The sequence below is a fragment of the Macrosteles quadrilineatus genome, unplaced genomic scaffold, assembly GCF_028750875.1.
Source record: "Macrosteles quadrilineatus isolate MER2022 unplaced genomic scaffold, UCM_ALF_1.0 Scaffold_5__1_contigs__length_97177068, whole genome shotgun sequence".
Taxonomy (NCBI): domain Eukaryota; kingdom Metazoa; phylum Arthropoda; class Insecta; order Hemiptera; family Cicadellidae; genus Macrosteles; species Macrosteles quadrilineatus.
Genome location: NW_026542598.1, coordinates 67,770,712 through 67,882,520, shown reverse-complemented (window position 1 = coordinate 67,882,520; position 111,809 = coordinate 67,770,712). Strand labels below are relative to the sequence as shown.

Sequence of the window (111,809 nt, the reverse complement as noted above, 5' to 3'; positions counted from 1 at the left end):
CCCTTTTCATCACTCCTTACCAAAAGCGACTTTTCACGATATCAGCTGATATCAAAGAAAAAAGTTGTCTCCCAAGCTCTAATTTGGAGTAAGGGAAAACGATCAGCAGATTTTCCCTCGCTCTAAATTTACTTTCCCTCTCAATTAGTTCTCCATTTATCCACTACGCTCACTAGCGTTTTATTAGGTTTATTTTAATGGTTTAAATCTGACATTTTCATTGTTGTACAGTCTAAATGAATACATAAACAGGCATAAGTTTGGTTTGCTGTGTTTTAGCATATGGTATGTTTGAAATTGCTCAAAGTATGTCTAACATAACTGATGATTGATGAAAACAGCTTCAGAGGTAACTAATAACATTCCACCAGATAATTCACGGTAAACATAATGTAATACTTTACTTTGACATGGTGATAAGAAGAAGAATAGAGAAAGTATAGAAATCGGTACAAATTACAAAATGTAAATTCTATTAAAGCAAGTGACGAAGTATTTATTTAAATATTTATCTAAAAAATCTATAATCTTGAAAACATATAGATGTACGCTATGACGTCTATTTTCAATGATAAACAGTAGTCTAAAACTATTTTAACTTAAAAAAGGATAGCTCAGACAAGCCTTAAATTATAAACCTTACTGAGATGCTATTTTGTGAGTGTGTATTTTTGCATCGTGATGAAAAGTATCGTTCATTGACTCGTATCGAAAGCTATTTTCCGACACGTGCTCCATTATTCCCGTACGAGGCGTGAAAATAACTCTCACATGTTCGGCTTCGCATTGCACGTGAAATTAGGTTTTCCTGTGAAACTTGAGCGCGCGTCGGAAAATGCCACTTTCGGTCCTAGTAATGAAATTGTAATGAGGCTATTTCGTCATACAGTAGCAACAGCCGGTTTTTACACAGGCGTTGCGAGTCCAAAGCAGCTCTTTTCTCCCTAGGGGAAAAAAGCATTTTTATTATCTAAGGAGTGAAAGTTGTTAACTCAGCTGTACATTTATATTGTAGTCAATCGCATGTATCGAAAGTATGTATTGATTGTTTCAATCGGTTTTAGCTTATTGTTGCCTCCTTACTTACTTACTACTGGTGTCTTAGCCAAGACCGTTTGATTGCGAGGACGTCAGTTTTCTTCCATTTTCAAGGTTTGTTTATGTTTTGTGTTTTGTCAATGTGTGTTCATATACGATTTTTTTTTACTGTGTAGTATGGCCTAGCGATTAGGTATAGTTTTAATTTTTGGTAGTGGTAGTTAGTAGGTTGGTAGTGTTTGATTTCAGTTGTTGGTGTTAATAGTTCGACATATCGATACTATATTGTACTAATATATTTTCGGAAAATCTTTCGTAAATTATCTTGAGCTACTTTTCCAATTTTGGGCCGAGTACCACCGAACCACTAGTATTGGACCTCCAGGCATAGCTTCGGCTGGCAAAACCACATGCTACTTTATTTGTTTATTCTGGCTTAAAATCGTTTTGTAAATATTGTATAAACTTTAGTTTGTGTGTCACGAGCCATTTAACTTTCTGTCACAGCTTTGCTTGCTTACCGTTAAGAAGATGGATATTTCTTTTGATGTCTAGGAGTTGAAAACGATCTTCTCTGTGGTTCAAAATTGGTTCCATGTTTTAAAGAGGTAATTTGACATGTTTATTCAGCGATAACTGAAACTCAGTATATATTTGGTCTACTTAGTCCATTTTCTTTACAGTAATTTAACACTTGAATCTTATTCCATTTCGCTAAACAAATAAACCGTAAGTTTGTTTATCCTATATATTAATAGGCAAGCTTGTTTCTTGAAAACCTTTTTCTCAGCTCGAGTGCATCGCAGGAAAAATCTAAAATCCACGCACACTGTTAGAAATATATTTTCCTGTAGATGAGCAGAGTCCCTTTACAAATTAAAATAGGCAAAAAATATGTACAAAAAATAAATTTGAAATTTGAAAAGAAATTAACGTGGGGCTTATGGGTTGCCATGCTGGTGACGAAATAACAACGAAATATAAACAGAAAATAAAAACAAATGGAAGAAATTCTAATCACATGTCACATGTTTTATTTTCAGCGTGGAGTGAAAAAAGAGAAATCTGTAGGTTGAGTTTTCGACCACTGCACGACCTCTAGTATTTATTTACTTATTATTGTCTACAATATTAATTTTCAGTTTCAAGTTCAACCGTTTTGCAATGCTATGTTCTTTTATTTTCTTCTGTTCCTTTATTTTCTAAATAACCGCCTCAGTTCAGAGAATTTTGATCTTGTAGCTTTGTTAATATCAGCTGCTTTGTTAGCCACTAATGATTAGGAACAGCTGGGTCCAATTTCTAACTATCAAAAAGCCCTGACTTTTCTCAGGATCAATCCGGAAAGCTTTTGTCAGGCGAACACCATAACCTCTCAGCAACCCAGAACTGTGTCAGAATTGGGATGTCTATTCTAATTTGTCAATTCTAATAACATAACAAACGCTAATTACTTTTCCTGTAAGCACCCCCAACACTTGTTGCGCATTCTAAAAGGGAGCGTGACACATTGGGGCGGTAAGGCTTACTGCGGGGGCCGTGGTGGGGGCGACGCCTGCGCTAAGTCCCCCAACGTCTCGACGCAGCCTGAGACGAACGTTACCCGCGAGCGCGCGACATTCCCTGACGTCGGTGGGCCCGAGTGTATCTGGTGTGAGTGATCTAACGTTACCTACAACATGTCTCATACGAAGACGACCAAGTCCTACACCTACCGGTCCACGGGGGGAGGAAACGCCGACGTCAGCATCGAGTACACAGCCGACCTGAGCGCGCTGACACGGCTGGAGGTAAGAGGGTAGGAAGTGAGGGGAGAAGGGATTGGAAAGTTACAAGGGGTTGGAAAAGGTGTGAAAAGATTAAGGTTAGAATGGTGGTTTTAGGAGACAGGAAGTGAGGGTAGAAGAAGGAGGTGAAAAAGTACAAGGAGTTGGAAAGGGTTAGGAGACGATAGTGGTTCTAGGAGATAGGAAGTGATTCTGAAGGAGTAGATTGCTTAGAAGAAAATTAGGCTGGAACGTGCGGAAAGAGTTATGAGACGCCATAGGTTCAAGGGGATATGAAGTGGTTTTGGAGAAAGGGGTTGAAAATTACAAGGAGTTAAAAAACGTGCTGATAAATAGGGGAAAGAAAATCGAGATGGGTTTTTTTTTGGGGGGGGTATAGGGAGTGGTTCTGGAGAAGGGGTTGATTCGGGGTTGAAAAAGTAAAAGGGGTGTGTTTGAAACAAGTAAGGGGTTGAAAAAATGTGGAAAATAAGGGGTAGAAAGTAAGGGTGGTTCTAAGGTATATGAAGTGATTCTGGAGGAGTAACCTTAAAAGGTCCAATATTATATAGGCAGTGTAAAGATTAGGGGTTGAACAAGACGTAAAACTTGTGGATTGTACTTAGTAGATAATGAGTAGCTTTCGATGAAAGTGTGTTAGAATAAAGTAATAGTGAAGTGGGAATGAAGTTAGAAACTAGAATTAAAATAATAGGAATTACCTGGGGTCAAGGGAATGGTATTAGAATGAGTTGGGACAACAGCTGCAGAATCGGTACATAAGTAGAAGAGTTGACGGTATCCTAATAAACCCCATGATATTAAACATTTGGTGGGCTGATTTAGCCTTAGATATACAGGTACAGGTCTCTGAGGTCTGTGCGTGGAACATGGAAAGCCAGCCAAGGTTGAACTGGCACACAACGAACTGTACTCTCATGAATTTTAAATTGCGGAATTGAGACTCGAACCCAAGACCCACCTACCTTGATCTCACATTTCATAGTCCATACCAACAGAGTCATCGGTATACATTTAAACGGGTTCATATTCAATGATTAAGCTATCTCGTAAATTATCGGGTTGTATCCTTAACGTGCCACAACTTATTAGGCGAAACTGTTTAGCCAATCTAATAGTTGTTTGATATAATGTAGTTAATCTAAGGGGCTATTTTATGAATTAAGAATCGAGAGTGTATTAGAGATTTGAAATAAAAGCCCTTCTAAGGAAGGATTAGGCCAGAATAGGGAGAGACTAGTAAATACGTTAACGTGTATTCGTTAATGAGGGCAAGATTAGTAATTATAAAAACACGTATGTTTTGAGAACGAAAAATGTAAGAAGAGTCTAAATAACTGGAAGAAATATGGTAGACAACAATTAAACTAGCTTAATAGAATAAGCAAAATACAAAGAGTAGTGAAGAACATAAATGATCTGATTCAGTTCACAACTACACTAGGGACGTTAAATTGTAATGAGATTATTGCAACGTCTAATGTATTTTCATAGATTAACTTTGTAAGAATAATTAGAATATGCGTGTGTATTAGGTTATATTAACTATCGAAAGTCAAGTGCATGGTATCAAACTATTAGAATATGAACTAGTTGTGATATTAAGGAACGTTAGCCATTATAAGGGTTGATTAATAGTAGAGTGAAAGTGTTGAGGAACTGGGACCGCTTTGGGTTAGAAAATGGGATAGAAGCCATTTGAGGTGTGTGTAGTGAAATGTACACATTTTAAACATTGCACGAGTTGCATGAGTAGACGATTTTTTTATAAGGATTAAAACAATAAACTAAATTATTTAGATGGTTTGTACATATAAAGATAAACTCTTATGTATTTTATTTTGATTATCTTATTCTAACAGTTGCAACCCTGATTTACTCGAAGTAGATAGTTGCATACTTTGTCCAAATATACCTGGAAAATAGCATACTTGTAAGAAGTTTATAATAGTTTGAATTGTCCGTCTCATTTAGAAACGTGATAGTTGTCAGTCAATTCCTGCACAACATCGGAAATCGACTTATGAAACTTAATATACTAATGAAATACTATCTACGTATTATCTTTTCTTACGGTAATCTGTCCAGCTTATAATTACTTTATAACCTAAGAAAACATAAAATTAGTCAAAATTGGCAACCCTAGATATAACAAATATAAAAAAATGATCTGTAAATAATTTATTGTTCTTTACTCTCACTTTTAACTCGTATTTTATAACTCTAGCCATAAGTAGAGTTAAAATGTAATTGAAAAGGTTTGTCAAAATAACTAGAACGAGTTAAGATAATCAAATCAAAATAAAGTTTATTACCGACAAAAAGTAATAAAAATCATGAACATCCACTTCCAGTGAACAAAAAATACAAATAAACTTATTTACTAATGCACAAAAGTAAAAATGAACTTATAAACTAGAAAATAGTTCACAGAAAGTAATGTTCAGTAATCAACCATTTGGCCTTACTATAATTACAATTTTACTTCCAAAATATAATTATGTCTACGGTAGTAAATTTATATACACAAATAATTGTAATTAAATCGTCCTGCTTTCCAATTATTTGAATTTGTATCTTAAAATAATCTAAAATATCAAAGTGTTTTTACTGAAATAGTTTTCAATTTTTTTTTTCATTCTAAATTTTATTTTTAAGAGAACTTATAGCTAGGCGAGTGATCTTTGCTGATAGTTATTTTTCACTTGTTCTCGTTCCAAGAGACACGTAAGTAGGCGAGTAGGTGAATCAGAATGTGTTTTTGAAACCTCATTATTGCTATACCGAAATAGACTGGACGGATTCTGCCAAACGCAGCTTGCCTAGTGTAGCCATATTGCATACCTTGCGCCGTGCTAAACCGCGCTGTCGCAGAAATAGTTTACGTTGACTTTTGAAATATTAAAAATCTCTTTTAAGTATGTATTTTTTTTTAACAAATATTACTACTCAATTACTACTCACACAGAAAACGTGACAAAATACGGCTCACATTAAATTATAACGTAAGTGATACAATTTGGTTTGTTCTTAAAAAAATCAACAATAATATTTAGAGTGCGTGTTGATGTTTACAAATGATTATCCTGTTATTTCACCAAATTGTTAACTAATTTAACTAAGCGATATATTTATAAACAGCTGTTTTCACTCTTCATACCAAGGGAGCGAAGGATTTAAAATTCCTTTTTAAATAAATAGAATTCGCTAAAAAGTTATTCGACATAAACAAGATTAAACGTAACCACACATAGAAACAGACTACAGATTAAAGTGACTTAAGTCTACTTGCAGCTTCCATACGCAATGGTTTTATTTATTTACTAGAGGTCGACAAGTGGTCGAAAACTCGACTAAGAATATGTAATGTACAGGCTTCTCTATTTTCTTACCACGCTTTAAATAAAACATGTGTTTGGAATTTCTTCCTTTGTTATGATTTTATGTTTATATTCCGATGTTATTTCGTCAACATAAGGGAACCCATACGCCCATGTAATTTTTTTTGTAATTTTAAATTCATTTTTAGTATTATGAGCACATTTTAATTTACCCTGATATATAATTCATTCTTTTGAGACAATTGAATCTATTTGAACTATATAACTTTTAAGATTTGTTTACAATTTAGGTATTGTTGTTTTTATTTATACCGAATTCCATAATAGTTCCAAAATAAAGCATTTAACGATATGGCATTAGTCATAAACTAGCAAAACTCTAGCCATAAACACAACCACAAATGAAATTTGTTAGTAGAATTTGTTGTGAAATCCTACATAGATCCCTCTCCACTAATATTATTGTTTGGATCAGAATCAGCTGTTTATGATACTCATTGTTGACTTGTTCAGCTAGAACTTTTTGCTTTTTGAATGCTCTTTTATTTGGCGTTGATATTACTTTCACACTAAAAGGATAATCTACAGTTAAGTGATTTTCAATTCCCATCAAAATTCATTGTTGATTTTAATTGTCAAACGAAATCTTTGTAAACTATCTAAACTTGTAGTTAATTTAAAATTCCGGTTTCATTAAATTTAAATCTAATGATAGCTACTAATACTAAAATATTAGTAGACAACCAGTACCAATTAAATGTAGGCTCACCATATAGCAGAGCTTAAAATTTGTACTTCATCAGTACTGTATTTTAAGGTAAACTCTATGTTGTTGAGAATTGTTCTTATTCTTCCTTCCTGTTTCCAGGACAAGATCCGCCTCCTCCAGGAGGACTTGGAGAGCGAACGAGAGTTGAGGTCACGGGTGAGTTATTAAAATAATTATATACTATTTATTTCTAATTTATACATATTAAATCGCACACTATATCACATTATATCAGCTTAATAATGCAGTGCCAATAAACTTATGTGAGTAAAATTTCAACGAAAAATTAAAAGTGATAAGGTAAAATTGTGAACATCATTTGAGGCAATTAACAAAATTAAAATATATAGCCGTATAACACACCAAAATGTAGCTTAGAGTGTGTAGATTTTCCGAAAATTATTAGTATGAACGGATTCCCTCATGGGTTTTGCAGTACAGATCGAGTTCTATACATCCTTTAAAGTTTAATTAAGTGATAAACAGTTTATTGATACAATTAACAGTGTTGTTTATTTACTTGACAAGATTGTTGTTTTGGAAATTGTTAAGATGGTACACTAAGAGGGTTATATTTGGTTAAAGTAAGGTAGTAAGCGTTTTGTAAAATTGTGTTCATGATTATCTTTACAATTTAAGTTATAATAAAATACGCGTAAAAAGGCTTGAATAAGATTGAAAACTTTAGGTAAAGCAACTTTATTTTATGGAACATCAATCAGTTGATTTTATTGCCACAACATGGATAAAATAATTTGGATCGATTGACATAACATATATAAGTATGGGATTAAATTAAGTGGGTCTATACTTTTAAGCAAGTTAATCTTTTCACTAACGCATCAGCGCCACGTGTACAATTATTTCATGCAACAATTTGTATAACATGTAACTGCTTCGTGAAACAAATCTAAACAGTGCTATTCTTTCCGTGTCCTCTTCCCGTTGCTAGCTAAGCACTGGTATCATATCGTACACTATATTGTTTCACATTGAATACCTTGGTAAATTTTACAGCTGTTCTACGTTTGTTTTGGTCAATACAGCAGTAGTTAAAAAAGAAGCTTACTCTGCACCATTGTTTATTTCTATCAGCTGTTTATTTTGTTCCACTGTTGGCATTTCACTGCATATTTAGCCTTATGGAATAGTTATTTGTGGTCTAGTGTGCGAAGTGGCACTTTGCACTCACGTTACACATTATATTTTTTCCTACAGTTATTGTATAGTAGTTTACGCAACGATTGCGTTATCACTAATTACGGTAGTTGCTTTACTTACGACAGTGTTATAATTACTAAAAATCACTACTCATAACTTCTAAGATAGGTTATGTTTTCGCTTATAACCTCTCATTGCCACTGACAGGGAGGCAACGAAAAATTGTACCAAACTTTAATCTCACCACTCCACAATTAAATTGCCCTGAACAGCTGATTAGTTGAAATTCGAATCATTACAATGTTACTTCTTCTCTTTCAATCTCATTGGTCTGTTACCCGTGTTGTTATGCTGTAAAACTATGCTGTTGTGAAAGTAAACAATGCTGTTATGAGAAACTTTTCAATTCTAAGAACTGAACTGAAAGGGCTACTTTAAAACGGTCGGAAATGGGCGTTGTACTGTTTTGTTTACAGATAAAAGCTATAAAACATACTACAATTGAATCACAATCGTTCGAGCCGTATTATTTTAAATCCGAGGCTTTACATTTTTAATACGTAAATATTTTTTTTAAGTGTAAGCCTATTTTTAATTTTAATTTTTTTATTTTATTGTAATATTGCACATCAAACTAAAGCTTAACCCATAAGGAATGCAAACGATTAATCGTATTAGAAATATCTTTATTTTGAAGATAAATATAGGGTATTCAAAATAGTCCCATACTTTAAACCTAAAGATACACAGTTTTTAAGCCAATAGTAAAGATATGATTTCCCTAAAATGTCTGTAATTACAAGAGTTTTACATTTGTGTATATTATGACATATTTTGTTTCTGACAATGGTAAGATTTGAACTAGTGAACCTTATTAGACAATCATTCCAAATATTTTAAAATTATTCTTTGGGGTTGGTCTAGTGGGGACATTTTTAATTTCATCATTGTGGGACCAAACAGTTTGTCTGGAATCAATAGTGGACACCTTACGTGATTCACCCTGTATATGTACTACTGTATTATAAGTAGGGTTATTTAACTTGTTATGTAGAATTTATGAAAACACTAAACAAAATGGCCCATTTTAATTCAAATCACATTAATAAAGATTTTATATTGCAATTTTTATAATTTCTTAATTTAGGCCTAACTTATTTCTGAATTATTATGAGGTACCTATATCAGTTACTTTAGTAATTAATTAATAGTACAACTTTATTTACTAAGTCTACTATCGCATTGATATATTTGGTTTTTTTATTTAGTCCATAGTTTACCACAAACTCATTAATGTTATAAATTAAAGTTATTCAGTTATGAAGTATTTCTATTTGTTGACAACATTGTGTAAATGTTTATTAAATATTTTTTGATGTGTGGAAATATATTATATTAAACATTTTTTAAAGGTCGTTTACAATGATGTTGTTGGTTAAAAATGGTTCAATCTTCAATAATATTTATGTAGAGCTGTTGTGTATCCAAACAACAGGTATATTATTAAATTTGTTTCTATTTTTATGAATATGTTAAATAAATGTGTTCTACCAAGTTCGCGTTTCTCCAAACCCTCTGGCCTCCCAGTAAATATACAAATTTAGAATTTCAATATTGTGCTTATTAATAGTAAAAAAATCAAATTATTTGGTTACGCCCAGAAGGCCCTCGTACATGGATAAATTAAAAATAATGTATCACCATGATAAATATCTTTTTAAAATTAGAAATTTTAAAATGCGTCAATTGAAGTATGTATGCTGCAATGTTAGTTATTAAAATAGTTCAACCATTTTATGAAACGATAGAAATATTTTAAATAACGAGTATATCACTTTTAGTAATGTGTAACTAAAATAAGTGATTAGCTAGTACTTTATACAAATTAAATTGAAATCCATAAAATGTGAAAAGTAACAAGTGTAACTAAAAACCGTTGTCAATTCGGTTGACCTTGACCTCTGAACTTGACATGTATTCAAAATATTTTAGTTTAATCAAAAATTGTATTATATTAATCTTTTGCAAATTAAATTTCCTGAACTGAGACACAATAAATAATAAATAATTGACACTTATTTTAACGTTAAAAATGCTGTAAACTTTTATGTGATTTTTAGTTAAAGTCAATAAATGTTTTCTTATACAGTATTTGGGCAGTCAAAATGATAAAGATTGATTAAATTAATAATCATTTTGATATTTATTTCGGGAATTAGTGTATTGTTACAATAACATTTTCATTAGTAATCATTATGGTTAAAATATAGAAACTGTTGTTATCTTTCCGTTTATAGCCAAAGGAGTTATTTAAAAGAAAAAATCTTTGGTATTATGCTAATATGTAAAATTAAATTTTGACAATGCATGCCCCTAGATTGGTTTAAACTACCAGATGACTGTATAATTGTATATCAATAAGCTTAACCAATAATTTAATAATTGTATATGAATAAGCTAATATGCTAACTTTGGATGCTTCTAGTTTTAATACAGACTGAACTCGTCTAAAGCGTTGCTTTTTTATCTTCTACAAACTGTAAAAAGCCATGATTCAAATGGTATTGTAATTTGTTAGGTTTTTATTTATTAATGTTTTCACAGTGAATAAAACAAATTTATTTTAAGTTCATTATCTATTTTTTAAGATTAGGACTGCATATGTTTTGTCCTATTTATAATCATCAATTATAATCATCTCTCGCTTATCATCGTGAAAACTATGATACAGTACAATGATTTTTAAGTTGTACAATTTATATAGAAATTCAAAACAACTATACAATACCTAAAACAAAATGTTGACAAGTGAAGACAGAAATTTGTCATTTTATTCACTTTGGCTGCGATGTATGTTTAAAGACAGAAAACTGTTTATTATACCGACTAAGATATTTTCACTAGAGTCAGCCAACTGACTTGCAATTTCACTTTTCAGTTTTTAGAAATTCAATTTTCTTTTTAAAAATTCAAAGGCTTTAAAGCATCTTTACTTATCTAAACAGTGTATTATTAGCATTGACTATTGGATAAAGAGCTAAATTCACGTCTTCACCAAACTATAGGACAAAGAAATTACCTTAAAAATTTTATTTTTATAAAATAAAACCTTTTTAAATTTGAGATAACCCGATGATTTTTTTGGATTTTCTAAACTTATCTATTTTGTATCGAGGCGGAGGCATGTAAACTATGAGGGTTCTTAAAGCTCTTGTGAAGTTGATATTAGACCGATTGATTTTATAAACGATAGCAGATTACTTGTAAATATTACCTTTATGTGTGAGTACGTAGGTTTGCTGTGTAAGTTAACCATGTTAACCACAGCGGGTTAGACTGTACAAGTAAAATAGGGCAGGCGGGTCGGGTTTCCAAGCCGTTTCTATTTTTGCCCGTCCGACTCTCAGTTTAAATACATGACCTCCCGACTTTGAGTCCGCCTCCTAGACTACCGTTCAACTATTTATCATCAAAGGGCCCAAGGTGTGGTTAAAGTTACTTAATGTTTCAGGTCCGTGAACCGTTGAACATTTTGATTTTGGGTACTACTTTTACGTAGACAACCCATTGTACACGTTTGAGCTAACTTTTTAGGTAGAATAAAATTGTTCAATTGTTTACCATATTGAATATGCTCACTTGTGGATCTGTCGTACTTTTGGATTCAAAGCTTTAACATTACACTGTCTCACAGGTGATTGACACAAATGAAACGGAAACTTATAATCTAAAACAAGCGCATGTACAAGCAAACTTTTTTCTGTTCGAGGATTTTTTATTTTTCCCCTATAATATGGGGTATTTGGCCACGAGAAATCGATTGGAGTTGGTCACAAGGCTGGGCCAAATCCAGTTTCCGTCCTACAGCCCTTGAAAGTGCCCCTGTTATCGTCAATGCCTTTGGATGCTTAACCGCATTCTTAACCGAATATGTGTTATTTGCCACCAGTGTCATTTGCCACCACTTTATACCTGGCTGGGTGAGTCATCAGCCCCAACCCTAGTCCGTCGGTCATCACCCCTCTAGGCACCGGCCGATGGACCAAGGAATACCTATAATTAATTCACACTATCACCCTCTCTTGCAACATTTTTATGGTAAAAATTCCAACACTCTCTCTAGGAGTAGGGGAATACATAACGGAAACGCTCATTCCTATCTGTGGTTTTCTAGTGTTACGACATAGTTAGTGCTGTTCTCACCAAGTTTTACAAAGTGTTAGTCTAATTTATTTATTAATTCGCTAAAAACGTTCATAATTATTTGCAAATCTACATGAATTAAGCTTTCCAATGACCCACTAATTAATAAATCGGTCCATTAGAACTCTAGATTTAGTTGTACAAAGATTTTTAAAGTTGAATTATACATAAGTAGATGCATATTGCACAAGAATGACATCACGGTTAAATGAATTTTTAATACAAACTTAAATCTAAAGCGGCTAAATAAAAATGTAAACTAATAACGTACTAAATAAAACCACATTCAATCAACAAATTAATTTATACGATAGACGCACTTGGTTAACATACATGTTTTAGTTGCTTATTTTTAAGAAGTTATCAGGCAGAATTTTACACAACATAATACCGACATATGAAGGATTCTTTCCAAAGAACTTCAAGATAACTTATGATAACAAAACACAGTTTTTAGGTCTGTTGTTTATCCCATAACTGTTACATGAACCTAACGTCTCAAAGGAATAATTTCAATTTATTTTATGATATTTTTAGAATGTAGATGTAGTTTTAAAACATTTATAATTTATTCTTTGCACTTTTTCTCCAAACTTACTCGTTTAGGAGCTATATCTTGCTGAATGTAACCAAAAGCTACTTTAATCTAAATTTTACACGCTGTAACTCCTTTACGTAGCTTTATAGAAATACCCCCGCCGCACAATAACTTATATAATATAATAATAATTTATATATATATATATGTGTCCGTTAGCACAATAACTCGAGCAAAAATGATCCGATTTTGATGAAATTTGGTATAAACGTGTAAACTTACGTTTATTCGGACGAGTTCGCGATCCAGCATGATCGGACCATGTTGCATGTAATTGATTATATAGCTTCTGGTAGAAATCAAAACATCATTAGTGTAGTAAGATTTCTATTTATAAAACCTAGCCTAATTTAATTCAATAGCTTCTGTTCAAGGATAAATTTAAAGAAATGTGAAGTTTGCATATTTATTTTTCTCTTATATAGTAATTCACATTTTAATCTCCCTCTTCTATGGTATAAAATGTAATTGCCTAATCACCCACTTCGAGCTCTACAAACCTACCTTCATATAGATCGCTATCGCCTGTGGACGTCCAAAACCTCGAAGTGTACATTTTGGAAGTAAATGATGATTGGTCTCCTTGGCAACAAATACCCCCGCCGCAGCAAACCTGCTAAATAAGCGATTTTCCATCTGCCTGAATTAATTTTCGATTAAATCTATTTAAATAACATTAGGTTAAACGAGTACCTACGTTTGCTGCTACAGGGAAACTAAGCCTACCCATATCATCCAAAAACAAGCAAACTACAACATTTTACAATATTCTCCATAAGAATAACATGGGGATTTTAAATTTACAATTTTTGAATTTTCTCCGTTACAATAACAGTAGGTACAAAAGCACTTTGATTTACTAAATTATTTGTTTTTTCAAGCTCTTTAAAAAGGTCTAGAGAAAAATTGGGAAATGTTGTGTTTTGAGGGTCAAAAATAAGTAAACCCAATTTTTACCCCAAACTTTAATACTTTTTAATGAAATGGCGACCATACAAAGTAGGTATTTTAAGCCAAGTATGAATGGGGATGAGTGTAGGATGAGTGGCGCGATCTTGTAGTCTTGATAGTGACTAAGGCCAACATATTCCTTAGACACAGCTGTTAATTAATAGCCCATACAGCTAATGGCAACTAAGGGACCTACAGTTTATAGTGGAATCCGAACCACATTTTTGCCTTTGGTATATACAAATTGGTCTAATTATCAGGATAGTACTGCGGATAGTAATACAGTAGTACTCGCCCGTGCGGACGTTAATCCACACCAGGGAGTATCGCATCCACAGTGCATGCCTATAAATATCCACAATTCGTGACCTCCTAGTAGCTGGATTACAGGACGACGCCACCCGTCATAAGACCCCCCGTAAAACGATCCCATGGTCCGATCATGCTGGTTCGCGAACTCATTCAAGTTTATCTCGCCTTACACCTTCAGGCCGAATTTAATCAGAGTCGGACAAAAATTACTCAAGTTATCGCGTTCACGGACACATATTTAACTCTATATGATATACATATATAAACATTTGAACGAATGGTGTTTTTGACCTCTGGATATATCAAAATGAGAAAGTATATCGGTCCTGGGCATAGGTCTTACCTACAGTAATAGCTACTTCCCTATAGGGAAATTCGCTAAAAGGGACACTCTAAAGTTTACATAAACATAGACATAGTTAATTCATGAATGGTGAACAATAGACATTGTAATCGTCAATTACAGTACATAGAATGGTCAAAAGGATCACACAATTTGCTTTTAAAACAATTTATTACTTAGGATGCTTATTTATTTTATAAAATGTTAATACGTTTAAATAATCTATATAATTAATACGCTACATGAAACTTTGTCGGTTGAACTCCTCCGCCATTTCTTAACCGATTTTATCCATTGACGTCTCATTGGAAAGAGCGTGTAGCGTAGATTTGCAAACTGGCCTTACATTTTTGAAAACGTCCCTTGGGCTCTGCCCCAGTGGCTTTGAAAGTTCCCATGTTATCCTTATGAAGAACATAATTGTTTACATTTTGATCAGCTGTATAATTTAATTGCTGTTATTTATTTTTCAATTCAATGAAACGCATTGAGTACGTTTATTTACTATTTGAGTTTGTGTAAACATAACCCTCAAGACGGATCGTGGTTAGTATGGTTCTATCTTAAATTTGTGTATTTATCGTTGTTTTGTGTCGCTATGACGGATCATGTTAGCATGATTGTAACTTAAATTTGTGCATTTATCGTTGTTTTGTGTAGCACGTTTTTTACTTAATTTTTATATAAGCAAATTTGTTTATTTGTTGTTTTTTTCTTTTAAATGCCTCCGACGCGACGACAACGAAACATAGACAGGAGGCGTAATCGTGATTACGACCGCAGCTACAGAGGTTGTGTCCATTTTGCGGTCGTCCATTTACCGGTCAAGGGTAAAATCGTCCATTTACCGGTCAACCCAAAAATTTGGAGGGGTGGGTCAAAAAAAGTTTTCCATTTTGCGGTCACATATTTCTAAAATCCCGAGAACATGTGAGCCAGGTTGATGACGCGTCGGTATGTTGTACACCAATGCACCGATAGTATGTGACCAAACTATGCAATAAACTTCTTCAAATCACGAGTAGTACTGTATTATGTGTATTTGAACATTTTTCTTAAAGAGAAATGAAATAAGTTTAAATCCTTTAAAAGAATGATAAACGCACTTTGGCCTCAGAAGACGCGATGATTGTTGAACATCACACTTTTTACTCCACGTTTCTTTGGGCAAGAAAAATCATAGTTAAATAATGATTTTTTTATATTTAAAAAATCTAGAAATTAATTGCCAATAAATTGTTTTACTTGTTATGTTTGTAATTTAATTGTAACGGCTGTTGGTGTAAAAAAAGTTAGAGCTGCTTTGCATTTTTTTTTCTTTACTTTGGCTATTTAAAATCACCTGCCTAGCACATAAATGACATAAAACTAGTAAAACATTGTGTTAACAAATCGAGAAAACTATGAAAAATGCAAATTTAAAATGCATTTCACCCCCCGACTTAAATTTTTCATTTTAATCTATAGTTTGTAAGATTGTTTTATGAACTTAAAAAATTAAAAAAAAAATTGTATTCTAATTATTTTTCTAAATACCACTTTCAAATATAGGTCAATATATATTTTTTATTTAGATAAAATCTTAAGGAACGCGAATAAATTGTTAATTTGTATAGATACATCATATTTTTTCCAAAACAGTTTTCAAAGTTAAAGAGTTGTTTATATGTAAATAGATTTTTTAAGCATATATTTTTTAATTTGATTTTTAACTGATGTGTATATAGCCTACTTGTTTGTATATAGACTAGTTTGTTGAAATTAACGGCCATTTTTAATAGGCTATTATCAGACATGGTTTGTGATTTAAGAAGAATCTGTCTGTTAAACGATTGATACAGGATAAAAATTTTCAAAACAAGTAAAAAAAAGCGTACAAAGGGTCATATCTTTACTCAGAGTGTTAAATCGATTTAGGCACATATTAGCTGAGAATGTAAAATTACAAATGGTAAGATTTCTGGTAATGCCAATAATAACCTAAATTATGCTTTGCCTGCCTTTGGGTTTTCATTGTCAGAAGAAAATTTGAATATCTTGGATCGCTTGCAAAATAATGCTGTAAGATTTGATCTAAAAAAATTGATCACATATCACATATCAGAAAGAAGTGAAATGTTACCAGTGCAGGTTGTTTGCGTCCTTGAAACTGTTGCCATAGTACATAAAGTGGTCAAAACCAACAGACCCTCCTACCTCAAAGATAAACTAACCACTTGGAAAGAAAGAAGTACGGCGCACAAGACAGGATAGCATACTGCATTTGCCTCGTGTAAACTTTAATGTAACTTCTAACTAGAAGGGGTTTTCTTTTTTCGGCCCTCAGGAATACAATTTTTTTTACCTGAAAGAATTAAAATTTTAAGTTATAAGGCTCTCAGACGAAAAAAAAGAAAACTCTATTTGTAAATATAGGTTAGTTGTATTAGTTTTAATTAAATTATTTGTTCTCTTTTATTATAGTATTGAATACTGTGTACCTGACTTGAGTTGTTTTGAAAGGCAGTGCATTTTTGTACTGAAACCCGCTTTAGATAAATTAGGTTTCTATTCTATTTTATTTAATACTAGCAGAGTACCCGTCCTTCGTACGGGGTTGGCATATAAGTATCAAATGCTTATAGCAGTTATGAGTGAGGACATGGTTTAAGAAATTTCGGTTCTTTTTGAAGTTCGTTCGCTACGCTCACTCACCTTTAGGTTGGAGCTCGTTCGCTGCGCTCACTTGCCTTCAGGTTAGCTCGTTCGCTACGCTCACTCGCCTCCAGGTTAAAGTTCGTTCGCTACGCTCACTCACCTTTTGGTTGCAAATTAGCTGTTGTCACAAATGTAAAAGAAATAATGCTAGTGCTGCACCCTGTTGGTAATCCTTGTAACTTTAATGCTATTGAAAATCATAGAACAGAACCAACTTGTTTAATTGAAACAGCTGTTAAGATTCATTAATTCCATTTCTCATAAGGTTAACATGGGAACCTTTGCTCCAGAGCCACTGGGGCGGAGCCCGGAAGGATTTTTGGGATAAAAATATGCCTATATGTTAATCGGGAATATGAGCTATCATCATGCCGAATTTCAGCCCGATCCGACCAGTAGTTTTCGCGTTTACTTTTCCCATACACACAGACACCACCTCTTTCTTATAATAGTATAGATAAAGGTGGCTCCATCAACAACTCCTCGTGAAGATCTAAAACTCGACATCTGCAAACAATCAAGAAATGTTGCTGCTCTAGTGCATGGAACCTATTCATTCAAAATAGTCAGGTATTCTAGGAATCGAAACCTGACCGCAAAATGGAAAACCTCCCCTCCCTAGAGCCTCCTCACCCCCACACTTGACCGGTAAATGGACTGGCCGGTAAATGGACTGACCGCAAAATGGAAGACACCGCTACAGAACAGTGGTGCGTAATAGGCTTAACTCATCACAGTTAGCACCTTGACCTGACGCTGGACAATGTCAACTATTAGGTTACAAATGCGCCCTAACACTACCCCAAAACGACATTTCGTTCCCAATAGGCCCTCTATCAATGAATGACCTGTGTTGCCTGTACAGCGGGGCATTTTGAGAAGGAGAAAACCGGCCGGACCGGAATGCTTTAGGTTTATCAATAACGAAGATAAACATGGTCTGAGTTACACACCGGTAATCTTTGAGTTGACTCTTTTAAAATCATTTTAAATATGACTGTTATTCGTTTTGAAATAACTCCTGTAATACTTTGCAATTGCTCGAATCCGAGCAACATGTACACTAGTAGCAATAAATAAGTAATAACATTATATTAACATTATAACATTATACCATTTATTTGTGTTTAGTTTAGTTTAGTTTTGATAAGGTTGTCAATTTTATTCTGTCACGGAGCTTATTGAGTTTAAAACCAAATTGGTTTGTGTCTATAATCAATCGTTGATTTGTTACTGATTTCCTATGTACGAGTATTGAACAGCATCATTCTCTACAGATAACCCGTTATAAATCACGGTAAATCAACTAGAATGTTATACTATCGAGGATGTAGTATATGTTAGTCTTTATATTCATGTATATTTTATAATGTGTTCTTGCAATATATTTTGTTCTAATGCGAGTATTTGTTGACAGATAGAGCGGGAGAAGGCAGACCTGAGTGTGCAGGTTATTTCTCTCTCAGAACGATTAGAGGAAGCGGAAGGCGGTGCTGAAAGCCAGGTAAGCCAACATTCAAACAAATATTATTGTATTATCAGATTGATCATACAACAAACAATGATCAACAAACAATGCATGTTTTTTATAGTTACATGAGATACGTTGGCGGAATCTACTAAAACAGCCATTTTAGTATTTCAGGATTTTATTCGTTTTAAACCCGTTCTAAATATTTACATATGTTTTTTTTACAATAGTTTCTGCTCCACTGCCTTGCCATGTATATCTTGGATGAAGGTTTGTTGTTATGAAAACGGATTGATTTCTTGTCTTGAGACATCTAAAAATGGAAAAGTCCGTTTGTAATCACCACAGGTTTGAAGAGTCAATCCACCCTAACAAATGTTAACAAGCTATTTTATTTGTATAATTTCATTTGTGTAATGAACCACCATTCGTTTGATAGTAAAGTTACTGTCTCACTTTGAATGTATTCTGTTATCTGCCGTTGAATGTGTAGGTTCCTAAAAACTATACATAATGGCAAATAGCAAATGCAGAAAAGTCGCAAGACAGTAAATAAATGTGTTTGAAATGTGTAACTATTTTGACTCATGAGTTATGAAGGATATTGACTTAATATTTCACTACATGGTGGAGGTTTTCCATCCATATTTTCCTTCCACCATGATTCCACTACACACAGTCAATATTCTCAGAACAGCTGATTTGAGGAACTAAACTAAACTGGTAAAATTCCTGATGAAAATCAAACTGTTGTTTAACCTAAACACGGTTAAATCGTATTATCAGTTCAGCTTGTTCAAATTGACAAGCCAAATTGGAGGTTTGATTTGATACATATCATAATCAAAATTTAGATGGTTTTTCTTTGATTTGTAACATGTGTATGACGTGTCTTTGTATGATTTTGGTGTTTGTGGAACTGACTCAGTTTTCTGTGACAGTTTGAGATCAACAAGAAGCGTGACACAGAGCTGAACAAGCTGCGCAGATTGCTCGAGGATGTCCACATTGAAAGTGAGGAGACCGCGGCGCTGCTCAGGAAGAAACACCAGGAGGTCGTCAACGACTTCCAGGAGCAACTTGACCAGATCGCCAAGGCCAAGGCTAGGTGAGTATTGTGTAGAGTAAAAAACTCGACTAATGTTATACACCACACTGACAAAAGATTACATAAAGGAAATGCACTACAATGTCTGAAGATTACAAAACCTGGTTACCCAAACCGTTCCAAGGGTTGCACCGTACATTGTCCAACAATTAAACAAAACAATCTGAAGGTTGAACAATGAGTCTGAAATTGTATTGCAACTTCCTAAAGGTTGCACACTAATTGTTCAAAGGTTTTACAAAACTGTCAGAAGGTTACAGAAAGTAAAGTCCAAAGATTGAAAGCTGCCTAATACGCCACACTTTCCGAAGATTAGACAAAAATTCATAGGTGATTTACCAGTGGTTTAGTCGTAAGTTTTCCACCGTAAAACAGCTCACCATTGTCTGACTAACGTCAGAGATGCTTACAATTTCACCGTTATCACGGGAGATGTTAATGATTTTGTCGTGGTCATGGAAATGGCAGATGATGATGTCTCCGGGACAAAGGGAGATGTTCCTGATATCGCCTTGATAGCAGGATAATTTCCTGATTTCGCCGATATTGCGGAAATGTTAACAATTCCGTCAACATCGCTGGAGACGCAAAACTCACTTGAATGCTATTTAAAATTGTTACACCCCATTGTTGGGTTGGGGGAAAACACGGGTTGCCTGTTAATGTTTAAGAATCTCGTAAAACCAGAGCGCAGCACTGATCACCACACTGTAGGGGGATTAAACAAAACTCCATTATGGTTACACACAACACTGTTCAAAGTTTGGAAAAAGTACAACACTTCCAAGGATAAACATAAACATCTGAAGGCACACTGTTTACAGATACAGCTGCTCGGAAAAATATACCATTTTGGATATTTAAAAAATGTCCCTGACGGTCATACAATAGATTTTAAAAAATACAGCTAACAAAGATTTTAAACCCATCTGGTGACAGTTCACTGTCCGGAGATTACAAAAACAGTCTGAAGGCGATACACCACATTGTCCGAAGACTAAACAAAACTTTCTGAAGGTTACGCAACACACTGTCCGAAGATAACTCAAAGATACACTGTTTTTAATGTTTACACACAATTCTAACACGACAGAACGATCAAAGGTCACACTGTAGCATTTTTTATTGACGGTCATAATTAAAATTTTATGCTGCATTTCACTAGAGCATTAAAACCCTGAGACATGGAACTTATGGCAAAACTAGCTTCAGAATTTACATTTTTGCATTATCTAAGCCAATGCTATTAACGAATCATTGTGTATGGGTTGTCTACTTCACTATCCAAAGTCAATAATATGAATCTCTTTGTTCAACTACTAGCAAATACCTTCTCTGTTTTCAAGCGCCAGAACGATTAAACCAATACTCAGAACGCTATTACTGTTCTTTATTGCTCGTTCCGTTCTCATTCTTCAGTCATATATCTTATTCTGAACCAAGAAGTATTACACATGTCGATGTTGGTATCACTGGTTCGCGCGTGCGCTCAGTTCAATGGCGACCAGTCTGCTCAAATATGGCGTCTCAGCATCGCCAGCGCAGAAATAGATCTTGCACTCACTTCCCAAATTCCTGCTCTCTGAGCTGGTAGAATGACACTCCTGACAACTTATAACTTCATGTCAAAATTAAAGATTTTGGTTTCCTGTAGACTGTTCATACGTAAAAGAAGGGGATTTACATTTAAAGGTTTTGGGTGGATCAAGACCAATAGCGATGATCACAATAATGTATTGTGTAGCTTAAAACGTTTAGGCAGGACTATAATTATTCTTTTTGTACACAAAACATTTTCAAATTTTTATACGTAAGAAACCTATTTCCTAAATACATTGAGGTGGATGCCCCATTCATTCTCGGTTTTTACGCTGGATCGCGCGGGGGTCTAGTGGACCCCCAGATAAAAATAGTTATACAATAACGATGTATAAAAAAACTTTTTGATATTTAGCTCTTTAAACTTTATTAATATCTATATTCATTTTCTCATATTGTTACGTCAATTTTATGATCATACCATATCCTTTAACTATTTTGAAAACAATAGTTTGGACCCTTAATTTTTTCATGATGTAATGTAATAATGGTGTAGAATAGGGCAAAATCGTAGTTAAACAAGTTTTTATTGAAAACAAATTTTATTATATTTTACAAAAGTATAATACTTGTAAAAAACATGGAAATAGTAAATATTTCATGAATTAATACATATATCGGTTTGTAGAAAATATTAAACAAAAAATAAAAGAAATCCAATGGTTGGTTTACAAGTTCTTTTAAACACACTTCACAAATATTTTACGTTTGTCTCTGGGACATTATTTTTTAAGGTTTTACACTTAAATTTGGTCTTGGCGTCATTTTACCAAGGCAGACAGTGCACCTCACTTTTTTACTGGGAGGCTAGATCAGTGGACTCTATGGTTGGACATTTCCATCCAATTGGTTTACAGATGCTACGTTTTTTTTTTTTTTTTTTTTTTTTTTTGGCAAACTTTCAATTCTATCAAAATTATAAATAATAAAGTTATTAATGCTAATTAATTATGATAGTAAAACTGAGACAATGTGGGTACACTAGAACCCCCAATGAGCATAGTACTGGTAACACAAGTATGCGGGGTATGCCAGACCCAGGATGGTGATAATAGGTCAATGACTCGGTGAAGACTAACAACCCTGCGGCCAGATGATAGCATATGCTATTTTACGCAGCTACCGTTATGCTCACCAGGGTTGCCATCATACTTGTAAAATTATGACCATACGTGGGGGTATGTCATGCCCCCGCATGGCGTTTAAGGGTTAAAAGTGTAGATGAATACTGGTACAACACAACAGTTCTATATAAAGAACAGTTTAGCAAATTTCCCATGTATAGGGAAGAAGCTGTTACCGCAGGTGACATGGCGAATCCATCGAACTATGCCTACGCCCAACACCAATTTACTTTTTCATTTTTATGAACCCAACAGGTCAAAAACACTTAATTCAAGTATTTATATATACACAGAACAAGTTGAACTGTTATTAAATAAATACTAACTTTTAACACTCATTGTATCAATAAATTTGAATAATGTTACTTTTTGCAGTTTGAGTAAACCAAAAAATCTTGTTTTAGGACTGACAAGGAAAAGGCCAAGTTCCAGCAAGAAGTTTATGAACTCCTTGCACAAATTGAATCTTCCTCCAAGGAAAAGGTAGGATAAGTTAAAAGTAAGAAGTGTTCGCATGCTTAGCAAAATGTCCTCTTTTTAAGTTTTTTTACACATCGAATTTGTAAGTTACCAGAACCCTTTTAGTTTAAAAGCTATTTTTTCTAAACGACACATTTGTTAGGAGAAGCTCACCAGGAAAGTTACGTATGATACTACGTAACTTTCCTGGCGAGGTTTACTATTCTTGCATGGTAATCCAACACGAGGTGTAGGCAAAACATCACTCATCACAATAAACAATTAGTATAAGTTAATGGTACTATTACAATATTTTTTAATATAAAAAGAATTTCAATATTTTTCAATTATTAGATCAGAATATTATATAAAACCCTAAACAACGTACCCTCTTTACACTCAAACATATTAGTTACAAAAAAGCATCTTAGACAAAAATTTATACAAAAACTCAGAGAACTGTTTTATAACCCTACATGTTATTCATGTTAAGGATCTAGCATTGACTATATACACTATACACAGGATCTACAGTAGTCTACCAATGACAGCAATGTACATCATAAGCTCAGCTGCCACATTAAAGATAATGGCATGTTTTCTCAATTAAAAAACTACTTTATATGTAAATATTAATGTGACAATTAATTTTAATGTAAAACTTAAGGCTGTAAAAAGGTAGTATTATTTTTATATATTGTATTTTCTGTGTTATTTAGTACTGTAAATCAAATTAATTTGGAGACAAGCACTCATCCTTACTCCTTACTCTTTGAAAAATCTGTCTTGGGTGTATAACTTGCATTCAAGATTAACCAGGTGTTTTCTTACAGGAAAACACCTGGTCATTGTCACAAAATGACCTCTGACAAACAGCTTTGTCATTGTCACACAAATTTAACCATATCAAAAATCTTCGGTCTTCTATAACTAAAAGGCGCTATTAGAAAAACAGGTGTTCCAATACACAAGGTTTGTAAATGACCGTTAGTAATAAAGTAAATGATCAATTATGTTGAAATATAAAACACCAACAGTCAAAATTTGTTAATTAGGCCTATTGTTATTAATAACAGGCTTTTGCAAGCAGATAAATTTATTTATTGATTAATCATACAGTAACAATCTATTCTTTTTGCAGATTATCTTATCCAAGACGGTAGAGAAACTGGAAGTGACCATCCATGAACTGAACATTCGTATTGAGGAATTGAACCGAACAGTCATCGACATCACCTCGCACAAGACTCGCTTATCTCAGGTAGGAGGATTAGGAGAGTGGGGCTTCTGTACTGAAGACATGGTTAACATCCTACCAATCACCAATGAATTTTAACTAAGTGGCTGCTGGCTGGATTGTTTCAGAACCCATTTTAATCTGCTGCTTCATTATCTGGAAAAAAGGATATGATTAGTAATTAAGAACAACCTTTAGATGGAAAACTCCTTCTCAAAAAGCCTTACAATTGCATAGTGTATTTCTTTTTATCTACTGGAGTAGACTTAAAATAGAATTTATTTCATGTTAATCACTTAGTCAAAACAGGGCAAAAAATATTTTTTATATTTTTATGTCATAATTTGTGAGTGACTGATTCAACCATGTTCTTTTGAAGAAAAAAAATGCTAAACCTGCCTCATATATAGATGGTGTGTATAATTCTGTATAAAATAAACGGTATCAGCAATATGACACATACTTTATCCCATTAGCTTGTCAATAACCTTTATCATGGGTATGCGGTGGGAGTAACTTTGATACATTAACTTTTGAAAGGTAATTTTACAGAAAGACAAATATGAGTTAAACAATTTTGTTCATAATGTAAAGGGCATACTAAACTGTTTTCAAAATAGTTTAAACCATTTTTGATCAAATTCCATTTCCCGTTATTTTATGGGCTTTTATGGGAAAATCACCTTTGAAATAAAAATTTCCAAAAAAAAGGGAAAAAACATGAGATACCATGAGTTGGTACTTACATGCCAAATTTCATCAAAATTGGATCACAGGTGTGGGTTGTGGCTCTGTACACATCCACACATACAGACAGACACACACACATAGACATCACTTCGAAAACCACTTTTTTTGGTTCAGGGATCCCACTCATATCCACTCAAAACTCAAACTCAAAAAATCCTTACAAATACAATACTTTATCCTATATTAATATTGGTATAAGGGGAGAAAGTAAAAATCAATGGTTACTGATTAAGATATCAGCTGTCTTTTTGTGTCAACCCAATTTGTTTGAACAAGTTTTTAAAGAATACTGTACCGGTAGCATTTATGTAAACAAAGGCTGACTTAGTCAGTTAAGAAATGTAACCAATAATTAAGGGTTTTATCCTTTGACTATTAATACAACCAATAATCAATGGTTTTATCACTACCCATTCAAGATGTGTTTATTTGTTTGTAGGAGAACATTGAGTTAGTAAAGGAGGTGCAAGACTTGAAGGTGAACATTGAGAATGCGACATACCTCAAGAGCCAACTCGCTGGACAGCTGGAGGACGCTCGCCGCCGCTTGGAGGATGATGAGAGGGTGAGAGTGCTAGAGTTTCTAAAGTCAATATTACCACCTAGCAACAGAAAGACAATCCCCTAATCTCCACCTTACAGGTACTGGTAGCTTTTAAAATGTAGGAAAAAAATTTTCTCTGACAACCAGCAGCTAAAACTCTCCATGACCTACTTACTAGCTTTTACAATGAAACTTTTCCATGCAAAAGTTGTTAATAAAAGTCAAAAGAATATAAGTCTCATAAAGTTTATGTATCACAGCTCTTCTTACCTTCAACCAAGAGTGAGCAAAAATCATGTGATGTGGAAAGAAAAAACATAACTCTTATCGGCGATGTAAAATTTTAGGTACGGCCAGTATAAGTGATTAAGGTCAAAAATATTCAAATTAGATTTTTATTGATTATTATACCTCATTGAACATAGAACAGACCAGTATCTTTTAAAATATTGAACTGAAGTTGTAAATGGTCTAAATAAATAATTTTGTTAGCCTCTACGTGGCCTGATAAAGGTACTTCTTGTCACTCAATGTTATTTAGCCAGAGCCACAAGAGGTCCCATTTCTAAAATTCCCATTGTAAAGAGACATTAGTCCACAAAATTAATTTTCCTGCATCCTAGCGGAAATTTAAAGAACTACAACGATGTTTAGTTTAAGGAGAACAAAATATCACATCAATTTTGTGGTCCCGACAAGAGGTACCTTTTTAGCATAGGTACACGCAAAAAAGAAACATTTTGTTACTTCTGATTAGTTATTGATGCGAGTTGCGAGTCGTTCTATGGAGAAATAACATAGGGCCGAGAAGAGGCCCCTTTTCTGAAATACGATTTTTTTTACGACATGCTTCAATAAAATAGTATATTACGTTACTAGTCCTGAAAATAAGAAGTGTTAACCGGACGAGTGTGGTCGTTCCTGTGCGAGACGAAGTCGAGTACGAGATTACCATACGAGTCCGGTACACACATTTTGGACGAGTTACGTACGATAGTTGATAGTTTACGCCATACTACTAAATCCGTACATATCCTTATATATTTCCACCAACTAAAGGTCTAAAAATCACTAGTCATAACCTCTAAGAGAGGTTATGTTTTTGTTTATAACCACTCACTGCCTTCTTAATACAGTATAATCAGCTAATTGGTGTCCGGTAAAACTCATTGCAGTACAGTAGTACGCAATGAAACTCCATTTGAATAAGCTGGCGGCAAACAGCTGTTTTCTGGACTAAATCCTTGCGTGGGAAGTTCGTCAAAATAATGTAGTGTGGCGTAAAATTATTTTCATGAAAACAGTTGGGAGGTAAGACAAAAATTGGGATCGCCTTCAAGTGGACATTAATCGTTGCTTAGATTTTAAAATACTATTTTTATGTGCATTTGAAATTTTTAAATCACTTTTTTCCTCAAAATGACCTGCCTTTTCCCTTACAAAATGTCAAAGTCCTGTAATTTAAACAAAAAAATCTTTAATTCATGGGACTTGCACCAAGTGGTTTCGAATTTAATAAGGAATTCAAATATGTATAACTCAAATATTCCAGATAAAAGGTGCCTTTTTGCTTTCCACATCATATATTCAAAATACATTTAATTATTGTCAGCTGATATTGCTAAACATTAATAATGTAAAAGAATGATTGATGCAACAAAACTTTACTAGGGGAGACATAAGCGACCTCGTTCCCTATCTCTTATTACCTCTCTTCAGTGCATGTGATATGGTAAGCTGACCTGACCCATCATGACGTGATGCCATTATCCTGATGACTGACTGCAAAGCCGTCTCTAGTATATACTAGAGACGGCTATGCTGACTGTTTGTACCCTAGGTGTTGTATGTGTGAGGGTTCCTTCACAAAATTGTCACTGCAGTAAACATGCCTAAAAAATTGTTTCACGTAATTTTACATGTTTACTGCATATCATCTGTTTTTTCTTAATATTTTCCACTTTTTGGACAATAATAGTTTTCAACAAGGCTATCCCACAGTACAATCCTACATTTCTACTCGACAATAACACATGTTTCCCTGTTCAGAGACGCTCCCTGCTGGAGGCCTCCCTCCGCCAGGTGGAGGTGGAGCTGGAGTCAGTCCGAGTACAGCTGGAGGAAGAGTCTGAGGCTCGTCTGGACATTGAGAGACAACTGGTCAAGGCCAACGGAGAGGTGTCTCTGTACAAGAGCAAGTACGAGTCTGAGGCCCAGGCCCGCGCTGAGGAAGTCGAGGAACTTCGGTGAGTAGCTTTTTTAGGATAATTAGGGGGGGAGGGGTGAGTAAGGGGGGTAGGGTGAAGCGAGTGGGAGAGGGTGAATGAAATCACGGGAAGAGGTGAACGAAGAAATGGAAAGGCTTGAAAGCAGTAGTAAGAGAGGTGTAAGGAGTAGAGATAAGGATGAAAGAAGAATAAAGAAGGGATGATGGGACTGTGTGCATATGAAACTTGTATTTTAGAAGGTCTATCAGAAGCAAGGAAGAAAAATAAAATATGATAAATGAGTTAGAATGTGTCATGCATCTGTGTCAAGCAAAATGAGACAGGTTGACTCATTTTAAAACTTAAAAACACTGAACAATCTAGACCTCAAAAAAGTTCCTAATGATTTGTTGCAAATAAAGAAAATTAGCCAAATTGAAAATGAAAGGTGAGGTCCTTTGAAATGTTAAGAAAATAAACAAAGATTTTAAGCCCTATTGTGTGATAATACTCCAAATGTAAGAATTTTGAAGCTTTTAAAATCCTGTGTCGAGTGGCTCCAAGCGCCAATCTAGAGGGGGCGATAATAAAAATTTTAAATTTCTTGTAAGACTACATTGTGAATTAGTTAAAAGTAGGAATGTTCAAACTAGTGTTAAAACTACATTTTTGGAAAATTATCAAAATTTATTTGTCCATTTCTCACTTCCCATACCACTTGTTCCTGTGCCGAGGACTGCCAAAAAGCAACTGTCCATTTTTCAAGAGACCTTGCTACGCCACTGGTTATGTCCAAACATCATTTTAGAACACATGAGTGTAAATACACAGGCATGCAGCTTCTTAGGTTACTTTTATTCTTTACAGTTTAAAGTCTTGTACAACAATTGTTTGAATGTTTTTCCTGTGCAGCCGCAAGTACACCACTCGTCTGCAAGAGCAGGAGGAACACATTGAGTCTCTGGTAGTTAAGATCAACAACTTGGAGAAGCAAAAGTCTCGTCTGCAGAGTGAGGTTGAGGTCCTCATCATTGATCTGGAGAAGGTGAGTTATTTGATCAAATAATTTTATAATTGAAGTGCAAATTAGGATTGGGTAAACATTGGGAACATCAGTGTGCGTATTACATATGTGTCAAAGGTGAGTCGTAACCATAAGCAAGCTAGTTCAATCTGAGACCAACGTCATGTTTCTTACTTCATCCACTAGGTTGTATAGCCAGTTCCCACTCCAACTTGGCCCACAATTGGCCTTGTAGTAGTATTTGAAAACAACGAGAAAGAAAATTGACGTTCCCACTATGTATAAATTGTGTTCTGTGATTATATTTCTGAGGTCTCTGTCCTCAGCCTCTATTGAAGTCCATCGTCAGTTGACAGATGTGATTGGAGTAAAATGGACGTTGACAATGTGCACAAAGGGTGGAGGTAGTTAGGAGGTGGTCTTAAGCCTTTGCATGATGTTTCCAGGCCAACAACTGTTGTTCATCAGTCTTGTTTGAAGCAGTGACCTAAGTGACCTAAGTTGGGCAGATTATTCAAGCGGATCTTTGTGTGACAGAACTAATGGGGGTGTCTCCTTAAGGCAATGGTCAGCCCTAGAAGTCTGAAAAATGCAAGTCAACAAGCAAAGATTCCTAAAATTGAATCTCTGTTTTGATGGAAACTGATGAATACCAATGCCAGCCCCGTTGTGCAAGTATACTATTTTCTACAAACTTCTTATACCGATAATGCACATTTTCAACGTCAAACTCTTTTCTCCATTCTTATCTGTCAACTGGTAACAGTAATCAACCGGGATATTCAAACTTTCTCCACCAAAATAATCCCAGAACTTGTCTCTGTTTACCAACAACTCTCTCTCTGTTTATACTTGGCTGCGACGGGAGCTCAATGGAGACCTTAATTTACCAACAACCCTCATATGAAACAAATAAGAGTAAAAGATGTACTGCCAACACTGGTTGGGTAAATTAGATGATATCTTTGTTACCTACCGCTGACTAAGATCAAAAATTTAAAATCAATGGAGTTGGTGCTTGTAAAATTCAACTGAAAGTATTCAAACTCCAATAAATGGTACATCATTTACAACTATGATGTGTGACAGGCCAACAACACTGCCCGGGAGCTGCAGAAGCGAGTGGAACAACTCGAGCGCATCAACATCGACCTGAAGTCCCGTCTGGAGGAAACAAGCGCCCTGTTTGAGCAGACCCAGCGTGACCTGCGCAGCAAGCAGGCTGAGCTGCAGCGCATCGGCCACGAGCTGGAGAAGACCCGGGAACAGAAGGACTCTCTGGCCCGTGAGAACAAGAAGCTTTCTGGTTAGTGTTCAGATATGAGTTATAAATTTGTTGATTTAGCATTATTAATGTTAATGGTATGGTGCAGGTAAAATAAATTAGCCGTCCAACACTTTTAGATATGTTTGTTTACCATTGTTAGATTGAGTGGGGACAGATTGTCATAACTAAGTTATCAAGTAAGATGGGTATACAACTGGGCATAGGCCTATTTTATCTCAAATGAATGAACTATGCTGGACCCTTTCGATTTTTTTTGGACCTCTCATCGTCCTTTTATGATCAGCTTTCATCTATTTTCCTACCCTCCGGGGTTCTATTAATAATTTTTAATCCCTTCAGTTCTTGATCACTTCATCAAAGTCTAAAATGCTAAAATAGTCTTCTGCAGATTATTTTCTACAACAATCCCATTGTAGTAACACAGCTTTTATAAATAATTGATTTTGCTTAGATGATCTGCACGATGCCCGCAACTCCCTGGCCGAGTACAACCGCCGCCTGCATGAGTTGGAGTTGGAACTGCGCCGTCTGGAGAACGAGCGAGAGGAGCTCACTGCTGCCTACAAGGAGGCCGAGGCTGTGAGTATTAGGCGGCCTTTGACTATATAAATAGAACGATAGAACTAGATATTCTATTTCCAGTTTAAAGTTGTAGCCAGGTTTTAAATAAAAATGATTGTAGTTGAGCTAAGATACTATAAGAGTGTCTAGACGTAAATTACTCATTTCTGTTGAACACTCCAAACTGTCAACCAAGCCAAACTGAAAATCTAACTATAGGATACTTTATGTCACACATTTCATATCACAGTAACACAACTTAAGGGAGATAATAGGATTTTAGACTGGATCATTCTCTGTTCAACGATGATTTTTTTCAATAAAAAGTTTGCTAAAGCTGGTCTATAAATGTCTATACTTTTAGACAGTGAGTACTTAACGTAACTGATTGCTCTATTGATTATTGAACATGGTTTGGGTGAAGCATGAAAAAATGGAATTAAAATTTATTACAGTACCTACATAATTGGGTCTGAATAAGGTTCCAACTAAAAAAGTTTCCAAAACTCAATTAAGTTGATGTTAATTTAGGCCTAAACGTTTCATCCAAATTTCATGAAAAGAGATTTTATACAAAAGATGTACTAGCGAGATAATACTATGGATAGGTTTTGCAACCAAATCTGTTATGATATCCTAAATACATCTACATTGTCATTCAACAATATACTGTACATTTGAAATATCTGTTTACTAAAGGCACTTGATTTCGAGTCGATGGTGTTAAGGCTGATTCACTTTATCTTTATGTTTAATTTAATATTCTACCAAACACTTGAATGTTGCAGGGCCGCAAGGCTGAGGAACAGAGGGCCATGAGGCTGGCTGCTGAGCTTGGACAGTTCCGCCATGAAGCCGAGAAGAGGCTGCACGAGAAGGACGAGGAGATCGAGTCTATCCGGTAAGGGAATTTTTGTTGCAGCTTCCTTTAAATTTCATCTGTTTGGTCCTGCAATGTAATAAGTGAGAGTAATGTTGAGTATTTGTAGTTTGTATGTAATTTAATTTATAGTACAGTATGAGAAATACTAGATTTGTTATTGTGATTTAGCTTTTTTTGTCTTCGTCTAATCTAGTCAAACTTTATGTGGACGTTAGATAGTAACAAGACCTGAATTTGGACCAATCCCTTTCAAAAGGGGAAAAATTTCCATTGGCGTAGAAAACAAACACTCGCAAAATAAAAATGAAAGGCTTTGAAACTCTTAAAGAAAATAGTCCAAACCCACGTTTTTTTTATTTCTTGGGAATCAAACCTGCTTTCTGCCAATAAGGTATAAGGCAGAAACTATTACACTTGACGCCCCCTGCCCTTTGTTCAGATCTTTTTATTTTTTTTTAAGACAAATCAACGCACGTACATTGTAAAGGTTTCATTCAAACTCACATTATATCTGGGGTTAGATAAAGAAGCCATGCTGTTTGTAGATTTTATGAATACATATAGATTTGAACTCACGATCGACAGTGTTCTCTGTCAAGAACCTTGTCATACAAATGTGCTGCTGACTCATCTACCATCTGGGTGGTTCTGGTGCAAACCTGAGGAAGGAAAAAGTTGAATGAGTGTTGAAGAGCTTAGTCAGAAAGTGCGTAGAATCACTTTTTCTACTCCACTATAAAAAGTGGTATTGTCTTAATGATATGACATTTTATACTACAATACATATGAGTTTCCGCTATTCTGAAAATTCTCCAGTAGACAAGTCATATGATGACAATAAAGTCTTTACAGATAAGGAAAAATATGTGTAGCCAGCAAAACACATATCAAGTCCGTTTTCACAATTCTAGTATTACAGACTACATGAATCTGCCGTATGATGCTAATGCACTAAATATGTACGGTACGCCATTACACTAAAGAAGAAGTCTTAAAATAAATACTGTAAAGAGATCTATTTTATTTATCAATGACATGGAAGAACAATAAACTATTAAAATGTATTGGTATTCATCATCACTAATTAACATTTGACAGCTATAATTATTTGAAAAAACAGACTGATTACAGCTTAGTCATCTTAGCTTTATTAATCTTTTTTTAGTAGGTTATGAATTCACCTTGTTTCAATATTAAATAACTCATTAATCTATGAATAAATTGGCAATGCCAATGTAAAGGCATTAATCACAAGTAATATGATAGTGGGAAGTGCATTGGTAATTGGCTATTAATAAAATACTACTTGAAACTTATGAAATACACTGCTACAAGTGACCTTTCATGTAGTTGGCTAGTGATACTCCTACTGTTGCCAACATTCGTGGTCTAGGGATCAGAGGAAATACAAGAAGGTCTGAAAATAATGCACTTGATGCCATAAAACTTACAGATCTAGTCAAGAACTCAGAAACCTTGTTTGGTTGAAATTGAGCAGTTTTAAAATGCCACCACACTCTGAATCAAGCATTATTTTTCATTTTTTATACATAATTTGCCTCCAGGATTGATCTATTGACATAAAATGAGGTTACTAACCTGTCGTCAATCAATCCTCTATTGTCTTGGATGACTAGTTTCGGGGTTAAAACCCCATTTTCAAATCTCTTCAGTCTTCAAAAAAAAATATGTTTGACTTTTGAAGACTGAAGAGATTTGAAAATGGGGTTTTAACCCCGAAACTAGTCATCCAAGACAATAGAGGATTGATTGACGACAGGTTAGTAACCTCATTTTATGTCATTATTTTTCATTTATTTAAGCCAAAAACCTATATTTTTCTATCATCTTTTAAGCTTGTTCTTTGCCTATTATTACAAATAAATGTTTTAAATAACAGGAATACATATTCTAATTCACTGACAGACATATTTGATTATTTAACTTTTTGTCTAAAACATTTACTTACTATTTAAGAATCAAATTTGCTAATTAATTAAAAAATAATAATTAAAAGAAGAATTATTCTTTAAGTAAAAAAAATTCTAATGTAAGTTTTATTTCCTATTTTGTGGGTTTTTTACACAATAGCTTAAAAATAGTGTTTAAAATGGTACGAAACATGTTGCTAAAAATGGGTTGCAGCTTAGGCTGATAATCCAGAACTTGCTGATTCACTATTCCATTTCTGCAGTCATTACTAGCTGGCTTACCAATTTAACATGCAATGTAAAGGTCAAAGGTGCAATGTTATTAGATCTTTGCATAGCCTACATTAATTAAATCTGCATTAATTTATTATACACACACACATTTATTTATATGAACAAGTTCACAATCCAGCATTATCAGATGAAAGGAACATGTTTTATGGGGTAGGGGTTTTGGGGTAAAAATTGGCTTTTCCCATTATGACCCCAAACTGTAACACAAAAACTAAGCTACAGTAGAGTCCCGCAAACTCGGCACTCGATAACCCGGCAGTCTGGATAACTCGGCCATTACCTGGCTCAGAAAATTAGTGATTTTTTGAGTCCGAGTTCAACATGGACTCAATTCAGCTCAAGTCAAATCATTCGCAACTTGTAAAAAGGATGTGTTGAACTATATCTGATGACTTAATACTGACTTTTATTATAAATATAAATAAAGAAGGCAGGTAAAAGGCTTAACAGTTTTATTGTTTTTTTTAAACCCTAGTTCTCGATAACCCGGCCCGGCATTTCACAAACTCGGCACCTTCCAGTCCACATTACACCGAGTTTGCGGGACTCTACTGTATTAACATTTCAATAACAAACATACATATACTTTTTTCTTTCCCTGTAAATTAATGTCATTTAAATAGGTAATAAATTAGACAATGCAGGGGGAATATTTTTATGAAATTCAACCATGTAAATGGAATTTTGCTTAGTCCGCAGGTTTTCTGTAGCACATAAAGTACTAGAGGAAAACATTATGTATAGACCAAAGGAGAAATTTTGGATGTTTTTTAACAGAAGGGAGAAAAAAGTCAAATTAATACCATTTTGTTCAAGTAATTTTGAAAATATTTGCAAGAATAAATATTCCAAAAACCCCATACCGATCAATATTCCCCCCCACAAAGGGATTTAAGACGTACAAATGTTAAAACCTTTGGCGTTGTGGCTGCCAAATTGATTGTTTCGATGTTTGATAGTCATCAGCTCTAAATAGCGTTGGAGAGCAGAATGCTTCCAAGAATAGTCGTGGCGTTCCTCCCAACGAATGGCCAAAAATTGATGGTTTTTTGCCAGCAACTGCGCCAATCAGCCAAGTAGAGGCCAGTGCTTAATTGTTCTTGGGCGGAAGTGTGAGGGTGGTTGTTTTGAGTTTGATATTAATTCACTTAGTGGTAACTGTGTAATTGTGCAAACACATTCCAAGTTTGAGATAGTTGTATAGTTATTTGTGAAAAACTGCATAATGAAGACCATGGATGATTTAGCTCTGGAAGCTCGATTCCACCCAATAACGGTGTCTACTAAGAATGCGCTAAGAGGAAAATCCAGAATGGCAATTTCACAGAAATTGTTCTACGACAGCATCCAACGATCGTTACAGGCAAAATCTGAGGCGAGAAAAGCAATAGAACATTTTGAGCATAAACACGCTTATGAAGTGCACGAAGCTATGACCAAAAACATGAGCCAAAGTATGAAAACCAAACTCACTACTAGATTTGTAGACGAGGGAGAGTTTTTGAGACCGCTGGATGAGTTGCAACACAATCTCAAATGTTTTGATCATAAGTCTTCTTCCTTTTTCAAGGATAAAAGGTATTTCGGTTTTTGATTTTCTAATTCAGTACATTTTGTGGTTGGATACAATTTGTATAAAGAAACGGTAATGATAATAGATAGTGATTTATTATTCATATTTTTAAGTCACAAGATAATCTTTATGAAAGCGTAGTTTTGAATGGAGTAACCTTTGAGAGAATGGACACTGAGTTCATGGGTCAAACCTACTAGAGAAACTTTGAAGATCATAATTTTCAAATTTATCGTGCATGTTAGGATTTAGGATGAAGCATATAAGCAATGTAGCACCTTGTTGTGACGGATTCTAGCATATATTTAGTAAAATAATTACTACATTTTTAATGGTAGTCATGAATGTATCCTTGATATTTTTTAAGTTTTCAGAACCTATTTTAGCATCATATACATTTTGTGACAGTAAAAAATAGTAAATCTGTATTGTCATAAAGATAAGAGTAATAAAAGTGTCTGTACATTTCAAAATATATACAATTCAATATTTTTGATTCAATATATTTGTTGCCTTAATTCTTGTAAATATCTTATTCTACTATTATCCATCAGGCAAATATCTAGAAACTTATGCTAAGAACGTATGCAGCGCTAGGGTAATCATTTTCAATGTATTTGAAACTAGGAATAAAATCATGAGCTTCACAAATTCATAAAACTGACAGTAAACACATAAAAAAAACTCATTGAAGATTTTAATTCAGAGGTAGGTCGATAGTTAAGTTTTTTTTAATACTCAATAATACATTCTGTCTGAATATTTTTAAATTTTTTTAGTCTTTAAGGTTGAAACTTATAGAAATTTTGTGTTAAAGGAAGTAGTAGTGATATAAAATTCATTTACGATCGTAAAATGTGGTTATGTCTGTAAAATGAAGTTGATTAATGAACAGTAAACATCCATAATACCATTAAAGATATGCTAGTTTTTTAAAATAAAGAAAATAATTTTTACACTAGTTCATCATTCATAAAATTAACTCTAAATCCTAAAGTTTCAATCAAACATTTGTAAATTCCTCACTATGCATGTTTCAGCAAGCAGACCAGCATCGAGATCGAACAGCTGAGCGCTCGCGTCGTCGAGGCTGAGACCAAGCTGAAGACGGAAGTCACTCGCATCAAGAAGAAGCTGCAGATCCAGATCACGGAACTCGAGATGTCACTCGACGTCGCCAACAAGAGCAACCTCGAACTGCAGAAGACCATCAAGAAGCAGTCACTCCAACTCACTGTAAGCACTCGGTTTGATAATGATTTGGTTTTAAACTGTGGTTCAATTGTTATAAATTTGCAGTTTCTGTGAATAATTTATTAACTAGAGGGAATCAGCAAAACATGTTTGAAATCATTTTAAGCTTTAGGGGGTTTTTACAATGTTTTTTTGTATTTTTCAGTTATGCTTCACTGTCTCACTTAATGAAATATAGAACATAGAAGTTGTCAACTACTTTTTTGCTTAAGTTTACAGTTGAAAAAAAACTGACCAAAAGTTTTGAAAAATACATAAATTACATGTTATAAATGATTTAATGAAAAACAGTAGAAAACAATATTTTGTTATTTTAGGTGTTTAACAACATTCTGATCATGTTTAAAAACATCTTATTTTACAATTTTGCATCCAAACAGCAAACCAGCAGTTAAGTAATGTTAAAAACAAGTAAAGCCCCAATTGAAAGTCTTCTAAGATAATTATATAATAATTATTATATTATAGCGTACTTCTTAGAAGTAACTTCCTTAGTAACAAAACTAAATTTTCTAATCTGTTGGAACATTTTGCTTGTAATACAGCAGGAATAGAGATGTAAACAGACATATTGGCTCTGTGACAGCTGGCTAAGAAGAAAATGTTTGGTTAGAGGTGTTGCCAGTTTCATATTCACATTAACTAACTACTATTGTCAAAGCAAAATTTGTATCCCAATCAAGTCTAGAATAGATTTTTCTTTAGAAAACCAATAATACACTATCTTTATTTTAGTTACAATATTTTTCCAGAGCCAAAATTAAGTGTATTACAATTTAAATACAACTATCAGAAACCATAGAGTAGAGTGTGTACAGTGTAGAATGTACCCTAAAAATGAGCGTTAACAACTTTTGCTTTAATTTCTAGATATAATACTGGAAGACAGCAGTTTACAAATATACATCGTAGTATTTAGAAATAAAATAGGCCTACTTATAGATTTGGATAAATAAAAGAAACATATAATAAAAACATAATACCTGCGCATAAAACATACATAAACAGACATAAAATTGTCTTCAGCTAATCCATCACGATGATATGATAAAAATCTACGAGGAAGTATCTTTATATGGCCTAGCCTAAGGTTTTGTTCTGGTGGATCACGTTACCTTTGACATAACCGTTGTGATTTACAAAATAGTTTTCCATCTTATTAGTCAATACATTCCGATCACTCTACCAGGAGGATAAAAACCATTTCCTCTGCATGAGTGCTGCAACAGTAGTCTTCAACTTTGTTCAATGCCCAGCATACAAATGAAATGCAAGGGCTTGCAATAATTTCCATTAAATTTGTTAATAGTATAAAAATAAATTTGAATTAAATTTCTAAATTTTCACAGGAGCTACAAGCCCACTACGACGAGATGCAGCGCCAACTGGCCGTCACGTTGGACCAGTACGCCATCGCCTCACGCAAGGTGCAGTCCATCACCGCTGAGCTGGAGGAGATTCGCGCTAACTACGACAGCGCCCTGAGAGGCAAGCGCACTGCCGAGCAGATGTACGAGGACAGCCAGAGCCGCGTTAACGAGCTGACAACCATCAACGTCAACTTATCCGCCTCCCGCACCAAGATCGAGCAGGAATTGTCAGTGCTTATGTCCGACTACGAGGAGGTCACCAAGGAACTCAGGGTTGGTAGCATTTATTTGACATACTTTGAATTTCTTTCTTTAACGTAAAGTTGAATGGTGTAGTATTGATGTAATCATGTAATGCCCTCTTAAATATTTTGTACAGTTATTTGTGAAAACTACCTACAGTATGGACCATGGATGATTTAATTGTGAGGCTGGTTTTCATCCAATAATGGTACCAATGTATCAAAATGGCCAAACTGTTCCTTTCAGTAGCACTGCACATTCTTGTACTGTTGTGGATGATTCTTTGTTTCACAGAATAATGTTTTTAAATATCAAAAGCCTATAAGGATTAAACGAATGCTAAGTTAAAAAGGTTCAGCAAAACATTTTACATTAGCTAGAGTAAAAAAATGAATTATACTCTAGGTAGCTAACAATGACTTGACACTGACACAATGAAAAATGTTTGGCAACAAAAATAAAACATCCACCTATCAAAGAATGGTCAACAACTTAAAAACAGTGTCACAAAATTCTTGTCACACTTAAAATTAGTAACTTTTTGAAAGCTTGGATGTCAATAACAATTAACTATACTCGGACATGCATTTTCAAATCAAAAATTATTCCACTAAACCTTAAATTATTTCTTTCCCCTTAGATCTCCGACGAGAGATACCAGAAGGTTCAGGTTGAGCTGAAGCACACAGTGGAGATCCTCCATGAAGAACAAGAGCGAATCATCAAGATTGAGGCAATCAAGAAGTCTCTGGAGATTGAAGTGAAGAACCTCTCCGTCCGTCTGGAGGAGGTAGAGGCTAATGCTATCGTCGGAGGCAAGCGCATCATTAGCAAGCTGGAGGCTAGGGTGAGTAGTGAAGATATAAGAGAGGAAAATTAATGTTATACATGTTTCCTTGATATCTTAAGATTTTGCTAAATCATTACATATTTTTCTTTATACCTTCGCTTCAAAGATCATTCTTTAAAAGCATGTTAAATGTTTTGTTTATGTTCTATACTTTTGCCATCCTTTCACGTTCCATGATTCAAGGAAAAGAGGTTGTGGGAAATCTAAACCTAAGATAAGTTATTTTTAGGATTTAAGATTAAAGATTCTTGCTTATAAGTTCTTAGTTTTTTATTGTATGCCTCCTTGTTATGTGAGCTATTGCTGTATTTAAAAATCTATGTCAACTTCTTTTAGTGATTTTTTAATTTTTTTTGAAGTTTTCAAAAGTTCCCCTTGCATCATCTAATCAGTTTTCTTACTGGCATAGCAAGAGTAACTTCTAGTTTTGATATCTTAACATCTACCAACAAATAACACAACACCCTAACCACCTTTAATTAATACCTGTTTTCCTATCTTTTTGACCGAACCTTCATAGATTCTTGTACTTCACCAATATACAACTAACTAGAGTCAATCCCTCCACACTTTTAAGAATGTATCAATACCCTCTTTAAAGACATACAGTACTAGAAAAATTATGCAGGGAGTGTCTTCAAGAAAAGTCATATTGACAAATTTTCCAGATCCGAGACCTTGAGCTGGAGCTGGACGAGGAAAAGCGCAGACACTCAGAATCCATCAAGATCCTGCGCAAGAAGGAGCGACATGTCAAGGAGTTGGCGATCCAGTCAGAGGAAGACCAGAGAAACATTCAACTTTTGCAGGAGACACTCGACAAGACTGTGCAGAAAATCAACATCTACAAGAGGCAGCTGCAGGAAACCGTGAGTCATCCATTTTCTTCCTTGTTTGGACATTCCTCAAATAGATATTCCTAATGTATACTTTCCCTCAGAGTGGCAAGTAGGTCCTGGTAGCCAATGAATTCAAAAAGATCTTACCAGCACGGCCACGGACAGTAGCAATGCATGTCACCTTAATAACACATGGAACTGCCCTGACAATGTTTAATGATCAATCTACCATCCTATAATATTTATCTTTAATAGGGTGTGACAGCACAAACTATCCGCCAATATAACTAACTAACTGGTTTATCTCTAGTATTTACCTCATTTTAGGCTCACCTGTTGGAAAGTGAGCTAGAGGACACCATTTTCCCTGTGTAAAAGCCGCTTTGCTGAAATTGTCTTACATTAAGTCCTTTTATGGGATCAGAAGATTAACATTCATTTTAAAAATCTCAAGAGAGAAGCCTAGAGATTAAATATACTAGTTTAAATTAAAAATAATAATAAAACTAATCTTTTTTTGTGCAGGAGGGCATGTCACAACAGAGCGTGACCCGAGTACGCAGATTCCAGCGAGAGTTGGAGGCCGCCGAGGACCGCGCAGACACAGCCGAGAGCAACCTGTCACTGATCAGAGCCAAGCACCGCACCTTTGTCACCACCAGCACCGTCCCCGGCTCCCAGGTGTACCTCGTACAGGAACGCACTACCACCACAAACATCGAGTAAATCCAAACTCACACCGCACGCTTTTGTACCAACCAAAAGACACCAACTTACACACTACACTTCCAATTTCCGAGCTTCCAAAATTATCGGTAACAAGAATTAAATTGGCGACACAAAGCTCGGATTTTTTTTGGTGAGGTTCAGTTTGTATATATTAAGGGTTTACCGCACCAAAATTTAGCGCGCTCTACGATCCTATCCGATTGATTTTCGCTTATGTGCAGAAGTATGAGACTCGAGATTCAAAGGCATTTACAGGGGTCGAACTTATCTCTGGCTCACTTCACCTGTTGAAGTGCCAAAGATATAATTTTTAGTTAACGAGAGGTGGGCTTGTACGCTTCTACACTCGACTATGGTATCAAGTACACACGCAATATTTATGGTAGGTATGCTAAACAATTTAGATTTAGGTGATGAATTCTTGTTGCCTTTATTACTTGTTGGAGTTGGTTGACTCAGATGTTTTGCTAACATTGTCATTGTAAGAATTCTTATATCAATTTTCTGAATAAAGTGTGATAATGTTGGATTGTGTTTTATTTTAGTTCCTTGATTATTGGAAACAGGGTCAGTTTTTCTGGGGGGCAGTCTGCTTAAGGCCTGAACTGGGCTGGTGCCTTAGCCATCTCAAAAGACTCCCCTCCCTTCGGACTCACCCCATTTGAAATTGGGGGTGTTAGAGTGGGTTACCTAGTCCTTCAGGAAGGTCTTGAAGACTGGTCTGACGAAGAAAGCCTGGGTTAAACATGGAGTAATGAAACCATCTTTTTAAAAACTAACTCATATCATGTGTCAATTATAAGGTTTTCTGACTAAAAAAAACTCAATGCAATACAAATAACTCAAGCTAAAACTACTCACAACGTATTAAAGACAATCTAAGCCTCCTGCCTCATTTTACTTCTTGAAATTTTTTTTATTTACTCATTCTTTGCTTATGGATTAAACATATTTAAAGTGAAAGCAAAACACGGTGGTTTTATATTTTTGTAAATATCTTCTAACTGAACGATTCCAAAGATTTGGATACGCAGCTCCATAATGCTAACTGTAAAATGAACGAGGTAAAAATAAAAATACTCAAAAAAAGTATTATGAGTAAAGCGTTTAATTCATTAAAAATAGTTAACAAAACAAACATCTCGTGGTATTGAAATGTCTTCTAAGCTAAACAGCTCTGGAGATCTGTAAAAAATTGGTTAAATTTAGGAATTTTGTCTCCAAACTCCTCAGTGGTGGAACTTGGTTGTTCTTATACTATACAAATTAATGGAATTGCCAGGTCTTGCCTGGTTGACAGTTCTTACTCAGAACTTGTACTCATCTCCCTTCTCCATATTGTCCCCTCATCCCTTACACTTGGGACTGTAGAGTTCGGCAGTCTTGGTCCAATTGGAGTTGCAATTCTCCCACTCTCAATCACATATTTTGTGATGGAAGCTCTTACATAGCCAACTAAATTAGAGTGTGTTTTTCATTTGTATATGACAAGTCTACCACCTCATAAACTTATTATTTACAGTAACTTGAGGAAAAAAACAACTATCCTGAAGATTAAGAAGTAATTGAAGTTAAATAACATTTAATTTTCAAAGCAACAGGTTAATCTACTGAAAAATAAAATTAAAAACGTTATGTTTTCTCTGGTGGAATCCAAAGTGAGCCACTCTAAATAACCTATTTTTTAACTATACTAAAAATGAACAATGGCATAGGTTTTAAGGACTTGTGCTAGGATAAAGAAAGCATTTCTTTCCAATTCAAACCTTCCTTGGTAAAATTTTGTGTGTGTCTTCTATGACTTAAATAATCTACCAGTTACAACACTGTGTCGTCGACATTGTTAGCCTAATGTTACGGGCTACGGCTGTATTCTTATAACAATTAACAGTTTACTAATTTTATCATAAAAAACCTACCTGGCAGTGGTTTATTACGAAATGGTAAATTTTCCCAGAATGCCACTCTCTCCTTATAATAACCAGACTCCATTGACATATTCCCAGGACCGTTGATGTTGAGGTATTGCAAATCACTTCCTGCAGACTCCCATACGACTTCTGAGCCCTCAGGTACTGGAGTTCTAGAAACATTTTTGTCTCACTAATCAAATAATGTTTAAAAGTTGTCATAGATGTCTAATCAGCAAAGTACAAATAAAATGTGTTGTTTTTTTGCATGCACCCAAAATTGGTTTACACTACTTCTGTACTCAAAGACCTGAAATGTTATCAGAAATGAAGAAAATTGTTCTTGATCACGATAAAATCGCAATCTTCAACCTCTTCAACAATTGCGTAGGAATAGTGAATGTCTCCTGTGTTCAATAATTATATTACAATGTAAACAATTTAACCATCAGAAACATCAGCAAAACTCTTTGAACAATTAATTACTTACAGTTTATGAGCAAAATTAATCCACATTTTTATCAACTGTTGTGACATTTCTATATCTTCCTCAGTCTTGTTCTCTTTCCGTAGAGCTCTGTTGAAAGGCATCGGGAAAAACATGAACAGTTCATCTGCGTGTGTTGGACCTGTGATGCAAAACAATGTAGCTAAACATTACAATAAAGCACATAGCTTCTGCAACAATAGAATTGCAATCTGTAATTGCTCCAACAATGAAAAGCAGTAACAAAAAGTCACTAAACAGTTGCCTAAAAAAACAATAGTCTTTACATGGCATTTAGAATTTAAGATATTCATTGTATTTTTATGTAAAATATTCAAACTAATATTGTGTATTTTACTGATTATAATATACAAAAGGATACAAAATGAGAATTTGCTAATCAAGTGATTAAAATTCTACTTAATCATGACTTACCTATGTATTGTGTATGTCTAAAGTGGTACACTTACCATATGAGTTTTCATACCCCAGGAGGTTTAGATATGATTTTGATCCAAGATAGTTAAAGGAGTACAAGTAAGTATCAGCAGTATTTTTCTCCACAGTTTTTGCGACTCCATAGGTAAAAATTCCATCACTGATCAGCTGTAAAAGAAATGAAATGAAATGAAAAATGTCTTTATTTAAGAGGTGAAGTTAGGACTTGCAAGTCCTCTCTACCACTTAACCTCTAAACATAAATAAATAAAAAACTTATTCACTTATATAAGTAAATTTAAATAATCTAAGTAATCATTAAATTAGTAAACATGAAAAAATAAATTAAATTAAGTAATCCTACAAAAATACCATTCACACAAGCCGCCAACAACCCCTCACACCAGCGCCAGAGACTCACTCAAGCCCGCTGCTCAATATAATAGATTTAATCTCTGCCCCGAACCTCGCACGGTTACCTATAGATTTGATATGGTCAGGAAGAGAATTCCACAATCGAATTGCAGATACCAAGAAGGATTTGTTAAAAACTGTTGACCGGTGAATTGGTGTAGATAAAAGGTGAGAGCCTCTACGAGTGGCACGGGTGCTGATGTCAGAAATAAAATGGAAGTTGTCTGATAAATAATTGGAAATTTTACTATTGATAATGGAGTGCAGAAGACGGAGGGTGTGAAATTCCCGAAGTTCATTTAACTTCATCATTGAAAGCAGGTTAAAATAGGGAGTTACATGGTCATATCGCCTTAGGCCAAACATGAATCTGATACAGGAATTCTGCGCTCGCTGAAGTCTACTAGAAACCTCATTAGTCATGTCATTGATCACCACATCACAGTAGTTGAAATGAGTCAAGATGAGAGTTTTTACTAACATGATTTTCAAGTTCAGTGGAAGGTAGTCTGCTAAACGTTTGATGGTGTGAATAGCTCCAAAGACCCTGTTACAATGGAGTTGGCTTGGTCAGACCAATTCAAATGTTTGTTCATGATGAGTCCTAAGTTTTTCACTTTGTCGCAGTAGGTGAGATCCTTTCCGTCAAAGTTAAGTCGTGGTGCAGTGAGTAAGTTGATTTTGGTCATTAGTCTGGGGTAGCCAACAATCATTGCTTGTGTTTTGTCAATGTTGAGTTTAAATCCATTGTTTATAGCCCAGTGAGTAATCGATTCAATGTCAATGTTCATGAGTCGTACAGCAATATCCATCTCGTCTACATTGAAGTTCGAGTAAATCTGTAGGTCGTCAGCATACAAATGGTAGTGTGAGTGTGATATGTTCTGTGATGTCATTGATGTAAATTGAGAACAGTAGTGGGCCAAGAACAGATCCTTGAGGAACACCTCTAGTAATCTGCTCCCAGGTAGAACATTTGTCACCGACTTTGACACACTGCTGACGATCAGATAAATAGGACTCAATCCAGTCAACACAGTTGTCAGAGAAACCGTCAGAGAAGCGTTTTATCTGGTTTGCATTTTACTATATAACTGAATGTACAATGTAGTCATGATCTAAAAATACCGGTTACCTCACAAAACAAGGGTAGATCCTAAAATAAGGCCTCTAATAAGCTCCTCACAACGGGTTCTTTACTTCCTCAGGCAGTTTCTTCCTCTTTGAGACACTCAATTAATTTTATAATGTTACAGTGCTTGACAGATTCTTATATCTGTCTCACTCTGTCACATTTCATTAGGATACTAAAACAGATACACACTTTGGATACATAATTCAATCTGAGTATAATTGGAGTGAGTGCGGAATTGAGTTAGATCCCTTGAGTACCGACAGAGATCAGCTGTTCTTTAGCAAGGACCATTAATTTTAACTAAATGATCAAGGACAACCAACAAGTATCGAACCATTCAAAAGCTGACTTTCTTCCTCAGGACCAAACTGACAGTCTTCTGATTAACAGACAAACACTTTAACCACTCATTTATATATAATTTTACTACATGCACACATACAGCAACCACCTCTTTTTTATAATAGTATAGATTTTACTCTATTGTACTCTACTTACATCAACAAGTTGCATGAAGTTTTCCCTTTTGGTTTCCTTTCCATCAATGTAAAATTCTCGTATTTGTTTGCTAACGTACTCAGGATCCTCAGCACTTGTGTTGAACATTAAATTGTAAGGTAATATCTTCTCAAACTCGGAACTGAAGTGATTGAATTTTTTATTTGTTTCATCCATTAGGAAATCTGAAAATCACATAACAGATAATGTTGTCGAATATAATCGTTGTTTGGTTTTTCAAACTATACAAACCTAATTATCAAGTGAGATATGTTCTCCAATTCTGAACTAAAGAGTTTTTTTAATAATAGAAAAATTCAACTCAAAATCTTAAATAATGTGTAAAATGTCTAACTAAATGAATAACTCTGGTAGTTCTTATAGTTCAACTCTTGATTTCTGTCTGGAAAAATATCCATGATTAGTTTACTAATATTCATTCTGATAGCCCCTGGAATACGTAAAACGTATATATGACTTTTAGGCTTAGCTCCGTCAATAGTCCAAATTACGCCAAACTTCAATTATTTAAAGCATACATGGTTTGTTACAGTGCAACATTTGGAGTCTACCTACAACCGCCGCCGTGTCATGATATCCCTATATTGAGTTGTTTTGTGTATAAATGTCTCGTGTACTATTCTGTGTATAAATCTAAATTTTGATGATTTTTTCATCATAGATCAATCACTTACCAAAGGGGTTTCCTTCATTTTAGTAGCCTAATATTTTACTTATATTTTTGTTTTTACGACTATTCCTTTGGTCTTAAATCCATTGTTAAATATATGACAAATTATGGAGCTTAAAAATGCAAAAATAAAATCAAAAAAACAAATTTGGATACAAAAATTGCATCGTGTTAAACCTGTAACATTTTAAAATATTTTAAACGTTTTTCCTTCGACAATTTGTAAAACCTTCACTTTATAAGTTTACAATACGTTGTTTGTAAAACTGATAATTGATCACTTATTTCTTGAATTAGTTTAAAAAATTTAACAAAGAAGTAAAGTAACACACGATCCGTTTCCAAATCACCAAATGAGGTATATTTTTAGGTTTCAAAATTCAAATTAAGTCTTTGTTCTGCACATACTGAGAGACATGACAGTCCATTTGTTTGTTGTTAATAAATGAATCGTTGTAAAGTATAAAGTTTCCTACCATGTATTATGAACATCCCTTCGTACTGGTTGGTTCCGACAATCAAAGGCACTGACATTGTCTTGTTCCAAGGATCAGCTGTCACAAACACATCTTCCACACAATCAGGTTCTATCGTAGGACTCAACTCTATTCTTCTCATTAGACTGTCAAGCGGCGGCTGAAATAAATACAACAATTTAAAATTTAAAAAATTAGCTAGTTCATTCAATACATGGCCGTCTGGATTCTTCTTTTCCAGCTCCAACCAGATGTCAAGTTGTATGACACAAACATTACTGTCAATATCTGTCCTTGAGTTTGCCTAACTTGGCATGAATTACTCTATCTGGGATGAAACTACTTAGCTTAGAACGCACCATGGATGGATTTACTTTGCAAGACTTTCTTTGGAGAAGACGTTTCTTAATTTAGACCCCCAATGTACTGATGGATAACTGAGAATCATCCAGGAACACCAGACCAGAATGAGTCATTTGTAAAACATTGTTAAAAGATAATGTTTAGTATTAGAATGATTTCAGAAAATCACTTGTGAGAATCAAAGTTCTAGTTCTTAGAAAAACATTTGCTACTAAAAAATATCTTCATTTGTTATATTTTTGTATTTCTATAGCAAATTAAAATGGAATGGTTTTTTATATACTTCTACTGGTAGTGGCAAATCAACACAAGCAATCGAGAATTAGAATATCAACCCAAATTATTAAAAAAAGGCTTAATTTAAAAAAGTTCTTCATTAAATTTTAATAAATATTGAAAAACTTCCGGAAAGTTGTTAATTTAAGTCCTGTAGTATGTATTTTTTGCTTTAAAATTAATTTCAATCATTAAATCTAAGATAGGAAAAAACATCCATTGCATCACAAAATATTACAAAATATTCAAGATTACTAGAGACACAACAGAAAAACTTACAGAAAAAAGATGAACGTATCGTGTCAGCCTGAAGGCGGGAATCTTTTGCAGACACTCCAGGAGAGAAGCACTGTCTCCCTCAGGACACCCAGTCTTGTCCAGGAGATACTGGACTAGAGGCTTCTGGTCTCCAGGTCTTTGGAAACTACCAGCCGTCAGGGCGGCGCCACTGTGCAGGATACCAGCTCTGAACAATCCTGAAACATATCAAAGTGGATGAGGTAAAATCCATTGGTGATTCTGCAGGATTTGAACCCAGGACCTCAGGGAGAGAAATCCCGCGCTCTACCACTAGACCAGCTCGCGCCCCCAGTGCAAAATGGAGTGGGATGAAATAAAATTCTACGATACTTTATTGCCATGAATATTGAACAAATCTAGCAAAGCTGGTGAAACATTTGGCATTTTCATATCATAAATAATATAAAATAAAACTAATAAGTACTTTAACTTCAAATAACTACATTTACTTATTGTTCAATTCAAATGTTTGGAAAGCGAGTATTAATTATTTTTCAAAAGGTATTGTTGGAAATCATTTTTTAACTCTGAAACACCGTCAATTTTTTTAAGCTAGCGGGTAGACTGCTTTAAAGCCTTAAGCCCATGTAGTACAGAAATGTTTCATAAAGTCATAGGTGGGGTATTAGATATTTTACAAATAAAAGTTTACATTATGTTTTTTTTTTTTTGCATAAACAATAAAATTCTTACACATTTATTTTGAATTAAATAAAGGCTTTAAAATATAAAGTTGTCTCTCATAATTCAATCCCTCATTGAAAGTTTGAAAATAAGATTGCATAGTATACTGTGAGTTTAATTTTTAAATTTTATAAAAACTATCATAATACTTGTAGGAATACTAATACAATTATCTTTAGTCATGTTCAGACATTTCAGTGTATTAGCTGTTCCTGGACGTACCTTCATCAGAGTTGAACAATATGTGGTAATGGACACTAGCAGCTCCTGCACTCTCCCCAAACAGAGTGACAGCCGAGGGATCTCCTCCAAACTGTTCTATATTCTCCTTCACCCATCTCAAGGCTGCTCTCTGATCCTTCAGACCAAAGTTGCCAGGAACAACTTCATCCTCCAGACTCAAAAACCCTAAATTGTAAGAAATTGTTATGGATTCAATGTACATGTAAGATTTTAAATCAGTATAAAATCTTAAAAACAGTTGGGAAAATAAAAAAGTTTAACAATATCTACGGATTCTGCCCAATCGATAATCATAGCACAATAGCATTAATCTTTTTAGGCCAAAGTAAAGTCTGAGAGATAGAAAATGGTGTCCTTGCTAAATGCTTTCTTGGTCATCGGAAGTTTTAAAAACAAATTCTAGCGTATTCTGGCAATCGACTAGCTCAATTAGAGGGGTATCTTATAATGGTTGTTGTGGTCACCTCAGAATGACAACGTATATTTAAGACGTTTTGCAAATATATCCTGAAAAAAATCTGTAGCTTTTTGATTGCTCAAAACCCAATGTCTCTGATCATTGGGCTTTTAGAAAATGATTCTGGTTAAGAAACCAGCTGATCTTAGTCAGTAACAAAAGTTACCATCTCATCCATAAAAAACTCATCCTTCAGTTATCTCTACCTCAAAATATACAATGTATCAATGGCCGAAATATATGGTATATATATATGGTATATAAATCTATTTCAAAAACTTGTTCCTATCTTTTCATTTTCATAAATATTCAATCCATTCAAGCATTCATTATATTTCTCTTGAGGATATTAATTTTGTTAAATACCTCGCATGGTCATTTTTAAATAGGTATTTTAAGCTTTTAACTTTTCCATTTTGTTTTTAGCTCAAACATATTTTTTGTATCTTCAAATTTAAATATCAGTCCATCTATACACATTGTGAACAATTTTAGTTTTTGGTACAAGCAAAGGTTTTTTGACAAATCATTAGACATTTGGACCAAAAAAATAATGTCAAAACCTAATTTGATAAACTAAAATAAAAATAGCACATTGTTTAGTAATTACCAAAAACACCCAGTCTGTAATTTACTGTAACAAGAACTACATCTTCATCCAAGATAAATTTAGGGTGGTAAACAAAGCTTTCTGCCGAACCAGTCCTGAACGCTCCACCATGAATGAAGAACAAAACTGGTAATTTTTCCTCATTGGAAATCTGAAATTATGAAACAAAATTATTATAATGTGGCAGTAAAAACTTTAAATCTAGACTTTTCTCAAACCCCTACTACTGTAAATTCAACTTCTCATCCAAAACACCACTAGCTTTTTTATAGAAAACATTTGCACAATATCAAGCCTATGCAAGCTTTAATTTCTTTAAGAGTTCAAAATATTTTAGTTTTCAATAAATATAATTGTTTGTAGTAAAATTAAGGCTAGGTGGTGGTAGGGATTAATTTGGAGCTGCATTTATTTTTGTTTGAAAATGTTACCGTGGCCCCTCCCTTATTTGGATCAATTTGGTTTTGACTTTGAGTTATTCAGATGGCCACAGGCTTACAAGGTGGCCTATTTGTTGTAATATTACCACTTTGTAAAATAAAATAACCTTGATTTGCGTGTAATACACTATGGGCCCAAAAGATAATTGCCCCCTCTTCACCGACCTTGTAGGTGAATCTTTCTCTTCCTTGCGTTCCTTAAAAACCTCTTACGCAGTGGCTCTGGACGGCCACCTATTAATACTGAAGAAGCCACTGTACATAACTACGTACAAACAAATAAGTCACACTCGTCAACAGTTGTTCTATACACACCGAAATTATTGCTGGATTATTTTATGGTTTAGTAGTAGTAATTTTGACTAGGTCTTCACTCTTCACTTATAATACACGTTTTTGAAACGTTCCCATTCATTTTTGCATAAACGGTTTGTACTTTTTTTTAGCTCAAAAAAATTATTTAGTGCCAAGGTGTTTTGTTTGAAAGGGTGATGTTCTGGGTGACCTCATCACCGGAATTATATATATTTAAAATTTTAAAACGCTGACGTCCACAATTTCATTACCAAAGCTTGTTCTCTTGCTTTCACTTTTTAGAGTTTTGGAATGTGACACCTCATTGTCAATATTGACACCAACTCAAATCTCAGCTCACTACCTCACAGTGTTTGTGTACCTCAAAAAATTGTTCATGGAATCGCCAAAATATCCCTATTTATATCTCGGATTTTGCATTGTTTCTTTAATTTACCATTTAAAACTAGAATATAATAAAAACAACAAACAACATTATTTGCTCAAATATTCTAAGTGTTTTTTTTAGGATTGAGAATTGAAGAACCCTATATTGTCAGTGTCACCAACCTTATTACGCAGGAATAGACAGACAGACATATCCACAGTATCGTTGTATTAGTAAATTTATAACTAGATAGTGAATTTTATGTTTAGTATTCATCAAATTTGTACATAAAGTGGAAAGAGTGTTTAAGGAAGTACGGTACTAATAATGATTTTTTTTTACAAAAGATTTTACTTAAGAAGTCGTAGTAAATATTTTGAAAATGCTTTTTTAAGTAGCTGAATATTTGATAAATGTACAACAGTTTGTTTGGAATCAGATAAAAATATGTTGACAATGCTAAACAAATTGTGAGAATAGCATTTTTTTGTAACAAAAGAATAATTATTGTATGGGAGGATGTCCCCTTAGTAGCATAAATATTCTCTATGTATCCTCAATAGAGAACCTCCATAAGATTTGACACTGAAAATATCGTTAACCAACTTAAAGTATTCACAACTAACAAATTCTTGAAGTTTTCCAATTCCTTTTAAGAAAGTTTTAAAAGTTTGTTTATCCCAAAAAAATAATGTACTGAGAAAATTTGAACAATTACTGTATAATGTTTTAACCACGAATGTTTGAATGGTCTTACATTTGGCGAGTACACATTCAAGTACAAGCAGTCTTCTTCTCCATGTATACTGAAGAAGGGGTGAAACTGAATGCACGGATGTCCATCTTCCCTAGCAATTCTCCGTCCCTTCCACGGCTCAGGGGGTTGTGGGCTCTAAAACAAATTGGTTCTCAATATAATATTATAAATAGCTTGGTGAATATATGAACTGCTTAGTTATCAGGGATAGTTAATTCTTGTTCTCTTACCATTCGATGAAATTCATAAAAAGTTTGAAAATACTCTGGTAAAAAGAGTATGAACTGTAATTGTAATTTCATTCTTTTTAATATTACATTAAATACACTGCTTGGTTTTTTTTTTTGGTTTTTTTTTTTACAAAAAGGTGTGGACAGACCAGGAAAGAATATGTTCAGTTTCAAACAAATTTTAAAAGTTATTCTTAAGATTGTTAAAGTAATACGCAACACAACTTGTTAATATAACAATATTTTGAAAACTATACAGTAGAAATAAATATTCAATTCCAAATACCCCTTTTACCGATTACTTACTAAACAGTAGTTACCCAATTCTCAAAGCCATTTATTTAATCATCCAAAAATGGGTGGGTAGCCAATTAGTATAGTGTTTGCCTTCAAATCTTGAAGCTGCTAATTTTATTCCAAATATTCTAGACTCAGATATTTGTCATTGTGCTAATGTATAATAATCATTTCTACCAAAAGGTTGACATTAGATAGTGACAAGACCAGGGTTTGGATTATTTTTGCAAAAAACTTAAAAAATGCCAATATCTCTGAATATAAAAAATGCTGAATAGCACAAAAAAGGCACACTGCCTCTACTTCTTTTGATTATGCATCTTCTTCTTGGCCTCTCAACACTCTTATGCATCCACTCAATCTTTGAACGTCCAGGAGGTCTTCTTCTACCCATATTGATTCTATCATCGCTTCACCTGTCTCCCTAACATTTCCAATCCCAGACGTCTATTACTTCAGCAATTAAACAATTTATGTTTCTCATCCAAGAAAATTTTGAAGCTCGACTTACTTTGAACCTCAGTTGTTTGGTAGGGGGAGCAGCGTAAGGTATACCCCGGAACGCAGCTATTTGACGACCTCCACGAGTCTTCATCCAGGAGCCTTGCAGCTCCCCCTGGGCTACAGACACTCTGGGGGGCTCGGCTAGGGCGGCCATGACAGTTGTGAGGATGAGAAGAAGAGACAAGGAAGTAAACATGGCTGCATGGTGAAATAAATCATGTGTGGTTAATGCATTTTCATGAAACCTAGAGGTATTTCTCATAGCTTTTTTCTACGCTTAATTTGATTGCAGCATTCATTGTATTGGAAATTAATTGTTACCTTCTCATTTAATGTGTTTAATAAAAAGAGTTGTGAAATTCTCTTGTAAAACGGTTAATAGAACATGAACGGAATGAGAGGACAAATGCATGAACTGTAGTAATACTTGTAAACTTTATTCTTTTGGGTATTATTTGTTATCATGACAGCCTTAAAATTTTAAGGAGACAGTTTTTGTCTCTATTTGTGAATAAATGAGAAGGTTAAATTAATTAGTAAAAAATTGTGCCTTTTACAAAGCAAACATAAAAAAACTGTTTATTATTATAATTTGTTATTAGGAAAAGTTGTGTGAAAAACCAGAAAAGAATATGCTTTGTTTTGAACAAATTTTACATGTTATTTTTAAGGATTTTAAAATTAATACTCAGCACAACTGGTTAATAACAATATTTTGAAAATTATACAGTAGAAATAAATATATTTACATAATTCTAAACTGAAACATGTTATCTCCCTTGTCACTATTTAGGCTACGGTACATAAATGTTACCTAATTTTTTTTTAGATTTAATATATTTTTAGAAAGGAGATATACAGTAACAGGACTTACACCCGTTACACGTGATAATCAAGACAACTGAAAATGTTGATGATGTAGATAGATTAAACCATAGCCAATACAAAACTGTCTATCCTGTGGACATTTGCTTCAGTTCACATCCAAATATAAGTCAGTAATAAAGATATTCCAACTGCAACAAATAAAAAATCCTACTGTTTTACCAAAGCAACAGATTTGACCAACCATTTTACACAGTAAAATTAATTACTTAGACAAAATGTAATAAACTCTCAACTGTAAATAATATGAACGTATTGAAATCTAAAAGACAATAAAGTTTACCTCAAACTAAAGGTGGTAATCCACACTCAGCTCAGCAGTCAGCTGATTTGAGTGAACTCTAGAACAGCTGGTATTGGAATGGTCAGTTGGACAACCAGTTTGCTAATTAAAGGTTAAACTCTCTGAACATCCGTTACAAACAGGATGCCAGAACAGATTAGAGACTGATTTCCATTACTAAGCAAAAAACCTGTATGATCAACGAAAACTGGTTGATTTATTTAAACCATTGACTTTGGATACTGAATCAGACATCTCATATAGAAGGGTAAAATAAAAACTAAGGACAGCTGTTTCATATCGAAACAGCAGTTTCTTTTAACGTGCAACCCAAATTAAAAGTACAGTGAGACACATTTTAATGACAAAACAACCTTATATTTTTGCATCCCTGTGTTCTTTACTTCATTGCCGATCAGCTGATATGCGTTGTTTCATAGTTATCTATAAGGTTTAGTGTTATTGGGAATTCATTGTAAATACGACACAACATGGCGTTTCCCCAACATCATCTCCCCAAAAAGAAACCCGGTCCCGTGTCTAGATCTTACCATGAGACCTAGAGTAATAGCTTTTGGAAAATTAGCTGAGAAACAATGTTTAAAAATCTGACTAGCATTGTAGAAATTAGACGGAACTAGACACCACAGCTTCATGGAGAACTTCTGGCCAGTTTTTGTGATCCATGATTCAAAGTTTTCACTCAAGCTAGGACTGGTTCATTTGTTTATTTACTAAACCGTAGAGAAGGGGAAAAAGCACACAAAAAATAAATACAATTCTTTATTTATAAAAATGTGCAAGTACATGTATAATATATTAACTATAACTTCAAACATACATCAACTGGTTTTACCAGACATTATCTGCTATAAAATAAATAATATAAAAAGTACAGCTAAAATATACTAAAATAGCTTCTTTCCTGTTGTGGCAATTCATTCAACGTATTCATGATAACAAAGCAAAAATGAGTTTTAATTTTTAAACAATAATTGTTTAATGTGATGACTTTTTACTGTAATAACAATCTGTTAGGAGAGAGGCTAACTACTTTTTGTATAGGAAAAAAAAGTCTATGCAACCACACAAATATACTAGTTTAAAAAATAAGCATGATAAAACTGTACATACAATGAAAACTTAGCTGTTAATTCATAAACCCAAAGTTATACATACGATTTCATTACCATGGTCTATAGTATATAATTGATATGAGCTTAAGTATAAGTATAAATACCAATAAATGGATATTTATTCTAACTAATTAACAACAATAGAAGCTACTAAATTTATTAATCAGATAGACTATGTTTTCTTCTACAAAATCAGCAGAGGCACAGTAGATGCCATCGACTCCAACATGACTAAAAATATTATTTTTGTTTAAGATAATCATAAAATATTAATTTTGTAATTTTTTTTACTTTACTAACGTTACAACCTCAAAGTCTCGATTCAATGAAAATAATACAACTGAATCCATACACTCATATATTTTTGATCACATATAATTAGAAATACTGCTTAACCCTTTATCACTATATGACAAAAACAAAAAACCGGAAAAGCATTCCCCAAGTCAGTCATGAAATATTTCCCACATATAAATTTACAGAAATATTGTTCTTTACATTTTACCATGCATTAAAATGTTCATAATACAAAAATAAAATATCTACATATTATTAAATAAATATAAATCTTCAAACAAAATAATATCAAAAAAATCTTTTGGTTTTACAGGCCTAAGATAGGAGCCATGGGCAAATTGCAGGTTTTAATATGGCTCAAAACTTGTTTCCGAGACAAAAAGAATAATGTAATACCGGTACTATTTGATTTTCAAATATTATGTTTGCTTTTAGGTGAAAACAACTACTAATTCACAAGAAAATAAATTTTTAAATTTTTTAAACTACACCATAAAGAGTGATTTACCAACCTTAATCAAGTTACAATTAATTATAAAAAAATAACCTATTTAAAGTCCTGTTTCATAAATTGTTTTGTTTCTTGTTTAGCAGGTTATCTGACTTTTGGTTAAACATTCAACAGAGCGATTGGCTGTTAAATTATGATTGACATTTAAACATCTATGGTTTGATATACTATGCTTAATATAAGTCAAATTCATAGTAATTTTTACATAAATGAAACCACTGAAATTGAATAGTGAAAATATACCGAGCCTATTGTAAAATCTAGGGGTCTGCGGTACAGAAAATTTAAGGTCGGTACGGTACAATATTTTGTACCTCGGTTCTTGGTACAAAATCGGTACGGTACGCGGCTACCGGTACCCGTATTTTTGCGGTTTTCTTCTCAGAACTGTATCCAAACCATTATTTTTTAACTTTAATACATAGACATTACTATGAAAATGGATAGTATCCTACATTCATGGTTTTCTAACAACAATTACTGTACCACATATTATTAAAACAAAACCTTTTACTACTACGAGGATTGTGTCAAGAAAAATCACAGTTGAGATAAAGGCTTTACCTATTTTACTCTGAGATACTTTGAATAGCCATGATAAAGTAGTTTAAAAATAGGATGAGAGTTTTTATGAATAAACATGTTTGAAACATTTATTGACAAGATAATTTCACAAAACTGATAAATTATTTCCAATCAACACAATGTCTAGTTGTTTTTTTTTATTTTAAAAACATATAAAAGCATTCAGTAGAAGACAGTGTAGTTTTGCCAGCTGTTCACAGCAGATGACAATGAAAAACTGGAGGTTTTGATGAAGTAATGGCAAAGACCATTTTTTTTATCAGCTTCAAAACTAGTTAAGTTATAAGATGAATACAATTCTTGCAAAGTTTTTTTCTGAAACTAAAATTTGGATTATCACAGAGTAAGATTTGATGTTGGGCAATTAGACTTTATAACTGTGTAAAAGGTGTGTATCTCTGAATTTATAAATTGCATTCTACACTTATTCACTGCCAAACATAATTCAGTAGAACCTTGATGAACCGAGAATTACACTAGCCTACATACCTTCATTACCCCAAGTAAAATACCAAGATAATTTTTATAATTGTATTTGAATCGTATAATCTTAGTTTGTTAAAAATGGATTGTATGTTCAGCAATAATTGCAGTCCATTATTGTTAAGCAGTATGGTCCCAAATTATTGTTTTTGATTTTGAAACATCACAGTTCATTTGACAAAATTATAGTTGAAGCAGCTCAATGTCAAGTCACGCACGCTTGTGCAATAGTTTGTTTACATGCTTTCTCCAGACCACGGGGGAGGGGAGGGCCTGATAAGCCGTCTATTGTTCACCCCCAAGAAGGTCCGACCCTCATTAGTGCCGCTCGGCTGCACTCAGTGGGGAACCCAATACCACAAATCAATCTTTTAAATGAATACAAATATTTGGTAATAATTGTTTTATTAATATTCACCTTGAAATTTCAATAAATTTGGTGTAAAATTTGACAAAAATCTGCCATTTGGACCGATTATTAATACAATACCAAATACCAATAAAGTAGTACCGCACATTCATTGGTAATTAAATAATAGGTAAAAATTTACCGATTTTCGTCAAGTCAAAAACACTTGACACTTGACTTGTGTTTGGTATTCTTTTTACCCCCTGCTGAGCGCTATGTCACAAAAGCTGATAACGACATGGGTGATTAGTAACCATGGCAACTTGTTGAATGCGTGATGAAGGGAAACCCAAGAAATAGAAGAACAAAGAGAAAGAATGACGTTGTTATCTTTATACCCTTTTTACAATTTCCGTTATTGTTATCTTTATGTAAGATTTTATGATTTTGTTTTATAGGTTTATAAAATAATTCTTTTTAACTACGGGAATATCAATTTATAATTTATCAACGTGTTTCTCTTCTGAAACAGCAATACCGGATGCATAATAAAGGTCAATGGCCTAAAATATCACGATTGTGCAATATTGTATTTTGATGTTGAAATTAAAATTACGACAAAAGTTTGTATATATCCATGGTCGTCAATAGAAAGATAAAATATCCATAACAAATATTTAATTTATAAAATAAGATTGTAGATTTGTTACAAGTTTAATATGTAGCCACAAACAGTTTTATGGCAGTAGGCAATGGCCAGCGGCAAATTCAATATTCACGAAAATACTGATTAAGTTAGAGATAACATTTAACAGTCATCATAAAACTATTATTTTTATGATAAAACAGAATTGGGGAAAGTCGTAAAGAAATAAAAGTGATAAAACTCAACAGTTTTTGGAAGTACTTCAATACAACAATTATTGTCGTGATAAAATGTTAATGGATTTGGGACTGCTAATGGGTTTTTTATTGCATCATCACGCTAGTAATAAATTATGAAGATCGTAAACAAACATCTGATAAGACTTTTATGTGCTCGGAACCAACTGCCGTTGACTACACGATAGTAAACTGAGAGTAATTTATTATTATAATAGGCTGTACCGAACCGAATTTGTACCGTGTAAAATGCTGTACCGAACCGATGACGGTAATTAAGCTTGTACCGTACCGTACCGACTTTTTCGGTGCACCGCAGACCCCTAGTAAAATCAGAAGCCTAGGTACTTTTGCTTGTGTTTCATTTTGGTAATGTCTAGTGTGTGTTGGTGATGACTGAAACGTTTCTCTTGGGGTGGATTTTATAATGCTGATTGGTTTAAACACTGAGGACGGACAAGCTGATGACGGAACAAGCAATAGATTTTGTAGGTCAAAACAGTTTGAAATCTAGTTAAATATTAATATAATAATAAACAAAAACAAAACGCTCTACAAAAACCAAACAGAACCTTAAAACTGTCTTCGGCTGATCCATAAGGATACTCAGGGAGTATGTTTAATCTACGATACACATAGTCGACTGACTATTTACCTCGGTATGTTACACTGTCAAGGTTCGGCCGTGATGACGATGTAGTCGCTGGTCGGGAGGCGAGACAATCTAGTGATACAGTCCAGCACCCACTTCTCTTTCACCATGGTAGGGGGGGTGCGGCCGCAGGGGGAGAGGGGAGGGGTAGTGCCGATCACTATCTTGGCAGCTCTGTCAACAATCGTAAAAGTTATTTAATCAAAAATATTTTTTAAATGTTAAAGATACTATTCATTATAGAAAATAGGTCAGATATAAGCACAAAATACAGAATTGAATAAGGACATTTACTATGCTTTAGCCAAATTAAAGTACAGGTAAAATAAGTATTTTACCAAATTAAGATATAAGTATGACTTATATCTTAGTTCATTTAACTGTTATTTTTTAAATCAAAATTACTGCTGGTCTTCAACGAGTTAAATTTAAATCTATACTTATTCTAAAATCACACAATTGACAAACACCGTACCTAGCATTGCTGACCACAACGCCACCGCCCAATCTCAGCAGCTCGGCTAGATCACGTGATGGAGGAACAGTGGATCGGCAGACATAGAACGGACCAAGTCCGGTGAACAGCTCCAGACCAAACTCTGGTCCAAACGCCTGTCTGTCACAGCGAGCCAGCTGGAAAACAGACATTGTTTTTAGTAATGAAACCATTAATGCTTTAGTATTTGTTTTTTATAAACAAAAACAGACTCACACTCGTTAGGATTGGACTTTGAATGGTTGCTGACCAACTGAATATGTATCACACAGTTATATAAAACACAAGTAGGCCTACATCACCAACTTTTCACTAAATTTTCATAAAACTGTAATCTTGGCTATACTTTGTTCACAATATTTAGGCGGTTTGGGGAGGATTTCCCCCACCACATTTTTTGTATTTAATGTGGGCTATATAGGCCTAGTTTAATCAGCTGTTGAGCTATTATTTTAAAGGCAAGGCTCAAGTGGAGGGGATGGATTTCTTCCCCTAAAACCACGTAAATATTGTGAATGAAGTACAGTACCGGTAATGTTTACTTTAGTCTTAGAACTATATGAAGACAAAGTGAAAATTGAAAATGCTTCTTTATTGAAGTGAACTGAGAATCTCATGGTCCTTTGTTGTAGTTACCCCCCAAACAAATAAAAATTACGTATTAGCAAAAATGTATCTACAAAAATGTTGAAAAGAAAAAATATCTGTGAAAAACTATCCAAAACTACCAGTAGAACCCCGGTTAACCGAAATAAAGGGGGGAGAGCCGTTTTGGATAACCAATTTTTTGGTTAACCCGTCATATGCTAAAAATAGCCTATGTTTTACCATGGTGAGTTGGAAAAATTAATTTAAAAGAATTTCTATATATAATACAGTATTTTATTTCAGCTACAGAAATGTTACAATGGGCTAGAAATACTTTAAACTATAAAACTGAAGTTACTAAAGCATTTTACATTACATATTACTTATAATTTAGCCCTGAATTATTTTATGGAACCTTTTCGGTTAACCGAGGTTCTACTGTATCTGAGAAAAAAATAAGAGCTACAAATGTTCAAATTGAATCACTTGTACATCATTTTTTCATTCTTCAAAAAGCTTTTGGATGAAGAAAACAATATAGCTACATTAATAGAAATGTAATAAAAAATGTTGGGCATACTTTATATTCCATTATATTTCTAGCAGATGTAAATATCCTTATACTTAAAAAAATATTCCTAGAAATAATAAAATAAGCATATTTACCTTCACTGCAGGTGAAAAGTCTGTCAATTCAAACCTCTCTTCAGGAAGCCATTGGCCAACTTCTAAAGAATGATAGACCTGAAAATTACAACCAACTTAAATTACTGATAAGCTAATTTACTGTCTCCACAATGACAAGGGTACAAAGAAAGTTAAGTTGTCCCGTTTCTGTATCAACCTAGTGTTTAAATGTCATTCTAATTGTTTTATTATTTTGATGGTGTGTTAAAATGTTTTATTGACAAAGAAATTTTATGGATATAAACTATCTTCAATTTGATGTTGGATTTGGATTTGACAATGGGTCACTCGATCCCCAACTAGTAATCCACTGAACTCTCAAAAAGAATGAAGATGGACAAGGTATGTAAATCTTTATTTAAACCCAGAACTTCCTGAGTTTTAAAAATGATGTGGTGAAGTATTGAAAAATTAGTAGGCCTATCGATTATTCTGGTGTTAATGTCCAGGCTAAATCTCGAAATTCGCCAAGAACTTGTGAAATTCTTCTCTACTTTTTTCACTTTTTTTGCTGCTTATTGTGGCTACCTATATTTAAGTCAAAATTCAAATAATTTTGTTAACATAGGAATTCATCTTATTAAAAGGCATAAATTTTCAATATATAAGTAAAATGTATTGCCTTCACGAGGATCGCAAGGACAGTTGACACAACCCAGACTATAATAAACATGATGTTTAAAGTAAATTTTTGATAGCACAACTATCAACTGCAATTAGCTAGGTAGCTGAGTGGTAATAATGTTCTTTTATTTATTTATTGAATTACATCTCAGTACCGGTACATCAAATAACAGGACATACTGTCGATGGTTAAATAAAAGACTTGAAACCAATACATATATTTGTATACAAAAACAACTGAATCCTCCCTGAATATACGGTAATATTTTTATATGACAAAATTGAGCTAAAGTAGCGGGTAGGTTTATTCCTACTAATTCCAGCAGTCCTCCAAATATTCTGTAAATTAAAAAAATTTAGTCTTGAGCCATTTTGTAAAATGAAAGTCTAAACTTTAAAAAGGATTATTGTTGTTCACCTAACAAACAAAAAGTTTCCCGGGTTGATCATTAGAAAAATTATACACTTTTGATGGGTCGAAATTGGACTCAGCTATCCTTGATCATTGGGTTTTTAATAAATGATGCACCGTATTTTCCTTTTCAACTGATAATTATATCTCCACAAAGAGCTGTACTGCACAGCCTATGGAGAGTTGAGTAAACAGTAGTTTGGTATTAGCATAAGAGATTCAGAGACTAAAAACTAATTGACATACCCATTGCACGTTAAGCACCCAGCAGCCGCGGGCAATAGCCTTCAACAGGTTGATGGTGCGTCGAGGAGATGGTGTGACGACATGTGTGGTGCGTTCACTCACCGCAGCCTCCACCGCGAACGTTCCTAGCTGAGCGACAATGGACTTCACAACCGCCTCGTCACTGCAAACCACAGATGTTATCTTACTGTACTTGTCATAACATACAAATGGTGAAATTACGTTTATTGAAATTCAGTCAGTAACAAATGTTTGTAAGTATATACAGCCTTCAGTATCCAATAGTCAATGATACAGCTTCCAATTAGGGATAGATTGATTTAAAATTTCAATTATCAACCTGTAAGCCCAGAATTTAGAATGCAATATACACCACTTATGGTGAACTCTGACACTAATCAAAGCCAACCTGCTGTACAGGGATTCTCAACGAAAAAACCAAATCTGTGACACACTACTCTTGGTGAATATAATCAAAACAAAAAAGGTACTACTGTTAATTATGTTTTAAAGTAAACAATTGACTTTTTTGCTTGGCAGAGGATATCGCTTTAACGAGACTTAAAATAGTCAATCAATTACTAAAACTGTGGAATTTAAACCTTTAGGCCTAGGTGGTTTTTAGTATTAAGTTTTAGATTTCGAATCATTTTTTTATTCCTCTAAAGAATTTAATAAAAAAATAAATGCTAAGAAGTAAAAAGTAAAATCAAAATTCTTTTTATCATTAACTTACCTTCGAGACAAGCTAGTGCAAACGATTGTTGGAGTAATTTTCTGAGGAACGATTTTCTTGTCCTTTTTAACAAACAAAGCCGAAGATTCTCGCCTCGCAGCTCTCGTGAGGCTGTCGTCACTATCACAATCACTGGCCACTCGCACACTTGCTAACATCAGCACAGTTTTACTCTTCACAGCCAAACCAGTTCTTGGTTTTTTGTTAGGAGTGGGTTTATAAGGATTCTTGGGTGAACCGGGGGGTGTCGATTCTCCTGAGTCTTGATTAAAATCTTCAATCACTCGCGACGGTAGTAACAGCTTCCGTTTTTTTGTCTGGGTCGGTTTTACGGAACTATATTCTTTTTCATTCACCTTCCCATCGTTAAGTTGATTTTTTGATTTTCTTGTAGGCCTATCCGCATTTACTTTAGCAACATTTTCTTGTTGACGTAGGTCTACATTACTACCTACATTGATTTCTCCATTCTTCTTTTTCTCTTGATCTTTACAAGATGATAGCAGTTTCTTACATTTCCTACTCGTCAAGAGTCTTGATGGAGCACTGCTTCTAAGGTTAGCAGCTTGTTGTTTCTTCGCATAGATCAAAAGATCGTCGGAGTCGTAACTGACTCTGACTTCTGAATCGTTAACATCACTGATTTTAGAACTTGTATCTCCAGTTTCATTGACAGTTGCGCTTTCTTTTTTACCATTTTCATCATCACTGGAGCTTCCAAAAACTAATTTCTTGTTGCGTTTTTTTCGGCAATTCGAGGTGTTTGAAGTCTGGCCGTTTTCGAAGGTGTTACTGTTGTTTTGCTCTTCATTTGTCTTCTTCTGCAAGACAGGGCTGTAAAAATTACAATTTATAGAAAATGTACAGAAATTTATATGATAACTTATTTTTAATAGGTACCAAGATATGAAGGAGACTAAAAGGAATACCAAAAAGATGTGGAATAGATGAGGTGAAGAGGAGTGTGGAGTAGACAGGAGTGGTATGGCAGATGGTTGAGAAAGAGTAATAATTACAATTATTGTGGAGGAATGGGAGAAGGAGGGCACAGTAGACGCCAGAGCTGGGAGTAACTAGAGCCGAAGATGAAAAGTATACATCCAACAGAAATGAACTTAAACATACATACGTATGCAGTTAATAATAAAAAATTACTTAGGTTATTAATAATAAAGTTATTTATTTATAATATTATACCAGTTATTTATTTATAACTACGGTATTCCAAGAATGACTAGTATTTTACAAAAAGCTACAAGGTAGTTCAATAAAATGTACTCACTTTTTAGCGAATTTCCCACATAGGAAATAAGCTATTACCGTAGTACTCATGATAGTCCGCACTAGTGAGTACTACGACTATCCGCAGTACTATCCTGATAATTAGACCAATTCGTAAATTACAAGGACAAAATGTGGTTCGGATTCCACTATAAACTATAGGTCCCTTAGTTGCCATTAGCTGTATGGGCTATTAATTAACAGCTGTGTCTAAGGAACATGTCGGCCTTAGTCACTAACAAGACTACAAGATCGCGCCACTCATCTCATCCTTCACTCATATTTGGGTTAAAATATGTACATAGTGGTGTCCCCATCATAAATAATTGATAATTGATAATTGATAAGACCTGGACCCGGGACCGATTTACTTTTTAGTTTTGAGGCCCCTAGAGGCTTTTATAAATTGGATTTTCCTATTTAGCAATGAAAATGAAATGGTTAACTTTTAAAAAGATGCGAGCCCTGCCTTACTAACATCAAGATGTCAGGTCGTACTTGAACGAAATATTACCAGGACGGTGTGGTAGGTCTCTGCTCGTAGGTCGGCTCTGCTGCTGAGTATCCGCCTCGGTCAACAGATTTAACACGCTAGATTTCTACCCATGGGAGACTATCAAGAATTAAGTGTACAGACAGAAACCAGCTATAATCAAGTTACAGACAACATCGCAGTGTCCTGTGCTGCTATTACTGATGAAACACTGACAGTTGTAGTTCAGTCAGCAGTTCTGCGACATCACCGTTGTATACAGGTATATGGTGGTCATTTTGAACACATTTCAACTAATATTAACTAATAATAATCGTGCAATGATTGTAGTAAGTGTTTCTGATTTATAGCTTCAAATATATGGACTACAAAAAGTAAGTACATTTTATTGAACTACCCTGTATTAGAGAATTTCTATAACAAGTCCAACAGATTTTGATATGACCAACATCATTCTTCCAGGTGCTGAACAAGTGTGCTCACCAACCTAAACCTGCCAGTTGTTCTGCCATCTGCCCACACATGCACACAAGGCTCTTTAGCTACTGTGCATCTTTTTGTGTTGGTTTACACTCACGAAACGAACTTAAAGTACCTTAGAGTAATTTTTACAAATGTTGTTGTACAAAATAGTCCATCACTATTGTTGTGGTAAAAATATGAACAAACCTAACTCAATTTATTAACAAACCTAATAAAATATAAGATCTTACCTTGTCAGTATTTTTTCAAACTGTTTTGTAGCTTTCCGAAGATCACCAGCAACAGCATGCAGAGCATCAACTATGTTATTGGTCTGAAAATTAGAAATAATATTTTTACCATTTATTTAGTAACTGAAAAACAAACACTAAGTGTTTAGCTTTTGGGGACCATAAAAACAAGGTCAAAAACCTCACAAGCTTTCTTTCACCTAGAGCTTTTGTGAATATATTGATATCCTCTAATCCAGAAAGAGATATAGAGGCTATTTGTTAAAAACAAGGGGAGGGAACTGAAAATAAGTTGCTCTACATGTTCTCTAATACTCCTTAACCTCAACCACTTACCTCTTTAAACGTTGGAACAGGAGGTAAGGGTTTGCTTTTGACTCCTAGGGTTGCTTTGTTCATCTCATCTTCTTTCCAAGGCTTCCTTCGGATTTTACTATCCGTTACTGCCCGTCTCAGCCCCTATATGAATTAAAATTACATTTAAAGTTCACTTATTATGTGGTGTTGGTAATATTCAATTGTGATATTTTTGCAATGTGAACCAGGTAAAATGTATCTTAACTTGTACCATAAAGTTTACAACAAAAAATGAAAGTTGTGGAATTTTTAGACAGATGGTCACAATTGTTTTGTGGAGATCAAACCAATCTTATGATGAAGCTGAGTGGTTTGTATTCTGTTGTCAAAAGTGTGGTAATGAATTGAAACAATTCTGCAGTGAAAAATATGTAATTACAATGATTTCAGATTGTTGTATTGAAACTAGGTTCCACAAATTGCATACAGTTTTGTTACAAAACTACTACAGACCAAGTAATCAAAAGTTGTGTTCATGACGGGTTCAAAAGATCACTCATGTTCATTTCACTGAATAACTTCACTGTGCAATGGGGTTTCTTATGTGATATATAGATTTCTTATGTGATATAGTAAAGAAATTTCTAAATCAAATTCTAATAAAGGACGAAACATATTTTGTGTCACTTCCAAATTGACAACACAATTGAAATGGTACAGAGTGTCATTTGATTTACTGGAGACATTCAGTCTCGAAAACATCAAAAGTTCAATACAACTCAGGACAAAAATTATACTTTGATAAGAAAGGAGATTTGCTTACTGAATTCCTTCCTCAAGGAAAAACAGCTAAAATGTAGCATTAGCAATTGAGATTGGGACGCCACCTAGGTTTGTATGTGAACCCAAATGTGATTGAAGGGTGAATGAGTAATGGACTAAGATCAGCTGTTTCATCGGTCAGAGTAGTTTATTTAAAGCCCAATGATCAGGGACAGCTGGGGAAGGTATGGGGGTTTAGTGAGTGGGAGAAAATTTCGCGCCGTTCCGGCCAAACCTCGCATGCGGGGTTGGTTCGGCAGATTGGCCACAACCTAAACCCCAACTCCCACTTGTTAGCTGCGGAGAGCTACCTTCTGCCACTGGGTGTTGGTCCACCTACAGAACCAAGTGAGGGGGGCCCTAGACTAAGGTGTAATGCGATCCGTGCCAAGAGTCTTGTGGCACTGGGGGCCTAATATTCAGTGTCTTAACGGAGCCTTCTGGGAACCAGGGGTAACCCAGTCGTACACACCCCTTACCTCTCTAATCGGGTCACTGGGGAGGTGGACTTAAATACCTGGTATTCGTGAGAACAATGTAGACAGTCTGACCCAAATGGAGGAGGAAGGTCTACTGAAATCTGACGATGACGACAAGCTCGCAGAAACCGGAAAGGAACGAAAAACGACTTTCCAGGGGCGAGTTGCAAAGATGGAGGATAGCGGATGCTTTAGCCAAAGGCGAAAAGGTGCTATCCAGAAGTGAGAGGAGGCTGGTGTGGGCTGCCAAGCACCCTAACTCTGCTGCCTGCAAAGCCAGTTCCTCCGGGAACTAGGATGCTGGGAAAAAGCAGAGCAAGGGTGGTACCCCCAAAGCTGACTCTAATGAAGCCTCCAGGAAGAAAGGTGGAGGCTGTGCTGACGCAGCCACAAAGGATTGGCTGGTCAAGCAAGTTCAGGAGCTGAGACCTTTCAGGGAAATCTCGCTACGGCTTGCCCCAGCCAGAGACCTTGTGAAAGCTGTGAAGGTATATTTATGTGCCCAGCCCTACAAGGTCTGCGTATGAGATCCCTCGTACGAAAATCGACTTTCCAGGGGTGAGTTGCAAAGACGGAGGATAGCGGATGCTTTAGCCAAAGGCGAAAAGGTGCTATCCAGAAGTGAGAGGAGGCTGGTGTGGGCTGCCAAGCACCCTAACTCTGCTGCCTGTAAAGCCAGTTCCTCCGGGAACTAGGATGCTGGGAAAAAGCAGGTCAAGGGTGGTACCCCCAAAGCTGACTCTAATGAGGCCTCCAGGAAGAAAGGTGGAGGCTGTGCTGACGCAGCCACAAAGGATTGGCTGGTCAAGCAAGTTCAGGAGCTGAGTCCTTTCAGGGAAATCTCGCTACGGCTTGCCCCAGCCAGAGACCTTGTGAAAGCTGTGAAGGTATATTTAGGTGCCCAGCCCTACAAGGTCTGCGTATGAGATCCCTTGGCCTATTGATGGGAGACCAAAGGGAAGAACAGGTCACCATAGTCAAGAGGCTCTCACGGTTCACCAAGGACCTGGGATTTGACGGAGAATGAGGACCTGTGAACGAGGGTGCACAATAAGCTGTTCTAGCTGCGATGCAATCCCATGGTAACTTGTAAGCCTGGCCCTCTATTAAAAAAAAAAAAAAAAAAAGGGACAGCTGGGTGCAGTTTCGGACCATCGGATCGACTTACTGACTTAAGGCATCGAATCGAACTAACAACCTTTTGATTGTTAGGCGACCACTTAAACTTAAACTTAGCTTGATGTTTTGAGATACTAGGAAAAGTACAAAGTGCAATTTTAAAAAAAGAGCATACAAAACTTGTGTTGCTTTAAGACAATACTTAGACCTATACGGCTGGGGACATTAAAATATTGATTTGACAGTTTCATAGGAAACAATGTGATACCCTGTCATAGATCCTATAATTAGTCTTGTCTAGCTTCCATAAGTTCTGATGAATGAATTATGAACTAGTTATCAAACGCTTTCAATCTAACATCAATGTAGAAAACGATTCTGAGGAATAATGACTATCATAATTGTTGTAAAGTTTCTATGAAGACATAGATCATATGGCCACTTGCTATAAAACATATGTTTAAATAGATGTTCTTTACATAAAAAAAAAATTGGCTGAAGAATGAACAGCCAGGCCTACTTACTTCCCAAATTAAAACATACCTCTTACAAAAAGAAAGAGAGTGGTCTTTTTAATTTGCAATTTACATTTATCGATAAACTCAACAGATATAAAACCTACTTTCGTTTTCAATCTATACAACGGCAGAGCTTCTTTATACTTGTCCAGCCCAGAGGGTGCATAGCCCTTGATTGGCAGCATCCTCAACTCTGCTTTGCATGCTTCAATCCACAACGTTGACACCAGAGGGATCTTCCACTCGATTGCTTTTCTGTACGTGGACATTTTCCCATTGTGGAAGAAACAGTGAGTAACCTAAAAATGCAGGGACATAATTAAATATCGATATCCATGTTTGGAAATATAGCAGATAATGTTGAACTTTCAAATTGTAACCATGGATTGTTTTTAGCCTCAATTAGAATAAAAAAATGAAGGGTCCAGGGGAAAAAAGGGGCAAAGTCCATTTTTTTTTTTAAATTGAGTTTGAAATGCAAAAATATTCTTCTTCTGATGGCAGTATATTTGTTCTGGGGAAAAAGAGGCTCATTGACATTGAAATGTAAGAATAAAGATTCATGGTGCTGGGGAAGAAGGGGCCAAGTCACTGCGGTTAGAGGGGAGAAGAAGTCAAGTCCAAGACTGAAGCACATGAACTTAAAATATAAAATATGTTTCCTGAAGAATTTTGTTTTATGGACTTTGTCCCTTTTACCCCTGGACCCTTCAAATGTTAAACTGTTAAAGAATTGTGGTCTTCTGGTTTGACCATGTCAAAATTGATAAATCACTATCACCCACCACTTTTGACACAGTCGTCACTAGAAGACCACGATTCTACAATAAGTGACCGAATATAGAAGCCTATCCAGGAAGATTAAATTGTTATGTTTGGTGTATTTAAGTAGGGACCCATTGGAATAGAGTTAAGAAAAAAATGTTTACTGTAGGCTACATCCTAGCGGGTACCACTGCATTGGTCCCTTACGTGTTAGAGGCTTGTTGATAAGCCATATGGGCAGTGTTTCTACACGACCAAAAGAATATAATTCCGGTCACTGGGTTAAGAAATCCCGTTTAATCCCTTAAGATTTTTGATGTTAAATTCAGAGTGTTAAATTATATTGTGTTTAAATAGTTGTTTAAACATTGCTATTATATTTTGTTAAGGTAATTTTTTCAATTGGGGTTAGTTTTTCACTAAAATAAAGCATAGTAAATAAAAACGGACGTCATAGCCAAAACTCCTGTTTTATCCCACAACCCCTTCAAATCCCGCTCATGCTCTAAAAATCCTGTTTTCGGGATAATAATCCCACGTATGGAAACACGGCATATGGGTAAGTCAGGGGGATGGCAGTGAAGAGATGACCTGTCTTGAACCAGCAATTAGGCTTTTGACAGTCCAAAAGGCTAACACGGAGCTACCTAATTCAATGAAAAGTAATATTGCAAACTAACAAAATATGAAAGGACATAGAAAAGGGCATTTTTACATAAATTAGCCCATTGGGGAAGGAATTAATGCACTTCTTGCAGCACACTCTGTTTCTCTCTAATTGTTATAGAAAGAAAACATTAGTAATAAACTAATAGGCCTAATTCTTACTCCATTTTTTCACAGAACAATTGTCTACAAAAAAAGTGGTAATGGGATACTCAAAGTTTATTTAAAAAAAAATAACATTAGGCCTCCTACAAATTATAAAAATAAAAATTTTAAACACAATTTTTTAAAAGTAAACTTGACTTACAAATTCCAAGATTAATCCAGACACCAGATTACACTACTATTATAAAGTCCAATTGATTCTTTGCGTAGAAAAACCACAAGATGTTTACTTTTATGAGTAATAACATAGAAAAAAAATTTTGTTTTACCTCACCGCAGCTGATTTTGGGTAATATCTGGTTTCCATGTCAACTTAACGTTGTTTGTTATTCGCAAAAATAAATGAAGAAATACACAAAACAACAAGCAAGATATATAACAGGGGCTGTACGAGTAACGCTCGTAAGTCGGCACCAATGGGTTAATTAACAGTAGTTTTTTTTTATTACCTTTCTTGTAAAGTTCTTTTCAACCTTAGCACCAAGGGATTCAAGTTCTGCTTTTGTTCCTTCCGATAAGTAATCTCTTCCACAACGAACTTCAACATAGGCGACAACATCTGAAAAAATGTACAAGCTTTTTGTAGTAACAGTAATTTTTGGGCTTATTAACAGCAATTTATAGACTAGAAATATTTTACAACACTTTTAATACATGTAATAAAATAGAAAAATTTTCCAAATTGTAAAGATATTATTTATAAACAAGCAACTTAAAGCAATTTATTTTACTCTACTTAAGGATGACAAGGGAAGACAGTGGCCCTAAATTGTTTCAAGCAATTTTTGTAAGTTACAATAAAACTCTAATCAACCAAAATAAAGGGGACGAGGTCGTTAAGATAGAACTTTTTTAGTAATTAATGACTAAAATCTACAACACAAAGCTTGCAAACCAAGGGGCGTAAGTGTAGGCCTAACATAGGGGCCTATATGAAAATGCAATGAACTCCTTCGTCTTGCAAGTGAAGAATTGTAGGCACAAAATCTATTCTCTAAAATAATCAACTACATTTTTTTTTAACTTCATTTTATCATGATTTAAGATCCGTGTGGACCGTTGTCTGTTTTATTAGACCTACAGTAAATTTTCTGTCGGTGAAGCCAGACCAGCTACCTATGCCACAGCAGAACTGTGTCTGGAACTGTGTCTAGAACTGTGTGCAAAACCTCCCATTTCCCCATTTATTTGTCATGATTAAGTAGACATTTTTAAAACTAACTGTGACGATTGAATTTATAAATCTCAAAACATATTGTGGGCTACGGCCATATCCCCCTAAAAGCTGTTTACTGACTTTCTAAAGCCATTATTAATGTCTATACAGGGTGATTGATATAAGTGTGCCAGCCGTTTTATTCGAAAACCATAAGAGATATCAAAAAAAGTTAAATGGTAAGTGCCTTGGATTTTTTATTTAAAAAATTGTAGTAAAGTCGAAAAAATTATTTTAGCCGCCATTTTTCCAATATGGCCGCCAACTTTGATTTTTCTTATGGAACACCCTGTATTTTATGATGTATTCTGGTAGAAAATGTAATTTTAAGACGATTTTATTCTTGTAATTTTTTTCATAAACCTAACCGTTTCAAAGATAATAATGGTTTAAGTTGTGAAATTTTGAATGGTTTTCGAATAAAACAGCTGGCATTCTTGCTTAGGCCTGTATCGAAACTCTTTCTCATGCAAAAATTTCAAAACTTTAACCATTATTATCTTTGAAACGGTTAGGTTTATGAAAAAAATCACAAGAATAAAATCGTCTTAAAATCACATTTTCTACCAGAATACATAATAAAATACAGGATGTTCCATAAGAAAAATCAAAGTTGGCGGCCATATTGGAAAAATGGCGGCTAAAATAATTTTTTTGACTTGACTACAATTTTTTAAATAAAAAATCCAAGGCACTTACCATTTAACTTTTTTTGATATCTCTTATAGTTTGCGAATAAAACGGCTGGCACACTTATATCAATCACCCTGTATGTGTCCAAATGTCCATAAACCTCCCATTTCACCTGTTATTTGTCTTTGTCATGAGCAAGTAGACATTTAAAAAATCAAACTATGACGAACTTACATTCATAAATTTCAAAACATAAGGCCTACTGTAGACTATGAAGCCATATTTCCTAAAAGCCGTTTGGTGACTTTATAAAGCCATTTCTAACGGCTAGAAGTGTACCCACTTGTCCTAAAACCTTCCATTTTACCTGTTAGGCTATATTTCATGCAAGCAAGTAGACACGTTTTTTAACCTTACGTTTTTCTCCATTTCATAGATCTGTCACAATATGTATATTATCGAATTCAGTAATAGCATTGACTATATAAACTTTAACACTAGTGTTTACATATAGTCGATGGTAACAGGCTACTGGTGCTACTGCTGATTGTTGATTGATGCCTGTGTAAAGTTAGTGGCTAGCAGACAATTTGACAACTAACTATAACTATGAAACATCAGGAAATCAGCTGTTTCCCCGTCCTCGCTCGCGCGCTAGCCTTTGCCCTAGCATGTCAACAGCTGACTGTTCTATAAGATGGATGATGCGTACAACTTTCCATAGCATAATATTGTTTTATTCGTTGTGTTATTGTCCACAAAGTTTATCTATGTGGAACTTAATACTACTCCTGCCATCGCTTATTAAGTTTAATAAATAGTACCTGGGGACCGAGCTTTGCTCGGGGAAAATCATTAGTTCACTCTGAAAGCACCTTAGTATTGGAGATGCATAAATCCATTCCCAAACTCCACACGGCTCGCCTTCATCACCATTTCCTACGTCATGGACCTGTTTCCCTCCATTCCCATTGCATTTAAAGATTGCAAATACCTTAATCTAATCGTCATAAACAGTTCCCACACTCCGGACTACTCGCCTTGACTACTTCCTTCACCACTTCCTACGTCGCGGACCTGTTTCCCTCCCTTTCCATAGCATTTTAGGATTGCAAATACTTTAATCTAATCATCATAAACAATTCCCACACTCCGGACTACTCGCCTTGACTACTTCCTTCACCACTTCCTACGTCGCGGACCTGTTTCCCTCCCTTCCAATTGCATTTTAGGATTGCAACTACCTTAATCTAATCGCCATAAACAGTTCTCACACTCCGGACAGCTCGCCTTGACTACTTCCTTCACCACTTCCTACGTCGCGGACCTGTTTCCCTCCCTTCCCATAACATTTTAGGATTGCCCATACCCTTATCTAATCGTCATAAACAGTTCCCACACCCAGGACAGCTCGCCTTGACTACTTCCTTCACCACTTCCTATGTCGCGGACCTGTTTTCCTTCCTTTCCATAGCATTTTAAGATTGCGGACACCTTAATCTAATCGTCATAAACAGTTCCCACAATCCGGACTACTCGCCTTGACTACTTCCTTCACCACTTCCTACGTCGCGGACCTGTTTTCCTTCCTTCCCATAGCATTTTAGGATTGCAGATACCCTAATCTTATCGTCATAAACATTCCCCACACTCCGGACTGATCGCCTTCACTACTTCCTTCATCACTTCCTACGTCACGGACCTGTTTCCCTCTATTCCCATAGCATTTTATGATTGCCTTTGTTACTTCCTTCACCACTTCCTACGTCGCGGATCTGTTTCCCTCCCTTCCCATAGCATTTTAGGATTGCCCATACCCTTATCTAATCGTCATAAACAGTTCCCACACTCCGGACAGCTCGCCTTGACTACTTCCTTCACCACTTCCTACGTCGCGGACCTGTTTCCCTCCCTTCCCATAGCATTTTAGGATTGCCCATATCCTTATCTAATCGTCATAAACAGTTCCCACATTCCGGACAGCTCGCCTTGACTACTTCCTTCACCACTTCCTACGTCGCGGACCTGTTTCCCTCCCTTCCCGTAGCATTTTAGGATTGCCCATACCCTTATCTAATCGTCATAAACAGTTCCCACACTCCGGACAGCTCGCCTTGACTACTTCCTTCACCACTTCCTATGTCGCGGACCTGTTTTCCTTCCTTTCCATAGCATTTTAAGATTGCGGACACCTTAATCTAATCGTCATAAACAGTTCCCACAATCCGGACTACTCGCCTTGACTACTTCCTTCACCACTTCCTACGTCGCGGACCTGTTTTCCTTCCTTCCCATAGCATTTTAGGATTGCAGATACCCTAATCTTATCGTCATAAACATTCCCCACACTCCGGACTGCTCGCCTTCACTACTTCCTTCATCACTCCCTACATCACGGACCTGTTTCCCTCTATTCCCATAGCATTTTATGATTGCCTTTATTACTTCCTTCACCACTTCCTATGTCGCGGACCTGTTTCCTTCCCTTCCCATAGCATTTTAGGATTGCAGATACCTTAATCTAATCTAATCGTCATAAACAGATCCCAGACGTCGCACTGCTGCCCTTGACTACAATCATAGATAAAACCATAGACTATAAAACATACTCCCTACAATGTATCGAGTAATCTTCAGTATAATCTTTGCTAAATATTATGCTAATTATTAAGTGATGTTTTCCTTTTGTACTGTATTTGTAATTTGCTAGTATACTGTGGGTAGTTGGCTTACTATGAACACATGCTACAACTTCAAGTCTTTTGTTTACTTTATCCTTGTTATTTAATTCATCCAACATGGTTACCTAGCAACCCATAGGCATAAGACTAATGTTAAAAAAATGTGATTTTCAGTTTCATTTTTCTACGTAATTAGATTTTTGTTGGCAGTTCTAACTGCATGAAACTCGTTTTTAGGCCAAAAATAAACTATTTACAAGATTTGAAGAAAATCGTCGGAGCCGTTTTCGAGATCTTTCTACAAGCAAGCAAGCATACAAGCAAACATTGCTCGTATTAGAGTATAGGATTACATTGATGTCTGTTTAATGACATATTGCGTGTTTTAAGGACAAAATGTATGTTTACATTTATTTTTCCAGGGCCATGAGGGGGGCTTTAGCCCCTGTAGCCCCCCCCCCCTTGGAACCGCCAATGGTTAAAAATGGTTAGGTATACTGTATATTGGTAGCCTACCCAATAGGCTGTAGGCCTACTGTAAACTGTGAAATAGGTAGGGTATAACTGAATTGATTTTTTAGCATTAACTTAGTGATTTGAATACAGTAATGAAGAAATATGTTAGGTTACTGAGATTTTGGAACAGAAACGCCTTTCCTTTGTTAGATTAAGCTGGTTTGTAAAATCATCCAAATATAGCCTACAGTAGGTAGGCATATCAAACTGAATAGGTAGGCCTACGGTACTTCATGACTTGAGTCTATGAATAAAGGCTAGGCCTAGTTGTTAAACGGTTAACGTCTTAAAGCACCGTTTACACTAACTTAGGCTTAACCTACACAGCTCGTTCTAGCCTATAAGGTTTACTATTCATCAAACTAAACTAGTCTAGAACAGCTTTTGTATGTAAGATGTTATACACTCTTACGGTTAAGATGTTACAAAGAGGATAAATATTGATTTTTTTAACAAAACTTACGTCTAAGTAGAATTGCAGAAACAGGTTGGGTGGCAGGTATATCGTCATATTCGTTATCATTACTCAATGTTTTTTCTTCATCAACTAAAAGACATGCTCGTTGATTATCATTTCTTTTACCAAGAGTCTTCACACCTGTCAAGACATTGGTAGGTCTATTTCCGGTTAAAGGAGTTGCTTCATTCTTTTTACTTGTTGTGTTTGAAGTTGATGCAGTGGGTGTTCTAAACAAACTATTACGAACAACAGAACTAACTGGAGAATCTATTGTTCCTTCAACAGCATAACTTTTTTCTTCTGTTTTTGAGGATTTTCTCTTAAGTTTAACTGAGTTGATCATTTCTCGAATCTCACGTTTGGCTGAGGCAACAGCTTTATCGATTGAATACCTTTTGAGAATAGACAGCTGTGGCGTTGTTGGTTTGTTGGATGAAACTGGAGTTTGGAAAACTGCACTAGGTGTCAGAGCCTTGTTAAAGGGAGTTGAAGTTTTAGATACTTGTTTTCTCTTGTTGACTGGAGTTCTGTCAACAGATATTTTATTGGTGGTTTTGAAAAGTAGCAAATCAACCCCTGTAAGACTTGAGTTTAATGATACTGACCCTACTTTAGACAAGCTTGTGTTTAAGTTCTCCTTATCTGTAGAGCTGTCATTTGTAATATTTTGTCTATTTTTCAAAACAGATCTATTGGAAGAATGTCCACTGAACCTTAACAAGCTTGAGGTATTTCTTTTAGCAGTTTTTTCTGTAAGTTTCGGTGTAATCATTGCATTAGGTGAGAAAACTTTAAGGGGACTTCTTGTTACATTGCAAACTCTACTGTTGCTGTTTAATAGACCGGATTGGTTATTACTGTTTTGATAACTGGTGTCTTCTTCATCAGAAGTAAGCAATGGATTTTTGTCTGTTGTTCTTGCTGGTGTTATAGGAAATAACTGTAAATCATCGTCAAAATATGATCTTGATCTTGAAAAAGTAACATTCTTACAAGATTTGAGTCCTTTAAATAAACTATCTGAATCATCAGATTTGTCTTCTATTATCAAGCTACTAACCAGGAGATCACTAAAACGATTGTTTAGCTGGTCAGATTTACATTTACCTTCCTGCATACTTAATAGAGTTCAACTGCGATTTGTTATTTGATTAAGTCGTGTTAATGTAGGCCTAAATCACATATACAGAAACAATAAGTAGTATATTTATAGCCGATCTAAGAAGATTCTGTGTTGGGCTATGCCTAGGTCATGAGTTCCTTTACCATTGTATAAATGACAAGAGATGTGATCGCACTCTAGGCTAGGTCTATTTGCAGTGACTTAAGTTGTAAAAAATATTAAATAGCCTACCTAGCCTATGTAGGCTACACAAACAATATTATTCTGCAATCTGCAGCAACTACGATACTTGCGTTTCACTAACTTGTTTAATATGCCTACAGCACAAATTAAAAACACTTCCAACCACAAAAAAACACAACACAGTAAAGCAAAACACGAAATGCATCAAACAAACATGAAAGAAGTTCAAGGTTTATTTTGGCTGTCTGGACTGGATGTAGTAAAAATAGTAATGTAGAATAATAATTAGAATGTTGTAACTTATGCCTAGTTAAAAAATGTAGGTAGGCCTAGGTGTTTGTTTTTGACGTTTTTGTTAGTTTTAACTTTAAAGGCGCAAAACAAAAGAGAGCATTTTTTCTCTATTTCTCCAAAATTGGCTGGCTTTGCTGGTTAAACCGTGTAGCGGCGTGGTTCAAATTTCATTTTGGATGCTTTCTTCAGGTTATTCTTGTCATTTAAATAATAATACATTGTTTATTTACTTATTTATCTATTTTATTCCAATGGAAAGATCACCAATTTACAATGTGGATACGAGATTACCATGCGGTAACAACATGCATGTTGACTGGGTGACTTTGTTAGTCACATAGTTGCACAACTATTTACGGTAGTTACTATTTGCATGTTTTTTTATGGATTGGGATAATTATATTTACTGATGATCATGATGGTATGATGAGAACGCCAAGGAAGATCCACGGCCGCCTCCAGCCCGCGGCCTTCGAAGTGGCTAATTCGCAAGCAGAGTTGTAACACAGCTGTTTTGTTGGGAAGCAGCTAATGTTTTATCTATGATGATTCTACTCGTACTACCTATCTATCCCATATAGAGGGGGGGGAGAGGCTTCAAGTTTCTTCATAGAGATAGATTGTTGCGCACCCTCATCAATTGATCTATTCGAAGACTTTCCAACGTCTAGGCACTCCACTGATAAACGTCTGCATTTTACCACAGAATATTTCTACCGATAAGTCCCTCCTAATTATCCGTATATGCGTGAAACTTTGAAACGCGTAAAATATGTTTGATATTAGGAATAACTAGTTGTTACCCACAGGCTTCACCCCGTTTGACTTCACAAGTATTAATGAAACTATTAATTGGTTTGTTACCGGTAAGTAAAGCTGAAATAAACAAAACAGAATACAGTAATACTAAACAAATAATCACACCCGGTTTTAATATGGTAATAAGTTGAAAGAAAAACATACAAATAACAGCTGAGGTATTTTTAACATTTGGTATATGGAAAGTTCGCTTTAGAAAGGAATTATGACCTTAAAGGGCTATTTATGAAATAATGGATAGTTTTGTGCAAGGTTTACCGTAATGAATTGCATTTTAAGTATATGGTTTATGGGGGTGTGACTTGTAGTTTTCTCAAAAGTCATATCATGGGTACTTTGGGATTTATATATGGATAGTAAAGTAATCCGAATACATACATACTTATACCATAGACTAACCAAGGGAGTATGTTTTATCTATGCTTATACTTAAAAACTATTACCTTTCTTTATGAATTCTAGATTTTAATCTGGATTGGATCTTGGATGTCTTTGCTGTTACTGCAGACGAATTTCTTTAAAAACCTGTTTCGGCTGTTTCTGTCATTTTGCATTAATTTTCTATTTTTGAGTGCATCAAATTTATCATGCCTTTACTATATTATTAATATTGTAAAGTTAATCATTTTATCCCTTTTTGCTCCGGGGAATTTGAGTGACGTGGTAATTTATAGACCTTCATTCAGCAAAAGCTCAAATTTTCTTTACATGGGCTATACATTTTACAACTAGGGAGGACGGTGGTGTATTATTAGTGTTTGTGCGTGTAAAAGATAAAAAAGTACCAGGCATCATTGAAAGGATTTGAAATTACCTTGTTTAATTCAAATTGTCTAATATTTGAAGTGTTTTGGTAGGTATCGAAGAAATAGAAGATATACCGTACTATAATTACAGATTATCATACAGAAACAGTAGGTTACAGTGTTAGCATAACCTTACTACAAAAACAGGGGTGCCCATCCCCCCCTAGACTCATGACGCACCCCCCCCCCCCAATTGAGCAACAGCCCCCCCCCATAAATGATGTACACAACAAATGAGAAACATTATTCCCCCGCCCAGCACTATTTGTAAAACTATAAAAGAAGTTTTATAATTTTTTTTAGATATTTAAAATTCTCAAACCCAGTTAATCTATATCAATAAAGTTATAGTTTTGTCTGTACATTGCTCAGAATTATACATTTTGGGTTATTTATGTGTTATACATTGAAGAAGTTGAAACATGTCTTATCTCCATTTATGTCCGTCTGTCACGGCCCAGAAGGCATTTTATGCAGCCTACTCATGGCCTACTTTGAAGAAAACTAGAGTACCGATTATGATTCTAATGGTTTAATTGTATCCACAGGATGGGCGAGAGAGTCCTTATAGCCATTAAAATATGGCCTCACTATTTTGGAAATAAAATAACGGACGATCAAAAGTACAATTTTGTGTGATTTTTCTAGTTTATTTTCTCCATGTTTACTACATACGTCATTAATTTATGAAATACTAATAATGTGTTAAGAGAACACGTCATATATGAAATTACAAACAGCTGTTTTGATAAACATAAACAACATAACAACATAAAGATTCCTTTTCCTAGCTGTCACTGATATGTTTACATAAATAATGTTCTTTAAGAATACTGTGTAGGCCCTAACCATTTCCGTGTTTACATAAATGTTCTTTAAGAATACTGTGTAGGCCCTAACCATTTCCGATCACGTTTGTAAGCAAATCCAAAACCAAGTGAGATTAATAACCGTGTGGCTTTGGCTTACATAACGGGTTTTAATTATCACGAGTACTAATATGTAACTGTAAATGAAATTAAATAACTAGCCCTCATCCAGGTCGGGAACCGGAGATTCTGTGTGTATCAAGTTGTACTTGAATTTTTATTACCGGGAAAAGACCGTGAATCAGTGTTGTACAGGACTGGAAAACTTATCTTTCTATATAAATAAAATTAGAGTTTTATAAGTCACCTCATTTTAAGGGATCTTTTATTGTCAGAATATCCATATCGAATTGTCAGCGTCTTTCTCGATATAACGATCCCCTCTCCCTCCCTTTAGAAACATCACAGCTCCTTTGATGAAAATTAAATGGAAACAACGCTTGCGCCAACAATCGTCTGCTCCGTTATACACTTCTGTCTGCTGTGCGCTATGTTACAACAGATTTCAGATACAACAGCTGGGGAATGATGACGATATAATGCTTAGTACACTGTGATTGAGTGATAACCATGGTAACTTAGTACACAGAAAACATACTTAATATGTTTTCTGTGCTTAGTAAGGCTGTGATTGGCCAATGAGTAGGCCTAAATATGGCGACTTGTTGAATTTGTGTATGAATTGAAGAGAACCCTATTAATGAACAGAAGAACAAAGAAAGAGAATAACAATATTGTTCTCGTTACATTCTTTGAGTGTTTTAATTATCTCTAAATATAATTTTACACTTTTTTATTACTTATCTATCAATTCCTATGCTGTGATACAGCACCTATCGGTAGCCTATCTGTTTATATAACACTTTCTAAAGGTCCCTTTAATATTTACGTTATTTATAGCAATGTAATGTTTGGTCAGTGATTAGTTGAGTTTGAGTTAGCTACAATTTTAAACGTTGCCGTTTGTACAACTGAACCAAGATAAATAATTTGAAATTTACAATAATAATGATTGTGCAATATTGAATTTCGTTTATAAAAATGTAAATCGTGACTCAATTGCTGTTTACAGCGTTTTAATGAGTTTGTCATCTGTTTTTATACTATATTGGATTAACCGTATTTTTCATTCCCCCCCCCTCCCTATTAACTCAGGTAATCGAGTATACACAATAGTGTAAAGTATTGTAGCCTATGCTACAATATAAATGTACAATATATATGTTTATGCTACTTGCTACTTGATTGTATTTTAACGAGCTTTATGTCAACAAAGCGTTCTGCTGTGCTTAAGTCGCGGTGTAGCTGGATGTGTCTGTACCATCGATGTATATAACCTAACTGGATCGCGCCCTGCCACGAGAGTACAGCGCTGAAAACGAGCCGGCGCACAGTAGGCTCCCCCCACCACTGGTGGGCAACCACGCGGCGCCGGCGACTGTCTCGTGCGTTGACATCTGCATGTGTGCACTGTTTACATCCCATGTAATCACTGTCGTACTCGTGATGTTAGTGGTGGTATTTTTTGTTATGTCTAATGAAAGTTCTACATCATGCCGCAGAGGTGTGTCACAGTTAGTTAAACGTATATACAAAATCTTAATTCTTTGCAAAAAGATGAAGGAATAGCTTTGGCTAACAAGTTGTCTGACAAGCATATATGTTACACAAACAGGAAAATGAACGTAAAAATAGCAGCTCAAACGTTGAGCTCTGGCGTTGCTGACGCTTTAGAATTTTTGTTAATGAAGGAACATCCCAATTTTGTAGGTTGTAAACCAACCATCGATTTTATTCGAATAATTGACCAATTATTTGACATTTTCAACAGTAGAGACCCGTTTGGGAAGAATTTCAAATCCCCCATAAAGAAAGAAAACCTTATGTACATTAATATGATCTTAGACAAAAGTTTAAACTATTTAAAAAGTTTAAAATTATAATTAAACTAGAATGTGAGGAATGTACAAATCTATTGGTTGATGACGAACACAGCTTAAGCCCATATACACATTTTACAGATCATGTAAACAGGGGTAAACTAGTCAGAGCCTCGTCAGATGTGTTTAAGATTATAAAGTTTTTGTTTAATCAATTCAGAAATTTTGCTGCAACCAACTGGGCTAAAATGAATGCCTATAAAAAAAGAGGAAAGAATTTATTTATAAAAATAAATACCTCTGCCTTAAAAAATAAGGTTGCCAATGACACAGAAAAATAGTATACATAAAATATCGAAGGATTATACAGCTATAAGACTGGTTAATTTTGATGTTTGCCATATAGATGATTTCTCATTATGGTCAATGAACCTCTTAATGTTTCATGAATAATAATTTTCAAAAAGGATCTGTCCAAATCATATTGTTTCCAAAAGTTCACAAAAAATATTGATAATGTTCCTCTAGAACCAATAAACAATCCAATCACCTCAATTTTTGAAATTTTAAAATTTTGCTTCAAATTTTCAAAGGTAGAATCATAAATGTTTTTCTATTCTTCATTTACTTCGTTAGCTTGATTTATGTTTGTTTCAAATCGAATTGTAGGATCGAGAATTATATATGTGCTTTGGCATCAAGGATGTTTGCTGGCAATGTATTCCGAGGCCACAGATCAAACGGAGATCTTGGTGAAGACAATCATGATCTAATGCTCATTAAAATTATAAGCATGTTGTTTTCTAAAGTATATTGTCATAAAGTGTCAAAAGAAAAAACCTTAAAAAGTAATGTTTCAAACCTCGGCGTTCGGCAGAAACTAAATAAACTTATTTTGTTTAGCCACGTCTAGCAAATTATTGAAAATCTTTCAAATGTATGATTGTTGTCTAGCAAATGATTTCTATTTGTAAAAGTTGTTTTGTTGGTTAGATTTAATTAAAGTTATATCAGAACTACAAAAGTTAAGTTTTATTTCCTTTGATTATTCTACACTTGGGAATTCAATACCGGTAGGCCTACTGAAGTTTTTCTCAATACTGTGAGAGTGAACAATTAATGTTATATAATATAATTTAACGTCAACTGATGTACTATATAACCCAACTGACTGAATAAAATAATCCATATCGATGCATATACATACCATCAAAACTGTGTTATAAATCCAAGACTACCAACAAGAAAGTTCAATTTTAAATGTGTGTTCCGGGTCCTTATATTATAGTTTAGATAATGTACCTATGAGAAAAAATTACATACAATACCATACACGAAAAGAGAAATTCATTTAAACATTTTGGTGACAATAAGGAAGTAAAAAAGTGTGATGTGTCAGTGGTCACAATGCTACTTCAATGCTATGGCCCACTGCGGTTGCCCACTTGTGGTGGGGGGAGCGGCGCGGCGGCGGCGGACCGTTTTCGTTTACCAGCCGAGCGCGATCCATGGTCTGTACCACGCGTTATCTTTTATCTATCACAGCAGTTGAGCCATCCCTCTCTCTTAGATCTCACGTCTTGCTAATCTTAAATAATAACTTTCTACACGAATCCTAAACTATCCTAAAATCCTATTTTAACTAATTTAATTCAATAATATAACTATTGTCATTAATTATCCACTTTCTATCTGGCGATTTCGTAATGTATTTTGGATTATCGTCACGTTGAACACTGTTGCAATTAACTTTAGCCCCCCCCATTTGAATTTTTTGAGCCCCCCCCCAAGAATTTCAATGACGCAGTCTGCGTCACGGCCCCCCCTTGTGGGCACCCCTGACAAAAACCTTATTTTCAGTTTGTTTACAGTTTACACAAACTTTCAATAATCTACATGACATGGTTAATACTTCATTAGATGTTTATAAATTACACATGTCTATGAATTATGTAGGCCTATGGGCCTATTTAATGCACAGTACATAGGTGCAGATGAACACACGGTGATTGTACACGATAGGCCTAATTCTATGTGTGACTGGTGGTTGATTTATTAGTCCTATATATTTTCTTCTTTCCAATATAGACCTTAATCGTTGTTCTTTTACAATATTGTTCTCTATTGGTCCACAATTTATTCTAGTCCTAACTACTAATTTGTTAGTGAAAGACATTAAAAATAATTTGAGTACAAGTTTAATTATGGCAAGAGTATGGTTTTTACATCGTGCGTTATTTACATGGTTTTTATTACTTGTTTTTCTTATACTTCTTGTGCTGAGACTAGACGATAGAATACAGTGGAACTGGTTTATTGTTTTCATACCATTATGGTTTCATGAATGTATCTTATTAATATGTGTTTTCTTCAATTTGATGTCACATTGTAAAAATGGAATCGGCAGATTTTCAAATTTAGTTCAACGAAAAATTTGGTGTTTGACAGTAATTGTTTTAAAAATGGCATCACAAATGACATGTTGCCTGAAGTTGGAAAATCAGTCAATGAATATTTCCATGTTTTATGTAATGACTCCAGTGTGGATCATTCTACCACTTCTACTCGTAGATGTATTTTTCACTCTCATAAAAAGAAACCGTAACAGTTATTACTGACTCTAGGTAAGTTTATTTATAGTTGGAATCAACTCGTTTTAAATTAAAGAATATGAATTTATATTACTGTATGTAATATTATTAAATAAGTAGGTACATTTGTTAACAACTGTTGTTACGATTAGGCCTATTAAGTTTAAAGGTGGATTCCTAAAAACATGTTTAGGCCTAAGCCTACTCCAGAATTTATGACAAAATATTTAAGACTTATTGTTAATGTCAGTTGTCATAAATGAAATAATTAAACATTTAAAGGCTGCACTTTGCTTTAGGTCCTACACTCATTCAAATGAAACAATCGTTAAGTCGATATATCGATCAATATTTTCATTTCAATGAGTGTAGGACCTAAAGTAAAGTGCAGCCCATTTAAATGTAATTATCATGGTAAACAAGGTTTTTCCCATGTGTTGTCAACAAATTTTAACCTCAAAAGTTTACAATAAAGTTACAATCTGTGATGTGTTGTCGACTTTTTGTCGAAAACAAAATCCTGATGTGAAAAACTGTTGACAACAGCAAAGTATTGTCAACAGAAAATTTATATTCCTTTGAGTGTTGTAGCCCAAATATTGATTTCAAACATGTTGGTGCCTTTATTGGACTTAGCCTAATTGCAAAAGTGTTGAATTTGGTAGAAATCCTCATAGGCCTATCTTACAATAAGTAACAGACTTGTTAAGTTGCTCCATAGATAAAACATAGTCCCTTAGTAGATTTCCCATCCTTAAGGAACAGCTGAAGCCAATTTTATTGTTAGTTCTGTCCGGTTTTCTATAGATGTCGTTGTTTGTTTAAAATTTGTTTAGCCTATATTATTTTAGGGTTAGTTTCTCATTATTTGTGTCTCACTGTTTGGTTATATAACTAGTGGAAGAGTTATTGTTTATGATTAGATAGCTTTATTTGGTTAAACTAGGTTTTAAATTACCGGTACTGAAATAACAAGAAACAAATTGTAAACAAAACGACATCTACCGAAGAGAACTAATTTAAGAATAAAATTGGCTTCAGCTGTTCCATAAGGATGGGAAATTATCTATGTTACTGGTAGGCTAATGCCCTAAAATAAAATAAAAAACTGTTACTAAAGAATAACCATGTACCGGTAGGCCTATGCTAATAAATCACTATAATATAGTGACTATTATTTCAAAACAATTATTAATTTATGAGTAAGGACTCATCTTAAAAATCTTAAAAAATCTTAAAATCTTAAATCTATAAGGATAGATTTCAGATTTTATGTGGATTTGAAGAGAGATTCTTTAGTTGTGTACTGTTTTAGGCAGTTGAAACGATGGCTGCTAGATCACTTTGTCGGATGAATGTTCGATTTACTTTCCTGCAAAGACAAAAGTATATTCCAAGCAACATACAAAATGGACTTTGTGTTAATGATGTGGGAAACCCAAGAAACTTTTTTGTCTTCAGATATCTAAAATATAGTACAACCGCACCTTACAGTTCTCTGTTTCTTGTATCAAATGTAGACTTTTGTCAACCAATTGTTCGTAGCTATGCAAAGTCAAGAGATAAAAAGAAAAGTGACAAAGGTAAGTAGTAACATTTAACAAAACTAAACATAGAGCAGCAAACTTTATATTTAAACTTGTAATAGTTTTTATTTTGTAGAAATATTTTTTGTGATAGATAAAACGATGCATCAATAAGTCAACTTCAAAATTATTGAAAATCAAGTGGGCCTGTTGAGAATTTAATTGGTGTTAGTTCGATCAGCACAAATAAAATAAAAAGTCTCTCTATATAACTGTAAGATTTCCTATAGCCTAGGTGGATTCACAAAAATGTTTGACTTTTAGGGACCCGTAGTGGGTTAAAAACTATTTATCTACAGGCTTATTAATAGTATTATTCATTGCTACAACTCCATTCATACTTGGCTTAAAATACCTACGGTACTTTGTATGGTCGCCATTTTATCAAAAGGTATTAAAGTATTAAAGCTATATTATAATTTAAAGATTAAAGTATAAAGTGGCAGGATTTAAACCTTAAGAATTTCGAACAGCTGTACCATTCTCTCATATCACTGAACCAATGACAACTTATTTTGAAATACAACAGTTTTTACTTTAAAATGTAATAGCATCGATAAAACATACTCCCTTAGTAGATTTCTCATCCTTATGGAACAGCTGAAGACAATTTTATTGTTAGTTCTGTACGGTTTATGTAGAGGTCGTGTTTTGTTTACAATTTGTTTCCCGTTATTACAGCCATTTAAAACCTCGTTTAACCAAATAATACGATCTAATCATAAACAATAACTTGTCCCCTAGTTATATAACCAAACAGTAAAGCACAAATCAAGAAATTAACCCTAAAATAATAGAAACAAAGTTTCGTCGACACTAGCGCCCATGTGTCACGTACATGAACTAGAAACGAAAAACGTGCTTCAAAATTTACAACGGGATGAGAAGTCTACTTGTGTTGGTTAGTCTAAGGTAATAGTTATTTTCATTCTTTTTTGTAGGTCAGAAGAAGAAAATAGACATTAATGAGGAGATGGTTTCAGAAGTTATCAATAATGATACAATGAAAACACAAATGCAGAACGCAGTTGAAAAATTGAAGGAAGAATATGTAAAGAATTTATCCTTACGATCCACAACAGGTATTTACCGATTATATTTTGTCTTTGAATGGATTATAATGCATATGTGTGAAGAGGTTAGTTTTTATACGGAATCACATTTAAAATATGTCTTAATAAAACAAATCTTGATAATTAAACTATTAATTTTGATACTCTAGTTAACTTAACCTATTTAAAAACATATACCTTAGCCTACCTATTTGTTTTACATGTAAATCTTCTCCATTTTTTATTTTGCCATGTTGTAAGTTAAAGCCAATTTCTCTTCGGTAGAAGTTCCCTCTTCGTTCTTAATTTAATTAACAATCATTTCCATACAGACGAACAATCAATATTGAAAATATCTACAATAAAGTTTAATAACAAACTCGTAATAGTATTTACCTACGACCGTTTTTTAAAGTAGCCATTTCAGTCCAGTTTTTAGAATTGAAAAGTTTCACTTTACAGCTGTTTACTTTCATATCAGCATAGTTTCATTTCATATCAGCATAGTTTTTCTCATATCCACACAGGTAACGGACCAATGAGGTTCAAGTATTGAGAGAAAAGAATTAAAATTGTAATGCTTCGAACGTCAACTAATCAGCTGATCAGTTGACCAATTTAATTGTTGATCCGACTTGTTCATGTTGATACTCACGTATTCTTAATTAAGTTGGTGGAAGTCCAAAAATAAATGAAATATTTGCCGAATTGTACCTGATACAATATTATTTATGGTAAGAATGCTGCTAGCAATGTAATATTTAACGAAGTTTAACAAACACGTAATTACAGGAAATCAGCTGATTATACAACAAGTCGTTGCATCACTTTCAGTGGCAATGACAATACACGAAAACATAACCTCTCTAAAAAGTTATCAGTAGTGATTGTTAGTAATTAAAAAACGGTCGTAGGTAAAGTAGTGTACGCAACTCGCGTTAATAGTCTTTACGACACTCGTAGAAGTTTTTAAGGCACTCGCCAAGGCTCGTGCCTTAAATTTTCTACTCATGTCGTAAAGACTCACTTAATGCAATCGTTGCGTAAACTACTATTTTAACATCTCAGCTGTTGCAAATATGTTAAATTAAAACAATATTTTTAAAATTGTTGCGTCACAACAATGGGACCGTTCAGTTGTTCTGCCATAAGACTACATGTATTGGGATTGGGACGGTCTGGCCGACGTCCTTACTAAGCAAGCGACAATCAAAAATAAGTCATTACTGAATGGTGTTATCCAATTATTTGATATATTTATATTGTATATTGTGTTAAGTACTTGTCAAAGTAATTTTAATTTAATTTAACTAAAGAATTTGAAAATGTCATTTATTTATGTATTTGTTGGGGGCGAAGGGCGTCGTCCGAGAGTTCTTATGGGCTAGCCGCCACTGTGTATGATTTATTTCTCCTCTACTTTAACTAGATTTGATGTAGTATTTATGCATATAAGTACTGGTAGGCTAGCCATGTTGGCTGAGAAAAACTGGAACACTTTTGCTAACTGTAGAGTTGTGGGAGGGGGAGTCGGATCAGAGGCCTTCAATGGAAATCAATAAATTGTGAATAAACAATCATAAATAGGTAAATAGTTGACTTCTAGATTTTTTACTGAAGCAACATAAAATTACAAAACACAAAACCTATAAGATACCTTTTTAAGTATACGTCGATTAACTCAGTTTTCATCTAGAGATATAACCATGAAGTGGTAGGAACAGCGAATTTTTGCAATGAGTCAAAGACTGATGTCTTACACATTGGTACATTTTCAGGATCTATTGAGACTCTTCCCATCTCTTACGAGGGCAAAGATTACATTTTGCAGGATCTCGCCCAAGTGGTGAGGAAGAACCCGAAGACAGTTGTCATCAACATGGCTTCATTTCCGCAAGTGATTCCTACAGTGTTGCAAGTAATCAACAAGTCAGGGATGAACCTAAGCCCTCAGCAAGATGGAACCACTCTGTTCATACCAATACCCAAGTGAGTGGATTTTAGTAAAATTTGTTTCAAGTTGTCAATACTCCCAATTTACAAATTTTAAATTATCTGCTTTTGTTTAATTGGGGGGTTGTTGTCTCAATTCGTACAACAACTCTTTAAAACCTGTAGATTATTCAATGTATTAATTATACCTATTTTTATCAGGGGTTTTCTCTTCTTATGAGAAAACTATCTGAAATCTTAAAAAAAATAAGTTTTAGGTGAACAGACAAATACAGTAAGGATTGTAAAAATTGCCAAATTACCAATTAAGGTGCCATTCACAAAAACCCACGTATCAACACTCACTGGACCACCCGAGTCGTACACTGTTTTAGACGGGTCTCGTCTCTCCCACCAAGCTCCTGATAAACTCCATGTGAGTAGCATGTAACACCTGACCAAAATGGAATCTAACCCTGAATCTATGGTACTGTGTCCTCAGCAGGTAGAAAACGCCTTGGACCTCTCGGCGAATGGTCTGACCTAAGCAATGTTATCGGCCATGATCTTTTTCACTCCTATACAAAAATTAAAGTCCAAACAACAAGTTGAAAAATTGATTAATTTAATTTAAAATGTTTTTTGAAAAACCAAAATTGTAATTGTGTGAGTTTATGGGATTATTGCAAACCTTATGCTTTAGTAACTTGTAATATTCATTGTTTTCCAATGTAGTTATGTCAACCTATTTGTTACAGAGTTACCAAAGAGCATAGAGAAACTCTCTCGAAGAATGCAAAAGCGTTATTTGTTAAATGTAGAGACAGCATTAAAGACGTACAGAACAAATATATTAAGGTAGTTAAGAATAAAGAGAAAGATGGACTAGCCAGAGATACAGGTGTACAAATATCTGAATATGTGAGTATAGTTTATTTTGTTTAGGTTTAAAAATAACCTAGACTTTCAAAAACATAGTCTGAACCTGGATGCTCCTGTTGAATTGTCAGAGATAATATTGTGAGATATCCTGAAGCGAGTATAACATCTGGTTCAAAACTTGTATGTGTTAAAAAAAACCTTTTAAAAACTCTTATATAAAACTTAATCATTTGTATGTGATTATATTGATGTCTCATATGGCCTCAATTAACCTAGTAAAATTTTTTTCTGCGCTACATGAATACTTATTGAATGCCCAAACCATTAAAACTTTAAAGATATAATGCTACTCAAGTATTGTCAAAAAATAGATATGTTGCTATTTAGAGATTGTATTCAAATTAAAATACTAATAGTAAATGGTCCAAAATAAATTATCTGCCAGTTTACTTACTGAAGGGAAGAGCCAATGTTTGAGATGGGTTGGACACAAGGAGTAGAAGAAGCTTAAATGGTTTAGAAAAACATGATTGAAGAGTCATGATAGAAGTAGAGTGCTTGATTTGCGGGGAAATGGCGTTTTGGTACCTCTCTTTCGGAAAGATAAAAATACTGGCATAAATATCTACTAATCACATTAAATAGGTTACAGTTCCGGCACCTCATTTTTTACAAATCAAGCACTGGAAATGGACCTTCTGGCCGACAAAGAAAAGGCCAGCGAGCCGATTAGAGTATAGCAAGAGAAAGAGCGCAAGAAGATTTGGAGGTTTGGAAGAAATGGAGGCAAAATGGTGTTAAGGCCAAATACAACTTGGGTTATCATTGGCCTAGGGATTAAGTAAAAGTTTATATGTAATCTAATAGTTAGATACTCATAAGTTTTTTTGTGTTTTTTTCAGATTACTTTTGTTGCAACTGAATACATCTCTACAGCAGAAAAACTCATGGAAGCTAAGCAGCAAGAGCTGTTAAAGGACTCGTAGTTGTGGAGATTCTTCACTTATAAGACTGAACTGTAAAGCTTGTATAGAATAACACATAATATACAATCTGTTATAAATGTGTTTCTTGTTTCCTTTGTCCATTCTGACTCCAGAATTAAAATAAAGACAAGCCCTATCAGTAAGCATTGTTATTTTTTAAATAACCAATTCTGCTTCTGAGAATAAAAATAACAGTATTTGAGTTTGAATCTTTTAATCTGTTTTGTTTTATATATGAAACCTTACTAATGTTATCATGGTTACTAATTTTTATTACTTTATTTTATAAGGAGCTATATACAAATTGAAAGTAGAAACCCAAACAAAAATGCCGCCAACATGGTTTACTCCAGAACAATATATGAAAGCCCGCCAACATTATTGGCAAAAACTAGAGAAAAACAGACTCTTCATTTTACCTGCAAGTGTTTACAAATAATTTTACTTAGTTTAGTGACAGTGAATTGTGTTTATGCCTCAGCATGTTGTTAGTTATTTAAACTACCAGTACCAACTGATTTTAATAACTGCTGAAAAATAGTATCAGTATGATTGAACATATTGTTACTATCTTGATTATATTTTAAGCATCTTAAAAAGTTGTAATTATTATTTTTGACTAGCAACAGAGCCCGTTGTAGTTAATAAATACAACGGTCCCTAGAAAGTACAGTAGTACATAATATATGCCCTTGTAAGTACCTGAACATTTTTAAAGAATGAAATTGTTTAGAAAATAAACTGATTTTCTAAAAGAGTAAAATAATGAAAAACAAATACAATTTTACAAAAATATTGTATTTACAGTATTTCTTTGTAAACAACATTCTGTGTAAAGACTTCTGATTGTTTTAATAATCTTCCTTGTTCTTTGCCAGGGATAATTTTAATTTTTATGTCTTCAAACCTTTTAACCCTTGATATTTGCAACATACAATTAATTGTCCATGGCTGAATACTGTTGCTGGAAGGTATATCCCAACTTTATCCAATGTCTGGCCTTGCGCTATGTTTATTGTAATAGCAAACGATAATTTTAAAGGAAATTGCCGTCTTTTTAAAACAAATGGTAAATCTGTGTCCGTCTGTGCTAAGTCAATACTTGGAATGAACACAATTTCAAGTGCTGCTGATCCAGTTAAAACCTCTGCAATTATTTAATTGGGCTCGAGTTCTTTAACAATTAATCGTGTGCCATTACATAACCCCCGTTTTGTGTTAAGATTTCGTAGCAACATTATTACAGCTCCAATTTTTAAATTTAATTTGTGTATTGGCATTCCCAATACACAAATTAAGGAGGTTGAGGAAGTTGCATCATCTCTGAGTGATGTGTTGGTCAGACTATCTTGTTCTGTTTCTTTTTCATTTTCTGGTTCTCCATCCTTTTGATTGCTTGATAAACACTTTTTTACCCCTTGGAGTAAATCTTTATCTATACTATAATTTGGTTTCTTCAATTTATTTTTATGAGCTGTTGATTCACGTCTGCCAGAACATGTTTTACTTTTTCTATATTTTTGATGCACGGCCACGTTTTGATTTTGGTAAGATTATATCCTCTTGATGCCCAGCATCCACATTTCCTGAGAATCGTAGTTTATAGATCGTTGTGCCTTCACCAACCGTTACAAAATAATCCAATTTCTCAGCATATATTTTGAATTGGCAGTCAAAAACTCTTGCTGCAGCTTCGATTTCGACATTACCGGCGTATTCCCCATCTTTGGTCATCAAATTTCTGTATTCCGTCGCGTTTTTTACTTCTAGTCTATATGTCTTATCCCCTACGATCAAAGGACAATAGTAGTCCCAGTTATTGACGACTTCATCAACTACCGTGGATCGTATATCACTGCATCTGGATTGAGATTTATGGCATAAAAATGAGACACTTCTAAAGAAACAGTTTCCATCACCAACCATGTAGTGAAGAGTAAAGTTATTCATTTTTCAACTAATGTAAAATATTGAGTTTATAATTAACATTTCAAAATAACGAATATTAAATACTATTTTAAACTGTAAATTATAAATTAAATTTGAATAATTTATAATTGACAATTTAAAATAATAATTTTTGGTTATGAAATCCATACATCACTTAACTTACCGATACTTATTAATGGTACAGATTAAAAACATCACTTTAGAAACAAACTTTACGGACCTCAACCACCAATTCAAATAGTAAACAACTAAATGTAAACAAAGAAAAATCAAGGAAATAACAATAAAACAATCAGCTGTTAAACTATAGGTTAATACATGTGTTCTATATGATCAGATGATGCATACTGGCTAACCCATTATTACTACCATAATTTCTTTTTAGATTATTCATACCAGCAAACGTATTACTACTAGGCGCCTTAAAATAAGAAAATAAATAGCAAAACCTAGAAATAATTAGAACACATATGAAACCATTGTTGTTCGATAGTGAAAAGTATTGTGAATAACATATCAAAAGTCTCCAAAAATATCTTTGGTGGAACACCACTATTTTTCCAAAATGGCGGCCAAATCCAGTAGTTTTTTGCTTTTTATTGAAATTCTGACTTTCCAGTCAATATTGGTGAAAAGTCGTCAACACATTTAATGTTCCTCCTGAAATTACCTTTAAAATGATACCAAATGCATGTACCTACAACCAAAAATAAACCCCGTAGAAATAATAAAATATTTCAAATAAAAATATTTTTTATAAACTAATGTAATAGTCCAAGCAAACTAAACATTACGTACACAGGGATCGTATAAAAATTTCAAGTAAACATTTTATGGTTTTATTTTAATTGTTGTGGTGTGCAGATTGACATACCAAAAGTTGCAAAAAATCAGTCCACGGGAAACCCCTAAATTAAGGGAAAAAATGGCGACTTTTCCCAATATTGGACGAATTTTGCAACAAAAGATACCACATGTTTTTTGCAATTTTTTCGAGATATTGACTTGGAACCACGACCGATATTGGATGGTCCGTACTTAATTTCAATAGGGGACGCTTTTTGGGCCGCCATCTTGGATCAGCCCTATTGGATCTGCCATATTGGATGTAAATATTTTTTAATGTAATTATAGTGTTGTGACACATCATTATGAACTAGATTTACACGCTGATTTCAATGCTGAAATCCGTTTTTAAATAGCGTTTTACGATTTTAAGATATATAAAAACGAAAACTCTCCCCCATACATTTCTTATGGACGTTTCGTACTTTGACAATTTAAAAACACATTGAAAACTACCACAGCCTAAGGTTATACCATCAGGTTTAAGTATGGCGTGGAAATAGTTCACCAGCAGATCCAACAGATTGGGAGTGGTGTTTGACTGATGGTACATATGACTAACTTACTTATAAATAACTGTACTTTTAAATAACTGTAACTATGTAACTTGGAAATTATATTTAGATAAATATAGGATGTGGCCTTTAACAAATTTCAACAAAACGTTTTATGGTTTTATTTTGTAGTGTTGTGCAGAGTGAAAACGGGAAAAACTCGTCATAGCTATTCGTTCAAGTATTGAATTTTATTTTAGCTATGGATTCCTTATTGGGAGTTATTTAGAATTGGGGATAGATGTCTAACTAAAGACAAATTTCAAAATAACAATAATTCATTCAATAGTTCATTGAAGGTAGGCCTACATGATTCGTTTTAAATTTGTCATGTGTCATTCAATAATCAATAAAATTAAAGCCAAACATTTACTAAGTACTTTGATACCAGAACGAACTTGTTAACATATAACCCGAGATATAAATCTTTTAACAAAAACTGATAAAAAAGTTTAGTTTAATTTTGTGTTGGGGTTTGTACCTCGTCTATAACTAGTCTGTTTTAACTATAAATAAAACAAAATGAAAGCTAACTAAAATGAAAGCTCTTTTATCACTGAATATTTTAAGGCTAGAACGAACTGCAAGCATTAATAATACCCGGAGAAAAATAATCCAAACACATTTTCAAAGTACGATACGTCCATAAGTGATGTATTTGGGAGAGTTTTCGTTTTAATATATCTTAAGCAACGAAAAAACTTATTTAAAAACGGATTTCAGCTTGAAATCAGCGTGGAAATCTAGTTCATAATGATGTGTCAGTGTCACAACACTATAATTACATAAAAAAATATTTACATCCAATTTGGCAGATCCAATATGGCTGATCCAAGATGGCGGCCCAAAAAGCGTCCCCTATTAAAATTAAGTACGGACCATCCAATAAATATCGGTCGTGGTTCCAAGTCAATATCTGGAAAAGTGCAAAAAAACATGTGGTATCTTTTGTTGCAAAATTTGTCCAATATTGGGAAAAGCCGCCATTTTTTCCCTTAATTTAGGGGTTTCACGTGGACTGATTTTTTGCTACTTTTGGTATGTCACTCTGCACACCACAACAATAAAAATAAAACCATAAAATGTTTACTTGCAAACTTTTATACGATCCCTGTGTCTGTTTTTTTTTTAGTTCGCTTGGACTATTACATTAATTTATAACAAATATTATTATTTTAAATATTTTACTATTTCTACGGGGTTTATTTTTGGTTATAGGTACATGTATTTGGTATCATTTTAAAGGTAATTTCAGGAGGAACATTAAATGTATTGACGACTTTTCACCAATATTGACTGGAAAGTCAGAATTTCAATAAAAAGCAAAAAACTACCGGATTTGGCCGCCATTTTGGAAAAATGGTGGTGTTCCACCAAAGATATTTTTGGAGACTTTTGATATGTTATTCACAATACTTTTCACTATCGAACAACAATGGTTTCATCTGTGTTCTAATTATTTCTAGGTAAAACCATATATTCAGGGGCCTATACCATAAATAAATAAAACTCAAACTTTACTAATTATTTGGAAATCTACACAGATTTTATTGACCTATTAATTAATAAAATCGGTACAGTAGAACTGTAGATTTAGTTGTAGAAAGTTAACAAAAATCTCTCCAATTCAATATTCTCTCACCACAATAAATTAGGAGGTTGCTAAGCTTTTTTGCAAATAACTCTTAAACGGTGAGGAAATCGACCAAAGTGGAAGGTGATATTCTGAAAGAGAATAAAATTTGCTACAAAGTGCTTTTAGGCGTTTTTTGAAAATATTCAAAAAAAGGCAACCTAAAGTTAACTATAAATTGAAATTTTAAAATATTAACTATAAAAAAATCAGTTTTTAGTGTATTTTTGCTTTTTATTCTTTATTCACCACAAATATTTAATAAAATCAAACTTTCATAATTATTTGCAAATCTACACAAATTAGGCTTTCAAACGATATATTAGTTAACAAAATCGGTCCAGTAGAAGTCTAGATTTAGTTGTACAAAGTTTAACAAAAATATCCCTAATTCAGTTTTTTTAACAACTAAAAATTTGGAGGTCACTTATCTAATTTGACAATAACTTTTAAATGGTGAGTAAATCGTAGAAAATACACGTGATATTCTGAAAGAAGATAAAATTTCCTACAAATACCTTGTGTGTATTTCTTGAAATTATTTAATAAAGGCAGCCTAAAGCTGACTACAAATATAAACTTGAAAACAAAAACCTGAAAAAACCAGTTTCTAATGTATTTTTGTTATTTTTATTTTTCTACCACAAATATTAAATAAAATCAAACTTTCATAATTATTTGCAAATCTACATGAGTAAGGCTTTCCAATGACTCATTAATTAACAAAATCGGTCCGGTAGAAGTCTAGATTTAGTTGTACAAAGTTTAACAAAAATATCCCAAACTCAATATTTTCTCATTATTATAAATTCGGAGGTTGCTTAACTTTTTTGCAAATAACTTTTAAATGGTGAGGAAATCGACCAAAGTGGAAGGTGATATTCTGAAAGAGAATAAAATTTCCTACAAATTGATAGCATACACTTCTTGGAAACACTATAAAAAGGCAGCTAAAAGTCGCACTCAAATAAAAAGTGTGAAAAACACCGTTTTCAATGTATTTCTTATGGAAAACATGTTTTTTGAAATTTTTCACAATAAATCATAATAAAAACAAACTTTCATAATTATTTGCAAATCTACACGACCTAAGCTTTCCAACGACCCATTAATTAATAAAATCGGTCCAGTAGAACTCTAGATTTAGTTGTACAAAGATTTTTAAAACTGAATTATATATAGAATAGATTTTTAAATCATTTTTAGGAAAAGCCGCCTGCTGATGTCATAACGTACTTCAATGGACCCAATCTTTCACCAAAAAGCCAAGCTGAAACTTGCGCTTATGATGCTTTTTACCATTTTGAGCCTGGTTGGGATCAGCATATCTCTCGAGCTGATCGAAGCAATCCCAAACTCATCCATAAGAACATTCACAATGAGGTTGACTTGTACATAATCTTTATTCAGTATTTAGAAAAAGGCTGCTTTTGTTAGACTGTTAGGGCTGAGCAGTGGTCAAGCAGTTCCCTCTTTTGGCCTAGAGACATCACCTTGGATTGAAGGTTTGAATTCCGCTAAAAAAAGGTGTCATGTCTAAATCCAGCAGGAATATGTTTGGCCTAGGTTTACCTATGGCCTGTGACATTTTCATTACAAAATAGCCTTTTTTTGCTTAAGTAAAAGCTGTGTTATTTATATTATAGTCTAGTGAAAACCCCCTTTCTTCTTCAGAAATAGAATTTATACTGACCATTCTGATAAACTTGAGCCTCAGTTAAAAATGTTGGAATCCCAAATTAAAACCAAATGTGGATCACATCCATATCCGTCATTATTGTTAAGTATGACTCTGATAATTGATTTACTCTTTTCAACACCAGTGTTATTTTTACATTCTTTTAACAAACGGTTCAAACCCTGAAAGTCTGGTAAAGAATACTTGCAAGAACGTCATTAGATCACTATAGTTTTGAGACATGTCTCCTTATCCGAATCGTAACTGATTTGACATGTTCTCTCCCCAAACGTTAGCTTCCTTTATTTTTATTGAAATCTTAAGAATAAACAGTGTTTAATCATAACAGGAACAGAACAGAATAGTTCCAGTGGTAACCTCTTCTAACTACGGACACAGGAAGACAGAGCTGGAGGGTAAATCACTGGTGGTTCACAAAAAAACGCACCCCACACGAGAATTCTACAGAGTAAACAATACCAATTTGAAACCTTCTCGTGGACTTTTAAGAGATTCAAGCACCATTTTATAAATTAAATATATCAAATAATTTACATGCAGAGTATTAAATAGAATTTTTGTGTTCTACTCCTCAAACGATTAAGTTTTTACAATAGATAGTTTGATGATAGAGTAAAACTTAAAACAACCAGTAAAGAAAGAATGTTCATAAATTCATCCAAGGACGTACACAATCTTCAGTTCAATCAGAACATTTGTTGCATTTAAACTTTTAGGCAGTTGGGGTTGTTGAAATAAGATTGAACCGTGATAAAACAGTAGATAAAATATATTTATTGCACATAAAGAAAATACTCAGTGGTAGAAGCTTTAACTAGATTAATATTAAACCTTACGAGGAAACAGGGTATGGCACTCTGAGAACCAGCGACCATAATGTTTTTTTTTTTCAGCATAGTTACTTCTGAAAACTGTTAAGTACAAAACACTTTAGAGGCCGATCCTAAAATCCTTGTCTGCAAGTAAACAGTTTATAAAAACATTGAAATGTCTCAAAATCATTCCAAGAATAGCATTATTATGAATATGGTGTCACTTTTGTGGTCGCCTACTTTTGGACTGTACGCTTAAATAATTTAACGAGCTGGTCTAGGATTCACAAGGACATAATACTGTAATTTACGTAATTTTCATTTTATGACTTAGTGGGTGTTCATACATGATCTGCAGTTGTAAACTCTTATTTTCCCATGATTAAATCAGTGAAGGTGTATTGTCAATAGTTAAATCAGCTGACGGAGCATTGGAGTCAAGATTCTCTTGCGATTTCCTCTTGTTTCGCTCACATTTTCGACACGTCAATGTTCTAAGCCAACAGGTTTTATGGTAGACCCAAGAACATTCTGAACAGACGTGAACATTGCTGTAGAATGGGAAGATAACGTTGTCTTTGTCATCACATAACTCACATATGTAACCTTGGCCACTGCAAATCTGAAAATCATAAAAATATGTTAGTTGTAAGGTAGAATTATTGTCAACGTAGAGCAAGAGAATGCTAGGCCCTAATTTTTCAATCATAAAATATCAACTGACTGATCTAGGCATCTACTAGATTAACCAGAAAACATCAACTGACCAAGTAGGCTACTGCCACAGAGCATAGAATATAGTCGCACTCCTATACCTACAGCTATACCAGTAGTGAGGCCGATTTCCACCATCTTGGTAAGAGAGTTGGGCTCAGAACTTTGAAAACACGGCGTCATTACCACTGTGTTATTCTATGCTACTTTATGAATTAGATGAAGCTACCGCTCTGAGGATACATATAGAACTATCCCCCCTTCGATATTGACCTAGGACTCTGCCCTGCGGGCTTTCAAAGTTCTGAGCTGAGTTTTAAAAGTAAATATTGATTGGTGGTTTCCATGGTAACAAAACAATATAATGGTTTAAATGTAAATGTAGACCGGATCGGCCGCCATCTTGGTACAAGAAGTCTGCTTCACAGACAGCAAGTGACGTCTCTATACTTAATCTATGCTCTGTGGCTACTGCTAGTCAGTGACCTAACATCCACTGAATGTAGGCTCCTACTACTTAATCAGAAAACATCCAGTAGTCACCTAGGATAGTAGTCAATAAAAGAACATCAACTGAATGTTTAGTGGAATGAACGTGTCCTTAATGTTTGCTAGAATGAGCCTTATAAAATGTTATATCGTATGAGTAAGGTGAGGAAGCAGCTTTTCTTACATTATTAACCTACTTTCTCTGTTTGACAATACGTGCGTTATGTAGTAAAACATTGAATGTGTTGAGACTATTAGATTTTAAAAGCCAAAAGTAAAAGAATTTATATATTAATATGTGATCTTGCTTAACGCTATCAATGAATTCACTAGTTATTGAAGAAATCATAAAAAAATAGGAATGATAAATACGTTATTTTAATCAAGCTGCATAACAGCCGAAACTTTACACTTACCGCACAATTTTTAGTAATGTGTTCCGTGAATTCGTTGGTTATTGTTTTCATTTGTCCCAGCAATGTTCCAGAATTTAGTTCTGTAAAATCTCGAAGGCTAAATATATCAGTTGGCTCCAATAAATGAGACCTATTTCCAAACAGTTTCCACAGAACTTTTTTTTCCTCTCTTGCCTCACGGCATCGGACCAAATATACTTTGAGGAGAGACAGCTCTTCCCGCAACCGCTGAAAAAAAAAAATCCTTGTAAATGAATTTTAATGTGTACATAAACAACTTTTTTATTAAAATGAAATTTATGTTAAATACTTAAGTCACACAGTTAAAAACACAATGCCAGATCGTTTCCAAACCCAGATGCCATTTGTCATTGGGCTATGAATTAATGATGCTACCTAACAAAAATGTGGACATTGGATAGTAACAAGACCAGGGTTTGGATTGTTCCCTTTCAAAACGTAAAAAATGTCACTGGCATAAAAAAACAAAAAATAAAACGTTTCACTTAGTTATGAATCACCAGCCTAGACTTAGGTTATATGAATCAAGTTAGATTTCTTAGTGGATCCTTCATTCCTTCATTCATGTTCACCTTACAACGGACACGCACATTGCTGATTTCAAAGTAAACATATCAATACTAAATGAATGAATCACTGACAATAGTGATTTGTTGATGAGTTCAAGAAACACAAAAGAGATAAGTAACAGTGAAAAAGAGAGTCCAACCTTGATCTCGGCGAGCTCCTTGACGAACCCAAACAGGCGAAGATCAGGCCGCAGGAGTGGTCTGTTCCTGGTGTATCGCAGCAGCTGGTACGTCGCACGACACACTAAATAAGGCTTGAAGTCCCAGTTGCATACGACACGTGCCGGGATCATAGAGGAGTTGTTCCAGTGGCACGACGTGCAGTAGTACAAGCCAGTGTAGTCACACAACCTCGGGGCCAACCAGCTGTTCTCTGTCAAACAGTAGAATTAACAGTAGGCAGCAGACTTCTTTGAAGTCGGTTTCAAAGCTTTGTTGTAAGTTGTTAGTGATTAATAATGATAAGGTTAAGATTAATGTATTAATAAATAAGGTAATTACATATAAATACCCCCGCCGCAGCAAACCTGCAGACTAAGCGAATTTCCATTTGCCTGATTAGGTTTACACTAAAATGTCTCCTTAAAAATATCACTTTTATTCCCTATTTAAATAGAATCAGTTTAACACATACGTAGGTTTGCTGCAACAGGGAGGGTAAAACTGTTTTTTATGTAAAATGTTAATAGTTAGTAAGAAATAAAAACATTTTCCAAATTTGGGCAAAATATGTTAATAAACAAGCAAATTACAACAGTTTACTTATTCTCCATAAGAATAACATGGGAATTTTAAATTAACAATTTTTTGGAATTTTCTCCGTAACCATTAGGCGCATTATAACGCTTCAATATACTAAATTATTTGTTTTTTTAAGCTCTACAAAATAGTTTGGAAAGAAATTGCAAAATTTTATGTTTTTTGGGTCAAAAATTGGAAAAACCCATTTTTACCCCATAAAAGCCCCCATAAACCCCCGTTCCTATGGTCTGATCATGCTGGTTTGCGAACTCGTTCGAATAAACGTAGGTTTACACGTTTGTACCGAATTTCATCAAAATCGGATCATTTTTGCTCGAGTTATCGCGCTAACGGACACATATATATATCTATATATATAATTCTGTAAGACCAAATTTTTACCAGAAAATTGTGGACGTCTGGTAAGTCGCAGAAAAGTGGGAGAGGTCTTAAATTAAAGGTCTTGACCCCAGGGACTCGGGAAAAATAGCAGAATTCCCATAAATTTACCAGAAAACGAGATATAACGTAAAATACCCACCATAAGAAATGCATGGGGACTGAAAAACGTCTGCATTCTATCAGCTGTTACTTATTTATTTGCAATGTTTACATTTATTCCGAAAGTCAATGTTGGTAAATAATGTTTCAAAATGAATTGTGTTTAAATTGTTTTGTTTTCCGTTTTTATATTGAGTGAAGTAACTAGAACAGGGTAGGGGAAGACCTGCAAGACGTGGAGAGTGTCCAGGAATTCAACAGACTTAAGAAATGCAAACGAGAACGTCATGTAGGGCCTGGCCTAGCTGTGAAAGAAATCCAGAAGCCGTTTTACAACCTGTCTTTAGAAGAACGCTGGAAAATGAGTTGAGTTGTTTCTCACAATCTAGGTCCTCTTAAAGCACTTGCATGCATTGTGGCGCATTTCACTTCGCAGAGAAGGCCACCAATGGACATTTCAACGCATTTTGCCACAATGGACATGCCACAGCCACAAGTAGGCCTAAATGACGAACTAACTGTTTTTCCATGATTCGAACTTCATAAAAAACATAGGTAATACAACAGTGCAATGGCTATTGCGTCGCTTTCCGCTACAAAAAAAGAGATTCCGGGAAATGGGCCTTACTGTCTTAAAATTCAGGGACAAATTCATAGATACTTTTGACTTACCACCGCCAAATGGGGAGTTGCCTTCATAAAAATTAATGATAATTTTAACCTTTACATTTGGTTCTCAAAATGGAATCTAACAGAATTCGTAAGATTACAAAACAAATCTTCAATTTTAAACTAGAAAAGATGTGCAATGTTTGGCTGTATGTTTCAGCTCTGATTCGTCACTCCGGGCTCAGGCCAACCGTGTGCACGTTTCCATTTGTAATATGTTGTGTTATTCATTATTTTACAATTGTAGGCTATTTCATTGACACAATAGAAGCAACTAATATACGACTCCAACGGAAGGAGAACCAAGATATAAAACAAGAAACACTGTTAATTTTAAGTAACATAAAATTGATAATTTTAGAAACATATTAGAACATTTTTCTTTTTATATAGGCTATGGTTTTTTATTGTAGTCTAAATTAGGGGCTATGGCCCCTACAGGCCACTAGTATATATATAAATATATATATATATATAAATATATATATATATATATGAATTTGAACGGATGGTGTTTTTGGCCTCTAGGGACCTCAAAACGAAAAAAAAAATCGGTCCCGGGTCCAGGTCTTACCATGAGTACTACGGTAATAGCTTATTCCCTATATGGGAAATTCGCTAAAATAGGTAAAAGTATGGACAAAAGAAACAAAAATTTTGTAAAAAATAATCTTTAAAAACAATAGCTTTTACTAAAAAAACGACCCTTGGCACAGTACAATGGTGACATTTACAAGAGTGGCAACCAATGCATTCCAGACAACTGATTTAATATTTTCCTTCTAATTTACTTTTTTTGTTGTTCTAATTTATTTGTTTAACAAGTAGCTTAGAAATATATAAAACTGTAGCCCACTGAACTTCTTTGAGTGTTACATTTTGAATTTATTACGTTTCTATTGTGTTAATTGATCAAACTCTTTTAACTCAACTGAACAGGTCCCTGCAACAATAAAAACACTAGAAACTACCCTATATTTCTTGTGCGTCACACATGACTTACTGAATGATATCGGCAGTTTACACTCGGCACACTGATAGTTCTGTGCGGCCAGTCCTACCTCTGGACAGATGCTCGTCTCATACTTGGGCTTCTCTGAGGCCACAAGTTGGGGACAAGGCCTAACAATCTGTTCAACACATTTGTCGTGGCATCTGTATCTGCAGTCTGGAACAATATAGATTGAACTAGCCGATTTACCGGTATTCTGTCGGTGGACCAAAGATTCGATTCTCGAATCTTGTTAATTTCAAATCTGAATCTTCCGTAAATATACATTCACTATAAAAAGTTTTAGTTAAATTGGCTAACAATTTTTAGAACTATAAAACTCCTTGTAAATAAACGAACATAATGATAATAGTTGAAAACCACGGAAAATCCCCAAATGATACAATTTTTACCCATATTTCCCGGTTTTTTCACAGCGGTTAAAATTCACGCATAATTCTAGATTTTCCCGGAATTCCCAGTCGCTGAGAACCCTGAATGTTCCGTACACACCCTGTCAATCTTGTCAAGGTGTTGTTTTACCTTGATGCATTTGTTTTGTCTCTTGTTTTTGAGCTCTTAAATCCGGCAGGGTATCCCATCCTCGGGAGGAGAATCCACAATCATCCAACTTATGGAAAATCAATTATTGCCGAGGTGGACAAGAAAGTGATAACGTTTTACCAAAACATTTCGCAGTCAACTTATCCCCTGAAGAAGTGGTAAAGATAACATAAGGGGGTACAAAATCAAGTGTATTGAAATTTTCAAGTAATTTTTCAATAAATTGTACAACAAAGAACACTTTTTTAATTTCAACAGCCAAACCGGTCTGATGTCTCAAGATCGTTGCAGATGTCAGAAACCCTGACCATACCCAAAACAAGCCTCAAGGATGTTTCATCCGATAGTAACCCAGACACCCACTCAATTATTTCTCCCCAGGTAAAATATCCCGAATATCCCAAACAAATCCCAGGTGTCCACCGTCGATGTGTGGACCAACGATAATGGTAAGAATCCCTGAGGATTATTTGTTTACAAACCGTAGATATGAGGAAGACATCAGTGCAAGTTCCGATTCCCAAAAAGGCCACAGTATTTCTGTAATGACTTTTACTCTGAGACGCCCGAAACTGGTTGACGACATCCAGCAAAAACAAAACCGACACTGACCTTACCCAACTCCCACAGCTGCACACGATGACCACTCAGCACGAGTTGCATGTGCACTAGTCTCAAAGTCGATGGTGCTACCTCATTTGCATAATTTGTGGGGCCAGATTACTCTACTCGTAGGCCTATGATTGGAATTTCTTCCATTTGTTTTGATTTTCTGCTTAAATTTCGTTGTTATTTTGTCACCAGCATGACAACCCATAAGCCCCATGTTATTTTTTTTTATTTTTTATTCATTTTTGTGCTGATTTTTTAGCCTATTTTAATTTATAAAGGGTTTCTACACATTTACAGGAAAATATCTTTCTAACACGAGCTGAGAAAACATGTTTTCAAGAAACATGCTTGCCCATTAATATATAGATTTGTCCTATTCCTACTTAACTTATAATCACAAACTTATATTTATCTATGAATACAAATTTGATTTTGATTTGCCAGCCTACCTGAGCACTGATACCAACACTGCAAAATATTCCATATCGCGCTGCAGCATGTATCACAGTAACGTTTTGTTGTGGATGTCCGGTGATATCTCAACTCCAAGTGATGGCCTAAAACTATCCTGGACTTGGCTGGTTCGGTGGCCACCGGTTCTGTTACCTCTTTGGCCTCTTCAACTGTCAACAACTGGTACCTAAGTTCAATCAGTCTTCTCACCAACCACTTTCGTTCGTTAGAACACACGGCGCTGTCTAATATCAGCTTCTTGCATTCGCATGCTGCTTCTGTCAATTCGTCTTTTGTCAGGGAATGAAGCTTTCCCTGAAACAATCACAGTTAGACTAAATGAATTGAATTTAGAGATCTTTTAAATTTGGTGTGTAGGGCCTGATGGTAAAAATATTAAGAGAAGAAAAATTACCGTTTCATACAATTTTAAAAGGCCCGCCCAAAAGCAGCTAGTAAAACAGCTGTGGCGGGGTCATTAGTTCTCCTAGCGGCCACGCACTGCACTAGCGTAAAAACAGCCAAGACATGGTACAGTCCGTTGAGCGCCCGGCAAGCACTAGGCCCATCTCTCTCTAGTAGAGTGGAGTGTAAGGCGAAAAGCCTAGACTCATAAACGTAGGCGTAACGATAGACCAAGGCGGGATATGGATTTGTTGCTAGCGTCAGCGGGTGGGACAGGTTCAATTCCCGGCACCTCCACAAATTTTTAATGGGTTTGGACTGCTTTCCCTAAAAACGTTTGAAAATTGACTTAGTTAAAAAAATGCCACTGGCGTTGAGAAAAAGTCCTTAACCATGGGTAACCGAGTAAATTCTAACTCTAGGCGTTAGCCCCGGGGGACCTGGACTCATAAACTCCCGAAACATAAGGACCAGGGCGGAATAGGCCTTGAAATCGAACACGGGGTAGAAAGCCTCTGAGTAATAGAATAAATTTATTCCAACGTTAGGTGTTAGGCCAGGGCGAAATAGCCTCTGAACTCGTAAATGTAGCAAAACGTTAGCCTAGGGCAGAAGTCCCTGGAAATCGAATATCGAATTTAGTTTAACTTTAAATATCATGGATTTTAATTTTTAACATTAATTTTAGTGAGTCTTTGAGTACTAAGGTTTACAGGGTACAGGGAAGATATTGAGGTGTATTTTTGTACTGCAATGTTGATAGCTTAGTATGAAATAAACAAAATTTCAAAATTTGGTTAAAATATATCCATAAACAAGCAAACTAGGCTACAACAGTTTATATTTTTATTCTCCATAAGAATAACATAGGAATTTTAAATAAAAATTTCTTTTTATGATCTCCGGAACCGTTGGGCATACAACAACGCTTCAAAAGCTCTACAAAATTGTTTGGATATAAATTATGAAATTTTGTGTTTTAGGGTCAAACATGAGGAAAAACAATTTTTACTCCATTAAAACCTTCCCCCCCATAAACCCCCGTTCCCTTAGTCCAATTATGCTGGTTCGAGAACTCGTTCCAATAAACGTAGGTTTACAAGTTTGTACCAAATTTCATCAAAATCGGATCATTTTTGCTCGAGTTATCGCGCTATTCGACACGGAAATGCTCTTGTATATATCCGCGATCACGGAAAAACCGTTCGATTTTCTGACTTTGTGATTGATCTCTCAAGCTTGTAGACTCTACTCGACTCGAAAAACACATTGGTTCTAAATAAGTTCCTACTGTAGCACCTTCACACAGTCCACGAGGACAGTTGATTGCAACCTGCATGACTGATGACTATTCTTTTATTTAGGTTGGTAGAGAATTTATATAGATCGGTCAAGTAATAGTGTCAGTTTAGCTGTTGTAAACTACTTGTCCTAATTTTCGTCATAGAACATCGTAGGCCTATAGTAATCTTACTAATTTTAAAAGTGAAAGTTTGTGTGTTTGTTTGTTTGTTTGTGTGTTTGAAGTTCAATCACGCATAAACCACTGGACAGATTGGGCTGAAATTAGGCATGATGATAGCTTACATTCCCGATTAACATATAGGCATATTCTTATCTCAAAAATCCTTTCGGGCTCCGTCCCAGTGGCTCTGTAATTCCCCATGTTAACCTTATGAGTATCCTAAAGGGAATTAAAGAATTTAGTCAGCTGTTTCAACTAAAAAAGTTGGTTCTATGATATGGAAAAGCATTAAAAAGTTATAATATAAGATTTACAGATAACAACAAGATAAGATTTACAACAGGGTGCAGCACTATATTTTTTTTGCATTTATGAAAACAGCTAATTTGAACTAAGCAGCAACAAAAAACTGTGATTCACAATGAGAACTGTCAAAGTAGGATTGTTTCCAGTTATGTTTGTTTTTCATTTCATGAATAGTTTGTGATATTTTGCGAATTGTTGATAATTTATTTTTCTCTATTGTTTAGGTGAAGTGGTAGAACATGGCTATGGTAGATGTGTAATACTAAAAAAAAATACTGTAAATACTGTGTGTGTAGAATACTGTAAATTTAAAAAAGCAAATTTTATCAAATTATGTCCTCCCTTATTGCAAACACAAAGCTTGAGTATAACTGCAATAAGCATTTTATACTTATATTCCAACCCCGTACGAAGGACGGGTACTCTGCTAGTTCTCATATAATATTGTTAAGATAGGGGGCTCGTGAGTGGGTGAGCCTGTAGCACAATCGCGGGCCGGTGTCCCAGGAAAATTTCCCAAAAAATCCTGGTCAAGGCTCATGGGCCCCCCTCCCCCGCTATCGGCGCCACTGGTTACGGGTCTGATATTAGGAATCTAACGGTTTATTAAGAACTTTATCCAATGCTACTAGTTTTATGCAAGTAGCTAATTTATAATCTTACCTTGCATCAAAGGTGTCAAGTGAACCATATAATTGGGGGGTCCAGGACACCATCTTATCAGGGGGTCAGAAGAAATGCATTTTTATTTAGATTTGTTGTTAGACCGTAGTCGGTTACGAAAATAAACTGTATTGTTTTTTATTGCAATCGTTTTTATTGTAACTTTTATGTTAGGGGTTTTTTCTCCCCTCCCCCGTGTGACGCCTATTCCTTGCATAGCTCAACCAAATAAGGTATGTTGACTAAACATAATCACCTAGGACTAGGTATGATCACAGCAATGCACTTTATACAGTGGCATTTGCCATTAGTATCCTAGTATAGCAGAAGTAAATAGTAATGGTAAGTTATCGCAATCTTACCTCAGTCAATGTTAGGTAGTTTTCAGCACCAATCAAACTAGCCGGAACAGAGAGGCTGTCCTCAGACTCCGATTCATCCCCGTGATCTGTGAGCTTTCCCGAGCTGGGAGACGATGAAACTGAAGTGGAGGGTAATACACTCTTTTCGTTTTCTTTATTCATCACAAATAAGATTGTAACACTTTATCGTGCTGTGACACCACTTAATCAAACTGATTTTGTTTTTCTCCCTTGAAATGGAATTGGAGCCAATGATATCCAACACAATTTTGAGACATGGAATCCTGAAATTAAAAGTTCATATATCGGTCAACAATTTAATGAAAGTAACTTAGTTACCAAACACTATTAAATGCAATGTTAAGGTTTTAAGATTAGAACTACCCATCTAAATACGATGATTGGAGTCATTCAATAAGTAACGAGACAAATTATTACCGGTATTGCTCAAAAACGGTCTTTTGATTCAGTAGATAACTTTCAGCACAAACAGTTGGCAACCTTGTGAGGACAACTGAATTGCTGTTCGAACATATTTTGTAAACATCCATTCAAAGTTGGGACTTGGATTTTGGAATCTTAGATTCACGAGTTAATTCGGGACAATAGGCGTACCTATCACCGCTGAACGGTTAGCCTAAGTGAATAATTAAATGTAAGTGTTGGAAATGTCCATTTCGACTTCTCCCATTAAAAAAATCAAGAATCAGCCATCTGACGGTAAAGTCACGCTCACAGTATTCTGGGATTTTCAAGACACAATTTATTGTGATTTCGTGGAGGCCAAAGAACAATCAACAGCCAGTACTATAGTGACATGGTGGAAAAAAAGATAAGACCTGCAATTCGAACGAAACGCTGTGGGCTCTTGACTGAAGGTGTGATTTTGCTTCATGGCACTAGTGACAAAAGAAATACCCCCGCCGCAGCAAACCTGCAGACTAAGCGAATTTCCATTTGCCTGATTAGATTTACACTAAAATGTCTCCTTATAAATATCACATTTATTTCCTACTAGCTGGCCCGACAAACGTTGTCCTGTCCTAATGTGGTTTTATGTCAAATGCTCACCGTTCATTTTTAAGATGAGCTCGTTCGCATGGCTCAATCACGTCCTGGTTGAAGTTTGTTCGCTACGCTCACTCACCTTTAGGTTGGAGCTCGTTCGCTGCGCTCACTTGCCTGCAGGTTAGCTCGTTCGCTACTCTAACTCGCCTCCATGTTGAAGTTCTTTCGCTACGCTCACTCACCTTTTCGTTGCAAATTAGCTGTTGTCATAAATTTAAAAAATAATACACTAGTGCTGCACCCTGTTGGTAAATCTATTAACTTTTTATGCTATTGAACATCACAGAATCAAATAGTTTAGTTGAACCAGCTGTTAAAGATTCTTTAATTCCATTTAAATATGAGTACTCATAAGGTTAACATGGGAAACTCCAGAGCAACTGGGGTGGAGCCCTTTTGACGGATCTGCACCAAACTTCACACAAACCATCCTTGAATAATACTTAATAATGCCTGAAAGTTTCATTACAATCTGTCGAGCGGTTTCGGAGTCCATAAAGGACAAACAAACAAACAACCAAACAAACATACATACATTGGATTTTATATATATAAGTTTAAATAGAATTAGTTTAAATGAGTAATTAGGTTTGTTACAACAGGGAGGGTAAAAAATTGTTTTTTGTTGTAAAATGTTAAATAGTTTAGTAAGAAATTAATGTATTTTCCAAATATGTTCATAAACAAGCAAACTAAAACAGTTTATTACTTATTCTCCATAAGAATAACATGGAGATTTTAAATTTAAAATTTTTTGGATTTTATCCGTGAACATTAGGTGCAATATAACGCTTCAATATACTGAATTATTTTTTCTTTAACTCTATAAAATGGTGAGGAAAGAAGTTTTGTGAAATATTGTGTTTTTAGAGTTAAAAATGGGAAACCCCTACTTTTACCCCATAAACACCCGTTACCATAGTCCGATCATACTGGTTTGCGGTCTTGTTCAAATAAATGTTGGTTTACACGTTTATACCAAATTTCATCAAAATCGGATCATTTTTGCTCGAGTTATCGTGCTAACGGACATGAATTAGAACGGATGGTGTTTTTGGCCTCTAGGGACCTCAAAACGGAAAAGTAATTGGTCCCGGGTCCAGGTCTTACCATGAGTACTACGGTAATAGCTTATTCCCTATAATGGGAAGTTCGCCAAAACCTCAGAATCTGGGATGGGAGATCCCTCCACATTCCCCCTAAAGCCCCAACCTCGTCCCATTGGACTTCCATCGGTTTGTACCCCTTGATTGATTAATTGATTCTGTAGGGACGGAACTTGTCCTATAGCACGTCAGCCACTGATGATGGGCTTTTTGCGCACCCCACATGGTACTGGTACATCAGAGTTTGTCGAACCTGAGTTGCTTAATGAACTTCAACATCCTATCTATGAGCTCCTCCTGAGGAAGGTGTCTGCCCCTTGTCATTGCTCCAAGAGTACTGTCCCTTACCTCGTCCAGAGCTGTGCAGTCATAGAGTGGGTGATCTACAGTCTCCAAACAACATCCAACAGACATCCAAAGGTTTTCGCACTGGAGTCTGTAGGCAGTCCTCCTCGCAAGTGACCTTCACATACAGGTCAATTGGAGTGAGGTTGAGAAGGCAGTCCAGTGAGGCTCTCGGACAGCTGCTCATTGCGCCCGTGATGATGAGACAGGCGAGTCTTTGGACGGCAGCCAGATATCTCACCGCCGACACCGAGTCCATCTTGGGCCACCCCACAAGTGAGCTGTATGTCAAGGCAGGCCTTACCACGGAGACAAACAGCCAGTGTATGAGCCCCGGCTTGAGCCCCCAGGTTCCTCCCACCATCCGCCTCCATACCATGAGTGACCACTTACCTCGACCTTTTGAAGTTTTGGTCCCCATTTCAGCTTTCGGTTCAATACCACACCCAGGTAAGTTACTTTACCTAATTCTGCATTTCAAGCACTGTGTCTTGTAGTCTCAGAGGTCCTATGCCATTCAGTTCGTGCCTCTTGGTGCAGGGAATAACCGCCACTTTGGAGGGGTTGATAGAAAGGCCTACCACTGTGCACCACTGTCTAACTGACCTCAAAGCTGTGTTCATGAGGTCGTAGACCGTGTTGTTGGATTTACCCATAACCAGTATCACAATGTCATCAGCGTATCCTTGAACGAATACACCACTGTCACTGAGAGATCTAATTAAGTCGTCCACAAAAACGTTCCAGAGAAGAGGAGAGAGTACTCCACCCTTGTGTGGTCTAGGCCTCTAGAACCTCATTGTGTAGTTACCTTCCTCTTCCTAAGAACAGATTCTACCCCTATATGTGTTTGGACCCCTTAAACATGGTTTAACTTACGAGAGTTACATTTTCGGTCCAATGAAGAGATAAAAGTCAGGTGCAAAAGTGGTTTCGATATCAACCTAAAGAATTTTATGCCAAGGGTATTTACAAATTAGCAAAAAAAAAGATGGAACAAGTGTAAGTTTATAACTTAAAGTGTTGCTGGGGACTACCCTAGACCTAAGCTGAAAAGTAGGCTAACCAAAGTTTTGTACGGATTCAATAAACCGTTCGCATACCACTGGCCTTGAAACTAACTCAGGCCTAATAGCCTAATGGCTGAATAGGCCTAGGTACAACATGACAATAATATGATTACTTTTTTGGATTTAATAAATTAATGGTGAAATTGATAAAACAATATTACAAATTTCAAACAATATAACCATATTAACTTACGAAATTAAATTGCAGTAATAAGATACAAAAAAAATCAGACAAAAAAATACACAGATTTATGTTGATCTAGATGGAGAGGTGACACTCGTCTCGTGACAGTTGTGACAACCAAACAACCAAACAAAACTTTGGCCACTTTGGCCACTGACTGACTACTGACCTGACTGACAGTGACAGTGACAGCTGACAGCAGTGACAGCTCGAGCCCAGCTTCTTGAATTCTTGGATTCTTCTTTTTTTCTTGTTTGCTTACAAAAAGCTGGCTTGGCTAAACTGCCATGTAGTGTCACTATTTCAACTTATATCACATAACTGTACCATACATTTTTCCCCGGATTTTCTTGAAATGTTAAATTAGGCAATGTTATTTTTTTATAAATTGAGGTTACTGATGTTAATTACTTTTTAGTTGGTGTATTTTAGACGTTTTGCTGGTTGGATGGATTGTTTAAGGTTAGAATTAAAAGTTCAAGTTCCATCTTG

The 111,809-nt window shown here is 34.8% G+C and overlaps 6 protein-coding genes across 12 annotated transcripts; 3 read left to right on the top strand and 3 right to left on the bottom strand.

Annotated features, from left to right (window-relative positions):
* Nucleotides 1-2,613: 2,613 nt before the first annotated feature.
* On the top strand, nucleotides 2,614-41,065 carry LOC128993948 (paramyosin, long form). The gene is made up of 17 exons (XM_054418091.1): nucleotides 2,614-2,828; nucleotides 7,035-7,091; nucleotides 18,618-18,704; nucleotides 19,613-19,779; nucleotides 22,907-22,985; nucleotides 24,103-24,222; nucleotides 25,388-25,513; nucleotides 27,542-27,738; nucleotides 28,612-28,744; nucleotides 29,813-30,029; nucleotides 30,463-30,590; nucleotides 31,361-31,473; nucleotides 36,294-36,489; nucleotides 37,857-38,150; nucleotides 38,761-38,967; nucleotides 39,639-39,839; nucleotides 40,335-41,065. Exons 1-17 carry the CDS (start codon nucleotides 2,718-2,720, stop codon nucleotides 40,533-40,535), a joined length of 2,634 nt encoding a protein of 877 aa, XP_054274066.1. The 5' UTR covers nucleotides 2,614-2,717; the 3' UTR covers nucleotides 40,536-41,065.
* Nucleotides 41,066-41,629: 564 nt separating this feature from the next.
* Nucleotides 41,630-53,668, bottom strand: LOC128994645 (juvenile hormone esterase-like). Of its 2 annotated transcripts, none has more exons than XM_054419329.1 (12): nucleotides 53,599-53,668; nucleotides 52,438-52,628; nucleotides 51,400-51,534; nucleotides 49,521-49,671; nucleotides 48,433-48,618; nucleotides 47,506-47,702; nucleotides 46,588-46,747; nucleotides 45,421-45,605; nucleotides 43,406-43,541; nucleotides 42,939-43,077; nucleotides 42,458-42,621; nucleotides 41,630-41,723 (listed from the first exon to the last, which is right to left on the bottom strand). In XM_054419329.1, the coding sequence occupies exons 2-12, from the start codon at nucleotides 52,624-52,626 to the stop codon at nucleotides 41,701-41,703; spliced, it is 1,665 nt and encodes a 554-aa protein (XP_054275304.1). In that variant the 5' UTR covers nucleotides 52,627-52,628; nucleotides 53,599-53,668; the 3' UTR covers nucleotides 41,630-41,700. The 2 variants fall into 2 exon arrangements, with proteins under 2 accessions (XP_054275304.1, XP_054275305.1); XM_054419330.1 differs by having other exon boundaries at nucleotides 52,438-52,571; nucleotides 53,599-53,656.
* Nucleotides 53,669-54,401: 733 nt separating this feature from the next.
* LOC128994826 (uncharacterized) lies at nucleotides 54,402-76,672 on the bottom strand. Of its 2 annotated transcripts, XM_054419626.1 has the most exons (11): nucleotides 75,110-76,672; nucleotides 70,050-70,159; nucleotides 68,109-68,303; nucleotides 65,106-65,228; nucleotides 64,770-64,852; nucleotides 62,283-63,116; nucleotides 61,547-61,709; nucleotides 60,244-60,321; nucleotides 58,969-59,126; nucleotides 58,497-58,667; nucleotides 54,402-54,965 (listed from the first exon to the last, which is right to left on the bottom strand). In XM_054419626.1, exons 1-10 carry the CDS (start codon nucleotides 76,221-76,223, stop codon nucleotides 58,514-58,516), a joined length of 3,012 nt encoding a protein of 1,003 aa, XP_054275601.1. In that variant the 5' UTR covers nucleotides 76,224-76,672; the 3' UTR covers nucleotides 54,402-54,965; nucleotides 58,497-58,513. The 2 variants fall into 2 exon arrangements, with proteins under 2 accessions (XP_054275601.1, XP_054275600.1); XM_054419625.1 differs by lacking the exon at nucleotides 54,402-54,965 and having other exon boundaries at nucleotides 58,131-58,667.
* Nucleotides 76,673-77,530: 858 nt separating this feature from the next.
* LOC128995929 (ribosome-recycling factor, mitochondrial) lies at nucleotides 77,531-90,190 on the top strand. 4 transcript variants are annotated; one of them, XM_054420988.1, is made up of 7 exons: nucleotides 78,013-78,378; nucleotides 83,622-83,704; nucleotides 84,987-85,254; nucleotides 86,199-86,339; nucleotides 88,088-88,298; nucleotides 89,000-89,162; nucleotides 90,026-90,190. In XM_054420988.1, the coding sequence occupies exons 3-7, from the start codon at nucleotides 84,999-85,001 to the stop codon at nucleotides 90,107-90,109; spliced, it is 855 nt and encodes a 284-aa protein (XP_054276963.1). In that variant the 5' UTR covers nucleotides 78,013-78,378; nucleotides 83,622-83,704; nucleotides 84,987-84,998; the 3' UTR covers nucleotides 90,110-90,190. The 4 variants fall into 4 exon arrangements, with proteins under 4 accessions (XP_054276960.1, XP_054276963.1, XP_054276961.1 ...); XM_054420985.1 differs by lacking the exons at nucleotides 78,013-78,378; nucleotides 83,622-83,704 and adding an exon at nucleotides 77,531-77,572; XM_054420986.1 differs by lacking the exon at nucleotides 83,622-83,704 and having other exon boundaries at nucleotides 78,014-78,378.
* Nucleotides 90,191-90,413: 223 nt separating this feature from the next.
* LOC128996024 (uncharacterized) lies at nucleotides 90,414-97,315 on the top strand. Its single transcript, XM_054421140.1, has 3 exons — nucleotides 90,414-90,530; nucleotides 96,299-96,475; nucleotides 97,120-97,315. Exons 1-3 carry the CDS (start codon nucleotides 90,438-90,440, stop codon nucleotides 97,300-97,302), a joined length of 453 nt encoding a protein of 150 aa, XP_054277115.1. The 5' UTR covers nucleotides 90,414-90,437; the 3' UTR covers nucleotides 97,303-97,315.
* Nucleotides 97,316-97,542: 227 nt separating this feature from the next.
* On the bottom strand, nucleotides 97,543-111,448 carry LOC128995412 (differentially expressed in FDCP 8 homolog). Of its 2 annotated transcripts, none has more exons than XM_054420422.1 (7): nucleotides 111,327-111,448; nucleotides 107,545-107,828; nucleotides 104,340-104,658; nucleotides 102,727-102,891; nucleotides 99,953-100,185; nucleotides 99,223-99,450; nucleotides 97,543-98,225 (listed from the first exon to the last, which is right to left on the bottom strand). In XM_054420422.1, exons 2-7 carry the CDS (start codon nucleotides 107,704-107,706, stop codon nucleotides 97,986-97,988), a joined length of 1,347 nt encoding a protein of 448 aa, XP_054276397.1. In that variant the 5' UTR covers nucleotides 107,707-107,828; nucleotides 111,327-111,448; the 3' UTR covers nucleotides 97,543-97,985. The 2 variants fall into 2 exon arrangements, with proteins under 2 accessions (XP_054276397.1, XP_054276398.1); XM_054420423.1 differs by lacking the exon at nucleotides 111,327-111,448 and adding an exon at nucleotides 110,528-111,213.
* Nucleotides 111,449-111,809: the final 361 nt, after the last annotated feature.

Coding starts and splice junctions, on each gene's coding strand:
- LOC128993948 (XM_054418091.1), top strand. CDS start 2,718: ATGTCTCATACGAAGACGACCAAGTCCTACACCTACCGGTCCACGGGG. Junction 22,986..24,102: donor AATCTTCCTCCAAGGAAAAG/GTAGGATAAGTT, acceptor TTCTTTTTGCAG/ATTATCTTATCCAAGACGGT. Junction 25,514..27,541: donor GCTTGGAGGATGATGAGAGG/GTGAGAGTGCTA, acceptor TTCCCTGTTCAG/AGACGCTCCCTGCTGGAGGC.
- LOC128994645 (XM_054419329.1), bottom strand. CDS start 52,626: ATGTTTACTTCCTTGTCTCTTCTTCTCATCCTCACAACTGTCATGGCC. Junction 48,619..49,520: donor TTACAGACTGGGTGTTTTTG/GTAATTACTAAA, acceptor CTTACAATTTAG/GGTTTTTGAGTCTGGAGGAT. Junction 46,748..47,505: donor GATACGTTCATCTTTTTTCT/GTAAGTTTTTCT, acceptor TATTTATTTCAG/CCGCCGCTTGACAGTCTAAT.
- LOC128994826 (XM_054419626.1), bottom strand. CDS start 76,223: ATGCAGGAAGGTAAATGTAAATCTGACCAGCTAAACAATCGTTTTAGT. Junction 60,322..61,546: donor GGGTGCTTAACGTGCAATGG/GTATGTCAATTA, acceptor TGTAATTTTCAG/GTCTATCATTCTTTAGAAGT. Junction 58,668..58,968: donor GTTGTGGTCAGCAATGCTAG/GTACGGTGTTTG, acceptor GATTGTTGACAG/AGCTGCCAAGATAGTGATCG.
- LOC128995929 (XM_054420985.1), top strand. CDS start 77,546: ATGAAACTATTAATTGGTTTGTTACCG. Junction 77,573..84,986: donor TATTAATTGGTTTGTTACCG/GTAAGTAAAGCT, acceptor GTACTGTTTTAG/GCAGTTGAAACGATGGCTGC. Junction 88,299..88,999: donor CTGTTCATACCAATACCCAA/GTGAGTGGATTT, acceptor TATTTGTTACAG/AGTTACCAAAGAGCATAGAG.
- LOC128996024 (XM_054421140.1), top strand. CDS start 90,438: ATGCCGCCAACATGGTTTACTCCAGAACAATATATGAAAGCCCGCCAA. Junction 90,531..96,298: donor ACAGACTCTTCATTTTACCT/GCAAGTGTTTAC, acceptor AATCATTTTTAG/GAAAAGCCGCCTGCTGATGT. Junction 96,476..97,119: donor ATAAGAACATTCACAATGAG/GTTGACTTGTAC, acceptor TAATCATAACAG/GAACAGAACAGAATAGTTCC.
- LOC128995412 (XM_054420422.1), bottom strand. CDS start 107,706: ATGAATAAAGAAAACGAAAAGAGTGTATTACCCTCCACTTCAGTTTCA. Junction 102,892..104,339: donor GTGTTGGTATCAGTGCTCAG/GTAGGCTGGCAA, acceptor ATATTGTTCCAG/ACTGCAGATACAGATGCCAC. Junction 98,226..99,222: donor ACATTACTAAAAATTGTGCG/GTAAGTGTAAAG, acceptor TATGATTTTCAG/ATTTGCAGTGGCCAAGGTTA.